Source organism: Simochromis diagramma, unplaced genomic scaffold, assembly GCF_900408965.1.
Source record: "Simochromis diagramma unplaced genomic scaffold, fSimDia1.1 OVJJ01000781.1, whole genome shotgun sequence".
Classification (NCBI taxonomy): domain Eukaryota; kingdom Metazoa; phylum Chordata; class Actinopteri; order Cichliformes; family Cichlidae; genus Simochromis; species Simochromis diagramma.
Genome location: NW_024386832.1, coordinates 102,482 through 246,660, shown reverse-complemented (window position 1 = coordinate 246,660; position 144,179 = coordinate 102,482). Strand labels below are relative to the sequence as shown.

Sequence of the window (144,179 nt, the reverse complement as noted above, 5' to 3'; positions counted from 1 at the left end):
GCGCGCGGACCGGCAGGCCTCTCTCTCTGGTAAGACCAAAGGTGGAGGTGTCTGCTTCTACATTAATAGTGGCTGGTGCACAGATGTGACAGTGATTGCTCAGCACTGCTCTTCCTCTCTGGAATATCTTTTTATTCACTGCAAACCGTTTTATTCTCCGCGGGAGTTTGCTTCATTCATCCTGGCCGCTGTTTACATCCCGCCAGACGCGGATGCGCAGGCAGCTCAGTGCGCACTCGCGGAGCAGATACTGCACATGGAGCGGACATTCCCGGACTCTCTCATCATTGCTCTTGGGGACTTTAACAAAGCCAATCTGAGCCATGAGCTTCCGAAATATAAGCAGTATATTAAATGCCCGACCAGAGAGGAGAGGACATTAGACCACTGCTACAGCACGATCAGCGGGGCCTATCGCGCGGTGCCCCGCGCTTCACTCGGACTTTCTGACCACGTCATGATCCACCTAATCCCCGCGTACAGACAGAGGCTGAAGCTCTCCAAACCTGTCGTGAGGACAAAAAAACTGTGGAGCAACGAGGCTGTGGAGGAGCTTCGCACGTGTTTGGAGTCTACAGACTGGGACACAATGAAGGCTGCTTCTAACAGCTTGGACGAGTTTACGGACACTGTCACCTCCTATATCCACTTCTGTGAGGACAGCATTGTGCCATCACGCACCAGGGTGAGTTATAACAATGACAAACCCTGGTTTACTCCTAAACTCAAAAAGCTGTGGCTGGAAAAGAGAAAGGCGTTCAGAAGCGGAGACAGGGACTGCTACAGAGAGGCCAAGTACAGGTTCACTAAAGAAGTGGACATTGCTAAACATCAGCACTCTGAGAAGATGCAGCAGCAGATCTCAGAGAATGACTCGGCCTCTGTGTGGAAAGGTTTTAGGAATATCACAAACTACAAGCCTAAAACCCCCCACTCCACTGATGACTTGCTCTTGGCCAACACCCTTAACGACTTTTACTGCCGTTTTGACGAGCCATCAGGCAGCCTTCACACCTCCAACGGCCCCAACAATAGAGGCACTTTGGACACTCATTCCCCCACCTCTCCCCCCTCCATAGAGCCATCACCACCTTCAAACTGTTCATCTACAACACCCCCCTCCTCACCCCACACAAAAGAGGATTTCACACCACCTCCTCCCACCACAACTCTTCATATTCATGAAGAAGATGTGAGGAAGCAGTTTAAGAGTCTGAATGCTCGAAAAGCTCCCGGCCCAGACGGTGTGTCTCCTGCCACCCTCAGACACTGTGCAAACGAGCTGGCCCAAGTGTTTTCTGGCATTTTCAACTCCTCACTGCAGGCATGTCATGTGCCTGCCTGCTTCAAGTCCTCTACCATAATCCCTGTCCCCAAGAAACCTAGGATCACTGGACTAAACGACTACAGACCCGTGGCTCTGACATCTGTGGTCATGAAGTCATTTGAGCGCCTGGTTCTCTCCCATCTCAAGACCCTCACGGCCCCCCTCCTGGATCCCCTGCAGTTTGCATACAGAGCCAACAGGTCTGTAGATGACGCCATCAACATGGCCCTACACTTCATCCTGCAGCATCTGGACTCCCCAGGAACCTACGCCAGGATCCTGTTTGTGGACTTCAGCTCTGCCTTCAACACCATCCTTCCAGACCATCTCCGAGGCAAGCTTTCCCAGATGAATGTGCCTGATCCCATCTGCCGGTGGATCACTGACTTCCTGACGGACAGGAAGCAGCATGTGAGGCTGGGAAAGAATGTCTCGGACTCTCGGACCATCAGCACCGGCTCCCCTCAGGGCTGTGTTCTCTCTCCTCTGCTCTTCTCCCTGTACACCAACTGCTGCACCTCCACCCACCAGTCTGTCAAGCTAATCAAGTTTGCAGATGACACCACCGTTATTGGGCTCATCTCGGACGGGGATGAGTCTGCCTACAGGAGGGAGGTTGAACGTCTGGTGTCTTGGTGCAGCCACAACAACCTGGTGCTGAATGCCCAGAAGACAGTGGAGATTATTGTGGACTTCAGGAAGCACACAGCCCCACTCCCCCCCATCATCCTGACTGACACCCCCATCACCTCTGTGGACTCATTCCGCTTCCTGGGTACCACCATCACTCAGGACCTGAAGTGGGAGCCCACCATCACCTCCGTCATCAAGAAAGCCCAGCAGAGGATGTACTTCCTGAGGCAGCTGAAGAAATTCAACCTGCCAACACGGACGATGATGCAATTCTACACTGCAATCATCGAGTCCATCCTCACCTCCTCCATCACCGTGTGGTACGCTGGAGCCACTATCAGGGACAAACAGAGACTGCAGCGTGTTGTGCGCTCTGCTGAGAAGGTGATTGGCTGTAGACTCCCATCTCTGCAGGACCTGTACACCTCCAGGACACTGGGGCGTGCAGCTCGGATCTCAGCTGACCCTTCTCACCCTTCTCACACAGTCTGTTTGACCTGCTCCCCTCAGGCAGGAGGCTCCGGTCCATTCGCACCAGAACCTCTCGCCATAAGAACAGTTTCTTCCCCTCTGCTGTTGGACACATGAACAATAAACGTACGACTGTTCCCACCACTAACACATGACCCTACGCTGTGTCACTGCATCATTCCATGTTTTGGCACTGATCACCACCTGCACTCATGTATATATCTTTCTACGTAGCACTTTTAATTCTTATTCTCATGTATATATCTCATGTATATCTCATGCATATATCTTTCTACGTAGCACTTTTAATTCTTATTCTTACTTTTATTTTTTCATGTCTATTTAAGCACAATTTATAACAGTATGTTTGCACTGAAGCACCGCAGCAATTTCCTAATGTTGTAAACCTGCTCAACATTTGGCAATAAAACCCTTTCTGATTCTGATTCTGATTTATGTGTTTCATGCTGCGTGTCTTATGTTATCAAGTTTATATTGTCTTGTCTGTGTCTCATGTTTCCTGTTATTTTGAAGGTCTGTGTCCTATGTCAGTGTAGTCAGCTTTGCTTCCTTTGTCTCGTTATGTCAGAGTAGTGTCAGCTGTTTCCCCATGTGTTTCCACTTCCCCCTAATCACCCTTGTGTGTATTTATTCTGTGTGTTTCTGTTCATTCTTTGTCAGGTTGTCTGTTGTTCCATATCTCCAGGAGTTTCCATGTTTATGTTTTTTGCAACGTTCAAGGTTTTGTTCTTTGCCTTTTGTGTTTAGCATTCAGTTTTCCCAGTTTAGTTCTAGTTAGGTTCTTTCTTGTGTGCATCTGCCTTTTGTTTTTGTACTCTTTTATCAGCCACATTAAACGGCTCGCTTTTAACCTGACCATGTTTTACCCAGCAGACATTTATTTCAGTGACTCTTTTGAATTTAACGGACTTTGGATTATTTCCTGTGCAGGAGGAGGAGAAGGAGGCTATTCGGTAGTGATGGGCAGATGAAGCTTCATGAAGCACTGAAGCTTTTCATCCAATTGGTTCATCCCAGCGCAAAGCTTCTTGAAGCTTCATTTGCTCTAGTAGGACACCTACTGGACGTAAAAATATTAGTTGGCATGAATTTGAAGAGTGTGGCCTTTTGCACACAGCCTGTAAATGTCAACAACAAAAGGAGTGTGTAAAACATGTATATTAATAGGAATAAGATCAAAATGTTCCCACACAGGTGAGGATATCCTCCTCTTCTTAGCTGGCTCCATTCTCTCCTGACTTTCTCTCATAAACCTCCAAACTGTCTCCAAATTCTCACTAACCGCAACTCTCCATCAAACACCCACATTTTTGAATGAAGTCTGAGGGGTTTATATCGCTGTCATAGCTCGCGGCAAAGTTCGAACCACTTCATGAACCAGTCACGTGGTACAGCCGGGCGGCGAGGCTTCAGACGTCATCATTTTCAGCTCCTCCCATAAATGAAGCAAGCCTCGATACGTGCATCGCAGAAACGCTCCCTCAATTACTCGACACAAGCTTTGAAGCCTCGATAGAGAACGTCACATCACTACTATTCGGGCTCAGATGACCCGGATAGCCACGGCTAACCCAAGGTTTCTGGATTTTCTTGCCTGATGATTTAAAGAACTTTGTTACTGCCTCAACCTCAGTAGTAATATAAAGGCACTTTTTTAACTAGTTTAGGAGCATTTCACTTTTCTTTTGTGCTCTGAAAGACACAGAGGCTAGTAGTTTTTAAAACAGAGTACCACAAACAACATGTATCCCTTTAGAAATAAACTTTTCTTGTGATACTTCTAAAAACCACATATTCTTAACTAGCCACAATAGCACTGTATCGACCCCCCAATGTTCCTTTAATACAACCTATAATTGTCTAGTAGCCACACAAACGCACTGCAACAGTAAGACTTGATGATTAGACAGAGGGGGTTACAGGTAGGGCCCCAACAGTCAGCAAAACAAGTCATAAAACAATAAAAGCTGCATACTTATCAAGAGCATCCCAGCACACACATCCCAACTGTAGTTCCATAGTTTCCACCTTTTTTCTTTACAAACTGCTCCTTTATCTAACAATGACACCTCCTAGCGACTAACTGAACCTCCATAGTTTTTCACCTTTTTTCTTTACAAACTGCTCTTTTCATCTCTCCATGTCAGAGGTCAACTGAAACCAAGTCCACCTATATAAAAACACCCCATCAGACACACAGTATTTTCCTCAGCACTTCACAACTTTCGCAAGGTATATCGTTTTAACTTTTTTTTTCGGACCCCGGACACAGCGGTGTGAGGTAGTTAGCACACAATTTGGCCATGTAGAAAGCATCGTTTGTTTGGAACGCGTCATCACTGTTCATAAGAGTTTAATTTAATCAAACCTCATTTTAGGATCTACGTGGCTTCTCATCACTCGCCGATTCATCATTTTATTTAAATATCTGAATTTTCAGAATGGTGATTCAAGCGGGACACAGAGGCTGCTAGTTTTAACGCACCAGAATGCCGCAAATATAAATAAAAGCCTGACTATCCCGAGAGCCTAGCCGCAGCGACACCTTTCTTTCAAATGGATGCCTGCAGGTGCGTTGGAGCCGACTTTGCTACCCGCACAGAGCGTTTCTGACAGTCGGGCGCTGCTTATGCAATAAAGAAAAACAACAATACAGCATGTTTCTCTGCTCCAAGACATCCGCGGTCCTTTCACACGGTAAGCATGTCTGTTATACCCAGCGCATAAATGTCTGTATGTCAGCGCTGATTAAACCCTGTTTAAAATGTGACACGTTTGTTGTCCAAAAACATTTCCTCTAAATTTGCAAAGTTACTGATTTAAAATCTGCTCTAAGAAATATTTCCTGTGATCTAAAATTTGGCACATTTATATTTGTGTCTGGTAACAACAGCAGCTAATGTGCTGTACAGCTGATTCTTTTGAGGGTGTAGCGCCTTCAAAGGTTGATGTAGGCACCATGTAGAGTTATAAAACGGGGTTTATTCTGGTCTCGACGACCCGGGAGAAATGCTCAAAGAAGAAAACGATTTTTTTTTTTATAAACATCACATCAAAATGCATTCTTCTACTTTTTGTAAATCAATCACAACGTAATTAATCACAGAAAATAAAACATTTAAAGAACACAAACAAAGTAAGCTGACCTCCAGGAGGGGCTAAATAGTCCTTTGTGGCCTTACTATCTTTTTCTAACTTATTTCTTGCACTTATTTAATTTTGAACATTACTTTTTCCATGTGTGGAGCTAACCATGTGTGCTAGCAAAAAAGGGGTTGGGTGGAGACCCAAAACTGCAACCAACTCTACATTCCACTGTTCATCACCAGATGGTGCAAAAGCGCAAGATCCAGACATAAAGCATCAAATCCAAAAGTCCTTTACAGAGGGTTTTTATCATTATTATTATTATTTATTTAACTAACTTTTTAAATGTTTCACACATTAAACATTAATGCATGAATGGGTGTGTATTTTAAAATGAAATACTTACAGAAGACATTGTTAATTATTAACAGCTTAATTATTGTGCTTTGTATATGCTACATGTATATATAGTACATGCAGTATGACAGGAACACAGAGGTTTAGTGCCAGACTTCACATAAAAAGTATCAACTATGTTAGGATCCATGATTATCATGTGTGGTGTTAGTTTACATTAGTGGCTCCTCTCATGAAGGTGTGTGGATCTCTCACCTCTCTCCAAATTGTGGTTGTGTGTTTGATGCTGAAACAGATGAAGAGTGCTGATTGGCTGAAGTAGGGTACAATATATATTTTTGGTTTTTGGTTTGGGCAGTGCTCACCGCTACATTAAATAAACTGCTGCTCGTGTTTGTAGGTTCTCAGTCATCCAGCTCATGGTTGTCTAAGGAGCCTGGAAACACTTCAGCCACCTGGAAATACCCAGCCTGCAGAGTACATCATATGATTTATTGATTTATTTTGTGTTCATGTCACATGGATGGATGTGAAATTAATTTATGATTGTTTTGTTTTTTGTCTGTTTCTAGAGGAGACGTCGTTCGGGTTGCAGGACTTGGTGGTTATAGAGTAAATGCCACCGGCCACACACGTAAGACCATATTTTGTTTGATTATTTCACAGTTAATGCTAGAATCTGATTTCGGTTTCTGTGACTGTTTTATACTTACATTTATGTTTTTGTTTAATACTGTATGAAGAACAAGTTTTTTTCTTTTTGTAAATTTTGGAGTAGATATACTGTGTGCCAAGTTCCTTGTTTAAAAATCATTTGGAAACATAAAAAAGACAAAACATCATTCTACTCAAAATTTTAGCTTTTGAAAGATTATGAATAGCTTTTGTTCTTTTCCTTTTTCTCTAGTCCCTGATGAACCACCTAATCTTCAGTGTGCAGACATGTGTGTTGCTGACTGTGAGCCTACCAGATACTCTCAGTGTACTGCATATGTGCCATATAACAACAGGCTGTGTCTGGAAGAACATCAAGTAGATGCACGTGGGGTTAGTTGACTGCTAATATTACTGTATATCATCTGTGTATGTTTTAGATATTTTGGGGAGCACAAACTACATTTCTCTTCTCTCAGGGTGATTCTGGTGGTGGAGTGATTTACAACAACATGATTTATGGTGTAATCAGTTCTGGTTTTGAACGTGTCTGTACTGGACCAGCTGTTACTGTGAATGTTTGTTCTGACATGAACTGGATAAATCAGAAAATTGCTCAAAATAATGGAAAATAACTGAATGAAAATAACATCCAGAATAAACAATCATCTCTACATGAAACTTGTGTGCTGTGTGTTGTTTCTACTCTAGAATATCTTCATGTTAACTGCAAATTGTGAACCTTTTTCTTTGGTCTAAAATATTGTGTCAGATTTGCAGCGTGTGTGTGTTTGAATGTGGTGTCAGGTGTGTAGCAGCTCATCCTGTTGTTCAGAAACTCTCAGACTCACACTGTGAAGATGCAGAAAGGCTTTCTGATCAGACATGCCACCAATCAGCTGCAGGGCCTGAACATGATAAACTTCATAAATCTGAGTTGATTGTTGGGGGTGGAAATGTTTACATGGAGGCTGTTGGCTCATTGGTGGCAGATGAACTTTTTTTCAATCACTGCACTGAGGGCATTAAAATAAATACAGTAACCATCAAAATACGTTTTGTTGATAAAATACATTTCTTGAAACCGTCCATTGTTTTGTCCGAACTCTAAACACTGAATCCAATTTTCAAACTAAAAGCAGTGCTTTCAAAATTTACACTAAAGCAAAAAACCTACAAGAACAAAAAATAAACAAAATAAAATTATAGTACATAGTGACATATGTGTTTTATTTCTCATAACACATCATTTCCATCTTGTCTTCAGTCCTGCATTTTTATACTTCTAAGACCAAAATGAAAACTAAACTCTTCATATTCACAAACACTATTTGTTTCAGGATTTCATCATGATTCATTTTCCATATGAGGCAGTGCTTTCAAATTACTTTTGAAGTAGTACAGAGAAATTACTCTTCTCCTCTTCTTTTAAATTGCATCAATATTTTCCAACTGAGCAGTAAAAGGACACGGAACTCAAACATGAAGCATCAACGTGATGTTTAGATGTCGATTAATATTACAATAAGAGACTAAAGTAACTCGCTTTGAACACTTCAGTTTTCTCTCTTGATGCTGCTGTTTGTTTCCTCCTCCACTTGTATTTTTCTGCACTTCAGTGAATGTGCATAGCGCCCTCTGTTGTATGTTTGGGAGAACTGCACTGCATTGTCATCAAATGAAACTGTGCAGAGGTGGAAAATGAGCAAAGGAAGCACATCAACTGAAGAAGCTTCTTGGATCAGAAGTTAAACATCATCCAGAACCTTAAAGAAGTAAAGTCGCTTTCTTTCCAGGCTCCTTAGACAACCATGACCTGGATGACTGAGAACCTACAAACACACATGAGCAGCAATTTATTTAATGTGGACCTGAGCAGTGCCCAAACCAACAACCAAACAATTTGTATTGAACCCTACTTCAGCCAATCAGCAGTCTTTATCTCTTTCAGCATCAAACACAAACCACACCTTGAAGAGAGGTGACAAATCCACAAACACCTTCAAATGTAAACACACATCACACATGATGAACATGGATCCTAACATAGTTGATGCATTTTTTTGTAAAGCCTGATACTAAATGTATGCAGGCCACCTGAACTGCTTTGTCTCGAGTGCCGCCCACTGGGTTGGTCACTAGAACTGTGTGTTGCCATCACTGGAGCCGTGGTTGGTCTTTTAGATTATTTAGACTGGGACTGTTTTTTGTTGATTAGGCGGCATGGTGTCCTGACGGCTGCCTCTGTTGTTTTTTTTCCCAGGAGGAGGAGAGTGGAGCACAGGTGGACAGCAGCCACGGAGCAGAGAGCACGGAGTTTTGGGTGAAGACATGACACAGGAGTCGAGGGAGCTCACTGGATTATTGTGTTGTCTTATTTACTCCACTGTAAATAAAGAGCACTGTCCATCGCACGAGTCCTGCTTTTGGGTCCTCCTTCCCCACTTCACAAACACTGAAACTAATTATACAGGTAATAATAAAGGAACCAAAAGTTCACATCTATAGCTTTAAATTTGGACAAATCTGTCAACACAACCATCAAGAATAGAATAAAATACACACAAACACTGAAACTAATGAAAAATTACACATGATATATGAACTGTGGAAACTAACTGAACAATAAAACTCAGAATAAACAAATTCAAACATTATATGAAAGGTATAAACTGATTTGCATCTTATTGATTTGCAGGCTCACTTTGCTCCAGGACTTGACGACTGGCCCAACCCGTACAGTCTTTGTCTCTTAATACTGAATGTTGAAAACTGATACTCATGGACACCTTATTTCAGTCTCTTTACTTTGCATAAGAGACCCAAAGCTTTACATCAACATGATGTTGTCTAGTGGACCAGCACGTCCATTACATGTTTTGCCGTTATTGCTGTTTGTTACGAGTTCAAATATTGAGGGTGACCACAAAACAATAATGGTCCAGAAGAGCTTCGGTCAAACAATGATTTTAATGAACACGCGCGTGGGGAGATGAACACTGCCCACAGACAGCATCGATCTCCGCCCAATGATACACAAGCAGTTGTTTTATACCATCAGGGTTTACTTTTATGACGCCCCCTCATGCGTCAAGCAGATACAACACAGGCATAAGTTTCAAAACCACAAATGTTCTGTTGACGACTTTGGACACATTTAAAAGGACATCTTCTCCGTCTCGAGGCCAGGTGCTTCCTATTAATCTTCTAACTCTCGCTTATCTCCTGGAACAAACTGTCCCTTAGGCAGACACAATTTTGCAGTCACAAGCTTTTGCAAACTATTATTTGAACTCTTACCTAAATATGAGTCTAACTACTGTTTGTGTGTGTGTGTCTCGACCTCCAACGCACTCAGCCTCACCCCGCCCGTTGATGCTTCTAACCTTTTACCAGACAGACGCTCTCTGTGATAGGTGTAATAATCTTAACTAAGAACATGTGTAATCTATTTAATAAATGCTTTGATGAAATGATAATTAATGTAATGGTAATGATGATCGTTATGAATAGTAGCAGTAAAGTATTTCCCTGATCTCCACACTCCCGCTTTTGACCTCTTGACCACAAGAGGTCACCATACGTTGCTTGTGTCACTCCTCGACCCACTCAGCTGCTTCCATGTCCATCAATGGCATCATGGGCCCGGGTCACCGTTCCCTCTCTAGCCGTCCTCTGGCCCAGGGAATGAGACAACACCCTCTGAGACATCAGACAAAAACAAACACCTTTCCCTACTACGCCTCCCACACTTATCTCCTCAATTGGTCTCTGAATTCTTCAAACTTGGTTGAAGCTATCATGTTTGGGACTCTCTAATCAAAAGCGAGCCTGACTTATGGCCTTGGCTCCCTATTTCGTCTACCTTTAACAACGGCGGGAGTGAAGCTCCCGTGGAATGTGCTCTGTCTCCTCTATTATCAGAAAAAGCAAGGTCCTGACTCTCTGAAAACAGTATTTCTTATAACTCAGCAGTATAATGCATCATAAAACAATATCATTCATTCACAATAAATCAGCAGCCTAATGTAATACAAATCAGTTTAACAAATGTAATAGTTATCACCTTCTTCTAATTCAGGAGAATAATGCAAACTAAACCTACATAATAGCTTCACAATCATTAATCAGGGGCATAACGTGGCATAAGATAATATAATAATCTCACAGTCCCCCTTTGATCTCTTTTAAAAGAGATCACTTACACCCTAGAATCCAGGTTTGCGAGGTCCATTTCTTCTTCTTAGTCCTGAGGCCCTGTGTCCCCGTTTAACGAGTGGACCATATTGGATGACCTCTGTGATTGTGCAGTTCAGATGCAAGAAAAACTATGATTACAACAACAATAGTAGTTACAGATGACACTCCCATCGCTCTCCAGTTCTCCCACAGCTTTATCTTGGTGCTCCAGTTTCCCCAACCTCATTTTGGTGCCACCTTGTACCTTTCAAACGTACTCAGACTAGAACCTCTGTCCAAGGAGCTTTTAACCTTTACTTTATTGCTGCAGCTATCAGTGTCTTCCAGTCGGGTGATTCTCTGCTCTTCTTTCTTCGACCTCAGGGGTTAGACCACCCTTCAGTCGTTGCACAGATCAGGGGATTATTCTGCCCCGATTTTTGTCGTTTGTGCTGCTTCTGTTTTCAAAGATATTAATGAAAATGTAAAGGTCAAATGTACTGTTTATAAGATTGGGGAAAACTGCAGTCAGCTGAGACTGAAGAAGTCACTTGGATGAGTGACGAAACGTTTCTCCCACTGAAAATGTCCGGATGAACAGAATCAACCTTTTGGAATTTACTTACCTGGATGATTAAGCACGCATCAAGACATTGTTTTATTAATATTTTTAAAATGATAGCGGCACAAACAACAATTTTAGCAGCACAAACGCAGCACAACTGATTGACACCAATTTTGTTTGATTCCATTAATATGAGGGGGCTGGTTGACCTCTGATGACCTCTAGAAATTTTTATTAATATCTTTAAAATGATAGCAGCACAAACGTAAATTTTTGCAGCACAAACGCAGCACAAACGTTTGATACCACTTTTGTTGGATTTGAAGAAGGTGGGGGGGCCAACTTCACTCACATCTTGGAGACCGTTGATCAAACGTAAATATGTCCAGTCACTTTTGATTCAACCTGCTTAGCTTGATCTCACATTTGCTGTTTCCTCTATCTCTTTCCCCTGTGTGTGTCTGTTTGTGTGCTTGTGTGTTTGTGTGTGTGTGTGTGCGTGTGTGTGTGTGTGTGCGTGCGATGATCTCACATTTGTCATTTCTTCTTTCTCTCTCCCCTTGTCTTGTGTGTGTGAGTGAGAGAGAGATTATCATCTAACATTTGCCGTTTCCTCTATCTCTTTCCCCTGTGTGTGGGTGCATGTGTAAAGGTAAGAAGCTTAGTAATGAAGTAAATGAATTCATTGACGGGTGAACAAACAAGGGCAACACGGTGGCACAGTGGTTAATACCATTGCACCCACAGCAAGAAGGTCCTGAGTTCAACTCCACTATCAGGCTGAGGTCTTTCTGTATGGACTTCTCATGTTCTCAAAGTATTTGTGGGGGTTCACTCCACGTGCTCCGGCCTCTTTCCAAAATCCTAGTTTGTGGAGAAACTCCGAAATGCTCTTAAGTGTCTAGGGTTGTCTGTATCCGTGTTAGCCCTGTAACAGACTGGTGACCTGTCGAGGGTGTACCCTGCTTCTCGCCCTAAGATAGCTGGGATAGGCTCGAGCTGCCCTGTGACACTGGAAAAGAAACACAGCAGAGAATGGATGGGTGGCTGATCAAACGTAAACATTTCCAGTCACTTTCAGTTCAAGCTGCTTAGCATGATCTCACATTTGCCAATTTCTCTATCTCTTCCCCCTCTGTTGTGTGTGTGTGAGATATTCTCACTTTTGCCATTTCTTCTGTCCCTTTCAGCTGATCTGTGAGTGAGTGTGTGTGTGTGTGTGTGTGTGTGTTTGTCCCACATATTGCATACTCTGCTTTTGTCCTCAAATCAGGTAGGAAGTGTCTGTGTGGTTGAGCTGGTCTGGTCTGTCTAGACTTTCACTAGATAGATCAGGCTGCACCCACCTGTGAAACAGGTGGAGGGTCACCAGGACATGCAGAACTCGCTGACAGACTCCTGGCCACCTCTTGCCTCCTCAGTAGAAAGGGGCCACTCCCAGAGGCGGAGGGCTGTGAGGCACCGTCCGCCGGGCCCTCTCCTTTGGGAAAACCCTCAACACTGGGCCGAACCTTGGAGTTCTGTATGTCCATTCAGGCACACTCCATGCTTGATCTGTAGGCAATTCCTCTCAGAAGTGGAGGTCACGGTGGAGGCGTCGGAGGGCGGAAGGCGTTCCCTCAGTGGCTCTCCTCTTCTGAGATTGTGCAAAAACATAAGTCAATGTAGTGTAAGCAGCTTGAAAGAAAGTAACTGAACTTGTTTACATTTCTGGGAGACGGTTGCTCACACGCGGGCGGCACAGTGGTTAGCACCGTTACCGCACAGGAAGAAGGTCTTGAGTTCAGCTCTACCGTCGCTCTGTGTGGAGTTTGCATGTTCTTCCTGTTTTTGCGTGGGTTCTTTCCTTGTACTCCGGCTTCCTGCCACAGTCCAACGACCTGTAGTTAGTGGCAATAGGTAATCGAAGAGTGTAAATTGGCGATAGGTGCGAATGGTTTTCTGTGTCTATGTGTTAGCCCTGTAACAGACTGGTGACCTGTCGAGGGTGCACCCTGCTTCTCGCCCTAAGATAGCTGGGATAGGCTCGAGCTGCCCTGTGACACTGGAAAAGAAACACAGCAGAGAATGGATGGGTGGCTGATCAAACGTAAACATTTCCAGTCACTTTCAGTTCAAGCTGCTTAGCATGATCTCACATTTGCCAATTTCTCTATCTCTTCCCCCTCTATTGTGTGTGTGTGAGATATTCTCACTTTTGCCATTTCTTCTGTCCCTTTCAGCTGATCTGTGAGTGAGTGTGTGGAGGGCGGAAGGCGTTCCCTCAGTGGCTCTCCTCTTCTAAGATTGTGTAAAAACATAAGTCAATGTAGTGTAAGCAGCTTGAAATGAAAGTAACTGAACTTGTTGAGATGGTTGATCAAACTGAAATATTACTGTCATGGTCCAGTTACGCTACATGTATATGTATTTGTTTTTGTTTCTCTCACTTTCTTTCTCGCTTCCCTGCTCACAACGCGATGCCTGGGCGGACCTAATCATGGGCTCCCGGTTGCTGTCCTCACACCTGCAAGCAATTTCTCACCTGAGGTTCATCATCCTGTTTACCAGCCACTTCTGAAGGCAGTTGCTTGGAGCCCTTTGTCGCTGGACTACTGTGTAACATTCGTTAGTGCAATTCCAGCTTTGGAAATATTTTGATTTCTCTTTGTGCTTTGCTTGGCATTTAACATTTTGTCCTTGTATATAGATTTTCCGTGCCCCGCCTTGAGACCCTGTTCGTGAGTGTGGCAGTTGCAGTGAGCCTGTGGAGCCCCCCCACCCTCCATGGACCTCTGGATTTGCTGGACCCCTTCTCCCCACTTGTATATAGTGCACTCTGTGTCATGTAAATAAAAAAAAATGTTTATTGTGATTCGTAGTCTGCACTTGAGTCCTGCTCAGCCTTGACAATTTTTAGTCACTTTCGGTTCAAGCTGCTTAGATTCCCAAGATCTCACATTTGCCATTTGTGTGTGTGTGTGTGTGTTTGTTTGTCCCACATATTGCATACTCTGCTTTTGTCCTAAAAACAGGTAGGAAGTGTCTGTGTGGTTGAGCTGGTCTGGTCTGTCTAGACTTTCACTAGATAGATCAGGCTGCACCCACCTGTGAAACAGGTGGAGGGTCACCAGGACATGCAGAACTCTTGCCTCCTTAGTAGAAAGGGCCACTGCCAGAGGCGGAGGGCAGTGAGGCATCCAACCCCCATCTCATCAATAGGGGGGCATGATCTGAAATAACAATAGATTGATAATTGCAAGTTTCAATAAGTGGAAGAGGACATTTATCAGTGACAAATGAATTTATCCAATAGAACATTTTGTGGACAGGAATATAGTCGGAGCATGCCCTGGATGATTATCCTTATTAGAGCTTCTTTCTAGGTTAGAGAGCACACAGCTTGTACCTCCAGCTAAAATGGGATTGTGTGTTGTCATATCCAGAATTCACGAGAATTAATAGACAATTAAGGTTTCATCATCCCATTTGGGGGCGTAAATGTTGGCTTAAATCAGTTCATAAAGTTGGCCATAAAGTCCATAATGTTGGCCAACCACAGTAATACGGACCCATAATAAGGACCCATAGGATCAGATAAAATGTTTGATACAGGAAATGGGACGTTTTTCACCAATAAGGATGGCCACCCCTCTGTTTTAGAGTTAAAGTTGGAACGGACTATTTGGCCAACCCAACCAGTCTTCAATCTATATCGGTCTGCTATACAAAGGTGAGTCCCCTGTGGAAAAGACATATCAGATTTTTTCAGTTGTGTAAGCACCTTTTTGCGCTTAACAGGGTGATTCATAGACTTAATGTTCCAACTTACAAAGTTGGCTGCATAACCCGTAAGCTTCGCCTGTATATCGACAGCAGCCATAGAGTTATCTAATCAAAGAGCAACAGTATGAATGTGTATGTGTGATAGCCACTAACGTCTAATCACATTTATGTGAATTTACTTATATTTAAGCTATTTTATTTTAAATGTAAGTGATATTTTCCTTTGAAAATCCTCTAAATTAACTAGTTTTAACTATAGACCTGGTAACTAGTCTGGGATATTTGTAGCTGATGCTCCATTTTTGTACCAGTAGGTGGCAGTGTGAGACCATGGTTTGGCCTGTTGTTAGTAGTCAGAAGCATGCTCAGCACTGTTTTCTCATAATGTTACATGTACTCCCTGCCTTATCATTTCTTTCCTGCTTGCAGGCTAGTATTGTACCAGAAATAGAAAATAAAAGCAGTCACACCCGATATATTGCATAGATTTATTTGAAATACTTATTACTTGTTATTCTGTTTTCTTTTTATTCTGTTTCTTCGTTACTCTGTTTCTTTCGCTCCGGGACCACGTGCACGTAATTTTCATTCCACCTCATGTAAACATGTGATGCGAATGACAATAAAGAATCCATGAATTCTTTTGGACCTAATACTGATCTTTGAGGTATGTCACAAGCAACATCCATCAATTTAGATTCCTACTCATTTATTTGTACATATTGTTGCTTATTCACTACATAGCTTTTTATCAGTCCAAAATCACTCCCCTAAACCCATACTTTCCATTTTTTTTATTAGAATTTCATGATTGACAGTATCAAATAGGGCTGCCAAAAACGATTATTTTGATAGTCGACTAGTCACCCGATTATTTTTGCGATTAGTCCACTAATCAGATCATGCAACATAGAGCTTACTGCATCAGCATGCATCTGCTCTAATATAACTATCATTAGCTTACAGCTTTAAGTGTATGTGCAAACTAAAAAATAAAGACAAGATGATAGTTTATTAAATTTTAATTAAATTTGCAGATTGTTTTGGTGAAGTTTAATAAACTCAGCCGTCTGCTCCTTGCTATCTAAAATATAACAGGACACCAGAGTATATTCTGGAGCATCTCACACTTCTGATGATCAGCTGTCTGCTTGACGTTTATTCAGCTGTGTAAAAACCAATGACTGTATAAACTATAACTTTAATCTCAGCCAAACCGATTTACTCAGGAACAAATAAAATACTGAAAAAACCCAAATAATAACATTTTAAAGTTATCTAAGTGACTTAGATATCATGTTTAACCTGAGTAGCGAAAGACGGCGGTGGGTTTGAAAATGGTTTTCCAGGAGTCTGGTGTTCTCACCGGCTCTAGCGAGCCTTGAACCCCAGCTAGCTATCGAGCTAGTGGGTAACAGACATCTCCGAAAATGTCGGGGCGCTTTTGAAAATATGTGGTGTCTTGATAAACTGAGCACATATTTGAAGTTTACACAGCTACATTCTCTCCTGAAATATGTTAAACATTTATTTTGTGACCCAGAAAGAATAATAAGAGTAATATTAAAACTAACTAGCTGCTGCCATTTTTGGAAACTGAGCAGGGCCGCGCTATGAATTCTGGGACACTGCTTCTTCTTCTTTGGGGTTTAACAGCAGCTGGCATCGTTGTACATGCAGTGCTGCCATCTTCTGTTTCAGTCCGTTATTACACTCTTAAATCCTACTACTTATTCCTGCGTCTTTTGGGATCTTACAAAGCTTCAAACGACGCATCGACTATTAAATTAGTCTTCGACGATTTTGATAGTCGACGTAATCGTGACTAGTCGACTAATCGTGGCAGCCCTAGTATCGAACAGTTTTTTTAATTAAAAAAAAAACTCCAAGTGTGTACTTCTTATTATATAGGCCAGGGGTGTCCAAACTTTTTGCAAAGAGGGCCAAATTTTATAAAGTGAAGATGCCTGGGGGCCAATGGTTCCTTTTGACTTTTTTTTTCATAACAAAGTTACATGAAAATATAATGAAGAACAATTTTAATAGTCACAATTACCCGTTATTTTTAAAATAGAAATGTACCTAAATAAAAGACACTCAGGCAAGCATTTACAACTCTAAAGACACAATTCCGCCTTTCATTTATATCTGGAGAGTCAGACAACATTGAACAAACTGTATAGAATACCCTAAATTTCCATGAGTTTGCAATATCTTTGCCTAATGAACATTTAAACAGGCGTTATAAGTAATGAAAAGTGTTCTGTTATCAATAAAGTTTTTTTTAAAGTGAATTTCGCCCTTTGACTTTTACAAGACCTTTCAGGAAGCCAAAGTTTTTCACATACTGGAAGATTGCACAACTGGAAGTTCACTTGCTGCAAGAAATAAACACATTTGTAAATTTACACAATATGTACACAACACACTCAACTATGAATTAAGAGCATAACATCAACAGTTAAAACCAAATCTTAAGAGTTTAACAAAATACGTTTCCTTTTGTGTATTGCATTAGCATGCTTTATGCTTTTTACTGTTGAGAAACACATGAGTAATGCAGGGATGTCACTCCTGGAGGCCTGCTCTTCATTTGATTCAACTGTGCTAAACCAGAAAGAACTAAAACATGCATAGCAGCTCTCCAGTACAGAATTTGGGCATCCCTGGACTAATGAGAGGGGTGATACTGAGATCTAGATTTTAGTAAAGCAATTAGGTCTGCTTTGAGGGCAGTGGTTGAGATGCATAAAATATCACGCAAGTGGGAGTCACTCATCCTTGATCTCAATCGGTTCTTGTTTAAGTTCATGACAGAGAATGTTTGCTCACACAAATATGTGGAACCAAATTGACCCTGTGTACGAGAAAATGCTAAATTCCTGGTTTGAGACCGGATGTGGGGTTGTACATTTCCGGTAGCTTGACTTTGCGGTCAATCGCTACTGCAAAGATATACTCCAAAATCATGTCCAAAACTCGAAAACGGAAAGATTGCGTTAAGTTACAAAGAGCAGAAGGTGGGAACACTCACCGCTGTTGTGTCATAAAAAATCTAATGATCAATTTTTACGTTTAAAGAGTTTAGATCGATCAGTTGTTTACGTCACTCAACACAAGCAGAACTGCATCACTGCATGCAGAAGACACATCGTCCACATTCAGAAGCACATCTCTGTATAGAGACTGGTCTTGTGATTTAAACAGGCAAATGTTCAGCATTCAAACTACAGGTGAAGAATAGTCAAACCAGATGTTTCCCCCATTATGTCGAGATCAGCTAGTCAAGTACACACCTACACAGTAGGGCTGCACGATTAATCATTAGAAAATCACAATCTCGATTCATATTTATGTGCGATCTCATTTCCAAATGACAACGATTTAAAAAAAAAAAAAAAAAAAAAAAGACGACGACGATTGTACCGCATTTTGATCCAGGACGTAATCTGCATGAAAACAAGCGCTCACTCTTTCTGCTCAACAAATGACAAGGGCGGAGCCTTATACCACGTGATACAGAAGCTGTGCCGTGTGATGCTAAAATTAGCAGGGAAAAAACAACGGAGAGCACGTCAGGGATGACGAGAAAGTGACAGGAGAAAATCCGTCCCGGTCAACCACCCAAGCATCAATAACGGGAACCTTATACAGCGCTTCCCTATACACGTCGAACTCCCGCAGGCACAAAGAAATTACGGAGGCTATTCCTTATCACCTGACCAAACATATGGCTCCCATCAACACTGTGCAAAACGAGGGATTTAGGAAAATGATCAACACCCTAGACAAACGCTACACAGTGCTGTCCCGCAACTATTTTTCTATTGTTGCACTACCTGCTCTATACACGCAGTGTCGAGCAACGGTGGAGACGGAATTTCAAGCAGTACAACATTTTGCGGCAACGACAAAACGTGAGACATTTGTTGTTTTTATGTTTATTTATTGTTTTTATGTTCAGTCTCAACTGTTACGAAGTTGATGTGCAGTTAATAAGTGCAATAAATATTTATACTGGAAAAGAGAATCGTGATCTCAATTCTAAGCCAAAAAATCGTGATTCTCATTTTATGCAAAATCGTGCAGCCCTACTGCAGACGATCTCCTCCGTGACGTCTCTCCTATACAGTGCAGAATCGCTGCATCGATTGCTAGCAGGGTGACTCTGAAGTGCAGTACTGGATGTCCACGAAACGTTTTGCAGCGTCAAAAAATAAAATTGGCTACTTGATTTCACCTATCGCTGGTTATTTTTAGAACATAACACCCGCTGTAAACGAGGGACAGCTGAGAAATATAACATTTGAATCCCTTTTCTCTTTTGCCCTGAGGTGCAGGGAAAAAATATTAACAAGTCGATGAACATCATTTACAGATATATTGGGTAAATGCCCAAGACATCTATAGAAATGTAAATCGCTGCTTGATTCATTCATTTGCTTAACTTGTTTTGGACCGTAAACCAGGCGCGAATAGGACACCGGAAACAAAGCTCCCCAAAGGCGTTTCCGCACCGGAAGTAGCATATGCTAACGTGCACACAGTCAATTAACGAATGATGCACTATGATTTTCAAATATAAACAGAGTAGTGACACTTTCCAGGCAGCATAAGTTAACGTAATCAGTAATTTAGACAAAGTACCTCACAAACTGTAGGCAGCTCTCTAAAGGAAAACACTAAACAGGAGATTTTTTAGAAGTTTAAACATCTTGAGTAACATCTGAATAATGAACAGCGCCTGTAGTACTGTCTTTAGGGAGCTTTTTCTGGATGGACAGTTTTGTGACTCTGTGATCCGAGCTGGAGATGTTGAGTTTAAAATTCACAGGATCATCCTCTGTAACTGCAGTGCATACTTCAGGTGAGCAGGCATGTGTTGTTTGGCTGTGGTTGGTTCTGCATTTATCCTACTTCAAAGTTTTCATGTAACACAGTGCAGCAGGTATTGGGAGGTTTCAATGTTACACTGTACTTTTTGATCACTAGAAATGTTCTGGAGCAATTTTTAGGGGGAAAAAAAATCAGTCCTGTATTTTTATTTAGTTATTTATTTTGGGAGGTTTGTTGGGATACATATATAGTGTAGGTTTGTGTTTGACTCCACAATGAGCCTTTAAGAGGTAGTTTGAAAGCTTACAGACGCTATAAACTGGCTTTCTCATTATATTTCATCAGCACGACAACAGCAGCAGCAGCTCTAATAAATTTGTGCACAAACTGGCCTGCACCAAAAGGACCACATCAGTGGTGATATTAGCTGTGCCTTCACCAGTTTAGCTGAAATTGTATGTCTAAATAGGCAGGTAATCAATTTAGGGCCAGACTGAGAGGTGGCCAATGATATGCCATTTCTGTTGCAGTGGGACATATCCGCTCTTTCCAATTCTGTCTAGTCAGTAAATTTGATAATGTGAAATTCAGTTATTATATTTGCAGCTATTTAATGCCTGCTGTCCCCTGTCGCCCTAACCCTGTTACTGTATAGGAATATTTGCTACAATGCCTAGACAACTCTATATCTTTCTGTCTGTCTAAACATAGCAGCAATGCTGAATTTTTTCTGCACATGTCTGAATAGATGACCTTAAATAGGAGATTGCCCATTTGAAATCAAGTCATTTTAGATTTTTGTTACTTTAATTTCATATCTCTTTGATCACAGCTTGCTCAAGTAAGCATGCAGCTGAAAAATTATACAAATGCTATTTAACTATGAGCTGCACGACATTAGGTACTTTTTAAGTTCCATGACAGAGAGACAATGTGAAAATGCTGATCTGAATCTGCACAGGGATCTCTTCTGCTACAAACCACTACCATCAAACAAGGTCTACAACTTCCCCACTGTGTCTCCAAAAGCAATGAGCCTCATTTTGGAATATGCCTATACCCAATCTGTTGTGGTGACGGAGGACAATGTACTGGAGCTGTTGGTGGAAGCAGACCACTTTATCGTGACTGGCATCATTCAAGCCTGCTGCGACTTCCTGGAGAGGAAGCTTTGTGTAAATAACTGCGTCAGTATCTACAATCTGGCACACTTACACAACTGTCCTGACCTCAGGGGAAAGGCCTTTCTCTACATCCTCCATCACTTTGAAGAGGTTGGTGCACTCTCCTTGGAGTTCCTTCAGCTCTCTGTGCAGCAACTATCAGATCTTATTGAGAATGATGAGCTCAATGTGAAGCAGGAGAGCACTGTGTTTGAGGCCATTCTCAGATGGATCAACTATTCCCCTGTGGAACGTGGGTGTGACATGCCCGCACTGCTCAAGCAGGTAACTGAAAATGGGATATCAATTTAATTGCTCCTCTAAGTGCATTTATTTTGTTTATTACTCAGTGAGGAGCTGTTGAATGAATGGTACAGTTTGAAAGTATAGAAAGCAACTTCCGCTGTAGCAATTTGAATTGGGAATAAAAAATAAAACATAAGCTTGATGCCTGATGCAAAAAAAAAAAAGAAGTTTGATTGTACACTATTGTGTTTACAGAGTTGGGTGTCCAGGCCGCCCACCTGCTCACCCATCAGCCTTTTATGGCTGACGTGTAAAAAGCTAAAATTGCAATGGCAGAATTACTCAAACTTAAGGCTTGGTAATAGAGTTAATGTAGGGGAATCATTCTTCTTCATTCTTAATCACATTGGGGGGTGGGGTGGGTGTTTCTAATTCACTTGGGAGTGTGCATCAGAAGGTGCTCATCATTTAGTCCTTAATAAATTGTAAAAGTATTATTTACACTTGCGTCCAGATAAAACTGGCCGTTGTTTTGTAGTTTCAGAAGTGCATTATTGATAATGTGTCTGAACTGCACTTTAGCTTTTCTGACAGAAAAGTTGACTATGCCCATCATGTTCTGCCAGAACTTACTGACTGGACCTTAGGCATTTACAACAGGACACACCCTCATTGTGGGACCTGTTTCTACAGCAGGAGGTTACTCAGTGCTCAGATAATGGCATTGAAACTTGACTGTGGCACTACTGCTTGTTTGGAGGTAATGCCATGACCTGCCATTGCTGTTTGGCAGGTGATGCTGTGGCTCTTTACAGGTAATGTTAGGGTCTTTAAGGGCAATGCCACAGCTGATTGGAGGCGATGCCAGGAGCTACCATAGCTATCTGGGTGATTCCATGACATTTTGATTATAGGGATAGCGCTATACTTCACTAATGGGTGGTGGCATGGTGGCTACATCCAACTCTTATATACAGTCTAATGTTGTATTTCTTGCCTTTTCCCCTTATGATTCTTGTTTTCATCCAGGTCCGCCTACTATTAATACCCACTGAGTACTTGGTTGGCACTGTGAGCAGAAATGATGTGGTGAGTAGTAGTCCGGCATGCATGGATATGGTAACCACTGCCATGAAGATGCTAAATGAGTCCATTGTGGAGAGACCTATGCCCCAAACACGCCTGCCGTCTGAAGTCTTATTGGCCGTTGGTGGGTGGGTGAGACATTTCCCAAGTGACAAGATTGAGTTGTACAATGTCCGAGCTGACCACTGGGTGCCGCTGAGCTGGACACAGTATGCTTCTCTGGGATTCTACGGTTGTGCTTACCTCAATGGATGTGTCTATTGCATCGGAGGTTTTGATTTCATAAGCTATTCAAGTCGTGTGAGAAGGTTCAGCCTCACCAGCCAAACCTGGACAGAGGTGGGGTCGATGCATGAAGAGCGGGGCTTTCTCAGTGCGGCCACACTGAATGGCTGCATATATGCTATGGGCGGGTGCCAAAACCAAAAGAAACTGAAAACTGCAGAACGATATGAGCCTGACACCAACCAGTGGACTATGATTGCATCGATGCACAAGTGCAGGACAGAAGCTGGTGCTGCAACACTACACGGCAAGGTAAGTGGAATTGAGGTAGTGGAAGATCTCTGCCATGTTGGTTTTGTGGAGAAAGTGGTGGACAAAGTTAACTGGTAATGCTAACAACCTTGGTTAACAAGCTGCGTCAATAAAATGTACAGTCAAATAATTCCATTAGAAATGAACCAAAAGATGCCAATGCCTTAATCTGTCAGTACACTTCCCAAAGCAGTCACAAACCCAAATTTTAGCCAGGACGCTATCCATATGGATTAGGTTTTTTTTGGTCTTTTGTGTCTGGCTGTAAAAATGATTTTTAAGGCTATGTAGTTGGATTTACAACATATGGGGATTTATTATCTTTTGGAGCCAGCCAACCAACGCATTTATGCACTGGAACATGAGAGCACAGTAAAATATTACTTTTCTGTGAGTTTCTGTGCAAAAAACATTTTTTTTAATAGTCTTTTAATAGCTGCCCAATGGGAGTAATTTTTAAAAAGTGAATATATATATATATATATATATATATATATATATATATATATATATATATTTTTTTTTTTTTTTTTTAGAATAATGTCATGAGTATTGAGAAAGACATTCTTTCCTTGGTTGGTACTTTTTTTTCTTGCAAACTTATAACAATCCTGCAAAGGATTGTTTTGGGGTTTTTTTGGTTCGGTTAGGATCTTTTTGTTAATTTAATCTCAGTAGATATATGTTTTTTTAAAAGAATATTATGGCTTGGCAATTTCTTTATTCCTGTTTTATTTGTTTTGCTTAACATGGCACTGATTTGCAAATGTACTTTTCAGCTTGAGGGCTTAATCATCACTGGACCTTTCTGTGGAAAATATGAATAGTTTATGAATTGTATCAGTTTTATAATATTTTATTTTTAAGCTAAATATTTCTATTACCATTAATCCAACAGCTCAGGGAGAAGGTTATGGTTACTTCACCCTCACATCGTGAAAAATAGCAATTTTATAATTTCTGCATCCATATTTTCTAAGTCTGCAAAATACAGAAAATAAATGCAGCAAACCTCTGCTAAAACTAAATGTTTTAGGATAACACCATCATTTTTAGATTTTTACTACTATTATGCAAAGTAGCTACACAGAAATCTGATGAAAACATTTTTAGTTTTTCACAAGCGCATGGCACAACATCGAAGAGCCACCTCCACGGGACAAGACTCAGCAGTCCATCTGCATCTAAAGGACAAAGGTCACTCTTTCGAGGATGCCAATGTTCACATTTTGGACAGAGAGGACAGATGGTTTGAAAGAGGAGTGAAAGAAGCCATTTATGACCACTGTGAGCGACCATCTTTGAACAGAGGCGGTGGCTTACGACACCAGCTGTCTGCCATCTATAATCCAGTTTTGAGTTCCCTTCCCAGACGTCTTAACGCCCACTCACATCCTGGGCCATCTGACCTGAGGAAATCACATGATAGGGTGGGGCCAGGTTTCACAATGAGCTCACCTGAAACCCTGGCTGATTGTGACCCACACCCTCTTTCACACCTTGGCTCATGTAATTAGGTAGAGGATCATCAGGGGGTCCTTTGTCCCTCTTGGGGGGAAACTCCCACAGGGCTTAAATCTGGGACTCTCCACCATTTGACTCTTAGAACTGAAGAAGCTTCTCGGATGAGAGGTGAAACGTCTTCAAGCAACTTAAAGAAGTCCAGATGCTTTTCTTTCCAAGCTCCTTAGAATACGATGACCTGGATGACTGAGAACCTTCACAGACATTTTTAGTGTTTTTAAGTTTTTTCTGGAAGCTGAAACATTTAATTCTAGTAATTTTGACTCAAACGTGATTTTAATTTCTAGGTGTACATTTGTGGTGGTCTTACTGAAGATGAACCTATGTCATGTGCTGAGTCCTACAACCCTGACACCAACCAGTGGACACTGATCACACCCATGGAAACCGGGAGGACTGGGGGAGCCGTGGTCGCCTACAATAACGAAATCTATGTAGTAAGAAGAGCTTAAAACATACTCTTACTACGGACAGAAATTCAAACATGGAATGTTTACTGTACCTGTATTTGGGAGTCTGTATTATTTTCCAAGTACCATGTACTGGATTATTGGAATGTGATTTCTATAATTACCCTAGAATCAGATATTTTGGAATCTGGAGACCTATTTACTTTTTTACAACAGAACATTTTTACGTTACAGACTGTAACAAGTCCTTTGTCTGTACAGGTTGGTGGCATTAACGGTATCACTCAGTTGCGTAGTGTCATCGCATATGACCCAAGAACAAGACGCTGGCGCAACGTTGCTCCCATGTTACACCCTCGCGAAAACTTCGGCATTGCAGTGCTGGAGGACCAGCTGTATGTGGTTGGAGGTTTCCACAATGGCGGCTTATTCTGCAATCTGGAGTGCTATGATGAAAAGACCAACAGGTGGTACATTGTCAGCGACAAAGGGATGATCCAAGGTGCTGTCAGTTGTTGCGTTCTGAAGCGACACCCCGATCTGACTGCTTATCTTCGATAATTATTTCACATAAAGAAATAAAGAAATACATTTTTCATCAATAAAAAAACTGGCTGTTTCTCTGCTTAAGATCCTGAGGTCTGACATCCCAGTGAAAAAGTCTCTTTTAGCTGAACAGAGAACTTGAACTTTCTTTTCAACATGATGGGCATTTGCAGCTTCCACATTTTATGGCCACAAGGGAGGTTAACAGCTATGATATTAAGATCCCATTGGTAAAAGTCAAATCGTTTCTTCACTAATAGGTCATCCATTCAAGCCGCCATCTTCATCTCTACCACCAGCGTTTAGCCAGCTCAACCGTCTTCAATGTAGTTTTCTCGCCTACTTTAATGTCCAATTAAAGATGAAATCCAATTAGAGTCACAAATTAGAGTTACTAAGGCTGACTGTAATCGGATCCACAGTTTATGAAGTGAATGCATCATGTCACATCAATAAGACTTGAAACTAGCAATGGGACATAAATTCTTCATAAACTGTTGAATTAGGTTATATATCACTTTACAGAAAGAACTTTTTTTCCATGTAAATTTTACACAGATGCCATTTTGAATCTCTGCTGGCCTTAAGATATGAGGAAAGTTAAAGTTACTGTGGCGTCAATTTTCAGACGTCAGGCGTCAATTACCTTTTATCTTTTTTTAAGACACTGTTTGAGAGAAATATTAATCATGTGTTTATTTCGATAGCAGAAACATATTTTTTTTGTAATTACTGGTTGATTCTAAACAACAGGGCAGCTTCCGTATACTCTGTATAATGTGTTTAAATATGATTGAGCTTCTTTTAGTAGTAGAAAGGGATGTCATTCATGCAGAAGTCAGCTTGCAGGCTCTCAAAGGTGCAGTCAGATGTGTCCATGGCACAGCGACCGCAGTGGCAACTCAAAGCCACAGGGTAGGTGACGATCGGGTCTACACCAGGTGGGCAGTCGGGAAGCTCAAATGTTTTATAGTACAGGTCCTGGTATGTGCACACATGCTGGTACACATTGCTGAATGGTATCTTGATGACAGGGTCCTAAAGGGAGGGGAAATGAAAACAGTGTCCTTACAAAAATGTTGTTGTAACACTACAGAAGCAACTGTTTTTAAACAAGAAATTCACCTAAAATGTTAAATGAAGTTTCAAAGTCCTGGTTTTAGGCATAAAGTCTTACTGTTAAACTGTTGTGCATCACAGTGAGGGAAAGTTGATGCTTTCAATGAACCATGTGCCAACACAGTGCAGGGGAGCTACCTAAACGCTACTCCCACAGAGGTTGATTATCTTGTTAATAGTGTTACATCTTCAGTGCGTTCAAGTCTGCATACTGTGCTCCTCAAATTTAGAACTAATGGACTCCCTGGTATAACTCACAAATGTAAACCATAAAGTCGTCAAATATACTTTTGGTTCTGAGGGATTTTTAAAAGTAGAAAGGGAGGCAGAGCCTTCAGCTTTCGGGGCCCTCTTCTGTGCAACCAGAGTCAGACACACTCTACTTTTAAGGCTTAAACCTTTTGGTTTTTTTTTTCATAAAGCATATATAGGGAGTGCAGAATTATTAGGCAAGTTGTATTTTTGAGGAATAATTTTATTATTGAACAACAACCATGTTCTCAATGAACCCAAAAAACTCATTAATATCAAAGCTGAATGTTTTTGGAAGTAGTTTTTAGTTTGTTTTTAGTTTTAGCTATTTTAGGGGGATATCTGTGTGTGCAGGTGACTATTACTGTGCATAATTATTAGGCAACTTAACAAAAAACAAATATATACCCATTTCAATTATTTATTTTTACCAGTGAAACCAATATAACATCTCCACATTCACAAATATACATTTCTGACATTCAAAAACAAAACAAAAACAAATCAGCGACCAATATAGCCACCTTTCTTTGCAAGGACACTCAAAAGCCTGCCATCCATGGATTCTGTCAGTGTTTTGATCTGTTCACCATCAACATTGCGTGCAGCAGCAACCACAGCCTCCCAGACACTGTTCAGAGAGGTGTACTGTTTTCCCTCCTTGTAAATCTCACATTTGATGATGGACCACAGGTTCTCAATGGGGTTCAGATCAGGTGAACAAGGTGGCCATGTCATTAGTTTTTCTTCTTTTATACCCTTTCTTGCCAGCCACGCTGTGGAGTACTTGGACGCGTGTGATGGAGCATTGTCCTGCATGAAAATCATGTTTTTCTTGAAGGATGCAGACTTCTTCCTGTACCACTGCTTGAAGAAGGTGTCTTCCAGAAACTGGCAGTAGGACTGGGAGTTGAGCTTGACTCCATCCTCAACCCGAAAAGGCCCCACAAGCTCATCTTTGATGATACCAGCCCAAACCAGTACTCCACCTCCACCTTGCTGGCGTCTGAGTCAGACTGGAGTTCTCTGCCCTTTACCAATCCAGCCACGGGCCCATCCATCTGGCCCATCAAGACTCACTCTCATTTCATCAGTCCATAAAACCTTAGAAAAATCAGTCTTGAGATATTTCTTGGCCCAGTCTTGACGTTTCAGCTTGTGTGTCTTGTTCAGTGGTGGTCGTCTTTCAGCCTTTCTTACCTTGGCCATGTCTCTGAGTATTGCACACCTTGTGCTTTTGGGCACTCCAGTGATGTTGCAGCTCTGAAATATGGCCAAACTGGTGGCAAGTGGTATCTTGGCAGCTGCACGCTTGACTTTTCTCAGTTCATGGGCAGTTATTTTGCGCCTTGGTTTTTCCACACGCTTCTTGCGACCCTGTTGACTATTTTGAATGAAACGCTTGATTGTTTGATGATCACGCTTCAGAAGCTTTGCAATTTTGAGACTGCTGCATCCCTCTGCAAGATATCTCACTATTTTTGACTTTTCTGAGCCTGTCAAGTCCTTCTTTTGACCCATTTTGCCAAAGGAAAGGAAGTTGCCTAATAATTATGCACACCTGATATAGGGTGTTGATGTCATTAGACCACACCCCTTCTCATTACAGAGATGCACATCACCTAATATGCTTAATTGGTAGTAGGCTTTCGAGCCTATACAGCTTGGAGTAAGACAACATGCATGAAGAGGATGATCTGGACAAAATACTCATTTGCCTAATAATTCTGCACTCCCTGTATTTAAACAAAACCATAAATAGTCATTTAACAATTCACAATGAGAAAATTCCAATAGTCCATGTTTGTCAGCCTGTGTACTCAGTTCAGAGTTCAGAGTTCTTTTCAGTCTTTTCTGTTCAGGTGTGTGGATAGTGTTAATGTTAGTAGTACTACCCAGGTAGTGTATTGTTTTGAGATCTCATAAGCTTATCTGTCAGGAAGTAATGTGTCTGTCACTTCTTAGTAGGCTGCAAACCTTCCTGCATCGCAGCTGGGATCCTGAATCCTGGTGAATTTACTGGTCTCACTCGCACAATTTCACACTCCAACAAAAAGACCAACCTGCACAAGGCAGTGAACACATTTTGTATTAATATTATAAAACAACTTAATCAACACTAGTGACCATACACCTCTCATTTTCGTATATGACAACTTAATGCAATCGATAATAACAGAATTAAAGAACCTTAAAACAGTTTCCATAGGCACTTATCACACAAAATTAACTCACATCTCCTCTTTTGTGAACAGCAGTAACAATAATCCAGCGCTTACTGAATTGTGAGAATACTCCTCATCGATCCTCATTGTACTGTTTATGACATTCCATATACCTTTTGTGTTATCTTTATTGTATTCTAACATTTTAATAAAATATTCTCTTTTACAGGTTCTTGTTATATTAGTTTGTTTTTTTGTCATTCATGGTCTTCCTGCATAGTTGTGCTTCCTGCTGATTTCAATCACTGAGCAGTTCAAGTAATATGTTACTAATGTGTGTTTAATGTGTTTTTAAAAATAAAATCGTAAGGTTTTTAACGTCTTTATTTTCATATACAAAATTCCAATCTTGCTTTAAAAGTTCATTTTCAAGACAGTTAAATGTCTTCTCTGTTCTAATTCTCTTGTAAATAATCTTATGTTCATCTCTGTTAACTTTATGATGATAAATTATAAGCCGCAAAGACTGGTAAATGGTCACTCATATCATTATCATTGACAGACTATGGCTGTATCCCAATTCAGGGTCTGCATGCTTAAAGGCCACATTTCAAGGCCGATTACGTCACAGCGGCGCGACGAAGGCAGTCCCAATTCGAAGGCTGCTCGAAATGCGGCCCTCAAATGCGTCCTTCATTTCCCTGAATTTTAAGGACGTGGCGGTGTAGACTTTTTAAATTAGAGAAATCTCATTCTAAACTTAGTTCTGTTCGGAGACTTAATATTGACGGTATTATAACTGATGATCCCCGAAAAGTCTCCACCTATTGCTCCAATTTTTATAAAAATTTATACAAGTCAGAGTTTGATGAGAGTGCTGCTCTGAACTTTATGGAACAAATCCCTGATGTGCGAACAGTTAAAGAAGATCAGATGAGTTTCTGTGATAGGCCGATATCTATTAGTGAAGTGCTACCTGCTATTCGACGTCTTAAACTTAATAAATCCCCAGGAACCGATGGCTTAACCTCTGAATTTTACATTACTTTTGCAGATCAACTGGCTCCATTTCTTCTTAATGTATACATTGAAAGACTTACAAATCAGTCTATTCCCCCCACTTTCTCACAAGGTCTGTTAACCCTAATCCCAAAGCCAAAGAAAGATCCCACTTATATTGACAATTGGAGGCCAATTTGCCTCCTTAATAATGATTATAAGATCCTAGCTCAGATCTTTGCCAAAAGACTGAAAGCTGTTTTGAATGATATTATTGATGAAACTCAGTCTGGCTTTATGGCTAACAGACACATATCCAACAACATTAGACTTGTTTTTGACCTAATTGATTATGCAGATTTGTGTAGGGATGATAGCTTTATCTTATTTATAGATTTCTGCAAAGCGTTTGATACCATTGAACATGGTTTTATTTTTCAGGCTTTGGACAAATTTGGCTTTGGTTTATTTTCAGAATGCAATTAAAACAATGTACAAAAATGTAAATTGCTCCATCAAACTACAAGCAGGTACATCACCTAGGTTTAACTTGAACCGCGGTATCAGGCAAGGCTGCCCCATCTCCCCATACTTACTTCTCATTTGTGCTCAACTTCTCTCTGATAATATTAAACACAGTCCTCTGAAAGGTATAACAATTGTAGATGAAGAAATATTCATTAGTCAACTTGCTGATGATACCACTCTCTTTTTAAAAAATGCTTCACAGGTGCAGATGGCTATTAACACAATTAATGCCTTTTCTTTAGCTTCAGGACTCCACCTAAACATTGGCAAATGTGAACTGCTTGCCCTTAGAAATTGTACCAGTCTATCTATTGCTGGCATCCCAGTAAAAGAGTCTGTCACTTACCTTGGTATAGTCATTAATAAAAATCAATCCACCAGGTGCTCCCTTAATTTCACTCCAATTTTGGACAAAACACAAAAAAAGCTAAATGCTTGGCTGCAGCGGGATTTATCCATTAAAGGGAGAGTTTTACTCACGAAAGCAGAGGGTTTATCTCGTCTAACTTATGCTGCTTTGTATCTTGATGTAAATAAAGAAACCCTGGCAGATATTGACAGACTTATTTATAATTTCATATGGAAGAATAGACTTCATTATATTAAAAGATCAGTTTTATCCAACTCATACCAACATGGTCGAGTAAACTTTCTTGACTTCTCCTCATTAAACAATGTGTTTAAAATAAACTGGATTAAACAATTTTTCAGGAATCCAACCTCAATTTGGAACTTTATTCCTAATTATATTTTCTCAAAAATTGGTGGTCTTAACTTTCTTTTGCTTTGTAATTACAATATCGATAAAATCCCTTTAAAACTATCCAACTTTCATGAACAAATGCTTCTTTCCTGGTCATTGATTTATAAACACAACTTTTCTCCACATAGATACTATATTTGGAACAATAGAGACATTTTATACAAACATAAGTCTGTGTTTTTAAGTAACTGGTTTGATAATGGCATTCATCGTGTTGCACAACTTAGAAATCCAGTTGGAGGTTTACTCTCTTACTCAGAATTTTTGAATACATATGGTCTTCCTGTTCCACCAAAGGAATATGCCATAGTGTTTGATGCTATCCCTGCTGGGGTCTTAATGTTGTTTAGAAATCTTGTTGTTAGTGATTTGACCCCTTTACCACTGGATCCTGCTGTTACTTATGTCAGTCAGGTGTGTTTCCCCTCTGTAAAGAGGAAAAACAACCGTGAAATACGAACTCTGTTTCAAAAAGACAGAACTTGTGTCCCAATGGCTGTCGCCTACTGGAATAACTTATACCAGGACCTGGAATGGGAGAAGATTTGGACCTTACCGTCGAAATTTCTATTAAATAACAAAGTAAAGGAAATATCTTTTAAAGTTATTCATCGTTTTTACCCAACCAGATCTTTTCTTGTACGTTATAAAAAGGACATTGATGTTAACTGTACATTTTGTAATTGTGTGAAGGAAGATATTTCTCATTTATTTTGGTCATGCTTATACACGAGTCTTTTCTGGCCAGAATTTTGTGTTTTTGTTGTTTCCTTTATCTTTTCTGAGTTCTCTCTTTGTTACGAGAAAATATTGTTTGATTTTGTTAAGTACCCCATGCACAGGGCAAACGAATTTTATTTGATTAATTTATTGATATTATTGGCTAAATTTCATATATATAAGTCAAATATTTCTAGCACAAAACCATCCTCTCAGTGCTTTTTAAATGAAACCAAACAATATGTTAAAACCATACAACATTCTCAAAATCTAAAAGCTGTCAAAACCATAAACTTATGTTCCCTGTTCAATATCATGTGATTCTTTAATAGACTGTGTCTATTTTGTTTTGTTTTTTTAAACGAACCCCCTGACATTGTGTTTGCTATTTTGTATTTGTATGTCTGTATTTTGTGCTTTGTCAATAAAGCGTATTCAAAAAAAAAAAAAAAAACCTCAAAAAAAAAAAAAAACTCAAACAAAAAACAAACAAACATAATTTTTGAGTCCACTTTCGCAGTAGCAATTGACTGCAAAATAAAGCTACCGGAAATGTACAACCCTACATTCGGTCTTAAAACAGGAAGTTAGCATTTTCGTGCACAGGGTCTATTGATTATCATCTCCTTCCAGGAAAGAAAACTTACTTCCTAGCTTTCAGAAAAAAACTCCCCCATCACCGATTGGTTTAGGGTATTCACCAGTGTAGAAATAAAAGATAATACAGCACTTAAAAAACACACAGAATTTACTTTACACTTAACTAACGATTAGCTTGCTATGCTAACGCAGTTAGTCAACTCACCGGAAATGAACGGGAATCATAAAAGCGGTACATCAGCATTAACAGAAAGTGTCCGCATTTCCGAACAAGCGGAAGAGTAAAATCCAATTTTTTAACAAGGAATAAGGAAAAACTCCTGGTGAGTTGATCCGACCAGCCTTGAGCTCCTTTGCTCAAATTCACAAGCACTACACAATCTCAGAGTGCCACCTACTGACATTCTTTGGGAACCGCAGTTAATTTCATGAGGCAATTTTAGGTGGGTTACATAGTTCATGCATTTATTACTTCTAGGCTGGACTACTGTAATTCATTATTATCAGGATGTCCTAAAAAACTCCCTGAAAAGCCTTCAGTTAATCTCCGATATTGGCTTCCCTTCATTGGCTCCCTGTTAAATCCAGAATTGAATTCAAAATCCTGCTTTTCACATACAAGGTCTGTCTTAAATAATAAGGCCCCATCTTATCTTAATGACCTTATCGTACCGAATCACCCCATTAGAGCGCTTTGCTCTCGCACTGCAGGCTTACTTGTTGTTCCTAGAGCATTTAAAAGTAGAATGGGAGTGAGAGTCTTTCAGTTTTCAGGCCCCTCTTCCATGGAACCAGCTTCCAGTTTGGATTTGGGAGACAGACACTATCTCTATTTTAAGATTAGGCTTAAAACTGTCCTTTTAGCTAAAGCGTATAGTTAGACCTGTATCAAGTGACCCTGAATCCTCCGTTAGTTATGCTGCAATAGGTGTAGGCTGCTGGGGGGTTCCCATGATGCATTGAGTGTTTCTTCTTCAGATTCACGTAAACCAGATTGGATTCCAGGGATCTGACATCAGTTATAACAGCATCTGTCTCCAGATTGAAGAGGGTCTCAAAGAACAGTTTAATGATGCCGAAATTGTGATGTCTGTCATGAGAGTTATAAACCTGGTAATTTCAAAGACGTGCTAATGAAGTAGACAGTAGAGCTTAAAGTGTCATGGTCCGGAGTCTGGTGACTCCATGTTTTGTGTTTATATATATATATATATATATATATATATATATATATATACACACACATATGTTTTATGACATCTGGAGGAAGTTCATTACGGCACTATGGGACACAATGAAATTGAGTGTGTGTCACCAAAAAGGTGTGTAAAAAAATAAAATATATATATATATATTAGGGGTGCAACGATATTCGTATCGATATTGAACCGTTCGATACAGTGCTTTCGGTTCGGTACGCATATGTATCGAACAATACAACATTTGTAATTTATTTTATCAACTTTCCTTCTGACAATGCTGTCTGTGTTGAGCGCTCAGTGAATCTGCGTTCGACTACTCCGCCTAGGCTGCACTGTCGAGCGCAGATCCACTGAGCGCTCAACACAGACAGCATAGTCAGAAGGAAGAGCGCAGGGCAAGCTAGCAAGACAGAAGTTAAGCTCTCCTTGCAAGATGGACCTCCCCCACTCTCATTCAGATCTGGCGTTTGGAATTATTTTGGTTTTCATGTGACGTATGACCCTGAAGGTAAGCAAGTCATGGACTAAAGTAAAACAGTATGTTGGATGTGCCACGCAATGCTTAATTACATGGGTGGGAACTAGTGTGTTAGCGTCTAGCCCCATGCACGGGGCGATCGGCGGTAGCTCGTTAACGGAGATTTGCCGTGTTGTGGCGTTAAGGTCATTTCAACGAGATTAACCTGAAAGCACTAGTGGGAACACAACAAATATGACTGCACATTTACGCTGACATCATCCTAGTGCAAAGACAAAAACAACAAGCATGCTACTAACTTTAGCCGAGTCATTTAGACAGCTGTTAGCACATGATTCTCCTTATGCTGCTGAGAATATAGCCCAGAAGAAGCGGATAGTATAGCTTTTATTTTGGAAAGAGACATTTCTCTGTAATAAACTCTCTTTTCCAAAGATGAGTGATTCCTCAATCAGATACAGGGCTCGCAAAATCGCTAGCCCGACGTCCTGGGGCTAGCGATTTTTTTCAGACGGGCTACTCTGCCCGTTGGGCTATTGTAGGAAGGAAAAATATATGTCAATGCTTTTGCATTCTTTCAGAAATGTAGCTGGGTAATTATGTCATTGGCATCGGTGAGCCACTGTCAATATGTGACATTGAAATCGCGTTTGAATTTGCGCTTGTTTTTTTGCTTTCACTTTGCAATCGTGCGAACTGTGTATAGAGAGCGACAGCACTGATCTGTGAGTGATGATAATTTGTGCACCAATTCCTCTGACATCGTCTTATTAATCGTTAGCTTACTATGCAAACATGACAAGTGAAATCTCCCGCAGCAAGCTTAAACATGTGAGAGGTTGATCGCGCAGAGAATCGCTGAGCTTATGTGAGTCCGTGTGTAAAAGCAGCAGTATATATATTTTAGTTCTGCTGAGCCAAATAAGACAGGTCGGGGTGAAGAAGTGACAGCCAAAGAAAAGCTTACCACAAAACGGAGAAGTTATGACAAATGAGACTATAAGGCAAAAAGAAAGTGCAGCTTTATGGTTTCATGGCCAAAATAATTTCTGTGGCTGCCACATGATGAGCTAAATAACCAGGGCTGCACATAAGTGGTCCGCAGGTGCGCATTCGCTGTCAAAATAAAAAACGCGCACAAGGGTTAGGGTTAAATTTAAAAACTGTACTTTTGAGTTAAAATATATATTTATAATTTTAATAAATGACAAATTAAAAAGGCATGAACATTTTTTTTGTATCGAAAAAATATCGAACCGTGACACCAAAGTATCGAACCGAACCGAACCGTGAATTTTGTGTATCGTTGCACCCCTAATATATATATATATATTTGAAATGCATTTCATTTATGTTTAAATAATGGCAAACACTTAAACACATAATTAATTACTTTGTTGTACATATTTGGCACATTTTAGAAAAAATCAGGGTAAGTGAATTATGTGGACATTAAATGTTGCCGCAAAAAGAGAATCCCTTGCTCTGTTTCCTGGTGTTTAGTATTTAGTTTCGAGTTTCCGTTTGTTTTTTGCAAGTGTTTTTTCATGGTGTTTTGCAAGTGCAATAAAGCAGCCTCCTTCAGTTAACCCTTTGAGTTTGAGTCCTGCATTTGGGTCTACATCCTGCCTGCCGCACAGCCGTATCTTGACAGAACGATGCAACCACACAATGGACCCAACAGTGCTCGCCCCATCTGAAGAGCTCCGTGTGAAAATCATTCTTTCTGTGGACAAACTATGTAATCAGTTGCTGGATCGTCCTGAGGAGAAGTATCGATCGGTTCCCGGTCTCCCCTGGCTACTGAGTTCCCTTCATCTGCTTATACAGGATTTTCTCCTTAACACTTTGCATCTTCACCCACCAACTGCAACCACTCACCTGCCACCTCCGCTGGAGGATTCGCTGCCCGGCCTGCCGGAGGACTTGCTGCATGAACTGCCGGCGTGAATAATTATCGTCTCACCCAGTTTATCCAGCATTTCCACACCACAGCAGGAGCAATCTCGTCAGAGTTGTTCCACATCACCATCACTTTTCCCTGCTGATCCTGCTCCTTCTTCCAGGAGGACGCAACATCCACACCACTGGCAGTCAACAGCAGATGCAGTGAGTCAAAAAGACTTTTGTTTGGCTCCTTCTGACCCAGGAATTACAATTTCAGAGACTGTGTTTTCTGAGGCTGAAATTTCCCACTCGATGGACTTAAAGGACTGTTTATCTTGTGCTCTGCCTGTCTGTGTTCTTTCTGCTCCTTCCGAGCCTGGACCCTGTGTCAGTCATTCCTGAGTCTATAAACTCTATGACAGCTAACTCAGGTTTTGTCATATTTGAAATTGTAAATGCTGAGACCATATTTTCTGGCTCCATGGACTTTAAAGACTTTTTTAATGCTCCTTCCGAGCCCAGGAATGTAATAATTCCTGCTCGAGGGTCAGAGGGGTAACTGAACAATACAAAAGTTTGCTCTTCTTTCTTGTCCTCTTGTTACTGTTGTAAGGACTGCACTCACTTTCAGCTCACTCTTTTCACTCCCATATGGGGCAGCAGCTGAGGTGAGTTTAATTTGGTCTTCTGCGTTTAAGCTTTTATTCTTAAGTTAGTGACTTAAAGACCAACCTTGTGTGACAGGTGAGACCTGGAGACTTGGGACCGCCCCTGGTGGGCGGAGCGGGTCTTTGCTCCTTTCATAAGCGCAGGTGTGGGCAATTGGGTATTCCTCTGCAAACCTGAAGCTGCGAGTGCTTGGTCCGAGTTGGTGTTTCTTAACTCCTGTCTATGAAAGTCTGATACGGGTCCTCCCCTAAATTTCTGTTAGAACGGTAGGTTACACAAAAATGTACCACGTGAGCTCTGGCTGTTGGCAGAGGTTTACAGTTATTTGCACCCTTGTAGGTGGGAAACATTGCTCCCGTGAGAACGATATAGTGGACTTCATCGCCACTGACCCACATTTATTAGGGTGTGACACGAACTTGTGGACAGGTAACAAAACCAATTCAGTTGAGGAATATTCCTGTGTTTTATTGTCCAGCTAGTGATCTCCTGCCTTTTATTCACAGAGTACCGAGCTGCTGCTTTGCCAGGTGGATTTCTGGCTGCGGGCAAAGGACCCGACACATCGGTGTGTTTTAATTTGTTTTAAACTGGTGTAAGTCGACAGACTGACTGCTGCGGCTGTCGATGGTTTTGTTTTTTTGTTTTAATCTTTTCTGTATCAGTAGGCACCACAGATATTGATTCTTTTAGTGTTTTAACCCCCCCCCTTCCCCCCCTCTATAGTGTTTTACCCATTTGGGGTCATGTGTGAGTTGCCGTCCATTTAACCTGTGTGCTATGTCGATTTGTTTTTAAACGGTTCCCCGCAGCGCTTGTCCTGTCTCACGGGCAATCGTACAGTTTTATCGTTTTTAATAAGGTAACGTTTTTAATTGTTTTTAGGTGCCGCTGTTACACGGTTTCTTTTATTTTGTATTAAAAATTTAACTCTTTTAAACTGACTGCGCCTACGGCTCTGTCCTATTTTAAATAGGTACCTACCACGGGTCACACTTTTCTCTTTCAGAGTTTAGCAGTCCATGTGTGTCTTCCTTTAAGTTAAGTTACCACTGATTGAACTGAAATAAACCCAGTTACCACAACTAATTGATGGCTTTCTTTGCATTCTGACCGGATGAGGCCATGGTGATAACCATTTTAATTTCCTATGAACCTCCTAATTAACAATCAGTCTTTGTATTTTCATCTTCTTAATATAATTTTTTTTTACATTTGTCCTTCACTTACTCCAAACAGTACCACCATACTTGTCAATGCTCTTGTAACATCTCATTTAGATTACTGTAATTCTTTAATCTCTCGTCTACTCGCCTTACTTTCAAAGCGCTTCATAACCTTGCTCCCCCATATTTATCTGTCTTCTTCATACGTACTCACCCCCTAGTACACTCCGCTCTTCTTCAGTTTCCCTTCTGTCTGCTCCACCTGCTCGCCTGACTTCCATGGGAGCTTTTAGTTGTTCTGCCCGAGACTTTGTCATGCACTTCCACCAGATCTTCGGACTACAAACTCTCTCCACTTTTAAACTGCGTCTTAAAACCCATCTTTCCAAAATTGCATACCCTTCATCATGATTAAGTCTTAGACTATTACCCTTTTTAGCTTTTATTCCTGCTTTCATACTTTCATCTTTTGTCATGGTCCTGGGTCGTGCGACCCAGTGTTTTGTGTTTAGTCTATTTTGATGTTTGTTTGTTTAGGTTCATTAAGTTATTCCAGCTCATTTGTAATTATATTACCCTTGTGTTAAGTCTCCCTTGCCCTTCATGTGTTTATGTCCGTGTGTCTTGTGTTGTCAAGTTCATGCTGTCGCTTCTGTTATCTTCCCCTGTACTCCGTCTCCCTGGTTCGTGCGTCTACCTGTCATGAGTCATGTCTGCGTGGTTATGTTTAGTTCATGTCATGTCTAATCTCCATGTTTCCTGTTTTACTTTGTAAGTCTGTATTCAATGTCAGTGTATTTAGTTTCACTTCTCCTGTCCTGTCTTTAGGTTCATGTGTGTCAGCTGTGCTCCCATGTGTGGCCACTTCCCCTGATCATCCCTCATGTGTATTTAGTCGTGTTTCATGCAGTCTGTGTCGCGTCGTCTGTGTTCCCACCCTCCGTGTTTCCATGCCCAGTCTTTTGTATTCCAAGCCATAGCCTTACCATAGTTTGTTCCCAGTTTAGGTTTCTGTTTAGTTACTGCTCTTGTGCTGCCCTCATTCTTGTTCGTTTCTTTTGTGTTCATCAGCCACAATAAAAGGCTCCCTTTTGTTTAAGTTCACTCCCGTATCCTTACTTGTGTCTGCACCTGAGTCCTCCACACACTCTCCACGACATCTTTCATACTTGTTTTATTTGTCATTTACCTTTGGTTTTTATTTTGTTGTACTAATGTAAATTGACCTTGAGGGTATATAAATAAAATGTGTTATTGTTATTTTCATTATCATCTTGAACAAAAACCTTCATCCATATGAAGGACATCTTGTGCTATAAAAACAGACAACATGCCTGATAAATCAACCTCTTTATATTTCTGTGCAGATTATTGAGACTTGCAAATTTAAAATGTGTTTTGCAGCTAGGAATCAGTGCATCATAGTCTTTTATGAAGCTTTGAGTCTCTGATATCCAACTTTAACTCATTTCGATACCCTCCCCATCAAGACTTTTACTTTGGAAGGTATAGCCTTGATTTTTTTATTTTATTTTATTTTATTTTTCACTGCAAGCCGGCTGGTGTCCCTGGTGGAGGTTTAGTATTTACATCAATATTATCTGAACCTTATCCGACACTGTTATTCAGTGCACAGCCAGACACGCAGTTGACCTGTCAGTAGCACAGCTTTGAATTAATTTTTGTTATTTTCTATTGTGAGTTCCAATCACATCTTTTGTGCATTTTGGAGCCATTTCCTGTGATGCTGGTGAGTTATATCCAAATGGGTGCATTGTCATCGTGTGCAGCTTTGCCTGGAGACATAAGTGTTCGCCGGTTCTTCCTATACTGGCCACCGTCATGAATGTTAAGTATGAATGCAGAATTTGTGCCTCACACATAAAAGTAGAGAGAAATGACACTACAGTTCATTAATGTTTTGGGTATCAGTTTGTATTAGGGGTGGTGGGGTCAGTAATTGTGTGATGCTTTATTCTGGTTGTCTCCTGTAAGTTTAGTATGTTGCTTTCATACATCAGAAAGCAGACATGTCTGTTTATACAGTTTAAAAACTTTGCTTGGCCTCCTTTTTGCTCTGCTGCGCAAAAAGGAGGAGGCCACAAGCCTGTAATCCTGGGGGCCACTGGAACATGGCGTCTTTGGTACAGGACCGAGGGATGATGTCTTCCACAGCACTGGGACCCTCTGCAGACTCAGGTTCTTCATGAAGAGTTTATGAAAGTCTCCACCAAGCTTCGGGGCACAGGCCTTGAGGACACGGGGACTCACCCCATCTGGTTCAGCAGACTTGCCTAAGTGGAGTCTTCTCATTTGTCTCTGAACGTGCTCATGAGTGAAAGCATTAGGTGGGAAAAGGGTGTCAGGACGTTTAACGGAGGCTATGGTGCAATGTGGAGAGAGTGTCGTGGCTGTGGATTGCAGGTTGACGATAGGAAACTGTTATGGCCCTGGCCATAACCTGTTTTGGTGGCTGTTTCTTTGTCTGTGTCTTTAAGTCTTTGCAGGTTCGTGAGTGGATGAGCTGACGGCTGCTGATTGGTCCCCTGGTCATGTGGTGTCATTCAAAATCCCTCACCAGCAGTTGTCCCGGGGCAGCCACTGACAGCAGCAGCAGACCTGACCCTGGCCTCCAAAACCTGTGACATTTGTGCCTGTGACTTTTGTGACTTTCTGAGTTCTGTATATAGTGTGTACATTAGTTTTCATTGTAAATAGCACATTGTAAATAGCACTGGAACAGAAAGGGTGAGCTGCCTTATTGTTTTCCCTTGCACTGTTTTCTCCTGTTTATCTCAGGGAGTTAGGTGTAGCGCTTGTCTTTCGTTTGGTTTTGATTTCACATAGGATTTTAGATAGCACTTCCTCCTGACTTAGCTGGTTTTGTTTGTTATTTTGGCCTTTGTTCACCCCGGAGCTTCATTTTGCAGTGTAGAAAAATAAACCACCGTTCACTAAGAAATTGGTTTTCCCTCTGTGTATGGTTTTGGGGACCAGGGTGGGGCAATCTTTTCAAACTTATGTTGTGTTCCTGTACCCCTAGACTGGGGCGTAACATAAACACAGTCACAGACAGTGCTTTAATGCACTGGACAAGACTACTCAGTATTTTCATGAAACATTTGAAATATAAAGTTTCTGACTGGTGATTTCCAAAAGGCAGCTTGGATGTAATCCAATAATGGAAACAAGGCAGACATTAAACACTGAGGAAAAGAATTTATTGTACACAAAATGGACATTTTCAAAATAAAACGTATCCAGTTCAAGACCAGGTTGTCTATTCCTATCAGTAAAACACATTAAACAACAACGAAAAAACACTGTTGCTTCACAAACTACTTGTCTGATTAACTTTTAACTTTTACCCTGACCACATCAGCAGAATTGCAGTTTTGGTTAATTACCCACATTTTATAACAGCAAAACAATAGAATGAACTAAGGAAAAAATCTTAATATGCAAACTGAATTCCAAAACAAAGCAAAATTAAAAAGCATTTAAATGTAGCTAGTAATATTCAGATAAAAACTGACCTTTCTATTTGGCTCTAACAGTCTATGAGATCTAGTTTTGTTGATGCTGACATGCCTGTAACAGTAACTGCAGGTTATGCTGTGGGTATTTTTTGTTGTTGTTGTTGTTGTTGTTTTGAACTACAAATCAATTGATAACTTAGGGTACACTTTAGGGCAGCCCTATTTTATCTCCCTTCTGGACAATCCAGTGGGCTAAAATTTACAAAATAAACATGAATTTGATAAGACTTGAAAATATGAATTGTTTACTCGTGGAATGGAACATGAAGTCTGTAGCTCTTTTTCAGATTTCTTCAGTCAGTCTCAACCTGCTGGCCTGCTGCTTAGAAAGAATGCAGGTTGAAGAAACATAGTCATGGGCTTCACATTTCAACCTGAAAGCTGTGTTCTTTTTTAGTCTATTCTATGTGTATCAAAACCCAAAATGAACAAATATTTAAAAGGACATATTGATTGTTAAAAATAAAACAACAACAACAAAAAAACCCTGATATCAATAGCAATCCCTAAATAATTTGCAACAAACATTTGTTTTTTTTACAATGCTGTCTTTGCGCTATTTTGGATGAAACCATGGATTTAAATAATCTGATTGTTGCATTATGTTTTCAATATTACATACTTTTTTTAGACACATGTGTAAAGCATGAATGATCTTTCAGGTAACAGACGAATATAGATTTACCAATGTTGTAGCTACAGCAGTGTCCATAACCTTAAGACCATGCTGTATAACTGACATCACTGACTCTTGGTCTCAGTAACCAGCTGGTTCACCTTTTTTCCTTTTATCAGACCATGCAGAGATACAGCTGCCCGCCTTTTCCACAGCGTTAACTGTGTTGTAGAATTGTGTTATTTTATGTCCCTTAGCTTCAAGACCATCAACTATATCCTGCAGGGCAAAGAGGAGAGAGACTTGGATGGAACAAAAGCTGTAGAATTTGGTAGTTTATTATTTGAATACATTGAATATATTACCTTTTCAAGCTTAGATTCAAGTTTTACTTCACTCTGACAGTTGACAAAAAGAACAGGAGTATCAATTGCCTCCTTAAGGCTCTTTCCAAACCAAAGGTGGTTCATGAGCGCCTTGAAGAGTAAAAAAAATTATAAGATGAGAAAGTGATGATTTCAGGATAAATTAGGGTGAAGAATCTTTTTACTATGATGTAAGCATTAACAGCAAATACAGGCATCAGTCTGCATCAATTTATTTTATTTAATATGTAATGGCACTTGTGTTCGTGTACCATGCATACATACCGAGGCCACTGCCGGTGGAATCATTTCAGCACCAGACCCTCCAATCACCAGCGTCTTCGACTGAGACTTCAGCACAGATGGGGCCATATTGGAGGGAGGCCGCTCCCCTGAGAAATACAACAAAGACCTTGAATGGCAGAACAAAACTAGAAAACAGAAATCAGTCTGTACACACATATTTGTTCATAAATCATTCATACAAATGTTTCATACACAAATCAGTGACTGTATTTTTATGCAGTATTTTGTTTATATCCTACAAACAAATTTAGAAGTGCCTCTGTCCGTGCTTATCAACAAATGATGAAAGTGCAAGTGAGCTCTCTCTACTGAATCTGTATCAAGCCTGTCAGTGTGTTAGCAGCATTCAAACATTAATCTATGCGGAAGTTTGTAAAAAAATAGTTTGTAATGCTGGTTATTACTAAAGTAAACTGGTTAGGACTTTGTATATAGATTATAGCACACTGTTGGATCACTGTGGATACATTTAGTACAAAAATTTGTTAATATTAGTAAATTTGTATCATAGTTCATAAAAATTAATGCATATTATTTTCTCATATTTTTCTACTGTATGTTGATCCTGTGTAAAATTTACATGATGTGCTTCAGTTTGGCAGTTTTGTTTGATTGTTGTTTTAATCAAAGGTCCGATTGATGCGTCACAATAAATTATGAAATGCCATTTTCTAATTTCTGCAATGGTACTATTTTGCTATTATTAGAAATTACTTAAAGAAATATGTCCTGTCAGGAAAATAATTTCAGAAAAAACATTAAACTCTTTTAAATAATCCGCCTTCCTCGTCTGATTACTTGCATTTCATAAAAAATAAATGTAAAAAGTATCCTGCTGATCTCTTACCATGAGAGGTTCTATTAGCTCTATTACAGAAGTCAAACAGTTGGTTGTTGAGAATGATTCCAGTGCTTGGAGAGAGGACCTTGGAGCCAAATCTGTAAACAAAAAATATTAAAGTTATTATAGCACCAACAAACTCTTTGTAGTAGAGAAATAGTCTAAAAATAAGTTCCTCCATAATGTCTTAAATCTTCAGTTTCAAGAAAGAAAAAAAATATACACACACATATATAGATATATATACACACACATATGTGAAACAGAATGATGCAGGTACTGACTCGTCGTTGATAGTGCTGGTGACAGACACAGCAGATCCATCTTCAGCCAGCACAGATACATGTGTGGTGCCGATGCTGTCCAGACACGGGGTGTCGCCGTAATACTGGGGATCATGAGTCTTGTCGCTGCTGATCAAACTCCGTATGTTGTCTGCAAAGCTATCCTCTGTCAAATTCTTTGCCATCTGTGTGAAATACTGAGAATTACTAAATAACTAAGTAATAAGCAGATTACAGAAAATTCAGTGATATCAAGAAAAATTACAGCCAAATGTTAACAGAATTTTGGTGACAGACACAGCAGGAGCATCTTCAACCAGCACAGACCAATGTGTGTACTGATGCTGTCCAGATATGAGGTGAAGGTGTAATTAACACTAGGGGTTATGATTCTGGTTAGTGATGAAGCTCCACATGTGACTGGCCAAGATATGTTCTCTGAAATTCTTTGTCATCTATGTGAACTACAGAGCATCAGAAAACATCACATTACACAAAATTGGCAAATACTAAAATAATAATAATAATACACACACACTAACATACTTAGAAACAAATATTAAACCAATTTAGGTTTATGTGCTTTTAAAATGTTTTATACTTATATGTTTCCAAAGCTACATCACTGCTCAGAATTACAATGAAATGAAAATGCAGAGTTACTGGGAAAAGCTGACATTCAAAGAATTTTTTCACAGTACTCTATGCAGACCTGTAAAATACTAAGTACACCGTTAGTGCTTCTATAAGAACTTTAAGGGTAAGTAGTAGCCAGGTACTGATAATCAAATCCCCTTGATTAACTGATCATTAACAAAGGTGAGCACCTATATAAAAGCACTTTGTTAACACAAAGTCACAATCTCACCCCAGCAAATTAACCCAAAGTCCAACTGTGCAAAGCTCAGAGATATTACAAAAAAACTTCACACCACAACTCATTAGCAATGTGCATAAACTGACTGTGGTGTGGTTTGTGGATGAGCTGCAGGCGAGGGGTGGAGCAGAGGGTTCAGGCAGAGCAGAGACTCATTATTTTCATCATGTCCCCCCTTTTTAGTAACATGCCGGGGCCTGGAGGCAGAGGTGGCAAGTAGAAGTAACTAGTGTTAAAAAGTGAATCTGAGTGAAGTTAACAGCAGACTTGACCTGACACCGTGAGACAAACTGCACAGAAACAATTTGTGTGTTTGTTGAGCTGATAGAAATGTTGCACAGCTGCTGGTGATTATTGGATGAATATGATTGCCTTTCATGTGTTATGTTTCGACTCAAATCGGTTTGATGTATCAGGGCTTGCATCGACAAAATAATAACTTCTCTCAAATGCGTTAAAGCAAAAGTAACGAGCTTATTTTGAAAGGAGTAGAGGAGTAGAAAGGACAGATGTTTGTTTAAAAACGTAGGGAGTAAAAGTAAAAATTTATAAATACTCAAAGTACAGACACCTGAAAATTCTGCTTAAGTATAGTATTAAGTATTTGTACTTCACTACTTTCCACCTCTGCCTGGAGGAGGGGGGATGCAGCTCGATTTTTCATATATACTGATAATTATAAAGTAAATAGGTACATTTATAATTATAAGTAAAATTTGCTATATATAATTTGCTATTATAATCATATTAAAACCAACGCATTCCCTTTTAAATATTTTACATTATATATTTTGTGTTTTGTGATGTGGTATTGCTACTTTTACCCGTTTCGTCACTTAGAATCATACTATATGCAACAAAGCAGGTGCAAATCTGTAGGATTTTCAGATACTTACTTTATCTGAGCTGAAGTTTGGATCTCGGATATATTTCTTTAATCCATTGGCAAATTTTAAAGCTTCAATATAACGGTGATAAAACAAAATCTTTTCATCAGTTGCATTAGGTTCTGAATTCATTTTGTATCCTGAAAATATAAATAATTATTATTTCTTTTATTTAAAACATCAATTCTTAGTGTATCACATTTGTAACGATTGATAAGGATCTTTTTTTTATATGAAACAAACTCTACATGCTAGAAGCAAGAAAACCTTTCATGATGTTGAGGATGAAGCTGAGGATGGCTCCTCCTAAAGGGGGCGGAGGGAAGTACATCCGGTACTCTCCCAAAGAAATATTCCACGCATCAGTCACTTTAGCTTCATACAATTCCAAGTCCTCCAGTGTGAGTTTTCCTCCTGAGCAAAAACAGTGAAACAAATGATTCTGTTGAGCAAAAATGAACACAATACATCTCATTATTAAGAGTTTGAATGGATCCAGACAGATCACAGTGTAGCCTGTGAGGGATCATGTTAGATTTTTCCAAAACCAATAGATTTTTTAATTTGTAATTAGATCATTGTGCCTGTCAGACATAGAAAACGGTCAGAAAGAGAGCAGGATGAAACCCATCTGATAATACCTGCTTTCTGTATGTCACTGGTTAAATTCTTTGCTATTGTTCCGTTGTAAAACACATCTGGTCCCTCGTTTGCGATCGTCTCCAAAGTGTCAGCCAGTTTCTCAAATTTCACAATATCACCGGTCTTAAGCAGGTTCCCATTTTTATCTAAATATAACTTCCTAAAAGACAAAGACAGTGAAATAAAGCTGAAACATTCATTGTTTGCTCTTCGTATTTTTGAAATCACATTGTGGGTGTATTTCATACCGTATTGACGTATTATTAATGCGTGGGATGTAATGACCTTGGTAGTAAGGAATAGGGAATCCTTCTCTGGCTAATTTGATGGTCGGCTGAAACAGGTCGGCCCACGGCAACTTCCCATAAAGCCGGTGTGCCGCTTCATAACCTCGAATTTCCCCAGGAACCCCAATCCATCTGCTATCTGGTTAGATAGATAATGGATAGTCAGTGCTGGAAAGTAACTCATACATTTACTTGTGTTTTAAGTAAACTGTAAGGTCCTGACCTTGAATGATCTGAGATGACATTTGTTATAATTTGGTGCTCTTTAAATAGTATATTCTGCTCCATTTTCAGAGGGAAACTGTCACGGCCTGGGGGATCAGCGAGACGCTGATCGGCTATTTCTACATTTTTCTCTCTCTCGCTCTCTCTCTCCTCCTCTCTGTCGCCGGGGCGGAACTCATTGTGGGTTCACGCCCTCAGCCCATGCCCACGCCCACGGAAGGGAAACACACCTGATGCCCATCAAGGTGATCGGCATTTAAGCCAGGACGAGACTGCTGGTCTTTGCTGGATCGTTGTCTGCCATGTGTCAGTGAGAGTCGAAACTACAGCACAGCTAAGTCAAGAGTCTATAGTGAACTTTGTAATTAATTCTCGTTTCCTCGTCTACAGACCTCCTGGATACCTTCCCTGTGTGAATCTTTGTGTCGAGTGTGAGGAGTGGATCTGTGGTTGTCAGTGTGGCGAGTTGGAGAACGAGTGATTTCCCCCTTTGGATTTCCCTGGAGCCCCATCCCTCACATTGTTGTATATAGCACTGCCCTGCACTTCCTGTATATACACCTGGTGGATTATGTAAATAAATTCTTGTGTATAGTTGATCCTGGAGTCCTGCGGTTGAGTCCCCCACGTTGAACTGTAACAGAAACACTGTACTTTTTAAGTGTGTGTGCATTTGTAACTAATTATGTTGGAGATAACATTTTGCATTTTAGTTTATTTCACTATATTTGCATATTTACACTATTTCTGGCTTATAGAAGCATTTAGCATATCTTATGCTTACTTTTTTTACTGTTTATGCACCCTGTGTGCAGGGGTGTAGCACAGAACTCTGGGCCCCATTAATAAAAGGTGTCTGTAGCCCCTTTCTTTTCTTGACCCATCTTTCTCACACACTCCCATTTCTTATTGCTGTATAAAGACGCTTCTTAACAGAGACTATGCTCATTCTATATATGGATCTACAGCTTTGCTTCAAAGTCAACACACTACAGACGATCAGGAAGTAATGCAGGAAGGTCATTTGTACTCTGCTGACAGCAACAAAAGGGACAGGGACATGTGCATCCACAGTAACCTGTGTCTCTGGCCCCACTTCAGCATTTCACAAGATTTCCAGCTTCGGTAGAAATTAGCCAAAGCAGAAACAATGACTGATTAAGATGGACTTGTGAGGAAAGTTAAGATTCGTCCTGGGGTAGAATTTATGTTTTCTGTTTTCCCCCAAAAGTTGATTCTGTTCATCTGGACGTAGCGTTTTCAGTTTTGTCACTCATCCAAGTGACTTCTTCAGTCTCAGCTGACTGCAGGTTTTCCCAATCTTATACCCTTTGGCCCCCTCCTCGATTCAGATATAGTCTTTCACTGTGGTTAGGGGTTATTTTAAGTTTAAAAATCATTAATATTATATTTCTCTTTGTTGTTAAAACACACACACAATTTGGTGGAAAAGTAATATAGTAGGACACTTTAGCCTAACCTATTGAGGCTGTGTCACAGTCAAATTTCATTGTGCTCTGGGCTGCAATTGCTTATTAATCCTTTTTTGTCTTTTAGCAAATGTATTTAATGATGGTATTTTAATTTTGGAACCAATTTGCCTTAGTAGTGTATCTTCAAACCTATGTAATTCTTTTGTTTAGTCTGAAAACACTCTCTTTATGTTTCCTAGGGGTGAAATTCCCCTAGGTGGCACTGTTGCATTTTAGTCATAACACCTCCTGACCACCTCTCCACAACAGTAAGCATGTACTTAGTTTTTCGTGGTTCAGTGTGCCATCCAGAAATTGAAACTCTATCATGCAAAAAAGAAAACCACACATGAACATGATCCAGAAGTGCTGCTGTCTTCTCTGGGCCAAAGCTCACTTAAAAAGGACTGAGGCAAAGTGGAAAACTGCTCCGACATCAGACAAACACATTTTTTTAGTTTTTAAAAAAATGTGGATCCCGCATCCTCTGGGCTAAACAGGAAAGGGCTTTAACATTGTTAAGTGCAGCTTATTATTGTAGTGGGTTGGATTTGGTGGATGTTGGTTCATACATCGGCGTAACTTTGTGCTGAACATTGGGAGTGTCAAGAGCTCTGTCTAAATAAATAAATAAATCTGGGTAAATTCCCAGATGGTTAAACATGCAACTATTTTGCTGGTAATACCTGAGACGAGGAAAGAAAATCAACAGCGTATTTATGCAAGATAATTTGTAATTTTATTGGGGGGGGGGTCTGATTATTGGGGGGGTCATAACCCCCTCAACCCCCCTGGAAATTACATACATGGTGTCTGTGAACGCAGCATGAACATTCACCCTTCCCTTAGCTGTTTATCAGAGGTTGGTTATAAGGAACAGCTGTGGTCCACTCTTGAGTTCTAGCAACTTACATTCATTCCCGTTCAAGGTGATCACAGGCTGTTAAGTATTGCAGACTGGATTCAGTTCCCCTGGAAATTGCTTACTCTGTATAACTGCTAAAGGGTTGTAAGTAGGATTATCATGGGTTATCTACAGTTTGGCATGTAGTAGGGTGGACCCTGAATGACTGTTTCCCCTGTTTTGTTGCAGGCCTACTCACTGCTGCTGTCTTGTTGTAGCCTTGTTGTTGTTTTACTGTAATTTATAAACTGGCATTCACTTGTTCTTTGTTTTATGGTATTTTACTCTTGATTGTTTGTTATATTTTAAACATGTTTTTAAAAGGAGTTGTATCTTGTTTTTTCTTGTTGTCTCGTATTTGTTCTTGTTTCGTTTATATCTCATTTACTGAGTTATTTGATATTTTATGTTTTGATTTATAGGTTTTGTTGGTTTTTTGGTTTTTGTTTTGCTTTAGTGGAGGCACGGTAGCTTGTTGTGGGGGCTAGGCGTGTGTGGTGGAATCCCACCTGATGCATGTGCGTGTACATACACACTAGGAAATAGGTATGAAGCTAGGAATGCAGTGAGACTACACTGGTGAGTAACTGGTGGCATGCTTGGGCACTCCTCCCTGTAGGTTGCCTCCCCAGTGGCCGGTCTCCACCATTTTGTTTACAGTTTTTTCTGAATGCTTAAACCCTAACTGTGATTCCTGTAGCACAATCTCTAAAACTATTCAGACTTATAGCAAAACCACTCACTGAGTTTGCAAAACTAAAAGCACAAAAACTGCTTTGCACTCAGTTTACAATTTTGTAACACACACTTTGCAAAACTGTAGGCACAATTCACTGCACAACACTCAATTACCAAATTTCCAACACACTCCTAGCAAAAGTATACACATGTATGGCTATCATTAACACTAATTTGCCAACTGTCTGGCACACTTTCACATGTGAAAACTGTTTTAGATAATTAGTTCACTTTGCAATCAGCCTAAGCACTATAATACAGGTAAGCTGTGTGTGCGGAGTACAATGGAGGGAGCAGAAAGAGTGAGAAGTAGAGGAGGCCAAGGAAGAGGACGTGGAGGTGAAGAAGTAGGATGAAGAGGACGACAAGGACAAGGAGGAGCAAGAGGAGGACGAGGAGGGGGGAGAGGAAGATGAGGAGGGGGGAGAGGAAGGGTAGGAAGAGTAAGAAATAGAATTGCTGATGACATCAGAGCTACAATAGTGGACCATATAATCAACCGTGGAATGACCCTGAGGGTAGCTGGCCAACGGGTCCAGCCTAACTCGAGCCGCTACACTGTAGCAAGTACCATAAGGACATCTTGAAATGAGAATCGGTTAGTACAGTCACTTCGCACAAAGATTTGTAGCACTGCCATATGCCAATGAGAAACACACCAATACCATTGATGTAAAAATACTGAAATTGTTACTTTACAGAATTGCTAGATGACCAGATGCTGGGGGCAGAGGAAGCATGTTCACTGCAGACCAAGTAACCCATATAGTCATTATGGCGATTGCAAATAATCCTATACTTGGAAATAACCACTTGTGTTTGTTTTGATGTGTTTGAATAAACACCAGTACTTGAAGTTTGGATCCCTCTATGCTTATGGATCTATGACAGCAGTATGAGCTCAAACTGACATAGCCTACCTTGTGCACAGAGAAAGCAAAAGCCAGATGTGTTTTGTATTCATACCATCAGTGTGCAGTTGGCGCATTGTGTGCTTAGTAGATGATGGCTTGTGTGTACTGTTTGATACGGAAACACCATTTTTACGAAGGTGTGAAGAGTTAATCTAGCTGTGTTCGCTTTTGCAAGAGAACTACAATGTTTTGATTATTGGGTGACAGGTTTTCTTATTTGTGTGAAGAGTTTTGCAAAATTAGCCAATAGTTACAAAAAATGTGCTTAAGCAATCAGAAAAAACTGTAATTATTTTACTGACCTGCTATTTCAACAAGGGTAGCACTGTTGCAGCGAACCTTGTCCATTTAATTAATGTTTGTTAATAAAGTGTTTTGATTAACGGTTTTTGTGTTGTCAGCCCTGCTACTTAAGAGATTCTCCGGTTTTGCAGATTTTAGTAGTTTTGTCTAATAAACCTTTTTTTTTACTTGCCTTACCTCTGCTTGTTAATAACGAGCCTGTGGGCTTCTGTAATACTGTAATCTCTCCTGGGGTGTAACTCCCTCCCCAGGTGGCGTTGTCAACACCATTTTGTTACCTTTACTGGTTATCTGACTTCACACCACCACATTATCAATACTCAATTCAAAACCTTTGAAGTTATGGGATTACATTATTACCTATGGAATTGGCTGCTTGCACATCTGGCAATGCAACATCAGCGCTGAAAGGTGTACACAGGTCTTAGAGCAACTTATGCTTCCATCAAGTTGACATCAGCAAGACCAAGCTAAATGGCATACTGCATCTATTACAATAGCATGGCTTCACAGTAGAAGTACCTGGGTTTTAAAATGGCCTGCCTGCAGTTCAAAGAAAAAACACTGGGTGCATGAAACGGAAGATATGCCAAAAAGGACCCAGGACTGTGGAGCAGCTAGAATCCTTTGGCAAACAAAAATGTTTGTATGTGTGGTTTTGTTTAGTTTGTTTTGTTTTTTTGACCTAGTATTTAAATATATTTTTGTTCCTGAGTAAATTATTTTCGTGTTCTTTTGAGTTTGATGATGTTTCCTTTGTGTCCAGTCTGTCTCTGTCTCATCTGAGAGTCCTGTCTTTAGTATCTTAGTGTTTTGTTCTTTTGTCCAATTGTTTTGTCTTAGTGTAAGTGTGTGTGTGTGTGTGTGTGTGTGTGTGTGTGTGTGTGTGTGTGTGTGTGTGTGTGTGAAGCTCGCTTCCATACAATAATGATACTGAGGTGAGTTGTTTAGGACGTCCAGAGCTTTCATAAATTCTCATACAAAATTACAATATAATTGAACTTTTTATCAGAAGGAAAATGTGATTTTTAGGAAACTCAAGCCTGCTTTAATGTTAGCTTACAACCAGTTGTTGTTGTTGTTTAGCTGGTTCGCTGTTGACTCCCTGGAGTTGGAAGCGCTGATTGTCCAGTCTCCTTACAGTAACTAAATAATAATGGTTATGCACTCCTTAGTGTGTTAGAGTCCTGACTTTTGTTCAGGAGATGAGGTTTGAGGTGAGGAGGAGGATGACATTTTAACAAGATACCTGTCATACTGTCTCTTTCCTTCACTTCTTTGGCGACAAGAACCCTCTCAGATGATAAAAAGTAGGTATGATCCTTCATATCTTGAGTTTGTCTTGCAGACTAAGGTGCAGAATTTTAAAAATACCTCTACAGATAACTGACTACACCTTTAAAACTTTTGTGTTACATCTTGTGCATGATTTGGAGAAAGACCTGTTAAGACCTGTTTGGAGAAAAACCTGACTACTCCAATCTCTCTGGCTATCTCTGAAACTAAGGAGCATGTATTTCATGGTGTTTATGTTAGATTATTCTGATAGTGTCATATAGGACACCGACTCATTGTCTTTAATAACTGCCGACAGCCAAACCCTCCGGTGGTTTCCTTTATCTCTTTATCTCCTTTTCCTTTTTTTTTTTTTTTAGTATATCCCAGTTTTGCTTTCTTAAGGAATGAGGAATGACTCACAGTGTGCATTAGCAGTCACCTGTACCGAATAAATGAGCTGTGGCATAAAGGTGAGTCCAAGAGCAGATTAGACTATTATATTATAAATATTAGCATTATGGCAGAAAAACAGCCCACCTTGCTTCCACTCCACGGTCCACTCTGTGGTGTTAGGACACAACTTAAGGAGGTCAGAGGTCACGTTTTTGGGGACAGTCTCTCTGGAGGTGATGATTTTCACTTTACCTTTGAAAAGGTGACATATTATTACGTTAATCACCAGCAGGGCTGAGCAAAGAGGTTCGAGGGTGTCTTGTTACCAGAGCTGTCCATCACAGTGAATATGACCCCTCCTCCAATGCCCGCACTCTGTGGGTTGATGATGGAGGTGCACAGCAGCGCAGCAATGGCAGCATCTACTGCAGAGCCGCCTTTCTGAAGAATGTCCCTGAAACAGTTTGTCGTTATCACTTTAGTGTTATTGTTATCATTAGTGTTAGGGGTGCACAATTAATTTAATTTTAATCTTTATTAAATTTGTGATGTCCCACAATAAATTGCCATGACTGAATAACATGATGATGTGTTGTCTTTGTTGTTGCTGCATGTGCTAGGGATGCACACTTCATTGAATTTTAATCTCAATCACGTCCCGCGATAAAAGTGACCTGACTGTTTGCAGACAAACAGCAGGATCTTGAAATCTATAAACCACTTTTTTGGGTTTCTGTGGGGAGTCTAGCATCAGGACTGTGGGGTAATTTCCAATAGTCAAAGTTCAAAAAAGAGTCTATGGCTGATGTGTGTTCCTGGTTTCCAAAAGAAATGCTTCCAGTTGAATTATGATTTGAACATTGTTTATTTATTACAAGCTGAAGAAGTAACAATGAACTCCCTCCTAAATAAGCATGAAAAGTTCCAAAGAATGAGCATTTATCCAGAACTACCTTTGCACATGGTCAGAAAACTGTGAGACTCCAAACCTCTCTGTCCATGCTCCTCCTCTTTCCAATTACACATGCTGCTATTGCACTTACATACTTCAAGTGGTAGACACCTTTTAGATTCTAATCCCAAACAGTGACATGTCATTACCTTTCAAATGTTCAAATTTATTAATCCTGACTAGATGACTTATGTAGCAAATCTATGATTTATAAAACAAACATGAACTCCATCGTAAATTAAAATATAAAGCAGATGCTTGGCAGCTACATTACCGGCCCCTAATTGTTCTAACAATGTATTGCCTGAGAACAGTTGCCACATTTTTTTTTAACTTTACAAACATAATATGAATCTCATTGCTCATTTTTGGCTCATTGTTGGGGCTTAGTCTTTACCACTTGCCCTTTCAGATTCCACAAGCAGACAAATCTTGGTGATGGGTCTGTCCAAAACATTAGTTCTGGCGGGGACTCGGCGGACGAGACCCTTCTTGTCTGGAACTGTTTTGGAGATGTTTCCCATAATCCATGAGTTTCGTGTCTAATGATGATGCCAGCTCTGTGTGCACTGCATGAATTGCTAAACAAGTGACTATAATGCCATATCTTTTTAAGATGGTTCTTCCACATCTTACTTCGAATGGGCCGAAGTAGTCTACACCAACCCAGGTAAAAGGGTGGATAATCTGGCAACACTCGCTTTTGTGGAAGATCAACCATCAGTTGTTTTCCAACTTTCCCATGTAAGCGATGACATGTCACACACTTTGCAATGATCTTTTTAATGGCTGTGTTGGTGCTTGGATCCAAAACTTCTGTCGCAATTCAGAGATCATGTGATTGCGCCCTCCATGCCCAGTTTCTTCATGTATCTGTTGGATGACTAAATCAGAAATGTGAAAGTCTCTAGACAAGATAATAGGCTACATAGCAAGTTCTGGCATAGCTGCCCAAGTCAGCCTTCCACCAACTCTTAACAGATCCTCTTGTAGTACGGGGTTGGGTTTGTATAAGTGGCTAGTGCGCTTCATACTTTGTCCCTTGTGTTGAGCTGAAACTTTTGAGAATTTCTCCTTTTGACAAAATCTGATTATGTCAAGCTATGCTTGATCCAGGTCTTCCACTGAAATTTGTGTAGGCTTAAAGCTTGTCTTGAAACTGTCAATCTGACTTTGTATCAGCTGTCAATCATTGTCTAGGCTATTGTCCACACTGGCTATATAAAGCTCTTTATGTTTTTGACAGAGACTGCAAAGTAAGGCTTTAAGTTTCAGAAGCCACACCACTGATCTTTTCAACTTTATCCATGAGGAGAGGTAGTTTATCAGTCTCTTGAATAGAGCAACATTTTCTTACACCTTTATCTTGTTTACTGTGACTCTCTTGATCTCAGGATCGACAGGAGTGATTTCTGAATAATTCAATGGCATGTTAGGCAAAAACTCTACCGGACTGCGAAGAAAATCTGGCCCAGACACCCACGTTGTGTTCTTCATAAATTCATCTACTCTTTGTTCTCTCGAGGCGCAGTCAGCTGGATTCTTGTCTGTGCTGATGTGTTTGCACTGTTCCACATCAGAGCTGCAACTCTGTTTGCCACAAATGTACGAAAACATGTGGTCTCATTCCGGAGATACTGGAGCACCACCGTACTGTCTGTCCAAATACTGATTCTGCAAGGCTCAGTTGTAGCTCTCTTCTCAGGACACTAACCATCCTAATGACTACTGTAGCCACAGTCAATTCCAGACAGGATATGGTAGGAGGTCTGAGAGGCGCCCCTCTGGACTTGACCATCATAAATGCACATTGTGTCTCATTGCTTGTGTTACGCACGAGTAGGTAGCTGGCTATAAATACATTTTATTTATAGGCGCCTTTAAGATCCTCAAGGTCTCCTTACAATAATACAAATATGTCAAATATCACACCAAGATTTTTTGCATAGGGTTTGATGCTGGACAGATGAAGCTGACCACAAAGCTCTCTGACGGAACTAAGCACTTTGAGTGCTCAGTTTCAGTAGAAAAGAAATTTAAACAATTAATTAATTAAACAACAATTTAAAAGTGAAAGGAGTGCTCTGTGGATTTAATCCCTATGTGTTAAAGTTTGTATCCAAAGAAGCAGAACAGACAGTAGCATTGTGTTGGCAAATACAAAAAACGGTGGAAGTAAAATGGTTACATAGTGTTTCAAACAAATAAACTGAGAAAAATATTGAAAGTTGTAGCAAAAAGAGATAAAATAAGTCTGAAGATTACTAGGTTTAAGTTACCTGAATTTAACTTAGAAAAAGCTGAGTAATTAAAAAAAGAAATGAAAGAATCAGAAAAATAGTGGGAGTTTCCCCCACAGAGGGACAAAAGGACCCCCTGATGATCCTCTAATCACCTGAGCCAAGGTGTGAAACTAGGTGTGGGTCCCAATCAGCCAGGGTTTCGGGTGAGCTCATTGTGAAACCTGGCCCCACCTTATCATGCGAATTCCTGAGGTCAGATGGCCCAGGATGTGAGTGGGCGTTAAGGCGTCTGGGGAGGGAACTCAAAACTGGATTATAGATGGCAGAGAGTTGGTGTCGTAAACCACCGCCTCTGTTCAAAGATGGTCGCTCACAGTGGACATAGATGCTTCTTTCACTCCTCTTTCAAACCATCTGTCCTCTCTGTCCAAAATGTGAACATTGGCATCCTCGAAAGAGTGTCCTTTATCCTTAAGATGCAGATGGACTGCTGAGTCTTGTCCTGTGGAGGTGGCTCTTCTATGTTGTGCCATGTGCTTGTGAAGTGGCTGTTTGGTCTCTCCAATGTAGAGGTCTGAGCATTCCTCGCTGCACTGTACAGCATACACCACATTGTTAAGTTTGTGTTTTGGAGTTTTGTCTTTCGGGTGAACCAGTTTTTGTCTGAGTGTGTTGCTGGGTCTGAAATGCACCAAGATGTCATGCTTGGAGAAAACTCTCCTGAGTTTTTCTGATACACCGGCTACATAGGGGATGACAATGTTGTTGCGTCTGTCCTTATCCTCCCTCGCTGGTGTCTGATCTTCTTTTCTGTGCCTCTTTGATGACTTTAAGAACGCCCATTTAGGATAACCGCACGTTTTGAGTGCTTCCTTTACATGCGTGTGTTCCTTCTTTTTTCCTTCAGGCTTAGAGGGAACATGTTCTGCCCGGTGGTGTAGGGTCCTAATTACTCCAAGTTTGTGTTCCAGAGGGTGATGGGAGTCAAACAGGAGGTACTGGTCCGTGTGTGTGGGCTTCCGGTAAACTTCGATGTTGAGGTTGCCATTCTCTTCAATGTGCACAGCGCAGTCCAGGAAAGGCAAACAGTTATACTTTGTGTCTTCCCTGGTGAACTTGATGTTTTTATCCACGGCGTTAATGTGCGCAGTGAAGGATTCCACTACTTGTGTCTTGATTTTGACCCAGGTGTCGTCTACATATCTGTACCAGTGGCTGGGTACTCTTCCTTTGAAAGAGCCAAGAGCCTTCCTTTCCACTTCCTCCATGTAAAGTGTTACACCCTGGCCTAGGCAACCGGCGTGCAACACAGAAAAAATAAAAATAAGGGGAAAAAAACAAAACAAAAAAAACTACTACGGGTCTCCGCAAAAAAAATCCCAAAACGAAAGTATCGACAACTATTTACCTCAAAGCAAAATAAGACATTTATTTACATCCAAACCCCAAACTATTTACAACCAGGGGCGAAGATCGCGACCATGACAAACTGAAACACAGGGCTTAAATACATAGAGGGAGCAATCAGGGAATGGACAACAGGAGGGAAACACAGCTGGGGCAAATCAGAACTGACGAGACAAGGAAGCATAAACTGAACACACTGAGATAGGACAGACTTTCAAAGTAAAGCAGGAAACACAACCGTCACGCCTAAAACAAAACACTGACAACACCGAATCGTAACAGTTCCCCCCACCCAAAAATCAAACATTTAAAACATGTAACCCCAAAGAAAATGTTTGATTCATGCCCAGCGCATACGGCTCCGTATGCGCTCCGTAAAAGCAGGCAACGCTGATGGCTGGACGGGCCCCTTGGATCCTCCAGCGGAAACGGAAGGCTAGAGCAGTCTCTCGGACCCTCCAGCGAAGACGGACGAAGGCTGGAGCGGTCCCTCGGACCCTCCAGCGAAGACAGACGGAGGCTGAAGCGGTCCTCGGACCCTCCAGCGAAGACGGACGAAAACTGAAGCGGTCCTCGGACCCTCCAGCGAAGACAGACGGAGGCTGAAGCGGTCCTTGGACCCTCCAGCGAAGACAGACGGACGGCTGAAGCGGTCCCTCGGACCCTCCAGCGAAGACAGACGGACGGCTGAAGCGGTCCTCGGACCCTCCAGCGAAGACAAACGGACGGCTGAAGCGGTCCCTCGGAACCTCCAGCGAAGACAAACGATGGCTGGAGCGGTCCCTCGGACCCTCCAGCGAAAACAAACGATGGCTGGAGCGGTCCCTCGGACCCTCCAGCGAAGACAGACGGAAGGCTGAAGCGGTCCCTCGGACCCTCCAGCGAAGACAGACGGAAGGCTGAAGTGGTCCCCCGGACCCTCCAGCGACGACGGAAGGCTGAAGCGGTCCTTCAGACCCTCCAGCGAAGACAGACGAAAGCTGAAGCGGTCCCTCGGACCCTCCAGCGAAGACAGACGGAATGCTGAAGCGGTCCCTCAGACCCTCCAGCGAAGACAGACGAAAGCTGAAGCGGTCCCTCGGACCCTCCAGCGAAGACAGACGGAAGGCTGAAGCGGTCCCTCGGACCCTCCAGCGAAGGCAGACGAAGGCTGGAGCGGTCCCTCGGACCCTCCAGCGAAGGCAGACGAAGGCTGGAGCGGTCCCTCGGACCCTCCAGCGAAGGCAGACGAAGGCTGGAGCGGTCCCTCGGACCCTCCAGCGGATCCCGGACGAGCCCCCATTATGTTACACCCCGGCCTAGGCAACCGGCGTGCAACACAGAAAAAATAAAAATAAGGGAAAAAAAACAAAACAAAAAAAACTACTACGGGTCTCCGCAAAAAAAATCCCAAAACGAAAGTATCGACAACTATTTACCTCAAAGCAAAATAAGACATTTATTTACATCAAAACCCCAAACTATTTACAACCGGGGGGGAAGATCGCGACCATGACAAACTGAAACACAGGGCTTAAATACATAGAGGGAGCAATCAGGGAATGGACAACAGGAGGGAAACACAGCTGGGGCAAATCAGAACTGACGAGACAAGGAAGCATAAACTGAACACACTGAGATAAGACAGACTTTCAAAGTAAAGCAGGAAACACAACCGTCACGCCTAAAACAAAACACTGACAACACCGAATCGTAACAAAAGGTTGGCTACAATAGGCGACACGGGGGAGCCAAATGGCACAGATACTGGGATATTATTCCCTATAATCCTCTATGTTGTCAGTACAAACAATGTCATTAAAAACATAGATTTGTCAGTCGGAAACAAAACAGGTCTTAGATCTGGATCTTTAAAGTGAACGATGGGATTCTATTCCACACACACACACACACACACACACACACACACACACACACACACACACACACACACACACACACAGAAGCAGCAGGAAGACAGATGAGTAAGACAACAGTGGGTACAAGGAAAACCGGCTGGAAAGGTGGAAAAATTAAACAGTGAAATCTTGATGCACTTCAGTTACATTGTAATACAAAGACTGACTAAAACTTTCTATGATGCTACTTTTTTAAAGTAGAGAGAGCCAATGTATATTTTGTTGTGTAATTGTCTGTCATTTTACTGTAAATAGCTGAAATTTTATAAATATTATACATCCAGTCAGAGATTGGACTTTTTTTTTTTGGCAAAATGACATGGGTATTTGTTTTTGTACTATTTTTGTTACATGTTGAGAAAAATAGGCCATAAAAATAATAAACATTTAATATAATGTATATTATATACATTAGTAATTTGTTTTACTCAAGATTTTACTTTATTTTTGTTAAAGAATTATTTTCAAAAACAGAAAATTTGATGACCTGCTTGGGAGCCAAAAAAGCCGTCTCTTTTCAGTGAGCTGAGCCATAAGGACCAGCTCTCTCAAAAGAGTTCGAATTCCCATCATTAGTAAGAAACATAATTTTAAATAGTTCTAAATAGCATTACTATTATTATGACCTTCAGACCAATATATTGACCTTGAAGAAGAGGTCAAAGGTCAAATGTGGCATGATATTTTTAATTTTTATATTGTACTTTTTATATGTTGACGACCAGAGATGGTTAGTAATGTGTCAAGTGATGAGTAAAGTAAGGGAGTACTATTGCAAAAAAGTAATTGGATTACTGTTACTTTCCCATAAGCACGCTGTGTTACTGTGTTACTAAACCGTGATTTTGTTTGTGAGAGTGTCTCATGACAATGACGTAAGTGTGTGCGACATTCGTAGAAACAGACGTGTGTATGTTGGGGGTGTCCAAATTCATAGGCTGCATCCTCCTGAGGCCACATTTATAGGCTGATTACGTTACAGTGACGTGACTAAGGCTGTCCAAATTTGTAGACTCCGACAAATGCAGCCGACAAATGCATCCTCCCTTTCTCCAGATTTAAAGGATGGGTCGGGTGTATCCTTCATGGCCAACCATATCCCAGATTTCATAGCACGGCCAAGCCAATTCCAGTGTCCAACAATGGCGGCAGCTACTTTTACAGTTTTAATACTACTCTTATTACTTTTTCTGGGTCATAAAATAAACTTTGAAGACATTTTCAGGCGAGAATGTAGCTGTGTAAACTTCAAATATCTGCTTGGTTTATCAAGACATCACATATTTGCAAAAGTGCTCCAACGTTTTCGGAGATGTCTGTTACCCACCAGCTCGATAGCTAGCCGGGTTAAGAAAAGCGAACTCCTGGCACATGGTTTTCAACCCCCCCCGCGCGAACTGATTAAACAGAAGTGTGAGATGATCGAGAATTTACGCCAGTGTCCTGTTATACTTTACATAGCAAGGAGCAGATGGCTGAGTTTATTAGACTCCATCAAGACAGCTGGTGACGCAAAACAGAATGCTAGACTGTCCAATTTCATAGCCGCTCACTTCTGGTTTATCCGTTCTTTGGATATGGCAGACCATTTCAGCCAAATATTGTGAATTTTCTAACACGGCTGGTTAAGAAATGGCGTAAAAAATGGTGTCTAATAAGAATGCTGTAAAAAACTACTTTGACCCCAAAAACTGCCGTATTTTATGCCAGAGAGTGGCGCCTTGAACGCACCCGCTGAACGCAATTGCTTGCCCTATTCAGAGGGCCTGGCCCATGTAGGCCGTGAAGGCAGGATCCTCAGGAGGATGCAGCCTATGTTTAAAGCGTGAAAGTACTGACCTTACTTTGAGTTTGATTCCATAAAAAGTAACAAAAACATTAGCGTCCGCTGTACACTGCGTGGGAAGAAAATTTATTTTTACAACAATAAAAACAACTAAACTTCTGAGCAAGTACCTAGCACGATGCCACGGGAGAAACCCCCGGGTCCTCCCATTGACATGACCGCTGTTTAAATTCCCTGTTGATTTGACCTCAATATGTCTAGAGGCAAGAATCAAGTGCACCCAAGAGGAATAAGCGCATCAGTGGTCATGTGCGCAGCACGCAGAGGGAGAGATGAAAGGAGCAGCGGCAGAGCATCGCAGTAGTAACACTGTTGTATGATTACATGTGTGTTAATGAACCTGTAAGTGTTATTACCTTTGACAAGTTAAAGGTGATAACACTTGGTTATACTTGTTGGTGCATGTTAAAGTTATTGATGCCACGTTGGTAGGATTATTTAATTATTTAATTATTTTTTACTAAGTTAATAGCAGTGGCCAGAATCTCCCGCTAAGATTACATCCAACGGTTAAAGAATTTTTCTGTTTTTTATTGTTTAGTTTAACTGTTGTTAGCTTGCCATGTTCTTGCCTTACTACTAGCAACATGTAAGACGTGCTATTTAGCCAACTTATGGTCTACAGTGACCCCTTGTGGACATTGTAAAATATTGTTGTGTCTGAGCAGATGATGTGTTGTGATTGTTTCTTAGTTATCTTTGATGCTACAAATTACAGAATTGCCTCTTTCTGTTTCCAGACAACCATGCATATGGTCACATATACTGTGTCCTCTACAACAATAAGTTCATATATGAAGGCATGCCGGCTCGGACGTCGCCCGGATCAACAAGGTCCGCGTCAGGTGTTGAGGAACCAGGGCACCCTGACGAAAAGTGGGCTACTGGAACAAGAAGGCATCGATGGGCAAGAGACGAAAACAGGGCGTTGTTGGAATGCTACTACGCAAGTAACCCCGGCGGAAGGGGCTACACGAATAGGATGAGGGACCTATGGATTCTTCGATACAACAACATCCACAATGACGGCGAAACAACTAGTAGCTCAGTGTTCCAACATTCAAAAGAAGGGACTGCTCTCACAGCTAGAGATTGACGAGGTACAACATAAATGCTACGGCAAGGAGGAGTCAGGACGCCAGATTAGGGGGAAGATATCATCACCCCCACCCGAGATTGGGTACATAGCCCCAAGTGCGATAGGAGAAGGATCGTTGAGTGCGAGAGGAACTGACCTGAAAAATAGGATCATGGCCAAGCTTGAAACCTGGATCCCCCGTAGCCGGTTACCAAGATTACGTGAAGTACCCTCAGAAGGTCTGCTAGATGATGTTAATGCAGCCCTACGGACAATACCTACAACCACGATTACCGACACTAACAAGCTGATCTACAATATGGCAGCAGTGATCAGTGAGATGCTTGGCTACAAGTTGAACAGCCACAAGGGGCAATACCCTCCATGGAGAAGGAGGCTAGAGGGAAAGATCAAAGTAGCACGGAGGGAGGTTAGCCAACTAACGGAGTTGCAGAAAGGTGTGACAAAGAAGGTGCATAAGAAATACAGCAAGCTGTCCATACCTGAGGCCTTGGAAACTGCCAAGCAAAGACTCACAGCCTTGGCCAGCCGCTTGAGGAGGTACACCAGAGAGATAGAAGGCAGGACAATAAACCAGCTGTTCTCCACAGAACCAGCAAAGGTGTACTCTCAGTGGCAAGGGAACAATAATAAGAGAACAGCACCACCAAGGCTGGAGACGGAGCAATACTGGAAGAGCATATGGGAGAAGGACGCAACCCATAACGGCAATGCTCAGTGGCTAGTGGATCTGAGGGCAGACCATAGCGACCTCCCTGAACAGGGTCCAGTAACCATCACAGTGGCAGATATCCAAGAAAGGGTCTCCAGTATGAAGAGTTGGACAGCACCAGGGCCCGACATGGTTCATGCCTACTGGCTAAAGAAGCTGACTGCACTCCACGAGCATCTGGCAGCACAAATGAACCAGCTGCTAGTTAACGAGAGACACCCGGAATGGCTAACCGAAGGCCGGACGGTCCTGATCCCCAAGGACCCCAAGAAGGGACCGGTCCCCTCCAACTACCGACCAATAACCTGCCTCAGTACTACATGGGAGCTCCTGTCAGGCATCATATCGGCTAAGATGAACAGGCACATGGGTCAATACATGAGCGGGACACAGAAAGGAATTGGCAAGAATACCAGAGGCGCAAAACACCAGCTACTGGTAGACAGAACAGTCAGCCGAGACTGCAAGACCAGACTGACCAACCTGTGCACTGCCTGGATTGATTACAAGAAGGTCTATGACTCAATGCCCCACAGCTGGATACTGGAATGCCTAGAATTGTACAAGATCAATGGGACCCTAAGAGCCTTCATCAGGAACTCAATGGGGATGTGGCGTACAACACTAGAGGCCAACTCCAAGCCCATAGCACAAGTCACCATCAAGTGCGGGATCTACCAAGGAGATGCTCTGTCCCCACTGCTGTTCTGCATAGGCCTGAACCCCCTCAGTGAGATCATTAACAAGACTGGCTACGGATACCGACTACGGAACGGAGCAGTTGTCAGCCACCTCCTGTACATGGATGACATCAAGCTGTATGCCAAGAGTGAACGAGACATCGATTCACTGATCCACACTACCAGGCTATACAGCAATGACAATGGAATGTCGTTTGGACTGGAGAAGTGTAGTCGGATGGTAACAAAGAGAGGGAAGGTAGTCAGAACTGAGGGGATTGAACTACCAGAAGGCAACATTGCAGACATAGAGGACAGTTACAAGTACCTGGGGATCCCGCAGGCGAATGGGAACCATGAAGAGGCCGCTAGGAAAGCTGCAACCACCAAGTACCTGCAGAGGGTCAGGCAAGTCCTGAGGAGTCAGCTGAACGGTAAGAACAAGATCCGGGCCATCAACACATATGCCCTGCCCGTGATCAGGTACCCTGCTGGGGTAATAGGGTGGCCAAAGGAGGAGATAGAAGCCACTGACATAAAGACAAGAAAGCTCCTTACCATGCATGGAGGGTTTCACCCCAAGTCCAGCACCCTGAGGCTGTACGCTAAGCGGAAGGAAGGGGGCCGGGGACTGGTGAGTGTCAGCACCACAGTCCAGGATGAGACAACGAACATCCAAGAATACACTGGGAAGATGGCCCCAACTGACCGAGTGCTCAGTGAATACCTCAGGCAGCAGAAACCCAAGAAAGAGGAGGGAGACGAGGAACCATCATGGAAGGACAGGCCCCTGCACGGTATGTACCACCGGCAGATAGAGGAGGTGGCTGATATCCAGAAATCCTACCAGTGGCTGGACAAAGCCGGACTGAAAGACAGCACAGAGGCACTAATCATGGCAGCACAAGAACAAGCTCTGAGTACAAGATCCATAGAGGCTGGGGTCTATCACACCAGGCAAGACCCCAGGTGCCGGCTGTGTAAAGATGCCCCAGAGACAATCCAGCACATAACAGCAGGGTGCAAGATGCTAGCAGGCAAGGCATACATGGAACGCCATAACCAAGTGGCCGGCATAGTGTACAGGAACATCTGTGCCGAGTATAACCTGGAAGTCCCGAGGTCAAAATGGGAGATGCCCCCAAGGGTGGTGGAGAATGACCAAGCTAAGATCCTGTGGGACTTCCAGATACAGACAGACAAAATGGTGGTGGCTAACCAACCGGACATAGTGGTGGTAGACAAACAGAAGAAGACGGCCGTAGTGATCGATGTAGCGGTTCCGAATGACAGCAATATCAGGAAGAAGGAACACGAGAAGCTGGAGAAATACCAAGGGCTCAGAGAAGAGCTCGAGAGGATGTGGAGGGTGAAGGTAACGGTGGTCCCCGTGGTAATCGGAGCACTAGGTGCGGTGACTCCCAAGCTAGGCGAGTGGCTCCAGCAGATCCCAGGAATAACATCGGAGATCTCTGTCCAGAAGAGCGCAGTCCTGGGAACAGCTAAGATACTGCGCAGGACCCTCAAGCTCCCAGGCCTCTAGAGAGGACCCGAGCTTGAAGGATAAACCGCCTGCAGGGGCGTGCTGGGTGTTTATATATATACAGGGAATGCAGAATTATTAGGCAAATTAGTATTTTGTCCACATCATCCTCTTCATGCATGTTGTCTTACTCCAAGCTGTATAGGCTCTAAAGCCTACTACCAATTAAGCATATTAGGTGATGTGCATCTCTGTAATGAGAAGGGGTGTGGTCTAATGACATCAACACCCTATATCAGATGTGCATAATTATTAGGCAACTTCCTTTCCTTTAGCAAAATGGGTCAAAAGAAGGACTCGACAGGCTCAGAAAAGTCAAAAATAGTGAGATATCTTGCAGAGGGATGCAGCAGTCTCAAAATTGCAAAGCTTCTGAAGCGTGATCATCGAACAATCAAGCGTTTCATTCAAAATAGTCAACAGGGTCGCAAGAAGCGTGTGGAAAAACCAAGGCGCAAAATAACTGCCCATGAACTGAGAAAAGTCAAGCGTGCAGCTGCCAAGATGCCACTTGCCACCAGTTTGGCCATATTTCAGAGCTGCAACATCACTGGAGTGCCCAAAAGCACAAGGCGTGCAATACTCCGAGACATGGCCAAGGTAAGAAAGGCTGAAAGACGACCACCACTGAACAAGACACACAAGCTGAAACGTCAAGACTGGGCCAAGAAATATCTCAAGACTGGTTTTTCTAAGGTTTTATGGACTGATGAAATGAGAGTGAGTCTTGATGGGCCAGATGGATGGGCCCGTGGCTGGATTGGTAAAGGGCAGAGAGCTCCAGTCTGACTCAGACGCCAGCAAGGTGGAGGTGGAGTACTGGTTTGGGCTGGTATCATCAAAGATGAGCTTGTGGGGCCTTTTCGGGTTGAGGATGGAGTCAAGCTCAACTCCCAGTCCTACTGCCAGTTTCTGGAAGACACCTTCTTCAAGCAGTGGTACAGGAAGAAGTCTGCATCCTTCAAGAAAAACATGATTTTCATGCAGGACAATGCTCCATCACACGTGTCCAAGTACTCCACAGCGTGGCTGGCAAGAAAGGGTATAAAAGAAGAAGAACTAATGACATGGCCTCCTTGTTCACCTGATCTGAACCCCATTGAGAACCTGTGGTCCATCATCAAATGTGAGATTTACAAGGAGGGAAAACAGTACACCTCTCTGAACAGTGTTTGGGAGGCTGTGGTTGCTGCTGCACGCAATGTTGATGGTGAACAGATCAAAACACTGACAGAATCCATGGATGGCAGGCTTTTGAGTGTCCTTGCAAAGAAAGGTGGCTATATTGGTCGCTGATTTGTTTTTGTTTTGTTTTTGAATGTCAGAAATGTATATTTGTGAATGTGGAGATGTTATATTGGTTTCACTGGTAAAAATAAATAATTGAAATGGGTATATATTTGTTTTTTGTTAAGTTGCCTAATAATTATGCACAGTAATAGTCACCTGCACACACAGATCTCCCCCTAAAATAGCTAAAACTAAAAACAAACTAAAAACTACTTCCAAAAACATTCAGCTTTGATATTAATGAGTTTTTTGGGTTCAATAATAAAATTATTCCTCAAAAATACAACTTGCCTAATAATTCTGCACTCCCTGTATATATATATATATATACTGCAAGTGTATACCCAGCACTTCCAGTATATATATATATATATATATATATATATATATATATATATATATATATATATATATATATATATTCTACAAGTGGTCCATCTAGCCAGATGTATACATGCTGCGCTATGGCTACACCCAGAGAGTTCAACGATGACCAGCCTGCACTGAGTCCCCGTCCCAGCAGGGTGCAATGCATTTCTGGACATCTGGAGGACTTCGAACTCACCTACCCAGCTCACCGTCTTTATAGCCCCACAGTAAGACCAGCATCACCACCGAGACTAACTTATTCTGCACCACTCAGCCCTGGGTGTTCCCCTTGCTACCCTGCAGCTATTCGCTATGGTACGGCAAGTCCAGAGGATAGATGGCTAGATAGATGAATAGGATAGGATAGATGAACAATAAGCCAGCAGATGAAAGAAGTTGAAGTGGAAATGGACAGGGTCAGATTGCCTTCGTATCCACAGAGTGCACATCTGCCTCACCCTTCATACCACTATGCCGCATTTCAGCCACATTACAGTAGCGTCCCCCATTTAGAACTGGGTTACCCTGTTCGGCCTCCCAGTCCAAGAGCTGCACCTACCATTCAGCAGCAGGCTCTACACACTCCACAGAAGTCCCTGCTCCTCAAGTGCAGGTTGACACTGCTGCATCAAACACACAACCTGCTTCAGAAGCCATGCCTATACCGGCCTCCGCATCCACAGCTCCTCCAGCCTGCTTGCCTCTGTTGCCAAAGCAGCCTGTACCTCCTGCTTCAATGCAGCCAGAACCACATGTGCCTCAGCCAGTGCCCCCTACCACACCTTTACAGCCTGATCATGCCCCGCCAGAGCAGCAGTATGTGTTAGGATGCCTGGGTCTTTGACCCACGGTTTTGAGTTTATTATATTATTTATCATTTCTAGTCTTTGGTTTCTTTGTTAGAGTTCTGTCTTATGGTTTATGTCTCTCTATAATCCTTAGTTGCTGTCTCCCCTGTCTGCTATATCCCCATGTCCAGTCAGTGTCTGTGTCTGCCCTGGTCCCACGTCTCTGTTCCCTCTGTTGTAGTGCCTGCCTGTGAGTCTGTGTCTGTAAGTTCAGTCTGCGTTATGTTTCCTGTTTTACTTTGAAAGTCTGTGTCTCATGTAAATGTGTCTGGTTGTGCTTCCTTTGTCTCGTTAGGCCTGATTTGCCCCAGCTGTGTTTCCCTCCTGTTGCCCATTCCCTGATTGCTCCCTCTATGTATTTAAGCCCTGTGTTTCAGTTTGTTGGTGTTGTGATCTACCCTCGTCTTGCTGTGTGTTCTGTCTGCGTAAGCTTATTTTGTATTCCTAGTTTTGTTACCCTTTTGAGTTCAGCATTAAAGCTGTTTTGAGTTCATGTTTTGTTTCCGTGAGTCTGCATTTTCCTGCCTGCACACAGCCTTCACATGACAGTATGATGCACTTCCCAGGGACTGGCAGTCTGCTCCACCACCATATCCACCTGTGCATTATCCTAGAGCACCTCATGTTCAGCACTATTATCCAACACCTCACCCAGTAGACAGCTCTCATCAGCCCATTATGATGGAAATGGCAATTGCTTCCTCATTTGGCATTCCTAAACCTAAACTGACTGTATACAGTTCAGGGAAAGAAAGTGATTTTCTTATGCTCTAAAGGGTCTGGACAGCTTACTAGTGAAGACTGTAAGTATCAGATCCTGCTTGGCCATCTCACATTCCTCTCTGCACTTGAAGTGGCGAAGAGGTATGTCAACAGTCAGACCCCATACACAAGTGCCACGCAAGACCTCACATAGAGGTATGGCCAGCCAAGGCAGTTAGTGCAGGGAGAACTGAAGACCTTTTTGAATGCCCCAGCAGTCAGGGCCGGAGATTGTCAAGGGTTTGAGGACTTTGCTACCGCAGTTGGAACTCTGGTGGGAATGCCTAGTACAATGGAGGGCCCCTCATCGTCAGAGTTGAGGTGTGGGTCTCATGTGGACACCCTACTCATCAAACTCCCCACTAACTATCGAGATACATTTCACTAGCTGGGCTTATATCTTCGATATAAAAGGCAATTTGGATATTGGCCTATAACTGTTAGGAAGACATGGATCCAGCTGAGGTTTCTTTAATATTGGCTCAAAAACAGCTTGTTGAAAGAAGCTGGGAACTGAGCCAGTATGAAGAGAAATATTGATCATTTCCACAATACAGGGGCCAATGGAATCAAACACGCTAGTGAAAAGTGAAGATGGAAGGACATCAAGGGGGCTTGAAGTCTGTTTTATATGACAAAGCAGGACTCTGATGTCTTGTAATGTAACAGGAGTAAAAGAGGACCAAGTATCAGAGCTGAGCAAATTGTAAGTTTGATATTGAGAAGATGATGGAGAGATATTTGACCTGATGGCAGTGACCTTATTTGTGAAATAGTTCATAAACTAATTGTATTCAGATGTTGAGTGAACTGGTGCACATGGAGCATCAGGAGAAACAATACTCTTAATTGTTTTAAACAAGAATTTAGGTTCTTTCTTTTTAGAAGCTATGAGGTGTGAAAAATACTCTGTTCTGGCATTTTTCCACATGTCATTTAGTAAGAGGAAAGATTATTTAAGGTGTAACCCATAAACCTCAAGCTTGGAAGTCTTCCACAAACGTTCTAACTTGCGACAATATCTCCTGAAATTACAAATGTTTTCATTTATCCAAGGACGAGATTTCAAACATAGCACAGTACTTTTTTTCAGAGGTGCCACCATGTCTAAAATAGAATTACACTGATTATTAAAAGATGAGACAAGGGAGTCCAAATCATTATAAGTCATTTCAGCGTTAAACATGCCAGAGAACATTTTGGTAGCGTTCTGGTTTATAATTCACCTTTCAATCATTATTTTGGGAGCCGGAGGCTCCAAATGAAACAAGTTAAAATAAATGCAGCTATGGTCACTCACATGGACATCTTCCACACAAATGTCATTTAAACCCAAGGAGAAAACAAAATCCAATGTGTGACCCTTTATATCTGTGGGACCAAAAACATGCTGCTTAAAGTTAAAAGACTCTGTGATAGTCATGAAGTCAGCAGCCATGTTACAGGATGCACCATCAATATGAAGGTTAAAATCTCCCAACATTACAACCTTTTCCAATTTAATAATGGATGACAGGAGGTCGTTAAATTCAGTTAGAAAGACTCCGGCAGGTCCAGGGGGTCAGTAGATTAAAATACAATAAAAGGTTTGCAAAGAGCCGACCTTAATCATTTGCAGCTCAAATGAAGTGAAGGAATCTGAATTCATCAGTCTGCATGTGAATCTGTCCTGGTGCACAACAGCGAGTCCTCTGCCACGTCCTGAAAGACGTGGAGTTCCGATTATTTTCAAATTTCCTTCAGATGTATATAATCCATGTTTTGTTGCCACGTCTCAGTTAAACACATGAAGTTGAGAGATTCCTTTATAAAAAGATCATGTAAAATAAACGATTTGTTTGTGATTGAGCAAGTGTTGAGCAGGGCAAACCTGATCAATGATGTTTGGTTGGTGCACTCAACAGCTGACTGCAGTGGCACTCGAATTAAACACCTGTGCGCAGGTTAATTACTTCTAATAAGGTAGCGATAACTACTATGCTGATTTCAACACAGACAGAGAACTCATCATGGGCAGACACGGCATAGGCACCTGCAACGAGAATGGAGAGCTGTTCACAGACTTCTGTTCCTTCAATGACCTAGTCATAGGTGGCATCATCTACCCACACAGGAAGATCCATAAGACCACTTGGACTTTGCCAGATGGGAAGACTGACAACCAGACCGAACACTTCACCATCGACCGCAAGTCGAGGCGAAGTATGCTGGACGTCAGAGTAAAGCGCGGCACGGACGCATTCTCAGACCATCAGTTGCTGGTGGCAACACTGAAGACCAAGTTGAGATCCCTCTGCAACTCTTCAGGAAGACCACTCCACAAGTTCAACATCCAGTTTCTGAAAGATGGCAAGCAAGAAAAAGAGTTCAACTGTGAAGTCAGGAACAGATTCGGGGCGCTGGGGGATCTGGTTGAAGAGACAATAGAGAACCACTGGACAGAAATAAAGAAGACCTGGAAGGCCATTTGCACCAAAGTCCTGGGGAACAAGGAGAGGGAGCAGAAAGAGTGGATGACAAAAGAGACATGGGAGACGATAGAGAAGAGGAAGGGGGTGAAGCAGAAAATTAACAGATGTCAAGATCAACATGAGAAAACAGACCTCAGAGCATAATATTGGGAGGTGAACAGAGAAGTTAAGAAGAGTGCCAGTTGGGACAAAAGACAATTTGTGGAAAGTATGACAGAAGAGGCAGAAACAGCAGCCAAGCAGAAGAACATAAAGCGAGAGTATGAGATCACCCAGACCTTGCCAGGAAAGAGTTTCAACCCAAGTAAGCCAGTCAAGGACAAGAATGGGAAAACCATCACAAGTGACGAAGAACAAAGAAGAAGATGGGTGGAACATTTTGATGAGATCCTGAATTGATCACCACCGCAAACAGTTCCTGACATACCAGCAGAAGAGCCCCTCTGTATCAACACAAATCCACCATCAAAGCCTTCAAGTCCTTGAAATAAGGAAAGGCACCAGGGCCTGACGGCAACCCTCCAGAAGCTCACAAGGCAGACGCGGCATCAGCAGCTGAGATGCTACATCCTCTCCTAGTGAAGATATGGGAACAGGAGCAATTGCCTCCTGACTGGAAGTGTGGGTACCTGGTGAAGCTCCCCAGGAAAGGCGACCGATCCCAGTGCGGCAACTGGAGAGGAATTATGCTGCTCTCCATCCCCTGCAAGGTGTTGACCAGAATCATCTTAGAGAGACTGAAGGAAGCACTGGACAAGAGACTGAGATCAGAGCAGGCAGGATTTAGACAAGATCGATCATGTACAGACTACTGACTACTGCTGAGACTCTCTAACCTAACCAGAGACGCCATGGAGGGGTTTGCAGAACAGTTGGGTCCGACTTTGCTGATGGGAGTGCAAAATCGAATGGCCCTTGACATGTTGTTGGTGGAAAAGGGGGGCGTGTGCGCCATGTTTGGAGACCTCTGTTGTACCTTTATCCCCAACAACACTGCCCCAGATGGCTCAGTAACTCGAGCTCTGGAAGGGCTGAAAACTCTGTCTAAAACCATGCATGAACACTCAGGAATTGACAACCCGCTGGAGAGCTGGATGACATCCGTGTTTGGACAATGGAAGGTGTTAAGATATTCATTGTGTGTAAATTTGGGTCAGACGCAGCACTACTGGTTACTGTGTACGTCTATGTAACAACAGTTCTTTAGTTTCATGGAAGACCAAGAAACAGCCCACTGTGGCGCTCTCTACCTGTGAAGCAGAGTATATGGCTCTGGCTTCCACAATGCAAGAGTGTATATATTTAGAACAGCTTTTGAAAGGTATAGATGACTACAGATACACTCAAACAATAGTGTATGAGGACAACCAGGGAACAATTGCCCTGGCTAAAAACCCCCGTGAGCCGACAGAGGTGCAAACATGTGGACATTAAATATCATTTTGTAATGTCCATTGTAAATGAAGAGAAAATGTGTCTGTTATATTGCACCACTGAAGAAATGGTTGCAGATGTTATGACCAAACCTGTTTCTAAGCTAAAACTTGCTAAGTTTGCTGACGTTATGTTTGGTGCTTAAAAAGAAGAAAAAAAGAGAGAAAAAGAAAAAGGAAGTGTGGTAGAGATTGTACAACTGTTTATCGTTTATTGTACAACTTTTCTTTAGATTCCAGCAACCTGAGTACAAGAGGGGGTGTTAAGATATTCATTGTGTGTACTCATGTTGTACAGAGTTTAACTGCATTATGGTTACTGTGGTTTAACAGAGACAGTATTTTAGTTGTCACCACAAGGAGGCACTGTTTCATTGTAAGAGCACGGATGCTGCGTCATCACGCCCCTAAGAAGAAAAGTATACCACAACGAAAATGGCACCCATGAGGAAAGTTTTGCCGCGTGTTGATGAGGAATAAAGTTCCCAGAATATTAAGGACATTTTTGCCTCCGTCGTAATTTTCCTTCGAGTTGATTGCTGTCGATGCTGCAACACTCAACAGAAGGGGTTTGTTATGTCTGCAGTGCTTTCTATTGCCACTTTTTTGGGGATCTTTGTCACCTGTGGGTGTTGTCTCATTCCTTGTGCCAGAGGATTGTTGGAGAAGGTCATAGCGAGGGCAGTGGACCCCGGAGCGGTGGTTCCGGTGACCATGATGCCATTAATTGACTTAGAAGCAGCCGAATGGGCTGAGGAGTGACACAACACGGCGTGTGGTGACATTTCTTTCAAAATGTCAAGAGAGGGAATGTGGGAATGCAGAAATTATTTTACAGCTACAATACAACTTTCATCATTAACCTTGCATTAATAATATAACCCACAGCATTGATATTGCATTAAGATGTTTATTAAAGTTGCTGGCCTCAGATTAACCTTTCTCTTACAGGTACAACTATAATCATTGTATACACACATTGCATTTGGGCTTATTAAGAAGTGTATTCTGCTCAGTCAATAAAAGGTCTCAAGCTTTGTGGAGCGCGATGTTTTCACAATCTATTGTAGGTGACTTGGAGCAATAGAAGGTTAAACAGCATTCACGCTTACAGACATATATGCTTTACAGTTTTTTACAGACGCTAGGACACATTTCTCAACACTTAGGTCACTTTTAAAAAACTCCTCACACAGTGAGCACAACAGAAGTCTATGTGGGCTAAACTGAGGATCAGTTATCATTGTTTTGGCACAAAATGCATTCAATGACTACATCTCTCAAATTTCATGAATTATTTTCTCACTCAGACACAACAACTGCCAAAAATCTTTGTACGTACAGGACATTTTGCATGTACTTACATACTGTTTTCAAAACTGTTAAACTTATGGCCAAAACAATAACACAATGCAAAACTTAAAAAGACAGCAAAATTCAACAGCAATATTTTATTGAAACATATTTTAAATCTAAAAATGCAGTTTAACCAGCCACAGCTTATTCTCATTGTAGATGAACATCTACACAGGTGTTACTCCTTCAATTTTTCAACTCCTTCAATTCTGGCATGCCAGAAGATTCTTTCCTAGGTGTATTGCCCTAGATGACATAAGATGTGATGTGGATGAGAACCTGTGGCCAAAACGGAGAAGACCGAGTAGATTAGCATTACTATTGTATGTGTATCAGTGGATGCTGTGTATACAAATTCTTGTATTTTGGGATTACTTAGTGCAAAAAAATAAAAATACATAAACAAATATTAACGAATTCTGCATGATGTCTGATTCATTCCAGTAACATATATTGAAATTATAAACAGAGATGTGTCCTTGTTTTACACAAGAAAACACTGTGTAATGCTACATGTTGTTAGTGTTTTTTAGGTCATTGTTTTGTGGGTGACAAAGTGTGTTTGTCGGCTGTCAACCTTTGCTAGTGTTCTGGAAGAATGAGTTTATTTGAGACCTGAATAAAGTGTTTTGGTAGTTGTAGTGCATTTTGAATGTGAAATGAACTGCTTTGCCAAGCTGAAGGTCAGTTAGAAGAATTGTGTGAAGAGTTTTGCAAAAGTGACCTAAGTATTGAGAAATGTGTCCTAGCGGCTGTAAAAAACTGTAAACATAGGCCAGGATGAAGGCCTGAAATTTCTTTAGCTTCTAACTGCATTTGAGTTTGCTTAGTAACAGATGACAGAAGACGAGTCAAGAAGAGAACAAGCCCCCAGGGACCATCTGGGCATGAAACTAATTGCCATGTATGGAGAATGTGATAGAAAAAGGAACTTCTTTGTCTGTTTTTAGCTCTTTTAAATTGATTATTTACTGTAACTGATGTATGTGATGTTCATTTGATGCATGAAGGGGCGTAAACCTTGATGTATTAAATACATTCTGAAATGTATTTTGGGGCGAAGATTGATGCTGATGTGTTGCAGCAGACATCTTCCCGCGCATGTGTTTAAATAAAATCATTGTTTGACTGCACTCTTCTGGGCCTCTGTTGGTTTGTTCTGCTGCTCAACATTTCGAATTTGGGACAATCGCCACTCTGTGCATCATCATCGAGCAGTCTATCGAATGGCAGTCTCTCTTGTACACAACCTTCGTTGACTTTGAAAAAGCCTTCGACAGTATTGACAGGGAGACCATGTGGAAACTGATGCAGCACTACGCAATCCCGTAGAAGCTCATCAACATCATCCAACAGCTTTATGAAGACTCGTCCTGTTAGATCATCCACAATGGAAAATTGACCAACCCCTTCATATTCTAAAAAGGAACCGCTACTTCCTCTGTTCCTCCAGATGCTTCCTGTTATTCTACTTGTCTAGACTTACAGTTTTTTCTGATTGCTTAAGCACATTTTTTGTAACTATTGGCTAATTTTGCAAAACTCTTCACACAAATAAGAAAACCTGTCACCCAATAATCAAAACATTGTAGTTCTCTTGCAAAAGCAAACACAGCTAGATTAACTCTTCACACCTTCGTAAAAATGGTGTTTCCGTATCAAACAGTACACACAAGCCATCATCTACTAAGCACACAATGCGCCAACTGCACACTGATGGTATGAATACAAAACACATCTGGCTTTTGCTTTCTCTGTGCACAAGGTAGGCTATGTCAGTTTGAGCTCATACTTCTGTCATAGATCCATAAGCATAGAGGGATCCAAACTTCAAGTACTGGTGTTTATTCAAACACATCAAAACAAACACAAGTGGTTATTTCCAAGTATAGGATTATTTAATAATGGATTGGATTTATATAGCGCTTTTCAAGGCACCCAAAGCACTTTACAATGCCACTATTCATTCACTCTCACATTCATACACTGGTGGAGGCAAGCTACGGTTGTAGCCACAGCTGCCCTGGGGCAGACTGACAGAAGCGAGGCTGCCATATCGCGCCATCGGCCCCTCTGGCCAACACCAGTAGGCAAGTAGGGTAAAGTGTCTTGCCCAAGGACACAACGACCAGGACAGAGAGCCCAGGGATCGAACCGGCGACCTTCCGGTTACAGATGCATCGCCATAATGACTATATGGGTTACTTGGTCTGCAGTGAACATGCTTCCTCTGCCCCCAGCATCTGGTCATCTAGCAATTCTGTAAAGTAACAATTTCAGTATTTTTACATCAATGGTATTGGTGTGTTTCTCATTGGCATATGGCAGTGCTACAAATCTTTGTGCGAAGTGACTGTACTAACCGATTCTCATTTCAAGATGTCCTTATGGTACTTGCTACAGTGTAGCGGCTCGAGTTAGGCTGGACCCGTTGGCCAGCTACCCTCAGGGTCATTCCACGGTTGATTACATGGTCCACTATTGTAGCTCTGATGTCATCAGCAATTCTATTTCTTACTCTTCCTACCCTTCCTCTCCCCCCTCCTCATCTTCCTCTCCCCCCTCCTCGTCTTCCTCTTGCTCCTCCTTGTCCTTGTCGTCCTCTTCATCCTACTTCTTCACCTCCACGTCCTCTTCCTCGGCCTCCTCTACTTCTCACTCTTTCTGCTCCCTCCATTGTACTCCGCACACACAGCTTACCTGTATTATAGTGCTTAGGCTGATTGCAAAGTGAACTAATTATCTAAAAAAGTTTTCACATGTGAAAGTGTGCCAGACAGTTGGCAAATTAGTGTTAATGATAGCCATACATGTGTATACTTTTGCTAGGAGTGTGTTGGAAATTTGGTAATTGAGTGTTGTGCAGTGAATTGTGCCTACAGTTTTGCAAAGTGTGTGTTACAAAATTGCAAACTGAGTGCAAAGCAGCTTTTGTGCTTTTAGTTTTGCAAACTCAGTGAGTGGTTTTGCTATAAGTCTGAATAGTTTTAGAGATTGTGCTACAGGAATCACAGTTAGGGTTTAAGCATTCAGAAAAAACTGTAAACAACACTTGCAATCAGTTTACCCAGACAGGCTATGTGTCTGTGTCGTTAACCTCAGTACATGACCTCCCTCTACGTCATCTGTTACCAGGCAAACTCCAGTGCAGCCTGCTGAATGCACACAGGCAACATGTAGTAAATTATACTGTAAACATGTAGGCAACCTTTCAATAGCTGAACTTTGCTCCATTGATCGGCCAGACATCGCGCTGCCCGTAGCTTCAAACCATTAATTAACTTAACCAAGCTTCAACCCTTTAATTATGCAATATGTGTATAACATGATTACAGTTGCACCTGCAATGAAAGATTATGTGCTTAGACTAACACCTGAAATACAGACTTTAATATAACCTCCCCAGTTTCAATAAATGTGTCAATGAAATGATAACAATGATAAATCATAAATGATGCAACAGTAATAATAAGGATTATGAATAGTAACATAGATTATGGATGTAAAATAATATTTCATCTCGACAAGCTACAGGGAGAAGACTTGGTGGAAACCGACTGCTTTGTCTACCTAGGAAGCATAGTCAACAGCGATGGCTGTTGTATTGCTTATAATGTTTGCACTCCGTGCTTACTGTCCCTTGTGGTCCACCGTAGTGGCAACGGGGAGTGTTTGTTTTCACGAAAGTGGGTGTGTTTTATGTTGAACTGGACGAGCGGCAATAAAGATAATGGTGGCTCACGAAGCAGATTATGAACACGTTATTCATAAGTTTGAGACGGAATATTACATGGTGTCAGAGTAAATCGAACTAAACGCCCACTGACAGAGCGAAATGGATTCGTCGGGAGTTCCTGCACCACGGATGGACTGGGATTCAGCCAATCTTCCCGATGCCTGGCGGAGGTTCGTACAACATGTGAAGCTAATGTTTAGCGGCCCGCTAAGCGGCAAGCCCGAGGAGACCCAGTGCAGCTATCTTCTTCTGTGGGTAGGAGAAAGAGGCAGGGACATTTATAACACATGGCAGCTATCTGATGAAGAAGCTATAAAGCTGACCACATATCTCGACAGGTTTGAACAGTACCTCATGCCGAAAACAAACACCATTTTCGCCAGATACAAGTTTAATGAAAGACTTCAAGGTGAAGGGGAGTCATTTGAGCACTTTGTGACCGAGTTAAAGTTACTCGTCAAGCAGTGTGGCTACGTTAACAGTGATGAAATGGTCCGAGACAGGATTGTCTTCGCAACCAGTTTCCCACAAGTCAGAGAAAAGCTGCTGAGCCAAGGGTCAGATTTGACTCTAGAAAAAGCCATAGACATTGCACGCTCCTATGAGATCGCACGAGAGCAATTGAAAGCCATGGTTGACCCACACACGAGCCTGCAGGGAGCAGCGCCCGCGCATGCAGTATCCGCTAAGCGCCAGAGTACGCAGCAAAAAGATAGGAGGGCACCTCATTATAATAAGATGGGAAAAGTATGTGGAAGATGTGCACGAGCACACAGCCAGAAGGAGGAGTGTCCTGCAAAAGGGAAGAGGTGCAAAAAGTGCAATAAAATGAACCACTTTGCCAAAGCATGCCATTCACAAGCACCACACCAACCCAACCCAGTGTACTCTATTAACCCTGACACTCCAAGCGATGAAGCAGAGCTATTCATAGATTCCATAACAAAGTGCAACGAAGGGGAGGCCGATGAACAGGCTTACGCTGACGTAGAAGTAGGCTCACTGCATCACACCGTGAGTTTTAAGCTTGACACAGGAGCCACTGCTAACGTCATTCCTGCCCGATTGTTTAAGAAGTGTTTTAAGCAGGTTAGCTTGGCACCGCCCACACGCACACTATCTGGCTATGGAGGAGAAAAACTCAACATCAAAGGCACATGCCAGTTGAAGTGCAGGTGGAAAGACATTCACAAGATGCTGACTTTTGACATAGTTGACACTGCAGCACCCCCGATCCTAGGGTTGAGAGCATGCCTGGATCTAAACCTAGTCAAGCTGGTCATGTCAGTACAGATCACAAACGTCATGGAGGAGTTTGCCGATGTGTTCAAGGGCATAGGGAAATTCCCAGGAGAATGCGACTTACACATTGACCCAGACGCCATGCCCGTTGTGTGCCCCCCCCGGAGGATCCCTTTCACACTGCGGGAACGACTGAAACGGGAGTTGGATGACATGGAGAAAAACGGCATAATCGTCAAAGTAAAAGAACCCACAGAATGGGTAAACGGACTGGTGGTCGCAGAGAAGCGTACTGGGAAGCTCAGAGTATGCCTCGATCCTCGCGAATTAAACAAAGCCATCAAAAGACCTCATTACCCGCTTCCAACATTGGATGACATCACACCAAAGCTGGCAGGAGCACAGTACTTCAGTGTCATGGATGCTCGCTCAGGCTATTGGGCCATCCAACTAACCACCAAGTCATCGCTCCTCACCACCTTCAACACGACCTTTGGCAGGTACCATTTTCTGCGCCTTCCTTTTGGGATAATATCAGCACAGGACATTTTCCAAAGGAAAATCGATGAGACGTATGAAGGGCTTAATGGAGTGGCAGCCATCGTGGATGACATCCTCGTGTTTGGCAGGACAAAGGAGGAACACGACGAGAACCTCCGTGCCATGCTTGAGCGCACACGGGAGCGAGGAGTACGTCTCAATCCAGAGAAATGTGTCATAGGCGCCACAGAAGTGAGTTACTTTGGACACAAACTCACCCGGGAGGGCATCCAGCCAGACCCAAAGAAACTGCAGGCCATAAAGGACATGCCACCTCCTGAGAATAAGAATGAGCTTGAGACAATCCTTGGAATGGCGAACTACCTGTCCAGATTCGCACCACGACTATCAGAGGTGAACGCACCGCTGCGTCAGCTGCTCAAACAAGACTCGGAGTTCATCTGGGATCAGACCCACGACAGAGTCTTCCAGCAAATGAAAGATCTCATAACCAGAGAACCAGGCCCCATACTGGCATACTACGACACGACCAAGGAGCTACGGCTACAGGTAGATGCATCGAAGTATGGTTTGGGAGCTGTGTTGATGCAGGCGGACACCCAATAGCATATGCTTCAAAGACACTGACCCCAACAGAAGTCAACTATGCACAGATCGAAAAAGAGCTCTTTGCAGTGCTGTTTGGATGCAAGCGTTTCCACACCTACATATACGGCAGGAGAGTCATCGTCGAGTCGGACCACAAGCCGTTGGAGCACATACTGAAGAAGCCAATCTCTGTAGCCCCTGCTCGTCTGCAGCGCATGCTGTTACAGCTGCAGAGATACGACATAGAGATTGTGCACCGGCCCGGAAAAGACATACCTGTGGCCGACACACTGTCAAGGAAACCATTGCCCGACCAAGACAGCACGCTGAGTGAAGGCATGGAGGACCAGATCCACTCAGTGATAAACAGCCTCCCAGTAAGTGACAAAAAACTCTCAGAGATACAGGCTGCAACAGGATGCGACCCGCAGCTCACCCTGCTGAAGCAAACTGTGCAGGATGGCTGGCCTGAGGACAGAAAAAGATGCCCCAAAACCCTTTTGGACTTCTGGAATTTCAGAGATGAAATTTCACACTTGCATGGCATCATCTTCAAAGGTGACAAAATTATAGTGCCAACAGCCCTAAGAAACAACATGCTGGAGAGAATCCACACTGGGCACATGGGGATTGAGAGGAGTAAGCAGAGAGCAAGGGACGCCCTCTTCTGGCCAGGCATGGGCAAGGACATAGCTGCCACGGTGGAAAACTGTTCCATATGTCAGGAGAGGCGCGCGGCGAATCCCAAAGAACCTCTCATCCCACACCAGATCCCTGAGAGACCATGGCAGGCAGTGGCCTCGGATCTCTTCACATGGCGTGGACGGGACTACTTGGTAGTTGTGGACTATTACAGCCGCTACTTTGAGGTCGAAAGGCTATTCTCTACCACTGCAGGGTCCGTCATCAAAAAGCTCAAGGCCATATTCGCCAGACATGGTATACCAGAGAAGCTTATCTCAGATAACGGCCCACAGTACAGCTCTCGAGAGTTCAAGGATTTTGCAGTCACATGGGACTTTGTCCACACAACCTCAAGTCCTTTGTACCCGCAAAGCAACGGCCTCGCCGAAAGAACAGTCAAAACGGCCAAATCAGTTCTGGATAAAGCTCATGCTCAGGGAGTAGATCCCTACCTGTCCCTATTGGAGCAAAGGAACACGCCAGTCGATGGCTTCAGGTCACCCGCGCAGCTCCTCATGAGTCGACGTCTACGCTCAGTGCTTCCCATTACCGGATGCCACCTGGTACCTCGCATCATAAGCCCGACGGTTGTGCAAAAAACACGGATGGAAAGACAAGAGCATCAGAGGCGTTACTACAATCGCAGCGCCACACCACTACCGAGGCTGCAGCAGGAGGACCACATTCGCTTTCAGCACGAGTCCGGAGCCTGGAAACCGGCTGTCATCATCCGACCTGCAGAGACTGCCCGCTCTTTCGTGATCCGCACTGGCGAGGGACAGACTATACGGCGTAACCGACGGCACCTGAGAGGCGCCAAGGCGTCACCGGCACCTTCAGCACCAACATCCGATCTGGTAACCCAGCCAGATAGTGCAGCTCAGCAACAAGCAGAGCCCCTGTCGCCATCTAGAGACACTAAAACACCAACCATGGACACTAGCCCTGCACTGACCACCAGATCAGGACGAGTGGTCAAACCGAGGGTTATTCTTGACCTGTGATTGTAAAGGGTGTAGGCGGATCGCTGCCCTAAAAAAAAAAAAAAAAAAATGGAAACATGTCAAATGTCCATGTACTAATGAGTGCATATCCCGCATTGCATTGTTGGTGTTAGTTTTATGCCCCAGTAATTTTACACATGGCAGTGTTGAAAAATTGTTCCTTATCCTCATGTTCAGGATGTTCTATTTTGAAATGTATACCAGCTGTGTCACTGGCGGACATTTAAAAAAAAAAAAAAGGGAGATGTTGTATTGCTTATAATGTTTGCACTCCGTGCTTACTGTCCCTTGTGGTCCACCGTAGTGGCAACGGGGAGTGTTTGTTTTCGCGAAAGTGGGTGTGTTTTATGTTGAACTGAACGAGCGGCAATAAAGAGAATGGTGGCTCACGAAGCAGATTATGAACACGTTATTCATAAGTTTGAGACAGAACATTACAATGGCGGCGCAGATGAAGACGTTAGGAGCCGGATCAACAAAGCAAGGCTTGCATTCAACACCCTGCGACCCATCTGGAACTCCAAAGCCTTATCTCAGTGCATTAAGATCTGCATCTTCAACACCAATGTGAAAGCAGTCCACCTGTATGGGTCCGAGACGTGGCGGGTGACCAACACCACTACCAGCAAGACACAGATTTTCATCAACAAGTGCTTGCGACACATCCTCAACATCAGATGGCCTGAGAAGATCTCAAACACAGACTTGTGGAAGAGAACCAGCCAGAACCCGGTCAGTCAAGACATCAAGAAGAGAAAATGGGGCTGGATAGGCCACACACTTCGAGAACCATTTGACAACGTCAAAAGGCAAGCACTGGACTGAAACACACAAGGAAAAAGGAAAGTGGGGAAACCCAAACAGACGTGGAGAAGATCTGTCAAGAGTGAAGTGAAGGCCTCTGGAATGGCATGGACCCAGCTGAAGAGAACGGCACAGAACAAAGTCCGTTGGCGTGGTGTTGTTGCGGACCTATGATCCACCAGGAGTCTACAGGAAAATTGATTGATTGATTCTTGTGGAAGACTGGACAAAATGGAGAAACTGGCATCCTGGTGAGAGGATTTTTTTTTTTTTTTTTTTTTTTGAGTTATTGATGGCAGAAATTGTCAATCCAGTACCGGAAGGGTGAGCTCCTTAGGGAATGGAACCTGGCATCTTGGTGCAAAGAGCTTTTTGCATTTGCGAATGAGGAATAGAGACAGAGAACCTGGCGTTTTGGTGCCGAAACATCTGCTGCTTAGCATATGAGGGCTAGCTGCGGAGAAGCTGACATCCTGACGGTAGAAAGATTCACTGCTGCTTTTGCTGTGATAAATTCAGAGAAACTGGCAACTCTATATTAGAAAGCTTGCTGCTGCGTTTGAGAATGAGGGGTAAAGAAGGGCCAGGCATCTCGGTGCCACCTTGCTATTGCATTTGCATAGAAGGGATAGAGGAAAAGAAGCTGGCATCCCGGTGCCAAAGCTTGCTACTGTATATGCATAGGAGGGATAGAGGAAGAGAACCTGGTATCCCAGTGGCAAAAGCATGCTGCTACATTTTGCCAATGGGGGATAGCACAAGTTGCGAAGGAGGGATCGAGGGAAAGGAAACTGGCAACGAATTGGTAGAAGCCTTGCTGCTGCTTTTTTAAATGAGGGATAAAGGAAAACTTGACAACCCAGTGCCTTTTTTTTAAACTATGCTGAGAAACTGGCAACCCGATGGTCAAAGCTTGCCGCTGCTTTTGTGAATGAGGGATAGAGGAACCTGGCAACCCGGTGACGACGTTTGCTGCAGAGTTTAGCCGAGGAGGGATGAGAGGCAGGGAACCTGGCAACTTGATGCCGAAGCATGCTACATTTTGCTACCGAGGGTTGGAGAACTGGCGACTCTGTGCCTTTTTTTTTTTTTTTTTTTGTCTTTGCTGAGAAACTGGCAGTTCACTGGTAGGAAGCTTCCTGCTGCGTTTGTGAATGACGGATAGGGAAGAACCGGGCATCCCAGTGCTAACTTGCTTGAGCATTTAGCGAAAGGAGTGATGGAAAACATCATGGCGATGGAGAAACAGTAGAGCATGGAGCTAACGACAGATTTCCAGCTTGCATTAAATGATGTTATGGACTGATTCTTATATAGCGCTTTTCTACTCTCCCGGAGTACTCAAAGTGCTCTATACAGCATGCCACATTCACCCAATCACACCTATTCTCACAAGCACTGACTCTAAACTGAGTGCTGTCTAACCACATTCACACACATTCACACTCCGATGGATGCATCGGAGGGCAACTTGGGGTTAGTATCGTGTCCGAGGATACTTGGCATGCAGACTTGAGGAGCCAGGATCGAACCCCCAACCTTCCGATTAGTAGGTGACCAGCTCTACCTCCTGAGCTACAGCCACCTCCTCTGTTAGGAGGAAGGAGCAATGAGCTGAGCTCGTCCCTGCTACCTGGTGCTGGAAGGTGGCTGGACCTCACATCAGCTTTCAACACAGTTGACCATCACATCCTCATTGAAAGGCTGAAAAAAATGGGTTGGTGTATCTGGAACTGCTTTAGAGTGGTTCTCCTCTTATCTCCATCACCGATCCTTTTCTGTGGCAGTCTCCGATTTTAGGTAATCCTCTACCTCCCTTACTTATGGTGTCCCTCAGGGGTCAGTTTTGGGGCCTTTATTGTTTTTAATTTATCTTCTCCCCCTCCAGCATATAATGAGCTCTTTTGAGGACATTTCTTATCATTGTTATGCTGATGATATTCAGTTGTACGTTTCTTTTATGCCCCAGGATTTATCTAAGCTTCAGTGTCTGAATGATTGCTTAGATTTGATCAAACGTTGGATGGCTGCAAATTTCCTCCAACTCAACGAGAGGAAAACCGAAGTCCTCGTATGCGCCCCTGATAGGTTTCTATCGCAGATAGTGAAAGCCCTTGGTCCTCTCTCACTTTATGTTAAATCCTCTATCAGGAATTTAGGTGTCACCTTTGACTCGAGTCTCACATTGGATGGGCATGTGAAATCTCTGGTTCGGTCTTGTTTTTATCATTTGAGAAATGTGGCTAAGCTAAGCCCGGTTTTATCTCGCGCTGAACTGGAGATTGCTATACATGCATTTATTTCGTCACGCTTGCATTATTGTAATTCGCTGTTTATGTGTCTAAGCAAAGGTTCTCTGGATCGTCTGCAGGTTGTGCAAAATGCTGCAGCTAGACTTTTGACAAAATCCTCCATGTACTCACATGTGACACCGTTATTATCTCAGTTACACTGGCTTCCTGTTAAATTTAGAGTTGATTTTAAGATCCTGGTCTTGACCTACAGAGCTGTGCACGGACTGGCACCTGCCTACATCTTTGACCTGCTACAGCCCTATGTCCCAAGCAGGTCTTTGAGGTCATCTGATCAGGGCTTACTTGCTATAAAAAATACTAAGAGGAGGACTAAGGGTGACAGAGCTTTTGCCACTGTGGCCCCTAGACTGTGGAACTCTCTCCTCCAAGCATTAAGAACTGTGGACTCAGTAGCTGTTTTTAAAAAACAACTCAAAACTTACCTTTTTAAAACTGCTTTTGATTAATTTTTTGCCTGTTTTATTTTCTCTTTTTAAATCTTTTTATGACTTATAATCTTATGTGCAGCACTTTGTGATTCTGTCTTGAAAGGTGCTATATAAATAAAAATTTATTTATTTATTTATTATTATAACAAAGCATGCTGTAGCTTTTGCTGTTGGAGCGGCGATTTGTTGGGCGCGTGGGTATGGCGTGCCTTCTGGGTTTGGCGCTGATGTCCGTCGGCTTTCCGGCTAACTTGCGCCGGCCTGTGGGACCATTTCGGAGCAATGTGAGAGAAGTTATGGGTTTGCTGGTGGGCAACCCTGCTGGCTTTGGCTGAAGTGGTGGGCGGCCAGAGTTACTTCATAACTGGATTTAGCGGAGATAAGACAACTGGATGGATCAACGTAGCAGACTGTATGTCAGGTGGCAAGAAAACTGCTATAAGGTTGTCAGCATTCGGTCTCTCGGAAACGTTGCCGTAAAGTTCGGTGTGTTCCTTGGATTGCCAGAGGAAAAGCGATGAACGGAGAGCTTGAGTAGTTGTTCGTCTGATGGGCTGACAGACGAGAGGGCGATTGTAGCGAATGGAAGGGTGAGTGAAATTATGTTACTCCTGTGAGATAAGCTGTGCTTAAAAGTATTCGCTGAGAATGGACCCTGTTTGCACATAAACGAGAATGAACAGCTTGATGAACTGGGGGAACCTAAATAGATAACAACCGGAAGGAGCGTGTTTGGAGGCGTGGTCCTGCTCCTGAAATTCCAATACATAATCTCCAATTGCTGAACATTGCTTTAACCGAGGAATTATTCAAAGTGGCAGTGATCTTATATACACTCTACCTAATCTAGCTGAGTGGCTGGAAAGGAAGGTCCAGACTTTGCATGTGCCAAATCGCAGGCCCCTTCCCAGCTGCACCAGCACATACTGAGTATAAGCATCGGAAAGCAGTGAAACAACAGAGAGCCAAACCTCCTACTGTTCTGCTTGGCAGTCAGCAGGCATTGAAGCACTCTTATCCTTCTCCTAGCCCTGCCACTGTACCACACTTGAAGAAGAGGGATCGTTTCAAGCCCTTCACTACCTCAGTGCCTATGCTGACTTTGCCACACTCACCTGTACTGCCAGAGCCACCTGGATAAAGGGAAAAAAATGATGTTGGAAATGTGGGAGCGGACATTCCCCAGAAAATTGCACTCTGAAGAAGCCCTGTGGGACATGTGGAGAACAATATCTGCTCATACTACATGATGTCACTACTGCAGAGAGCATTCTGATCGTAAATACATCCTCCAACATGTCTTTTTTTGGACCAAGTCAGCCATTCAGGGAGAGTAGTGCTAAAGGTTGTCCCAGTGTAATCAGTAATTATTTACTAATTACTTTTTTTAAGTAACTTGACCAACACTGTTGACAATACACCAAACTTGTAAGAATAATGGTTTCTTAGTTATAAGGCTATTTCTCCATTTTTGAACAATAATGGAAGGATGGAAATTTTTAATAAATTTTAATAATACCACACTGTGCAGCCTTACAACTCAGAATTCATTCAAAACTATTGCTATTGTGTTTGCAGACAGAAAGATCGCAGGCGCGCACTCACACATGTCCGGTAGAATGTCTCGTAAATAGGGAAATGGCGTGAAGATTTTGCATTGACCTGTAATATGCACATCACACTGAATTTTGCCTTTTATGAAATGGCATATTGGTTTTGTAAAGAAGGTGAAATTAAAATGTAGTTATGAGTAGTTATCTTGTAAATAGATATAGAAAAAACATAGATCCATGATGATGACGCAGGTTACGCCATTCTCAAAGATGTTTTAGCGCTAAAGTTTGCATTTAGAACAGTGCATAATATTATGCGTAATGTGAAAGCAAAAATGTGTCAGAAGTTTGAAATGTTACTCACCGTCCAATCTCTGAACATTTCCCGGAGTCTGTGGCCACTGCAGCTTTTGAGAACGTGCAATCAGGGTCCTTGCGCGACGGGGTAAAAAAACATACTCCGTAAATTATAAATTACAGCAATAATTAAGGCTACACTGAAGAAGATAACCCAATTTTTCATATTTTTGCATCCTTGTCCCTCTTCTCCTGACTCAGGCATCGCTGTTTTCTTCTCTGCGTAATTCACTTCCTCTGAAAGTTTAAAGCTTGTTCATTTTCCAAGATAGCACAGTGACGTACTGCGCACATATATCCGCTGTGGGTACTGGTAGGCGTAGCGGAGACGTGTGTTTGTTCATTGGTAAGCAGAGCGACCTTCTACGATGTTTAGCGCTGCTTCCTCTGCCTCTCTCTGTGGAACTGACCAGTGGAACCATGAAGTGCCGATGTTGCGGTGATACGGGGTTAACCTGTAATATTGGTGACTCTAGTCTGTGATGGGCTTACAATGACATCCATCCATCCATCCATTCGCTTCCGCTTATCCTTTTCAGGGTCGCGGGGGGCGCTGGAGCCTACCCCAGCTGTCATAGGGCGAGAGGCGGGGTACACCCTGGACAGGTCGCCAGTCTGTTGCAGGGCCTGACAACCATTCAGTCACATGAATTTCTTTATTTACTTTATATACATATGAATACTTTTTCTCACTTTTCCCCACAAAACCCTGTGTTTGTCAATCACACTTCACTCAATACAATTTGTTTTTTTAAATAAAACATTTTATAGTCAGACATTTTTGGATTAGTAGCCCCTTAGTGCCCGCCTCATTCCTTAATCCTCTCTCTCTCTCTCTCTCTCTCTCTCTCTCTCTCTCACACACACACACACACACACACACACACACACACACACACACGTGTCTGCAAAACCTCAATACAACCAGACAGTTTTGTAGATGATTTTCCTCCTGTTGTCCTGCTGCTTAGAAAGAATGCAAGTTTAAGGCGCATTGTCACTTTTCTAACTGGAAATTATGTAGTTGTATCTGCACTGCATTATATAAATTTTCAGTCTTTTGGTGCCTCATCCCAATATTGAAACATGCTTGAATCAAAATCAAAACAGGAATGCATAACTGCAAAATAGCAACATTTATGATAACAATAACAATATAGCCGATGGTCAGTATGTATTGTACAGCCAATATATGAGTGTTTACCTAAAAATTTCAAGAAATAAAATAACATTTCTGAGCTTTTACAATGTTGTATATGCACTTTTTAAATTACATTTAAATAATTAATTATATAATAATTAATTATTTAAATGACTTGATCATTGATTTATACTTTCAGTATATCCAGGCTTTTTTAGACATGTGATTGAATTATAAGTATATGATCTGTATTGTCCTGACTTTTACAATGGAAGACCAAGTAAGAAATTGTACAAGATAGATGAGAATGTGCACAAATAATCTGAGCAGAAGAGGGAAAGCATGTCAGTCACACATGTGGGTTGTTGTTTCTTCTTGATCATCTTTAGTGATATTCGGTGACTTGTTCAAATATTTTCCAGGAGTACAGAATCTGCTACAGATTTTGTGGCTTTGTTAATGCAGGAAGGTCTGACACTTAAAGAAAGCTATGCTGTCTAACATAACTGACACTCTTAGAGAGACAGAGAGAGAGAGCGAGAGACAGAGAGTGAGTGAGTTTGTGAGTGAGTGTGTGTGTGTGTGTCACACACACATACACACACACACTTCTTTGCTTCACTTCTTTTACTACTTTGTACAGCACTTTGGTCAACTCTCTGTTGTTATTAAATGTGCTTTATAAATAAATGAAATGAAATGAAATAAATGAACATAAACAACTGGAGTAGCAATTGTCTCCTTAATGCTCTTTCCAAACCAAAGGTGGTTCATGAGTGCCTTGGAGAGAAATAAAAGAATATCAATCTTAGTGAGGGGAAAGTGAGGACTACAGGATGGATTAAAATGAAGCAAGTTGCGACCATGACACTTACTACAACAACAAAGATGGGCATTAGTCTGTGCCAGTTTATCTTAATGGCACTTTGTGTGATTACTATGGACATATACTGAGGCCAGTGCAGTTGTGATCATAGTCTCACCGGTCCCCCCCAATGACCAAGATCTTTGACTTGACTTGGACTTCAGTGATTAAATAATTTCATATGGGAAGTTGTTCAAACTCTAGGAGCAACTTCAGAAGTCCCTCTTACCGTGCATACAGACAATGAGCAACGAATAAATGATGAAGGCCCGGCTGTTACAAGTCTTTAAACTGAATATTAATCACAATATCACAGCAATTGAAACTGGCTGACTGACTCCTAAATTACTATCCCCAAACTGAGTAACACCTTTATTACCCTAATGTGTGGAATATGTGTCAGAAAGTTATGAAAGGCTTATATGGATAGGTGAGCTGACACATTACTTAAAGAAATGTAATAAGGAATTTCAGGAAAATAATTTCAGGAAAAAAAATTAAACTCTTTGTGGTATTAGTATTGAAATAATCTGCCCTCCTCATCTGATTACTTGTATATAAATATTAAATGTAGAAAGCATCTCTTCACCAGGAGAAATGCTATTAGTTCTATTGCAGAAGTCAGACTGGTTGTTGAGAATGATTCCAGTGCTTGAAGAGAGGCCCTTGCAGCCAAATCTGTAAACAAAATAAATATTAAATTTTTATCAAAGAAAGAAAAATATCTGATAGCTGGTTTCTAACAGTGAAACAGAATGATGCAGGTACTGACTCGTTATTGATGGTGCTGGTTACAGACACAACAGATCCATCTTCAGCTAGCACAGATGCATGTGTGGTACCAGTGGTGTCTCGATTTGAGGTGATTTTCTAATAATCGTTTTGATGAGTCTCGTTAGTTATTTTTTGCCGTATGACATCAGCAAAGCTCTCTTTTGTGAAATTCTTTGCCATCTGTAGGAAATACAGAGAATCAAAAACAAACACATTACAGAAAATACAGAAATGTCAAAACAATAAGCAATACTGAAAAGAAAAGAAAATCCATCCATCTTCTTCCACTTATCTGGGGATGAGTTGTGGGAGCGGGTTGTGGGGGCAGCAGCTTAAGCAGAGATGTGGCGGTGTAGACTTCGTGGCCCAACACATCCCAGACTTCATAGCACGGCGGTGGGTGTGGATAATTTTGCTGAAAAAACCCCCCAAACCCCCCCCCAAACAAACGGTGGAAGCGGAGCAGCCAAAGAGTAAACTTTTAAAAGTAAGTAGTGAATATTATGTCACTTATTTATGTGCAAATGTTTAATAATGAAGAACATTAAAACATTACTGTTGGTCACGTGTCGGGAAAGTTATGTGACATTAGTGATGTTTGTACTAACTTGGTTTTAAAGCCTTTACTTTAAAATATACGCCGTTCAATAGCTGAGCTTAATCTTACAGAGAATGTGATGATTTTATGGATAATTAAAGTCAGTCATATATCCACAAACACAAGCTGAAAGTCAGTGATGCTGCTCGGTTTGCAGTCCTGAATATCACGGCACAAGCAGGATCCACTGCACTGTTAATGTTAGCTATGTTATATTGCTGCCTCTGTTCGGTGGTGTCGAGCCAAACGGACTTTAACGTGTGTTTGAACGAGCTGACGGTTCACTCGTCAAGCTGAGAGAAAGATGCTTTAATCACAGGAGTCACACATGTGTCCACTGTACCATCTGGGAACTCTTCTTGTTTAGCACTCGTAATAACACAAACACTAAATCCTCCTTCTCTTGTGCTGTTTTGTAGCAGTGTATACACCTGAGACTGTCACCTGTCTGTCTGTCCTGCACTCTCTCTGTTTCTTTCTCTCTGATTGTGGAATAAAAGTATGAACATGTGTTTATAAGTTACACTTGTGTTTGAATCCTGCAGCTTATCACACATTTGATTTCCATGTGTGACAACTGCAAGTGTCCAGAGTGAGGACAGACTGAGGGACCCACTGCTGCACATCATCTGTGAGGCTTTGCACCCCTGATGATCCACCAGGACAAACTCAGCAGTGTGTGAGGAAGAGGAGGAGGAAGAGCCAGCAGCAGCTGACAGATGGAGAGAATAGACAGACTGTTCCCTGTTTGTGAAGGACTGCTAGAAAAGTTTAACATAACTAATTGTCTGTCCTGAATCAGTCTTATTAGGTAATGTTCAAATAATTTTATCATCCCAGTGTTTCCAGTGTGGGAGAAAGTACTCAGGGCCTTCAAGTTACACACTATGAAAGGCAGCAACAGGTTTAATATTCAGAAACCTAAAGTCTGTATCAGCAGCAGAATGGAGCTAAAAATAAATGTTGGTTTCAGTTCTATGAAGCTTTGAGTATTTTGGATTAGTAGCACTGCTGTGTTTGTTGCATCATATTGCTGTAATTGTTTATATGCTTTATATATTCTGAGGTAAGTTGATCTATAGTATTACATCATATTCTATAAGGATGTTATGTGTTTGTATACGTTCTGCCCAGTTTGACCCATTTAGCAGAAGTCAGCCTGTTTAAGGCTCTGATATCTATTCTGTATGACTTAAAGCAGTTATGACATGGTCTGATTTTCTCACCCAATAAAGGAATATTTAATATATCAGTCTATTCTTCATTCTATCAGAAACAGTTATCACAGCTCGAACATTTTCTTTTTCCACATATGTAAGCATTGAGCCAAATTTAGTAATGCCAACATATTAAAAGAACAATATGTCTCTTATATATAATACATCTATATATATACACTGTCAAAGATACTTGTCTTTGAGTGATGATTTAAGGTAATAGGACATATAAATAAACGCAGCTTGAATCTTTACTGAAGCTCAGTGTTTGACACAGAGTTCAAACTCCCTGCTGTAATGACTAATAATGATTAATATAATAACTATAATATTGGCCATATTATATTTACATTACCAAAGTGAGATGACTTTAGTCTCATGAACAACATTAGCTAATTGTTATTTACTAACTAAACTTAAAATGACTGTTCAGTACAGAAATGAAGCCCAACAATCACATTTTAGAGTCCCGTGGTCTCAGCCTCAGATACTAAACAAATCACACAGAGCTCATATAGAAACTAATGAACAAAATATGTTCTCCTTCATTTCTGTCAAACAAAGCTGTATGACACGTTTCCAGCGGTTAGTGTCATGGTTGCTAGGCAACCTGGGCAGCGCGACGGAGGCTAGACCGTCCCTTTTCACAAGCCTACAAGACTCGCACTTCCGGCCTTAGCGGTCTTTGAGTACGCGGCCCTTGAGGACCGTTAAGGCTGTGTACTTTAAGGCTGCAGACCCTGAATTGGGACACAGCCATAATCTCTCCAGCATGTTCTGGGTCTGCCCTGGGTCCTCCTCTTGGTGGAACCCCAGGGCAGAGCTTCTAGTGGTTGAGCTTTGGGCTTTTAGAAAGTTTGCTACTCATTTCTGTCAATTGTTACACCACTTGAAAATTGGTGAAAAGACAGAGGCAAAATGGTTAAAGTAAAGAGTTTTATTAAAGTAGCTCAACTAAAAGAGACGGACAAGCCGCTATCACCATTTAAGGAAACAAACAAAACTCAAGCGTTGGTCAATAAAGTAAAACGTAAATCAAAAAGAGAGAGCAGCTCACTAGCTGCAAACACCCCAAACGCACAGCTTGTTAGCTGCAACAGAACACCCACAGCTCACTAGCAGCAACCATCAAACACACAGCTCACTAGCTGTAACCATTCACATGGCACTCTGGCCAAGAGCTTTCTTTCTTTCTTTCTTTCTTACAGTTATATTGGCTGTTGGCAAACAAGTGAAAGGTGCATTACCGCCACCAACTGGTATGGAGTATGGTCTGGAACGACGCACAAAAAAAACAAAAAAAACTGGCCAAGACCTCACCTGTCCCTGAGCTTAAATCCCTTTAATTACTGATGTGAGTCAGCTGTGTAAAAGAGAAAGGTGGCACCTCAGGCAGAAGAGATTGAAGGACTCGCCCACACAGGCACCTTCAGCAGGAGGCCCTGCTAGGGCCATAACACAGTCAATGTGACTTTATAAGAGGCCAAGTCCTCCAGTGTGAGTGTTCCTCCTGAGCAAAAACATTGAAACAAATGATTCTGTTGAGCAAAACTGAACACAGTGCATTGGGCCTTCTCTCATCTGGAGAGCACCGGGTGCACTGTGAGAGTCACGTTTTTTGATTTCACCAGTTTATTCATAGACCCACATAGCAGACAGGTGTGGCCCAGATCTGGTATCAAGCCAGCACCGCTGGCTGACTTCTGGCATGGTAAGTGGTATGTCATCCAGATGTGGGCCAGGCCTGGCATAGATGGCACCATTTATGTGATGGCATGCCACATCTGGCCCGATTGTGGTTTGGTTTATGTGGCCCAGGTTCCTGGATCTGGCTGGCACTTCTGACTGACTGGTGTCATGGCTGGGTGTATGTCAACCAGATGTGGGCCAGGTTTGGCAATGATGGAAGTTAGAAGACCCAAAAGTTGCAATACTATACTGCTATCTTAGCCAATGTTTCAATGCAGGTTTGTGAGTGTACACTTTATCCAAAATCTAGTGAGGGTTTACTCAGGTTTATCGCTGGGTGGCTGTAGCTCAGGAGGTAGAGCAGGTCACCTACTGATCGGAAGCGTAATGGTTCGATCCCTGGCTCGAGGTAAGGTAAGGTACATATTAGGCTGACATCTGGGGGCCAGAGCTGAAACGGTTCTGAGCCAGCACAGGGCCAGCAGTGTGTCTGCAACTGGTCTTGTGCTGGCCCATGTGTGGATTACCTCTGGCAAACCAGATCTGGGCCACCAAAGGGCCTTCATTCTTTGCGGTATGTGGGCCATGTGTAAGCACATTGTGTGGGCCAGATCGGGCCATACCAAGTGAACCTAGTGTAGATTAAAAGAAAGCCATGGAGTAAATTCAAAACCAATGACAACAAAAACAAAACATGACAATAAAATGTTCACTTGCAAGAGATGTGGAGAGAAACCGACCAAAACAATGTCCCGCATATGGAGAAAAAAAAAAATGTGCAAAATGTGTCTCTCCAAGAAGAAGGGACAAAAAGTACACACTGTGCAGGAAGACACAGATGACAGTGATGATCTAAGTGAAACATTTTTCATTAAGATGGTGTCACACGAAGATGTCAGTGCACAGTCTTCAAGAATTAACACTGGCCAAAGTGTTGGTTCAGTCACAGATGATAGATAGACTGCTCCACTGTTAGTCAATAGGACACTGGTAACATTTAAAATTGACACAGGGGCCAAAGCTAATTTGATCAATGAGAAGGATTTCAAGGCATTAACTAGGAAGCCTAGAAGATTTATAGAAAAAGTCACACCGCTGAAGGCCTACAATAACCAGCCAATACAAACAAAAGGTGGATACAGACTTAAAGTGACGGCAAAAGGCAAACAGCATAACATTTTGTTCATCATTGTGCTTGATAGACGAGTCACTTTTAGGAGATAAAACATCTGAGGACTTAGGACTAGTAAGGAGGATATATCAGATTATTACTGATGACATAAAAGTAGCCAAACAAGTCAAAAGACTGGAACACCAAGAGAATGAAGGAAGTTCAGACATTATCAGTAAATTTCCTTCAGTCTTCAAAGGACATGGAATTTTACCTTACACCTACAAAATCCAGCTCAAGAATGATGCCGTACCTGTGGTACATGCCCCAAGGAAAGTGCCTGCTCCACTACGGGCAGGTTTTGGGAAAAAAAAAAAAGAGCTTGAAAGGGAGAACTCTAGTAAGAGTCTGCCTTGATCCCAAAGATCCAAATGAAAAAAATATTAAATAATATTAAAAAATATATATATTAAAACAGAGCATTATCAGTTCCCCAAGAGAGGAAATAATGAGTTAAATGGCAGGAGCTACATTTTTTTTTTTTTTTTAGCAAACTGGATGCATCACACAGATTTTGGCAGCTGAGGCTAGACCCAGAAAGCAGCAGGTACACTAGCTTCAATATACCATTTGGGCATTGTTTCTTGAGGTTCCCATTTGGAATTAAATCAGCACCAGAAATCTTCCACAGGGCAATGGAATCCCTGATCAAAGGGCTGAAAGGCACCAGAGTCTACATAGATTACCTCGTAGTTTGGAGAAATACAAGACAACAACATGATAAAAGGCTGGAGAAACTTTTGTGGAGAGTTAAAAAGAATGGACTTAAACTGAATAGAGACAAGTGTATTCTAAAGACACTTTTTCAGCTGAGAGTCAGAGAGTGGAGACACACACGCTGCAGTTTTTACTTGCAAGGGCAGTCACAGAGCGCTCGCACCCGAGAGTGGGAGCTCAGGGACTTGCGCTCTGCTCCTGCTCTGGTCTTTATTTATACAACAGTAGGTGTGTTCGTTCATGACATTGGAATGTGGATGTGTGTGTGTGTGTGTGTGTGTGCCAGGAGAGGCTTCTCTTCCTGGTACGGAGTGAAACTGCTTGTTCAGCTCTTATCTATCACTAGCAGGAACTGCTCCTTCCCTGCATGATAACGGGTCACAGAGAAAACAACAGTCTGAGTCATAAATGACATGCCATTTATGACATGTTAAATCTTAGACAAGAATGTTCAGATTTTACAGAGTGACAGAGTAACGAACGGAGGGCTTTTTCCACTCGATAAAAGTTCATGTGAGGGTTTCTTGTAGCTCGTTAACGGAGATTTGCCGTGTTGTGGCGTTAACGTCATTTCAACGAGATTTACGCTGACAGCACTAGTGGGAACACAACGAATATGACTGTACATTTACTCCGACATCATCCTAGTGCAAAGACAAAAACAACAAGCACGCTACTAACTTTACCCAAGTCATTTAGACAGCCGTTAGCACATGATTCTCCTTATGGGGACCTGATATGTTTAATATGCTGCTGAGAATATAGCCCAGAAGAAGCGTATAGTATAGCTTTTATTTTGGAAAGGGACATTTCTCTGTAATAAACTCTCTTTTCCAAAGATGAGTGATTCCTCAATCAGATACAGGGCTCGCAAAATTTTTCCAGTCGGGCTACCAAAATCTATCTCTGCCCTGCCCGTCCGGCTATTGTAGGAAGGAAAAATATATGTCAATGCTTTTGCATTCTTTCGGAAATGTAGCTGGGTAATTATGTCATTGGCATCGGTGAGCCACTGTAAATATGTGACATATTGAAATCGCGTTTGAATTTGCGCTTGTTTTTTTGCTTTCACTTTGCAATCGCGTGAATTGTGTATAGAGAGCGACAGTACTGATTGGTGAGTGATGATAATTTGTGCACCAATTCCTCTGACATTGTCTTATTAATCGTTAGCTTACTACGCAAACATGACAAGTGAAATCTCCCGCAGCAAGCTTAAACATGTGAGAGGTTGATCGCGCAGAGAATCGCTGAGCTTATGTGAGTGCGTGTGTAAAAGCAGCAGGATATATATTTTAGTTCTGTTGAGCCAAATAAGACAGGTCAGGGTGAAGAAGTGACAGCCAAAGAAAAGCTTACCACAAAACGGAAAAGTTATGACAAATCAGACTATAAGGCAAAAAGAAAGTGCAGCTTTATGGTTTCATGGACAAAATAATTTCTGTGGCTGCAATATGACGAGCTAAATAACCAGGGCTGCACATAAGTGGTCCGCAGGTGCGCATTCGCTGTCAAAATAAAAAACACGCACAAGGGTTAGGGTTAAATTTAAAAACTGTACTTTTGAGTTAAAATATATATTTATAATTTTAATAAATGACAAATTAAAAAGGCATGAACATTTTATTTTGTATCGAAAAAATATCGAACCGTGACACCAAAGTATCGAACCGAACCGTGAATTTTGTGTATCGTTGCACCCCTAATATATATATATATATATATGTATATATATATATATATATACTTACCTATTAGAATATAGGTGTTTTAAGAAGTTGCATTTCACAGGAGAACCTGTGCTAAAAGACTGAAAAAAAAACTATTCAAATTCTCTTTAAATTTAAGCATACATTCTTTGTTTATTCTCCATTTACTTCATTATATTGCATAAATGTTTATTACAAGATTAAATATAAAGCTGAAAAAGTGTAATTGCAGCCAGGCTATTGATCAAGTAATTGCGATTAATCGCAATTAATAGCTAAACGTTTGAAATGAAAATAAGAAAGAAAAGTATGTCTCTGTGCCCCCCTTTCCCTGTTAATGCCCTACCTGCCTCCCTGGCAAAACTTTGCTAGACCCGCCCCTGCACAGTTACCAGCTGTCAGCTACATAGAAAAGGATCCTGGTGTAGAAAGTAATACATTCTAACAACAGCTTATCAAGCTTAAACGTGCTGCTGGACCGTGCTGTTTTCTCTTTCTAGCGCAAAGTGGGCGATAAACAAACAAGGGAGACGGGACTTGCGACAGAAAAGCCGATCAGCTGATCATCGATCAGTTTCATGATTGAAGTAGTAACAGGAGAGGGAGGGAGAGATAAGAAGAGGCAGTCGCTCCATATATCGGTTGTTAAGCTTAACGTGGGAATGCTTCGCAAACATTTAGAGATGAACTTACACACTTGCTTTACTTCTCTGGGAGACCTTTCTCAGAGATGAAATGCCGGTTTGGCAGCGAGGCTCCAAATGCTCATCCAGACTGCTGACAGGTCTCGCATGCCGCAGCCGCTCTATCACGTGACACATACTGCTCCGATGTGCTAAGCCTTAGCAGTTAAGGTCATGAGCTGGGTTACGCCATGTCGCAAGTTTTGTGAGGAGCTTTTGTGATATTTAATGGATCGAATTACTTTTTTTTTTTTTTTTTTATTTCTCTCCGATATCCGACCCAGTAATTTAGTCCAGTATTGGATCGATACCGATATGTAGTGATGGGACGTTCTGTATCGAGGCTTCAGAGCGTGTGTCGAGTAATGGAGGGGGCGTTTCCGCGAAGCGCGTATCGAGGCTTGCTTCATTTATGGGAGGAGCTGAAAATGATGACGTCCGAAGCCTCGCTGCCCGGCTGTACCACGTGACTGGTTCATGAAGTGGTTCGAACTTTGCCGTGAGATATGACAGCGATATAAACCCCTCAGACTTCATTCAAAAATGTGGGTGTTTGATGGAGAGTTGCGGTTAGTGAGAGTTTGGAGACCGTTTGGAGGTTTATGAGAGTGAGGAAAGTCAGGAGAGAATGGAGCCAGCTAAGAAGAGGAGGATGTCCTCCCCTGTGTGGGAACATTTTGATCTTATTCCTCCCAACAAGCTATGTAAATTTCTACAGAAGATGTATTTTCATGATACTGATGGTGCAATACAATTTATGTTAAGCTGTCTTTAGTTTTGTACAAGGTGAAGTGTTTGCTATGTGCCAGGGAGCTGGGATATAACAACAACAACACCTCATCCATGCTTAGGCACTACAGAGCTTTGCATGAGAATAAGGGGGACACCGATTGTGGAGCAAGACCAGGTGAGCCATCAAATGCAATGATAATATAGGATGCAGTAATGTTACTAAATGATATAACAATATTATACAACTGTTATAAGTTACGTGTGTGATATTTATATTTGTGCTTTATCTTTATTGTCTTTCCTCAGGAGAACAATCTCGAATAGATGAAGACCTGGTCAGCATGGTGATTGAGGACTCCCAGCCATTTAGCATTGTGGAGGACAAAGGATTCAAAAGATTTGTTAAATCATTAAATCCTAGCTATGTTCTCCCCACTAAAAAGGTCATAAAAGCAGTGAAAATTTAGTTTTTACAGAATAAAATGTGAACAGGCAGGACTGAGGCTCAAAGCCTCAGTGTGTAGCTGTCCATACCTCAACGTTACAAAAGCACAACTACTGTCTGTAGCAAGTACATAAGCTAAAATAATTTAAGTTGGTTATGAGTAGTTGGGCTAATTCAGAAGATATCAGATTCGGCTCTAGGAGGTGAGCGAAGTACAATAAACATACAACCACAGATATTGTGATTACAGTTATTATTTATAGTGAAAATAAAGTGCAATTACCAAATACCAATATTTACAAATTCTGCGGACAGGAAAAGATAAAAACATAATTCAAGCTTGTAAAATATCCGCTGCACAGTGGTGCAGCAACCTCCTCCAACCCCCGGCAGACAATGTCCATAAAGTTGCTATTTCATGATTGATATAAGTCCAACGCGTATGACAGTCTGTAACAGGTTGAAATTGGAAGTGTGATGATCAGAACTGAGATTCCAAGACTGAGATCTCGAAAGTGAGATTTGGGGGACTGAAAACCAGGGGGGGAGAGTGTAGGCCGCAGCAGCCTCCTACCAGACCGCAGGAAGTTGTAGCTGGGGTTCTGGCTCGTTGGGCCTAGCTCGCCATCCAAAGTAGTGGTGTTGCTGTGGTCTCTCCAGGGCACCACTAGCCTGCACTATAATCACAAGACCACTATTAGCAACATTCATCTAAATTTCCCAAGCTAGCTTTAGTTCCAGTGTACACAATAAAGTTCATGAGAAAATACAACAAATACATATCCAACCATTGTAATGAATTAAAATAAATGACAATCTCAAATAACAAAACTACAGCCATGTAAAGTGAGAGTAGTAGTAATGCAGTAGGCCTCACCCTTAGCTATCCCATCAGCTAATAGCACTGGCATACTGATACAGGTTACAAATACAAACAGACATTCAGACTCAACTCACCATTCACTACGTGCGATGTCACATACGAGCCCCCACGCATCTACCCGCGGCGGTATCAAAGTACTGTTGCTTCCATCCGCTAACGCCTCTCCCCCGCATCTTTTCGAGGCGACAACCCGGAAGGCATATAATAGTGCCTCGCGAATAGGATTGGTCACAACAGGCACGTGCAGCCTCGCGGCGTGGCGTGCGTCATGACGCATCGCGATGCCTTCACGGACACACTCCGGTTGGAATTTAAGATTCCGATTTAGTTATAGATGCAGTTCTTTTTATTTTTATGTGGGTTACATGTCCACACCCCAACCACACCTCACCTCACAGTAAATGATCATTTCCATTTCAAGCATTTCCAAATAATCATTTCCCATACTGCCACTATAAATATACACAGTATACTGCCATCACTACAATATACATGTTTTACACACTCCTTTTGTTGTTGACATTTACAGGCTGTGTGCAAAATGCCACACTCTTCAAATTCATGCCAGCTATTATTTTTACGTCCAGTAGGTGTCCTGCTAGAGCAAATGAAGCTTCATGAAGCTTCGCGTTGGGGTGAACCAATTGGATGAAAAGCTTCAGTGCTTCATGGGGCTTCATCTGCCCATCACTACCGATATGCAATATCAGATTGGTCCATCCCTAGTTTAAACGCAGAAGACCAAATCAAACTCACCTCAGCTGCTGCCCCATGTGGGAGTGAAAAGATTGGGCTGAAAGTGAGTGCAGTCCTTATATAATGTGTCCCAGGTGAGTTAAATTAAGAGACAAATTCCAGAGCGAATCAGTGTTGAGAAAGTTAAAAAGGAAACAAGCACAGTGAGGAAAAGGGTAATTAAAGTAAGAAGCTTTACAACACTGAGTTATATTACACTGCTCAAATAAATAAAGGGAACACAAAAATAAGACATTCCAGATCAGAATGAATCAAATATTCTTATTAAATACTTTTTTCTTTACATAGTTGAATCTGCTGACAACAAAATCACAAAAATATTTTCAAAACTGATGGGTGATTGAGCGTGCATCAAGACGTCTCAAGTGCAAGCTGGAGGTTATTACTTAATGACTCATAGTTCTTCCTGAATCAGAGGTTTAATGAGTGGGCAATAGTGATGGGATTTCCGGCTCTTTTTAGAAAACCGGCTCTTTTGGCTCGGCTCACTAAAAAGAACCGGCTCTTTTGGCTCCCAACCGGCTCTTCAGGTTGTTTTATTGCTGTAATTAATGTATTATTAACAACAATATAAAATTATGCACAAAAGGAATTACTAATGTAAAAAAACATGGTTTTGTTTATATATGTTTATATTTAAATATATAGGGTGGCCCCTAGAGACAAAGCACGTACAAACTCCAAAACACATTTCTAGCGTTAACTGAACTTTCAAAACAGAGCTACCTAGATCACTTAAATTACACAATTGAAAGCATGTGTGTATTGTTTGTGTATTTATACACAAACACTCATATATATTCAAATAATTCAAAAAAGTGTTCATTTACTTTTTACTACCAGTGTGTGAATACATGTGTGGATGGGTGGATGACTGGATGTGTAAAGCGCTTTGGGGTCCTTAGGGACTAGTAAAGCGCTATACAAATACAGGCCATTTACCATTTACCTGTTACTACCACACACCAAATCCGGTCGTTGGTACTTCCTGGCTTGTGAAGCCACTAGGTAACAAAAGCTCAACACTGCGCCCTGGCATCCTGGAGCACTTCTGTTGTCTTTTGTATGTGCTTTGGAGTTTTTACGTGCTTCGGGGTTTGTACGTCCTTCGGAGTTTGTACGTGCTTTGTCTCTAGCGGTTACCGTAAATATACTTTTATTTATTCACTCCACATAAAATGTAATAAATAAATCATATAATACAAAAACCAACTATTCACATTTCAATTTTTAACTATTTAAATTTTCAACTTTTTCCTTTTAAACAAATTTAAAGTGAAACAACACAAAACACTGCAAACCACAACACAATTAAATATAAATGAAAATATGAAAACAAAAAGAAGATGCACATTCGCTGTCATATGGACCTGCATGAATAAACTTTCTGAATCCTTTATCATCCGCAACTGCAAATAGTTGTGGATGATTACTATACCTTTCTAATGGGACGTTGTTGTCCCTGGCTCTCTTTCTCTCCCACTCTGTTCTTGTGGTACTGCCAGTGTAACTACCGCCCCTCCCCCCTCTGCCCAGCGCAAAGCACAAGACTCGCGTGCTGAGTGAAGCGGAAAAAAACTGCGAGAGAGAGGGTGAGAAAAACAAAAAACACGGGAGCCAGCTCACGTCGTTCACTTCAAAGAGCCGTTTCGTTCGCGACCGACACATCACTAGTGGGCAATCTTCTTCTTATCATAGGACTTTGTATGCCTTCACCTTGGAGCTTCTACACTGACGCCTTTTATGGCTAAATACTGTCTAGACATCTAAATTGGTACGCTGTTCACTATTATACCTAATATTATTAACTGGCCCTTATGCTTTGCTTGACGTTTTACTTCCCTTTGGCATATCATGTGATTCAGATCTGCTGGGAGTTCTTTTTTCTAGCTACCGCCACTTCCTCTGATTGCTCTTCACTTTGTTTTTCACTTCCCCCTCTGCATTTGCAGGTTTTTTTTTTTTTTTTTGAAAACTGTGCAAGAGCCTAAATAAACAGTTCCTGCCAACGTCCACTGTGTGCATCTTGGGTCCTCTTCCTCGCACTGCACACTGGCTCTGAGTGCTTTCTACAATTTCTTATAGGTTTCTACTGTAAAAGTGAGCTCAGTAAAGATTGTTTATCCACACACAGTGGATACATAAACTCTTGTTTCGACAATATGTCTGAAAAGGTTGGGTACACTGAAAAGAGAATTCAGTGATCACATAATTTATACCCCAATTTTCAGTTGAAATAGTGCAACGACAATATATACATAGCAAAACAGAGAAATGTTATTGTTTTTGAAAAACACAAATCAATATATCTTCCTATATATTCCTAAACTTCAACAACAAAATAGGTGCCATTGACTTTTAGTCAAATTGGACAGTCATAAATGCTGATGGTGACCAAGAATTTCACTTCAATCTTTATTTAGATTTTTATCAGAACAACAAAGTTTACCAAAAATTGGGACAAAGCATTAAGACAGCGGTCCCCAACCCCCGGGCCTCAGACCGGTACCGGTCCGTGAGTCGTTTGGTACCGGGCCGCGAGAGTTGAGGCTCAGGTGTGAAATGTATGGTTTTCAGGGTTTTTATCGGTTTTCAGCGTTATTTTGTTATCGTTTTTATCGTTAACTCGGTTTTCCTGGGTCTTTTCACGTGTGTTATGAATAAATCTTCTTTTTTTCGGTACCGGTACTAGTTTTATTTTGTTGTATTTATCCGCGACACCTTAAAGGCCGGTCCGTGAAAATATTGTCGGGCATAAACCGGTCCGTGGCGCAAAAAAGGTTGGGGACCGCTGTATTAAGACATCTAAAATGTATTTAATGCTAAAATTAAATCTAAATACCATTGATGACTGTGGCCAGTGTAGAAAGGACTGTTGCATATGTGTGTGTTTAGAGCCGTGTACTAAAGACTGATATTACTTGGAAAAATCAAAGCAAACAGCTCCTTGTCACAACTCGAACCGACAACCGTCATATGAGAGAAAAGTTCATTTAAAGCTCAGCAAGTGACATATGGACTCTCTGTCTGGCTATATGTGCTGAACAGCAGTGCTGAATAGGCTTAAGATGACTCTACTGGAGAAAGAGAAAGAGGAAGTGAAAGAGGAAGAGAAAGAAATGTGGAATTTTTGGTCGTACCTTTAAGAGTACACTGCAAAAACTCAAAATCTTACCAAGTATATTTGTCTTGTTTCTAGTCAAAATATCTCATTACACTTAAAATAAGACAAAATCAGCTACAAAGCAACATTCCAGTAAGATATATGAACTTATTTCAAGACAGTGAATCTTGAAACAAAAGAAAAACTAGATAATTTTCACTTGTTTCATTGGTAGATTTTTTCACTTATTTCAAGGTAAAACATCTTGTATTAAGTGAAAAAAATCTGCAATGAAACAAATGAAAATTACCTAGTTTTTCTCTAGTTTCAAGATTAAAGGTACATATTTCACTATCGAACAATGGTGCGTGACAGCCGCTTTTCTCTGCAGATGGATCAAGCCACTAACAGTCACAAAGACTGCTTACTGATAACCAAGGGCGTAGATTTGGTTTTGGCATTGGTGGGGACAGATGATTCAACCATTGAACCCTGCCCTGTTTCTTATTTTTTTTCCTTTTTGTCTTTGCTTCTTGATTAAAAAAAAAAAGGAGAAATATACTTGCCTACATATGCTATTCTACATGCTTTTAAACCATTTAAAATTACAATTCATAGTTTTATAATTGAATTATATAATGTTAAATTACTATTAAACAAATGACTGACTAAGTATTTTAGGCTTTAGTTTACTTAAGTCATATTCCATATAAATCAGGTATCATACAAAAATAAAAATAGCTTCAAATACAGTCATGACAATAAAAGAATATGACTTTAAGGACTTAACAACATTAGTTCAGTTATAGTACACCAACATCTCTTATGTCATGGTCCTGAGTCTGAGGACTCGGTGTTTTGTGTTTCTTTATATTCTTCTATATTCTTGTTTATTCTGCCTTGTCTTTTGTTTAGGGTTGCTATGTGTTAGTGTGTTTGTTTTATGCCTGCCTGTGTTCCCTCTGTCTGTCCTTGGTGTCACTGTGTCTGCTCGTGAGTCTGCCTGCCAAGTTCAGTGTCCGTTCTGGTTCTCTGTGTCTGTTAGTTTCCTGTTTTATTCTGAAAGTTCATGTCTCATGTCAATGTGTTCAGTTTTACCTTTCTCCTGTCTCGTTAGCCTAATTTCTCCCAGCTGTGTCTCCCTCCTGTTTCCCATTTCCTAATTACTCCCCTGTGTATTTAAGCCCTGTGTTTTCCTGTGCTCCCTGTCGCGTTGTACCCTCAACTTGCTGTGTGTTTGTAATGTCCTGTCCTCCAGCACCTCGGTTTAGAGTTTTGTTTTGCTTTTGTAAGTTTTATTTTGTGAATCATTCCTCCAGCAATAAAGCCGCGTTTTCAGTTTTTTCCCGTCTCCAAGAGTCCTGCAATTTTGGGGCCTCCACTTCTGCTTGCCTGCCACACAGCCAACCATGACATCTTATAGCACTAAGGGAACACTGAATGACCTGGTGGTTTTGGTCCATAAAACTACTCATCTAAGATTACCATAAAATATAAGATCTCTCAGCAAAATTATGCAACAGTTTAGGCACTACTGCCCCAATCAAATCAGTGAGCTTTGATTTTCTATTCTAAACATGAACAACTGTTACAGCAACAGACATGGACTACTGGTGCCCCACACAACAACTCAATGTCCACTATGTGAAGGGGCCACACACATGCCTTCTCCTCTCGTTAACTGAGATAAATTGCTGGCATATTTGTTTTACATCTATACTGTCCAGTCTCTCCTGGTGGACATACAGCAGCATTGTTTAATCTCATTTGAGTCATTGTTAACCTTAGCTATCTTTTTAGTCTTCTGAGAGCACTGAAGCTTCTTTCAGCCTCAGTACATGCGTTTTTATCCTCAGATTAAAATTATTACTGTGCTTGATGTGCCTCACCTTTGGCTTTGGCTCTTCCCCTCTGACTGCACTAGGACATTTTGCCACCTGATAAAATAACACATTGATTCGTGCCATATAAAAAGTGAGACATGTCAATTCAGATTCTTTGTCAAATATACACTAATGAAACAATTTACATCAGCAGCCTAACAACTGTCATGATAATAAATACTAGTTAATCTATAGCACCAAAACATCGGTCAGTCACCTGTGACCTCGCCTCTTCACCTCTGTCTGAGCTACAACATGGCAGAGCTGCCTCTGTCACCTGATAAATAACAGTGAGACATTCCAAATACATGCAGTCACACATGTACTTCAAATACAGTAATGAACCACTAAGTCATCATCCAGTTTCACCTGTGATCTTGTATCACCATTGCTCTCTATCACCTGACAAATAGGACATACAGTACATGACAAAAAGAATAAAATCGGTAGCTGCTTCAGTGTGTCTGTCAATTTGTGCAGATCTTGACTCATCAGTAATGTTTGTAGGGTGAGTGCATTTTTAAAACAATTTGTGCAAACTGCACTACAAGGTGGAATATTTGTAAAATCATGACTACCTCATGATATTTTGTCTCAAAAATTAACCCTATGAATATGTCAGTGCCATTAGGATGAAATTATTGTGTCACCAACATTTTAACGTTAGACATAATTTTAACAACCTCTGTAAATGAATATCCGGGCTTTCTCGAGGCTGCTGTTTTCTCTGACAGTTTCAATCAAAATTAGAAATGCTACTCTGGGAGACTGAGATAACTAATAGTGCTGCATGTTGTGCAGTTAGTTTCCAAAACACGTTATTCATGGTTACATACAATTTTAGACTGATGTGGGCCAAAGCCTAGCATAGCCTGTAACGTTATTAAGACGGACACATTTTATGAGTGAGCTTGACTTTAAGTGACTGACAGGTTTCTTTGAAAAATACTTTCTTATATCCAGGTTCTTCCTTTTTGCTGCCGTCCTCCTCTCCTCCTCGCAGCGCAGGTTTGCCGCTGCTAAAACTAAAAAGAGCTCCCTGAAAGGCACAGCCAATCACATTGGCCATATTTGTCACATGACGTAGGACTCCAGTAGAGAACGTAATTTAACTCTTGCTACACCACTGGGTGAATGAGACGTTGACAGATCGTTTTTTTTTCTTTCTATCGGGTTTGTTTTTCTTTACTCGAAGAGATCAAATTATTGGTGGGGACAATTCAATAATTGCTGGATATTGGCGGGGACATGTCCCTTCCGTCCATGCCAAATCTACGCCCTTGCTGATAACGTATTTCAGATTCATTGATGGAGATGAGGGAGGAATTACTTTTCTACAAACAAGTTCCTGACAGAGCTACTGCAGAAGAGCTTTTTACAATCATATAATCTTACTTGAAAGAGGCAGAGCTGAAAATGGGAAGACTGTGTAGGGATCTGCACAGACAGGGCGCATGCTATAGGTGGGAAATGAGGAGGGCTGCAACCGCTCATCAAGCGCATCTCCCCAAATGTGCAGTGGACGCACTGTATGATACACTGCGAAGCACTGGCATCTAGACAGCTGAGTCCTGACCTGAGCGATGTAATTACTGATGTCATTGCCTCAATCAACTACATCAAAACACGACCTGTAAAAAACCCGTATTTTTTTCGGCACTGTGCGATGAAATGGGCTCTGACCACACAGCTGTTTTGTATCACAGCCAGTCCCAATGGCTGTCACGGGGGAAGGTGCTGTCTAGGGTCTTTGAACTGTGAGAGGTCCCTGGTGGAGGTTTAATATTTACATCAATATTATCTGAACCAGCCAGAACTGTGTCTTCAGCCACTAGTCTTCATTGGAGGAAAAATAAATCTTTTGTACCCCATTTTCAATGGGAGTATGGTGGTTTCCTATTGGTCACTATTGGAACTTATTACTTTCTTGTATGAAGACCAAGACCTCACCCACCTCCAAAAATAGAAATGACAACTGGCCCGTTCTATAGAGTGCATTCCAGTTTATTTTTTGTGTGTATTCCAAGGTATTTATAGTCTTCCACAATGTCCTCAGCAACCTCCTGGAGTGAAACAGGTGTCACAGGTTTTCTGGTCCTCCTACAATCAATTCTTTGGTCTTTGTCAAACTGCAAAAGATTCTGCTTGTACCACATACCAAAGGAGTCAATCACAGCCCAGTAATCCGTATCATCACCCTCACTGATGCATCCAATCACCAGTGTTGGGGAGTAATGGAATACATGCACCGCCATTACGTATTTTAAATACAAAATATGAGTAACTGTATTCCGTTAGTTACCGTTTAAAAGGGTAGTATTCAGAATACAGTTACTTTGTTGAAATAAACGGATTACACGGCGGTGTTTTCCCGTTTCATATATTAGGCTATGCTCTCTCTATTTTTGGTAATTCCACACTGAAGGAAACCTAAACAAAACGCGGATTAAGAGGCTCTAATACCTGTGTGTCAATCTGGCGGCTCATGTCATCTCTATTTGCGGCCCCCATAATGACATGAAGAAATTTTTTTTAATGATTTAATATGAAGGCAATAGGCAGAGTGTTAAAGGCATTGCCCTAAAGAATGTATCCTCATGAGCAGTGTAGTCCATGCTGCAGGGAGAATGGACTGCCATACCCGTTATGTGCCCGTGAGCGCGAGGGAGGGAGAAAAAGGAGAGCCGATCAGTACAAGTTGTCACCGACCAGAAGCAGGAGATGGAAGCATGTAAATATAATAATAACAACCACTGCAGCCAAAAAGAGTGCCTGACAAGCCCCGCTGTAAGTAAGCTGTTAAGACTCGACTGTACACTGTGTTTGTGTTTTCCTCTGAAACAATAAGTTCCGTTGCAGCAGCCTTTCATCGCCTCTCTCTGTCTCTCACTAGCAAAGTTGACCCAGACAACAAAGTAAAGCTAGTTTTCGGCTACGAGCCCGACACTTAGCCCAACGTATTAGCCAGAGGTCCCTTTACTACGGTTCGGAGCCGTGGACCTGTTTTTATATACGCGTGGAATAGTTTTCTATACGAAATCTATGCAAAAAGTGCAGCCTTACCTGATGTCAACCTACTGTTGCTCATTTTATTTAGATTTAAAAATCTAGTTGGTATTGGTATGGCGAATAACCTTCAGTAATAGTAATAAATAGTAATAAATCACACAGCAATAGTACATTCATGTCGTTGTAAAAAGCATGATAATATATTAAGTAATCCAAAGTATTCAGAATACGTTACTCTCATTGAGTAACGTAATGGAATACGTTACAAAATACAATTTTGGGGCATGTATTCTGTAATCGGTAGTGGAATACATTTTAAAAGTAACCTTCCCAACACTGCCAATCACTGCAGAGTGCACTGTGCAGTGGCTGAAGTCTGTGGTGTAGAGGGTAGAGAGCTGATCCAGCAGGTAGACGATGGCGTCCTCATCTCCAAGGCGGGGCTGGTGGGGGAACTGAAGGGGCTCCTTTGTAGCATGAGAATCTGGTTTTTAAGTGTGACGCCATTAGCCATGTCTGGGCCCAAACTCTGCTGCAAGTCCATAAGTCAAACGATCACTGCAGCATTACTGAGAGTTGAAAGAATTTAGACAGTTTTTAATCTGTAATAAAATGGTCAGTGTGGTTACTTTACCAGGTGTAACAATTAAGTTTAACATCCAGACATCCACGAAAACAGAATTTATTACATCTAACAGAGTTAGAAGTTAGCTGGGAGTTAGCTCGCTAGCTTCCATCTAAATATAATATACAATGTTCTGACTGAGGGATTTCTGAAACAAATTAAAATGCACAGCTCTGTTATCAATTCAATTCAATTCAATTTTATTTATATAGCGTCAAATCACAACAAAAGTCGCCTCAAGGTGCTTCATAGGTACAGAGAAAAACCCAACAATCATATGACCCCCTATGAGCAAGCACTTTGGCGACAGTGGGAAGGAAAAACTCCCTTTTAACAGGAAGAAACCTCCGGCAGAACCAGGCTCAGGGAGGGGCGGCCATCTGCTGCGACCGGTTGGGGTGACAGACATAAATGAGAGACACTTCTGACATAAATGAGGACAGGAAAGTAAACAGCAGTGACGTTTGTAGGGTTACTGAAGTTGGGCTAGCTGGTATATAATGAAGTGCTACGTGATCACTAGCGACACAGCTATGTTAGCATAACATAAACGGTGAAGCTGGAGGATGAACGCTAATGAACGGAGGACTTTTTTTCCACTTGATAAAAGTTAATGTGAGGGTTCCCAATGGCTAGGGGCAAATGCAATACAATACAATACATGTATTACAATTTTACAATATATATATTGTATTGTTTTGTATTGCAAATTCACTCGGATGACAGGATGCTGTAAATGGACCATTAAAAACAGAACAACCTAAGCAGGCAGGATGGGTCCAGGGTCTGACGAGAGGACACAACAACCTTATTAAATGCAGAGTACTTTGGCCCCAGAAGCAGGATTCATCACGTCATCATTTAAAGATCGGATAGGCTGGAGCTGGTCATGGATGAACCTTTCCACTCTCTTAATTACGTGGGAAGTCAGTGCCACAGGCCTGTAATCTATGGCGTTATTTTTGTGCCACTATCCTGAACGCACGTAAAAAAAAAAAAAAATGCAAGTACAAGTGTGGCATTTTGTGGAGAAATTTATTTTGAGCGAAGAAAAGATAAATTTGAGTGAACAAAATTGATTGCTGCTTGCAAAAAATATATTTTAGTGTTTGCTATTATCCATATATAGGGAGTGCAGAATTATTATGCAAGTTGTATTTTTGAGGAATAATTTTATTATTGAACAACAACCATGTTCTCAATGAACCCAAAAAACTCATTAATATCAAAGCTGAATGTTTTTGAAAGTAGTTTTTAGTTTGTTTTTAGGTTTAGCTATTTTAGGGGGATATCTGTGTGTGCAGGTGACTATTACTGTGCATAATTATTAGGCAACTTAACAAAAAACAAATATATACCCATTTCAATGATTTATTTTTACCAGTGAAACCAATATAACATCTCCACATTCACAAATATACATTTCTGACATTCAAAAACAAAACAAAAACAAATCAGCGACCAATATAGCCACCTTTCTTTGCAAGGACACTCAAAAGCCTGCCATCCATGGATTCTGTCAGTGTTTTGATCTGTTCACCATCAACATTGCGTGCAGCAGCAACCACAGCCTCCCAGACACTGTTCAGAGAGGTGTACTGTTTTCCCTCCTTGTAAATCTCACATTTGATGATGGACCACAGGTTCTCAATGGGGTTCAGATCAGGTGAACAAGGTGGCCATGTCATTAGTTTTTCTTCTTTTATACCCTTTCTTGCCAGCCACGCTGTGGAGTACTTGGACGCGTGTGATGGAGCATTGTCCTGCATGAAAATCATGTTTTTCTTGAAGGATGCAGACTTCTTCCTGTACCACTGCTTGAAGAAGGTGTCTTCCAGAAACTGGCAGTAGGACTGGGAGTTGAGCTTGACTCCATCCTCAACCCGAAAAGGCCCCACAAGCTCATCTTTGATGATACCAGCCCAAACCAGTACTCCACCTCCACCTTGCTGGCGTCTGAGTCAGACTGGAGCTCTCTGCCCTTTACCAATCCAGCCACGGGCCCATCCATCTGGCCCATCAAGACTCACTCTCATGTCATCAGTCCATAAAACCTTAGAAAAATCAGTCTTGAGATATTTCTTGGCCCAGTCTTGACGTTTCAGCTTGTGTGTCTTGTTCAGTGGTGGTCGTCTTTCAGCCTTTCTTACCTTGGCCATGTCTCTGAGTATTGCACACCTTGTGCTTTTGGGCACTCCAGTGATGTTGCAGCTCTGAAATATGGCCAAACTGGTGGCAAGTGGCATCTTGGCAGCTGCACGCTTGACTTTTCTCAGTTCATGGGCAGTTATTTTGCGCCTTGGTTTTTCCACATGTTTCTTGCGACGCTGTTGACTATTTTGAATGAAACGCTTGATTGTTTGATGATCACGCTTCAGAAGCTTTGCAATTTTGAGACTGCTGCATCCCTCTGCAAGATATCTCACTATTTTTGACTTTTCTGAGCCTGTCAAGTCCTTCTTTTGACCCATTTTGCCAAAGGAAAGGAAGTTGCCTAATAATTATGCACACCTGATATAGGGTGTTGATGTCATTAGACCACACCCCTTCTCATTACAGAGATGCACATCACCTAATATGCTTAATTGGTAGTAGGCTTTCGAGCCTATACAGCTTGGAGTAAGACAACATGCATGAAGAGGATGATGTGGACAAAATACTCATTTGCCTAATAATTCTGCACTCCCTGTACAAGGCCTTAAATAATCAGGAACCATCATATCTTAATGACCTTGTAGTACCATATCACCCTATTAGAGCACTTCGCTCTCGCTCTGCAGGCCTACTTGTTGTTCCTAGAGTATTTAAAAGTAGAATGGGAGGCAGAGCCTTCAGTTTTCAGGCCCCTCTTCTGTGGAACCAGCTTCCAGTTTGGATTCGGGAGACAGACACTATCTCTACTTTTAAGATTAGGCTTCAAACTTTCCTTTTTGCTAAAGCATATAGCAGAGGTGTGGACTCGAGTCACATGACTTGGACTCGAGTCAGACTCGAGTCATTAATTTTATGACTTTAGACTTGACTTGAAAAAATGTTCTAAGACTTGTGACTTGACTTGGACTTTTACACCAATGGCTTGGACTTGAATTGGACTTGAACCGGTTTACTTGAAAAGACTTGATATTTTACCCCAAATATAAAATTTAACATGCATATTATATAGAGATTGAATATGTGACGTCATTCACGGGTAGAACCGCAAAGGATTCTGGGAACTCGTGGCAAGCGGTACTAGCGCACGCAGGCTTTCAATTAAAATCAGTTATACAGCGATAAAAAGAAATACAAAAATGGCAAGAAGCTGTTGTATTATTAACTGCAATAGCCGGTCGCATGACAGCCACGGGAAGCCGACGGGTAAAGAGATCGGTTGTTATCGGATTACGTCGTTGAAGAGAAATTGTTCGAGCCATGTTTCTGAAGTAACAAAGACGCGACGGATGGCCTGGATTGCAGCCATTCGAAGATCAAATATAACGTCCCAGAACACTCCAGCTCACAGGTTAGTCTGCTCCAAGCATTCCCACAAAGGTCAGTCTGCTGTTGTAGTTAATACGTCATTTTCATAACATAATTGGTGATATAGGTTACAAGCAAGTCTGGCGCTGAACAGAAATTGTCGCGCTATGCTCCTTTATTTATTGTGCATAAATAGTGAATTGTCCTGACACAATATTGCGTTTCGCTTCTGTTATTATGGTACATTGACAAAAACATATACTTTTATTCACAGGATAAAACAGGTTTTTTGTATCACTAATTGCCCAGTACGATTACAGCATACAGTATTATTGTCACTGCTACATTTCTGTGATGCGTACCAGAAATTATTTCCACTACTAATTAATTACCATTGAGCTCAAAGGTCCTATTAATAAACGGTTAACGATTGTGTATTTATGAAGACGATTTGTGAGACTGGTAAACTTATGATACGTACGATGGTCTTTACTTTCTACACGGTGCATTTCAAGGTCCTGCACCCATCCGTCGGTAAACTGTACCTGGGCTTGTTGCAGTGACCGGAAGTTACTAAACTTCATGAGTGTATGCACTCACTCCAAGAAGCGTATAATTATAAATATGCAAATAAATATGCTACGATGAGATAGCTGACTTCATCTAACTAGCAAATGTTGTCCAGGCTACGTTGGTGATGCAGTTTTTTTTTTTTTAATGATATTTTTAAAAAAATATCATTTAAAAAAAAAAATCATTTATTTATGTATGATATTTTTGTCATGCGATTTTAAAGCCAGTCCTACAACCACATCCAAGAATAACATGCAGCTTATCTCAGAACTGTTGGTGAAAATTATTCTTGGAGCTAGGTTTAATTGAGCTGCATTTTAAAGAGGTGCAATTTCACAATTTGTGTATATTTTCTAAGTTCACTATTTTGTCATGTGTTGAGAAAAACACAGATTTAAAAATTACATGGTCTAATATTTACATTTAGCATATAACTGCAACATGCTTTTTTTCGTTTTTTTTTAAAGACTCGAAAGGACTTGAAATTCAAAATTTCAGACTTGTGACTTTACTTGGACTTTTACACCAGTGACTTGAGACTCGACTCTGACTTGCCTGACATTACTTGAGACTTGACTTGAGACTTGAGGATAAAGACTTGAGACTTACTTGAGACTTGCAAAACAATGACTTGGTCCCACCTCTGGCATATAGTTAGGGCTGGACCAGGTGACCCTGAATCCTCCCTTAGTTATGCTGCAATAGACGTAGGCTGCCGGGGATTCCCATGATGCATTGAGTTTTTCCTTTCCAGTCACCTTTCTCACTCACTATGTGGTAATAGACCTCTCTGCATTGAATCATATCTGTTATTAACCTCTGTCTCTCTTCCACAGCATGTCTTTATCCTGTCTTCCTTCTCTCACCCCAACCGGTCGCAGCAGATGGCCGCCCCTCCCTGAGCCTGGTTCTGCCGGAGGTATCTTCCTGTTAAAAGGGAGTTTTTCCTTCCCACTGTCGCCAAAGTGCTTGCTCATAAGGGGTCATATGATTGTTGGGTTTTTCTCTGTATCTATGAAGCGCGTTGAGGCGACTTTCGTTGTGATTTGGCGCTATATAAATAAAATTGAATTGAATTGAATTGAATTGTTAATGCCCTACCTGGCCCCCTGGCAACACTTTGCTAGATCCGCCCCTGCACAGTTACCAGCTGTCAGCTACATAAAAAAGGATCCTGGCGTTATTTGTCTCTCAGAAACAGTTCATAACTTCCCTTCAACTCATTCATGTCACCTAAAAGGTAAACCTGTTTCTCCATCACCTGTTCAGCTCTGATGATTCAGTAAGGACATCTCCTGGTTTCATCTGGTTTCCCACTCACCAGATATACAAACCAATATCATGACCAGCAGCTTTACAGCTGTGGCTCCAACAAACATCAGCTGATACTAGAAATTAATATTAAATAAATTCTAACAACAGCTGATCAAACGTGCTGCTGTTGTTTAACGCGACATCCGCTGGTTTCCTCTTTCTGGCGCAAAGCAGACGATAAATAAACAAGAGGGAAAAGCCGATCAGCTGATCACTGATCAGTTTCATGATTAAAGTAGCAACAGGAGAGGGAGGGGAGAGAATGAGAAAAGAAGAGGCAGCTGTGCAGCAAAGACACAGAATAACTCCAGCTTTGTGTCTTTTTCATTGTAGCTGAAGTCCGGGACAAACTGTTCCTTTTGACCTCAATAATTGACCTCAACGCGTAATAATTTCTCTGAATACGAGACCATTCCGTTCTTTAGGGAACGGTTGGCAACTCTAATAATTAACCGTATGAACAAAATAAAGTTCAACATCATTAACATCATAGCACCCACCCAGCTGTATAGAAACCCCGTAATGCTAGCTAGCACGCAGTACGGAAAAGTCAGCACAACGAAAATAAACTCCAACTCAACTTGGTTGATATCTGACCCAGATAGGTCATAACTTCTTACCTGAAGTTCAGTTCACCTGACACTCGGACGGGCGGCCGCTTCGGGTCTCTCCTCCTCCTGCGTCCCCTTTCTCTCATCCACCTGCTGGCCTCCACCACTTGCTAATGTTACTGAATCTGTGGAAGCTCCGCGATAGCCACCACACGAAGTGACGAATAACGAGCCTATCTAAATCCCAGTAACAAGTAACGCGTTCCTGATTTTGGCATAATAACTAGTTACTGTGCTCGTTACCACAATAATAACGTAGTTACTGTAACGCGTTACTTAATGACGCGTTAGTCCCAACACTGTCTGCCACTCAGTCGCCCTTAGCTCCATCATCCACACTACCACCTGCTTCTCTTCCACCAAAACCATCACTACACTCAGCCATTCAGGCTGCTGCTCAGTCAGTCATTCAACCTGTGGTCCTACCATTAATGCATTCTTTAGCTGAACCATTAGCTCAGTCACCGTTAACTCAGTCGTCCACTCCACCACCTACTCCACTCTCACCACAACCGTTACTACAGCCATCAGTGCAGTCCCCTGTGCCAGTGCAGACTTCAGTTCAGTCCCTTGTAGCACTTCAGTTCCCTGGTCAGCTACACACTCACCCACCTAGTCAGCCTAATGTTCAGTCAGGGGTCCCCACACTCTCTGGCCCTACATTAGCTCCTGCTGGAAGCTCAGGTGAGCCCATCCAGCACTCCGCGGCGCCCACGCCGCCACCTGCCTCATCCGCTGGGGGTTCTGGAGAGCTCGGCCAGCACTTCCTCATCTCCGCTGGGGGTTCTGGAGAGCTCGGCCAGCACTTCCTCGTCTCCGCTGGAGGGTCCGAGGGCCCTGTTCAGCCGTCACCTGCAGCGTCACCATCCTCAGCTGCTTCTGCCTCGCCTGGTCCAGCCTCTGCTTCTGCCTCGCCTGGTCCTGCGGTTGTTACACCGCCGTCCAAGGTACGTCCAGCACCTCAGCATCACCGGCCACTTTCTGGGCCTCTAGCCAGATGCCTTCGCCGTCGTGGGCAGCCTCCGGACCAGCTCTGTTGTCTCCTTCACCGGCGTCGCTGCCGCTGCCTTTCGCACGGCCGGCCCCCTGAACTGTTTCCACGTCGCCGCCGTTGCCGTCCGCACGGTTGGCCCCCTGAACTGAATTGTGTTTAGGCTATTTTCTTGGGCTCCAGTGTTTCCTCTGAACTGCTTTTGCTTTCTGTTCTCTGTGCCCCCTCTGTTCTGTGTAAAGTCCATGTTTCTTGGTCTGTGTCTTCGCATGTTTTGAATTTCTTGTGTTTTCTGTCACTCTGTATTGTGAATTATGTTCTTATGGTTGGTCTTTTGTTACTCCCTCGAGTCTAGTTTCTTGTGTTCCATGCTTAGTATTTCCCTCTGTGTATTTTGGTTCTTAGAGTCCTCTGCCTTATGGTTTATGTTTCTGTGTTTCTTAGTTGCTGTCTCCACCGTGTCAAGTTCGGGTCTCTGTGTTATACTTCCTGTTTTACTTTGAAGGTCCGTGTCTAATGTGAATGTGTCCTACTTTGCTTCCTTGTCTTGTCAGTTCTGATTTCTCCCAGCTGTGCCCTCCTTCTGTGTCTCATTCTCCTCGTTACTTCCCAGTGTATTTAAACCCTGTGTTTCTCTGAGTCAGTGTCGTGTTGTCCCTCATGCTGTGTGGATCGCCCTGTGAGTTTAGGTTGTTAGTTCCCAGTTTAGTTTAGTTTAGTTTAGTTTAGTTTAGTTTAGTTTAGTTTAGTTTAGTTTAGTTTAGTTTAGTTTAGTTTAGTTTAGTTTAGTTTAGTTTATATGCTCGTTTTCCCGTGCCAGCAAATAAAGCTGTGGTTTTGAGTTCATCCCTTGTGTCTGAGTCAGGGGCGGAGCGTGGGGGTGGCTTACTGGGCTTAAGCCCGGGTTGTTTTGTCAGAAGCCCGGGGTCTTTTGGAGTGTAATTTTTTCATAGTTAGATGCCTGGCTGACAAGTGTATAAAACAAAAAGTACACACAATATTCGAAGCACATAGTGCACACTGTGGGAATTTAGGACTGTGCGTGAATCCCCCCTGATATTGGTATGATCCGAGCTCAGGCACTAAGCAACTGAGCGAGGGGGCGGGGCAGCTGCTGCCTGTGAGTGCGCTGTTGGAGAAACGGAGCCAGCCATACTAAGGAGAGCTAAAGTTTGACCAGGTACCAAAGCAAATCATTCGTACCGTACAAATAATGTAAATATGACGGTGTATCACGAAAGATTGATATCAAACTGATCACTTGACCAATATTACGTTACTTGCTCTTCAAGTGAATCAACAAATGGCGAAATAAAAAGCCGAACAAATGCTATTTTTTTTAGAGAGTTTTAGCTTACGTGTGTTTATTTCATATTTTCAGTTCTTACCCTCCCCGACTAAATCGGTTTCAGTTATGTACTGAAATATAAGAATGGACATTAGAGGCTTCTTTCAAAGAAAAAACTCAGGTAAATGTTATTTTATATATTATGCTTTGTATGTTGTTCAGTATATTTCTATGCAAAACAAGAGGGATTTCAGTACACAGCAGGATATTCACATTTGTAACCAGATATTTACATACACTTTAGGGAGAAAACATAAAACATTTTTACTGTACAACATCAATTTAGAGTAAACTTTTGTTTTAGATAAATATTGAAATATCTTTTGAATTAGTTAAATGTCAGAATAAAGAGAGACAGAGCTGTCTGTTTTTTATCACTTTCATCAAATTTAGGAGTACATGTACACTAAGTTTATTGTTAATTAATAAGAAAACTCCAGACGATTCCATTCTGAGCTGAAGAAGCTTCTGATAGGTTAGTAGAGTCCATGTGAGTAAATTGGTAGCACAGCTGTGGATGCATATAAGGCAAAACACAGAGCCTGTTTCTTTGACATGGGAAAATCAGGAGATGTCAACCAAAACACCAGGAAAAGAACTATGGAGCTCCATAAGTGTGGCTCAATTTTGAATACAATTTGGTGCCATTTGCAATTAAGAAATACAGATAGTTTCTGTCTTTACTCTTAGAGTTAACAAATATGTTTTTTATATTTATCAATCTAAAAAAATAAACATTTAGTCTGATTTGATGTTACAATTAAAAAAGTGTTTGTGTTTTGATCTGAAGAGTGTGTAAATATCTGGTTTCAACTGTATATTTGATGATTGTCAGCACAAAGAGGGAGAGAGAGGAACAGAGAGGGAGAGGAGAATGAGGACAGAACAGAGGGTCTGGTTGAATTGGGGTTTAGTCCTCGTGTCTTGATACAGCCCTGACTTTGTTCTGCCTTGTTGCTTAATTAAAAAACTAGTTTAAGGTGTCCTGCACATGTGATATATATTTTTCCCTATATGAAGTCATTCTTTTTTGAACAAAACTCAAAACAGAGCCAATTAATCTTTCAGTCATTTCTACCCCCCCCCCCCCCAAAAAAAAAAAAAAAAAAATCCCACATGCATACTACCCTTTAGGGCTAAGCCCCGGGTGTTTCAAATGTCTGGCTCCGCCTCTGATCTGAGTCCTGCCTTTTGAGTCCTCATCTCCTGCCTGCCACATAGCGCTGCCTGACAGTAACAATAACAGGTTATGCTGTTTGTTTTTTTTGTTTGTGTATTTGTTATATTGGTTTTGTTTAAACTACAAATCAATTAATGAATAACTTAGGTCTGCCATAAAGTGTACCCTACTTTATCTCCCTTCTGGACAATCCAGTCGGATGAATTGTTTACTGTTGGAATTGAACATGAAGTCTCTAGATCTTTTTCCAGCAGAATTTTATATAACCAAACATCTTTGCAGTCAGTCTCTTCCTGCTGGCCTGCTGCTTAGAAAGAAAGCAAGTTAAAGAAACATAGGCATGGACTTCACATTTCAACCTGAGTTTTTTAAATTTGTTTATAGCCCATTATATATTGTTGTGTTCAGAATCAATATGTGTGAAGAACCAAAATAAACAAATATTTAAAAGCTCATATTGATTGTTTTTATTTAAAAAAAAAAGACTGATTTCAATCTTTTCAGACAAACTATCATTTCTAGTTTTTACAATTCTGTCTTTGCACTATTTTGCATTAAACTCTGGATTTTATTTAATATGATCATTGCATTATGTTTTCAATATTACAAACGTTTTTAAACATGAGTGAAGCATGAATGTATTATCAGGGAACAGATGAATATAAAGGTCCAATGTTGTGGCTACAGCAGTGTCCATAACCTTAAAGCCATGCTGTATAACTGACATCACTGACTCTTGGTCTCAGTAACCAGCTGCTTTGCCTTTTTTCCTTTCATCAGACCATGCAGAGATACAGCTGCCCGCCTTTTCCACAGCGTTAACTGTGTTGTAGAATTTTGATATTTTATGTCCCAGAGCTTCAAGACCATCAACTACATCCTGCAAAGAGGAGAGAGACTCAGATGGAACAAAAGGTGTAAAATGTCTTAATTTATCATTTAAATACACTGAATAAATTACCTTTTCAAGCTTGGGTTCAGGTTTTACTTCACTTTTAGAGTCTACAAGAACAACAGGCGTAATAATTGCCTCCTTAAGGCTCTTTCCAAACCAAAGGTGGTTCATGAGCGCCTTGGAGAGAAAAAAACATCTGAGATGAGAAAGTGATGATTACAGGATAAATTAGGGTGAAGAATCTTGTTACTATGATGCACGCTTCCTTTTAAATAAATTTATTTTCAGTTACAGCTGAAATACAAAAATAAAACGTATAAGGGACACACAGTGTACAAGTAACTACAATAGTGATACAGAGGTTTGGTACCAGGTCATGATAAGGTGGTCATTTTAAATGTTTCCATGTACATTAGAAATGGCTGCCATGCCTTAAGAAATGTGGTGGTTGAACTTGCCAGTGTATATCTCAACTTTTCCAAATGCAAAAACCTCATGTAAACCTCATATATTAATAATTGTATACAAAGAAGTTTCCTCGGGTAATTCTAAAAAAGAAGGAAAGCGACATTTTACAAAGTGGTGAACTTATAAATAGCAGAAAAAACGCTGCAGAGGAGCACTGAACTGCTTCAGGAGCTGCGTGAATGAGGCAAAAATTCCATCTTCAAAAAGATCTTTGATATTTCTAAGTCCATTACTTTCCCATATTTTAAAAGCAGAATCCATCATGAAGGGTGGAAAGATGATTTGAGCAGATAGGTGCTTTATTTGACATTGAGTGTAACCCAAACCTTTTCCTACATTGCACCCAGATTTTGAGCGAGTCATACAACAAAGGGTTATATTTATAGGTGTACAGTTCTAATGGGAGAGCTGAACTCCACAAAGCTGATAGGCATGTTTTGCCACAATTGGATGACTTAATTTGGAGCCAAGCTGGAATCTCTGTAGTAAAACTACTCATCTAATACAGTACATTTTGTATATTTGCTACCCAATAATAAGACTGAAAGTTTGGTAACGCTAATCCACCTGGCCTAGTTCTCTGCATGAAATCTTTACAAATTCGTGGACTTTTGCTATTCCAAATAAATGCAGAGATATGCTTATTCGGTGTTATAAAATATAGGTGCAGCTATAGTCATTTTATACACACATTGCAGGTTGTGCTCATATAGAGTTGATGCTCAGTCTATTTAAAGGTCTTAAGCTTCGTTTGGCGCGATCTATTGTGTAAGTGACTTGGAGCAACAGGTGGTTAAACTGCGCATACGCTTACACACACACATGATTTAAAGATAGGCCAGGCCAAAGGCCTGAAAGTCATCTAGCTTCTAACTGCATTTGAGTTTGCTTAGTAACAGGTGACAGAAGATGAGTCAAGAAGAGGACAAGCCCATAGGGACCATCTGGGCTTGAAACTAATTGCCATGTATGGAGAATGTGATAGAAAGATGAACTTCTTTGTCTGTTTTTAGCTCTTTTAAATTGACTATTTACTGTAACTGATGTATGTGATGTTTATTTGACACAAGAAGGGGCGTAAACCCTGATGTATTAAAAACATTCTGAAGTGTATTTTTGGACGGAGATCTACGCTGATTTGTTGCAGTGTGTGTCTTCCCACGCGTGTTCAATAAATCCATTGTTTTGACTGCACTCTTCTGGGCCTCTGGTGGTTTCTTATATTCCTCAACATTTCGAATCAGGACAGTAGGTAGCATGGAATACACATAAAAATAAATAAAAGGAACTTGGGTAGTATGTTAATTTTGTGAAAGCGTTAACGGCAAAGATGGGTGTCAGTCCATATCAATTTATTTATTTTAACCTCCTAGGATCTGGATCCTCCTAGGATCCTAGGATCATATCTCCTAGGATATGTGATGTCCACATATGTGGACATCACATTTTGTGTTGTCTAGACCAAAAAACTAAATTTTGTCCTACAAGGGTCTGATATCCACTTACGAGGACATTATACTGCCACTGTTCTATCGAAATTTAAAACGAACGTCCTCATATGTGGATCTCATTTTTCTCAGAAACAAAAATCAGGTAAAAAACAAAATCATGTAATTCTTTGTTTTTACATTCATCAGGTCCCAATCAGCCCAATAGCAAAGAGAAATTAAAAATGCATGCCATGAAAGAGTTCGGGTCTTAGGAGGTTAGTATGTAATGGCACTTTTGTGTGTGTACCATGCATACATACCGAGGACACTGCCGGTGGAATCGTTTCAGCACCAGACCCTCCAATCATCAGCGTCTTCGACTGAGACTTCAGCACAGATGGGGACATATTTGAGGGAGGCCGCTCCCCTGAGAAATACAACAAAGACCCTGAACGGCAAAACTAGAAAACAGAATCTGTACCCACATATTCGTGCATAAATCATTCATACAAATGTTTCACACACAAATCAGTGACCGTATTTTCATGCAGTATTTTTATACCTGGATGTGTTTATACCCTACAAACAAATTTAGAAGTGCCTCTGCAACAACAAATGATGAAAATGCATACACAAGTGAGAACTCTCTACAGAATCTGTATCAAACAAAAGTGAAATGTCTGTCAAAGCAGCTATTAATGAGACTGTATATGTGTTAATGTTTGAATGTGCTAGAAAAAAAAAACCCTGAACAATATGTGAATTTCCCCACATGCCACAGTAACGGTATCTTCATTAAAGCAGGGGCCGTTCATGATCTAACAGTTAATAATGTTTGGTGTTCTTCTGTACGTACAGGTAAGCTGTTACCCAGATCAGGTTTATATTGTGGAATAGTTTGTAATGCTGGTTATTACTAAAGTAAACCGGTTAGGACTTTGTATATAAATTATAGCACACTGTTAGCTCACTGTGGATTACATATTACTTTTATTACAAAAAATTGTTCCACTTAGTAAATTTGTCCCAGTTCCCTTAAAAATTAATGCATATTACTTTCTCATATTTTCCTGCTGTATGGTGATCCAGTGTAATTCCTTTAAAACTCGCTATTTAGAATTTTTATGACCAAAGTGAAATTTTCTCCATCCACAATTTATTCCAGCTGACCATAAGTTAAAGTGGAAATACAACAGCTAATGCAAACTGAATTATACAGAACCTTGAACACACTCTGATCAGTTATTATAGATTCATCCATCAATTATGTTTGGCTTATGCGTCTCAGGGTTGCGGGGGGTGGGGGGTGAAGCCTATCCCATAGGGCGAGAGGCAGGGTAAACCCTGGTCAGGTCGGTAGCCTGATGCAGAGTTAACACAGAGTGACACTTGCATTCACACCTATGGGCAATTTAGATTCACCGATGAGCCTAACACAACTAACTGCATGTCTTTGGACTGTGGGAGAACATGCAAGCTCCACACAGGTGGTGGGACTCAGGGCCCTCTTGCTATAAGGGAACACCGCGCCAGGGTGCTGCCCTATCTATATACAGTATAAATTGATATAAATAGCCATATGCTGTCAAATCACAATACCACATTTATATTATAAGGTTAACCCATTTCAATAGAGCGCTATACAAATACAGGCCAGGCCATTTTTTACAAAACACAACACTAAGATGAGCCCCTTATGAGCAAGTACTTGGTGACAGTGGGAAGGAAAAACTCCCTTTTAACAGCAAGAAACCGCCAACAGCACCAGGCTCAGAGAGGGCCAGTCATCCACAGGGTTCAGTGCTAGGACCAATTCTGTTTACATTATACATGCTTCACTTAGGCAGCATCATTAGAAGACATAGCATACATTTTCACTGCTATGCTGATGACCCAGCTCTATCTGTCCATGAAGCCAGATAACACACACCAATGAGTTAAACTGCAGGAATGTCTTAAAGACATAAAGACCTGGATGGCCGCTAACTTTCTGCTTCTTAATTCAGATAAAACTGAGGTTATTGTACTCGGCCCTGAAAATCTTAGAAATATGGTATCTAACCAGATTCTTACTCTGGATGGCATTACCTTGGCCTCCAGTAACGCTGTGAGGAACCTTGGAGTAATTTTTGACCAAGACATGTCCTTCAACGCACATATTAAACAAATATGTAAAACTGCTTTCTTCCATTTGCGCAACATCTCTAAAATTAGAAATATCCTGTCTCAGAGTGACGCTGAAAAACTAGTTCATGCATTTATTACTTCCAGGCTGGACTACTGTAATTCATTATTATCAGGATGTCCAAAAAAACTCACTGAAAAGCCTTCAGCTAATCCAAAATGCTGCAGCAAGAGTCCTGACAGGGACTAGAAAGAGAGAGCAGATTTCTCCTGTTTTGGCTTCCCTTCATTGGCTTCCTGTTAAATCCAGAATTGAATTCAAAATCCTGCTCCTCACATACAAGGTCTTAAATAATCAGGCCCCATCATATCTTAATGACCTTGTAGTACCATATCACCCTATTAGAGCGCTTCGCTCTCGCTCTGCAGGCTTACTTGTTGTTCCTAGAGTATTTAAAAGTAGAATGGGAGGCAGAGCCTTCAGTTTTCAGGCCCCTCTTCTGTGGAACCAGCTTCCAGTTTGGATTCGGGAGACAGACACTATCTCTACTTTCAAGATTAGGCTTCAAACTTTCCTTTTTGCTAAAGCATATAGTTAGGGCTGGACCAGGTGACCCTGAATCCTCCCTTAGTTATGCTGCAATAGACGTAGGCTGCCGTGGATTCCCATGATGCATTGAGTTTTTCCTTTCCAGTCACCTTTCTCACTCACTATGTGTTAATAGACCTCTCTGCATTGAATCATATCTGTTATTAAACTCTGTCTCTCTTCCACAGCATGTCTTTATCCTGTTTTCCTTCTCTCACCCCAAATGGTCGCAGCAGATGGCCGCCCCTCCCTGAGCCTGGTTCTGCCAGAGGTATCTTCCTGTTAAAAGGGAGTTTTTCCTTCCCACTGTCTCCAAAGTGCTTGCTCATAGGGGGTCATATGATTGTTGGGTTTTTCTCTCTATCTACTGTACAATATAAAGCGCCTTGAGGTGACTTTTGTTGTGATTTGGCACTATATAAATAAAATTGAATTGAATTGAATCTGCTGTGACCAGCTGAAGAGTGAGGTGAGGAAGAAAGGACAGATTTAGAAGGCTTATGTAATTTGTGTTTATAGAAGTTCACTCAAAGCTCAACTGTGCCTGTTCTTGAACTTCAAAACATTTTAGCAGGCTATGACATTAAATAGAAAATGCAATTTTAATCCAAATTTATATGATGTGCTTCAGTTTGGCAGATTTGTTGACCATTTTCATATTTAACCAAACATGATGCGCCACAATGAATTATGAAATGCCATTTTCTCTTCTTATTTCCTCAATGGTACTATTTTGGTACTATTAGATCAATAATTCATGGTGTGCAGTTTCCCCAGATATTGTTGTTTTTTCTTTCAAATTTCTTACATTTGCCCCCCCCCCCCCAACGTGCTAATATGTACAAACGTGCATATTTATCAAGTATATGTTATATTAACCATGCTTAATGCATTAGTTTAGTAGATGAAGTAAAACTGCAAATTAGCACTATACAAATCCGAATTGAGGTCCAGAATATTTGTTATTAAATATTAAATTTAGAAGGAATCCTGCTGATCCCTTACCATGAAAAATGTTATCAGCTCTACCACAGAAGTCAGAGAGCTGGTTGTTGAGGATGATTCCAGTGCTTGAAGAGAGGACATTGGACCCAAATCTGTAAAGAGTAAACATTAAATGAACTAGGTCTAAACCCTGTCAAACTGTTGTGGAAAAGTCAGCTGGTTTCTAACAGTGAAACAGAATGATGCAGGTACTGACTCATCGTTGATGCTGCTGGTGACAGACACAGCAGATCCATCTTCAGCCAGCACAGATACATGTGTGGTGCCGATGCTGTCCAGATACAAGTTTTTGCCGTAATACTGGGGATCATTGAGTCTTGTCGCTGCTGATCAAGCTCCGTATGTGGTTGGCAAAGCTATCCACTGTCAAATTCTTTGCCATCTGTGTGAAATACAGAGAATTAAGACCCATAATTAAATAAGCACATTACAGAAAATACATTGATATCAAGAAAATTAACCAATTACAGCCAAATATTAACAGAATTTTGATCACTGATGCATCACTGATGCTGCTGGTGAAAGAAACAGCAGGAGCATCTTCAACCAGCACAGACCAATGTGTGATACTGATGCTGTCCAGATATGAGGTGAAGGTGTAATTAATTATTCTGCATCAGATTTGATGCACCTTGGCTGCATTTTTAGGTAAATAGCTGCACAAAACTTTGTTGTTTGCAAAACTCAGTTACTTTTTTAAGAAGTAACTATATAATTAATTGCCCAACATTGGTCAGACAGAGTTACAGGACTCTCTCCCAGACCACAGACTCATACTCATAATACAAGTAAGAGCTTTATATTAAAAAAACAAAACAAAAGAATAAAGTTGTGTTTTCAAAATTGGAGTTCAAGTTATTTTTTTACTTCCTATATTGTTAACATACTACACAGATGATGAACAAGACTGTTTTTTTAATTTTCATTGTAAGTGGGCTAAAGCAATTAATTAAAAGTAGTCTAACATAAATGTAAATGGTGTAATTTGATCATTTTAATAAACCATGTAACTTGGATGGATTCATGCTGCACATGTCTAATGTTACTCACAGTGGTCCAAGGGATCGCTCAGGGAGTTTGTGTGTTCGCTCAGACACGTGAAAAATTAGAGGGAATATTGCATCAAACTACAACTCAGTATCAATGTGCATAAACTGACTGTGGTGGGATGTGGTTTGTGGATGAGCTGCAGGCGGGGGTGGAGCACAGGGTTCAGGCAGAGCAGAGACTCATGTGGTATTGCTATTTTTACTCGTTTAGTCAAAAAGCAGGTGCAAATCTGTAAGATTTTGAGATACTTACTTCATCTGGGATGAACCTTGGATCTCTGATATGTTTCTTTAATCCATTGGCAAATTTTAAAGTTTCAATAAAACGGTGATAAAACAAAATCTTGTCATCAGTCGTCTTAGGTTCTGAATTCATTTTGTATCCTGAAAACATAAGTAATTTTTTTTAAATTTAAAACATCCATTCTTAGTGTATCACATTTGTAAAGATTGACAAGGATCATTTTCTTATATGAAACAAACCAAGGGCGTAGATTTGATTTTGGCATTGGTGGGGACGGATGATTCAACCCTGACCCGTTTCTTTTTTTTTTCCTTTTTGTCTTTGCTTCTTGATAAAAAAAAAAGGAGAAATATACTTGCCTACATATGCTATTCTACATTTTAAACCATGTAAAATCACAATTCATAGTTTTATATGTGAATTATGTAATGCCAAATTACTATTAAACAAATGACTAAGTATTTTAGACTTTAGTTTACTTCAGCCATATTTCATATAAATCAGGTATCATACAAAAATAAAAATAGCTTCAAATACAATCATGACAATAGAAGAATATGACTTTAAGTATTTAACAACATCCATGCTAAATCTACGCCCTTGAAACAAACTCTACATGCTATAAGCAACAATCAGGAACCTTTCATGATGTTGAGGATGAAGCTGAGGATGGCTCCTCCTGAAGGGGGCGGAGGGAAGTACAGCTTATACTCTCCCAAAGAAATATTCCACGCATCAGTCACATTAGCTTGATACAATGCCAAGTCCTCCAGTGTGAGTTTTCCTCCTGAGCAAAAACAGTGAAACAAATGATTCTGCTGAGCAAAAATGAACACAATGCATTTCATAATCAAGAGTTTGAATGGATCCAGACAGATCACAGTGTGGCCTGTGAGAGATGACAGATTTTTATAGAGCCAATTAATTTTCTAATTTGTAATTAGATCATTGTGCCTGGCAGACATAGAAAAAGCTCAGAAAAGAGAGCAGGATCAATCCCATCTGATAATACCTGCATCCTGAATGTCACTGATTAAATTCTTTGCTATTGTTCCATTGTAAAACACATCTGGTCCCTCGTTTGCGATCGTCTCCAAAGTGTCAGCCAGTTTCTCAAATTTCACAGTATCACCGGTCTTAAGCAGGTTCCCATTTTTATCTAAATATAACTTCCTAAAAGACAAAGACAGTGAAATAAAGCTGAAACATTCATTGTTTGCTCTTTGTATTTTTGAAATCACATTGTGGGTGTATTTCATACCGTAGTGACGTGTTACCAATGCGTGGGATGTGTTGACCTTGGTAGTAAGGAATAGGGAATCCTTCTCTGGCTAATTTGATGGTCGGCTGAAAGAGGTCGGCCCACGGCAACTTCCCATAAAGCCGGTGTGCCGCTTCATAACCTCGAATTTCCCCAGGAACCCCAATCCATCTGCTACCTGGTTAGATAGATAATGGATAGTCAGTGCTGGAAAGTCACACATACATTTGCTCATGTTTCAAATCAAATCAAATCAAATCAAATCACTTTTATTGTCACATCACATGTGCAGGTACATTGGTACAGCACATGTGAGTGAAATTCTTGTGTGCGAGCTTCACAAGCAACAGAGTTGTGCAAAATACAAGAATGGCTACATCTGAAACTAATAAATATATGTACAATATATAATAGTATATGCATTTCTGGATGTGTATACTAAATATTTTTCTACATGTGTGTGTGTGTGTGTGTGTGTGTGTGTGTGTACACATATTTTACAAATTAAATAGAGTAAACAATAAATAAAATATATAAAAATATACAGAGTTGAGACATGTGCAAAACAGTGGCATTACTGTACAGTATGGAGTGCAATGTTTTGGGTAAACTGTATGATCTGAGATGACATTTGTTATAATTTGGTGTTTGTAAATACTCTATTCCAGAGGTTCCCAAAGTGTGGGGCCCGCCATTGTGGGGGGCGCAGAGCCATTGCGTGTGTGCGTGTGTGTGTGTGTGGGCGGGGGGTGCGGTATGAAAAGAGAAAAATAAAAAAAGAACGCTTGGACACTGCTAGCATTAGGGATGGGTACCGGTGTCCGGTGCCATGATGGCACCGGTTCTGACATAAACGGTAGTAACCAGACCGAAAAGCAGCGCACATTTCGGTGCTTTATTTCGGTGCTTTTTTTCCTGAGCTGTGATACACTTCTAGCCAATAATTTTACGTTTCCGAGGATAGTAGGCGGGTCCAGGTACGTGCGTTCTTTTAGAGCAGAGCTACAGATTAAAAATGCCCAAGGCGAAGCGGTCAAAAGTCTGGCTGTACTTCACAGCAAAATATGCAAACTCAGCAGCCTGCAACAAGTGCTTTAAGCTGATACTGTGATACTGTCAAAGGAGGTAACACCTCAAATCCGATGAAACACCTGGCAACGCATAGCGTTTTTTTATAAAAAAGCCCAGAAATGCGCCGTATGATAGCTTGCTGCGAGACCTCACACCGAGCGCATCTACTGTGCGTGGGTTGCCAGTTATCAGACCCGGAGTTAGCAATATCCCCCAAAAACCCCGAAGAGGAGAGTCCTGGCCCCTAGCCCTGCCAGTGTAGCAGAAATGATGAGGATGATGATGCAGCAGCAGCCGTTCTTCTCTGCGTGAGTAGCTTAATGTTGTTCGTGTGTAATTCACGTTGAGTAGGCTAACCACGTTATTACATTAATGCATGTAAGGTGAAGTAGCAAACATCATCATAGCTACATGCGGCTGTCTTCTTGTTTGATGGCAGATACTCCCTTCACCCTGGCCAAAAAGGTTAAAATGACCAAAGAAAAAGTGGAAAACAGTTAAACATGAGAGGTTTTGGACAAAGTTTGTGTTTTTTCCATTGATTAAGCACTGCTTCCAGCCAAGAGTGATGCCATATATGCCCCATAGCTGCAGAAAAGGCTAACATTGTTATCTTTTTACAAAAAACCAGCTGAACATGAGAGGTTTTTGGACCAATTTTGTGTTCTCCATTCTTTAAGCACCGGTTTGAGCACCGTTTGAGCACCGGCACCGTTTCAAAAGTACCGATTTGGCACCGGTATCAGATAAAACCTAAACGATACCCATCCCTAGCTAGCATCATTGACAGGTTTTTGAAGGGGCTCCCACACAAACGCAAATCAGGAGATGAAGCATCGCTGAATATCCAAACCAGCTTCCTTCCAGGCCAAATGCTAGAAAATATGGTGAAGCATATCTTCCCTTTGGTTTCACCTGCACAAGTGCCGAGGTAGGTCTCCCCTGCATAATTGGTTTTCCCCGCGTCTGGAGCAGCGCTGGGCTCTTCAAATCACGTACAAACAGTATCCCACATTCTTGATTTTTAGTTCACAAACACTTGTTGTAATGACTAACTACTAACTAACTAATGACTGAACCACCACTCACAACCACTAGCACTTTATATAGCCTCTGTAGAAACTATCTACACCCTCACTTATCTTAACTGCACTACTGTATAGCTCTGTGTAAATAATCATTCTGTACATTCGATAATCTTTAATCCTACAACTGTTTACAACTTGCATAGTTCCCATTTCTGTATAACTGTATATCTCAGATTTCTGTAAAGTTATTTATTTCATATTCTGTATAGTTTTTCATATTTATATCCTGTTCATAGCCTGTACATACTTATAGTTATAGAATATTCACAACATACTTCATACCGTGTACATTATAACATACCATAATAGACCCATTTCTGTAATATACTCACATATCTATATTATTGCTAATATATATTGTAATATATCTATATCACTAAAGCACTTCTGGATGACAGACGCCAGGTGGTCAGACTGGGCAGCATCACCTCATCCCCCGTCACACTGAACACTGGTGCTCCACAGGGGTGTGTACTGAGCCCTCTCCTGTACTCACTCTACACCTACGACTGCACAGCCACTAACAGCTCCAACATCATTGTGAAGTTTGCGGACGACACTACAGTGGTGGGTCTTATCACCAACGGTGATGAGACGGCCTACAGGGAGGAGGTCAGCGCCCTGACCCACTGGTGTCAAGACAACCATCTCACCCTCAACGTTGCAAAGACAAAGGAGTTGATGGTGGACTTCCGGAGGTGCAGAGAAGTACACACCCCCATCACCATCAACGGCGCTGCTGTGGAGAGAGTGAGCAGCTTCCGGTTCCTTGGAGTACATCTGGCTGAGGATCTTACGTGGTCAGTACACACAAACAAAACAGTGAAGAAGGCGCAGCAGCGCCTCTTCTTTCTCAGGAGGCTGAAAAGATTCGGCATGAGCCCTCGCATCCTCAGGACCTTCTATCACTGTGCCATTGAGAGCATCCTCACTGGATGCATCACCACCTGGTATGGCAACAGCACCGCCTACAACTGCAAAGCTCTCCAGCGAGTAGTGCGGTGCTCTGAACGGATAATTGGAGGTGAGCTTCACTCCCTCCAAGACATCTACAGAAAGCGGTGCCTGAGGAAAGCGGGGAGGATCATCAAGGACTCCAGTCACCCCAGCCATAAACTGTTCAGACTGCTTCCATCAGGAAGGAGGTTCTGCAGCATCCGGTCCCGTACCAGCAGACTGAGAGACAGCTTCTTCCACCAGGCCATCAGACTGCTGAACACGTCATAGACACCTCAGCTTCACTACTGGAACTTTAACATTATGCACTCCACACTGTATATAAATGCCACTTGTTTTGCACATATTCAACTCTGTATATTTTATATATTTATTATTATTATTATTATTATTATTATTGTGTTTTTTTGTTTTTTTACTATTTAATTTGTAAAAATGTGTATACACACACACACACACACACACACACACGTAGGAAAATATTTAGTATACACATCCAGAAATGTATACACTATTATATATTGTACATATATTTATTAGTTTCAGGTCGGCCATTCTTGTATTTTGCTCGTTTGTGTTGTTGTGTTTGGCACATCTCTGTTGCCTGTGGGGCTCGCACACAAGAATTTCACTCGCATGTGCTGTGCCAGTGTGCCTGCACATGTGATGTGACAATAAAAGTGATTTGATTTGATTTGATTTGATTTGATTTGATTTGGATGGATGCAAACTGCATTTCGTTGCCCTGTACCTGTGCATGTGCAATGACAATAAAGTTGAATTCTATTCTATTCTAATTCTATTCTACTCCTGACATTTCGGAGATGTTAGCTCTTTATACAGTAAAGTTACAGTGGGATCCAAATAATATCAGGCTGATCCTGCCACGATTTGTTTCCTCGGTTCAAATCCCGGACAAACAGTATCCTACAGCTGTTTATGTTTTTAAACCCATTTTGCACAGAGAGGAACTTTTTGAGAAATGTATTGATAGCAATGTTGAATATTATTACACAGGAAAAAAACAACTACACGTAAAATAATCACACCGTGAGCCTCTGCCTTTGTAAATGGAGGGACAGTAACTGCATGTGTATATGTAAGCATGTAAAACCTGCAGATAGTCAGATTAACAGCAACAGTATTTTGTCTCTATCTGCCATTCTGCAATTCATCTCATGTAAACAATAACGTGGTGCACATTTTTCTTGTAAAACAAAGGGGGGCCCAGCAAAAAAAGGCTGGGAACCGCTGCTCTATTCTATTCTGCTCCATTTCAGAGGGAAACTGTACTTTTTAAATGTGTCTCAGTTTGTAACTGATTACGTTAGAGATAAAAAGGTTAAAAATATTGGCATTGGCAATACTGTTCTTAATTTACTTACTATTTATCAGAGCAATACCAAAATTTGTAGTTTTGCACAAACAATTCTATTTCAAGTATGTAAAAAACCGTGTGGTTAAGGCTTACTTTGAGTTTAGAAATCATTAATGTCATATTTCTCTTTGTTGTTAAAACACACATAATTTGGTGCAAATGTAATATAATAGGACACATTAGGACACTACTGAGGCCATGCCACAGTCAACTTTCATTGTGCTCTGGGCTGCAATAGCTTATTATTCCTAAGCAAGCAACACTCTCTCTTTATATTTCCTAGGGTTGAAAGTCCCCTAGGTGTTGCTCTTGCATTTTAATCATAACATCCCCTGACCACCACGCCACAACAGTAAGCATGTACTTAGTTTTTCATGGTTCAGTGTGCCATCCACAAATTGAAATTCTCTATCACGCAAAAAAGAAAGTCATACATGAACATGATCCAGAAATGCAGCTGTCTTCTCTGGGCCAAAGTCCATTTCAAAACTATGGAATTGGCTTCTTGCACATCTGGCAATGCACCATCAGTGCTGAAAGGTGTATACAGGTCTTACAGCAACTTATGCTCCCATCGAGTTGACATCAGCAAGATTTTTTTTAATAAGATACCAGTCATGCTGTCTCTTTCCTTCGCTTCTTTGGTGACCAGAACCTCAATCTCAGATGATAAAACGTAGGTATGATCCTTCATATCTTGAGTTTCTTGCAGACTATTACAATAGCATGGCTTCACAGTAGAAGTACCTGGGTGTTAAAATGGCCTGCCTGCAGTTCAAACCGACCAAGAAAAAACACATCGGGTTCATCATGAAATGAAAGATATGACAAAAAGAACCCAGGACTGTGGAGCAGCTAGAATCCTTTGGCAAATAAAAATGTGGGTTTTTTGACTCAGTATTTGAATTTCTCTTGACTTGTTAATTATTTCTTTAAAGAGGTATAAGATCATTTATGTTTTTGTTCCTGAATAAATTTTCTTGTGCTTTTGTGTTTGATTGTGTTTCCTTTCTGTCCAGTCCAAGCCTGCTTTAATGTTAGCTTGTAACAAGCTGTTGTTGTTTAGCTGGTTCATTATTGACTGCCTGGAGTTGGAAGCGCTGTTGTCCAGTCTGCTTACAGTAATTAAATAATAATGGTTATGCACTCCTTAGTGTGTTAGAGTCCTGACTTCAGTTCATGGGGTTGAGGTTAGAGGTGAGGAGGAGGATGACATTTTAATAAGATACCTGTCATACTGTCTCTTTCCTTCGCTTCTTTGATGACAAGAACCCTCTCAGATGATAAAACAAAGGTATGGTCCTTCATATCTTGAGTTTGTCTTGTCAGACTATGGTGCTGAATTTAAAAAATATCTCTACAGATAACTGAATACCCCTTTAAAACTTTTGTTTTACATCTTGAGCATGATTTGGAGAAAGACCTGTTAAGACCTGTTTGGAGAAAAACCTGACTACTTCAATCTCTCTGGCTGTTTCTGAAACCAAGGAGCATGTGTTTCATGTTGTTAATGTATGGTAGATTATTCTGATAGTGTCATATAGGACACTCACTGACTCATTGTCTTTAATAACTGCTGACAGCCAAACCCTCTGTAGTGGTTTGCTTTATCTCTTTTTTTTTTTCTATTATCCCAGTTTTGCTTTCTTGAGGATACAACAATGAGGAATGACTCACAGTGTGCATTAGCAGTCACCTGTACAGAATAAATTAACTGTGGCATAAAGGTGAGTCCAAGAGCAGATTAGACTAAAACATTATAAATATTAGCATTATGGCAGAAAAACAGCCCACCTTGCGGCCACTCCATGGTCCACTCTGTGGTTTCAGGACACGACTTAAGCAGGTCAGAGTTCACGTTTCTGGGGACAGTCTCTCTGGAGGTGATGATTTTCACTTTACCTTTGAAAAGATGACATATTATTATGTTATTCCCCAGCGGGGCTGAGCTAAGGGGAGGGAGGGTGTCTTGTTACCGGAGCTGTCCATCACTGTGAATATGACCCCGCCTCCAATCCCCATGCACTGTGGGTTGATGATGGAGGTGCACAGCAGCGCAGCAATGGCAGCATCTACTGCAGAGCCGCCTTTCTGAAGAATGTCCCTGAAACAGTTCACCGTTATCACTTTAGTGTTATTGTTATCATGTGTGCACAATTAAATTAATATTAATCTTCATCAAAACTGTAATATCCCACAATTAAATTGCCATAACTGAATAACACAACGATGTGTTGTCTTTTTTGATAATGCATGTGCTAGAGATGCACAGTTCACTCAATTTTAATCTCTATCACATCCCACAATTAAATTAACCTGATTGTTTGCAGACAAAGCAGGAAGATCTTTAAATGTACAAAAACACGTTCTCATCTGTCTGTGAGGAGCCTAGCATCAGGACTGTGGACAAGCTGGAGACAGGGCAGAGAGGACTGACTGAGACCAGTGTAAGGTCATTTGCAGTCATCCAAGTGGGAGGAAATGAGAGCATGAATTACAATTTCACCATCTTTCACAGAAAAAAAAGTTCTCATTTAAATTTGGAGCAGAGATGGGGCTGTTTTTAACCACTAAGTTAAATATGTCAAATAGCACACCAAGATTTTTTGCATAAGGTTTGATGCTGAAAGGATTGTGAGGCTGTACCGAAAGCTCTCTGATGAAACTAAGACTTTGAGTGCTAAGCTTCAGTAGAAAAGCAATTTAGGCTTCCTCCACACTAAGCCATAAAATAATAAACATTTGATACAATGTATATTTTATTCATTAGCAATTTACTTTACACATGAAAAACTTACGTTCATCACCCTAGGGACCCAAAAGTGTCCCGCCCCAAAAAGTGCTATAAAAATGTTATATATTAATATTTTTTTCCACTTTAAATGAGTCAGTCTTTTAAAACTACTTCTGCCTAAAATATTCATATAAAGTTTTAATTATATTTCGGGGTTTTTAACCCTTTAAATCCCAGTTTCTTTACATGAGCGCACTGTTTTTTTAGCCGAAAAAAACTAAAAACTTAAATATTTTCCATAAAATACATTTTAAGTAATATTTGATTATTGTTATAATTAGGCCTTTAGATGGGTCAAAGATTGGCACCAACATTCATTTTGATCCAGCATTATTTTTAATGCAGGGGCAAATTTAAACAAAAACTTACGTTCATCACCCTATTGACCCAAAACGGTCCGCCCCAAAAAGTGCTATAAAAATGTTATATATTAATTTTTTTTCCACTTTAAATGAGTCAGTCTTTTAAAACTACTCCTGCCTAAAATATTCATATCAAGTTTTAATTATATTTAGGGTTTTTTAACCCTTTAAATCCCAGTTTCTTTACATGAGCGCACTGTTTTTTTAGCCGAAAAAAACTAAAAACTTAAATATTTTCCATAAAATACATTTTAAGTAATATTTGACTGTTATTATAATTAGGCCTTTAGATGGTCCCAAGATTGGCACCAACATTCATTTTGATCCAGCATTATTTTTTGCAGCACCATAGTAAATTATAATAAAACGGTGTATTATGTTTTTAGTTTTCACATACTAAGTGCTTATTACCTCGTTGTTTTCTAAAATAAAATTACAAAAATATGTTAATAACAATACAAGATCACTTTGAACCAGAAAAACATTTATTTGAGAAGGATGAATATGAACAGTTATGTTATTGGGAATCGAGGAAGAATATGATTTCCGCTGCCTCCAGCCGGCTGGAGGCAGCCGCCTTGAGCGGTCTACGTACACGACATGTCCGATCCAACGCAATAAATCTATCGTTTTCTTTTGTAACCCTCAAACTGACTGGCAATGTAACGGTACTAATTTTTCAAATAACGAAAACATTAGTATTTCCCTGCATAATCCCGATGCGGGGGGGGATTTTGTCACCCGCAAACAGCGCTTCGCCATCGGCGATGGCGGAGAGCATCGCCAAAGGCAATGGCGGATCAGTGTCCGCGGGTGACCAAAATACTTTTCAATTTTTAAAAAATCACCCTGTTACTGTTTCATTCATCTCCCTTTCGCTCCCAATTTTAAAATGAGTGGCAAAGGTGCTTTTTTTTACCGTTAAATTTGCATGCCAGTGTGCCAGCATCCGCGGTGCGCGCCGAGCCCTTCCGCCGTCAAAACTGACTACCTCCGGGGTACTTGCTTGTTTTTCCAACCGCTACTGAACTGAAAAATGAGCTTGAAGCCATAATAAAGTCTAATTTGGTTTTGGTTCCAGCTTTTATATTTATTGTGTTTGTATTGCATTGTGGCCGAAGAGAAAAAAACGGGAAAAAAAGGTGTGTGCGTGTGTGTGGCGCATGTGTGTGTGCGTGTGTGTCATTTTTTTATTTTTTTAGGCATAAAGACTTTTATTTTATTTTTTTAAACATACACACCGTTGTCTAAGACTGTTAGTGACACAGAAGTATCATTTATTGAGCAGAAAGTCTGTGGAATAAATACGGAAATTTACTCCATTTCATTCAATTGCCCAAAAGCGAAAAAATGGCGCCACCTGGTGGACAAATAAAAAAATTACAACTTCAAGGCCATGGGTTCGCTTCAACATCCAAACATAAAGAAATGCATTAATTTATGTTATAATTATTTTGGAATGAAAAATAGCGTTTATAATGGTTGTCAATGGGCCCAAAATGGTCCCTAGGATGATGAGTGTGAGGATTTTTGCTGCTCAGCCATTTTAGGCTGATTTAAGAAATTCAGAATGAAATTTTAAAATTAAAAAAAATCCTTTGGCAAGTTTGGCTATATTCCACTCAACACAGTGGAAATGGATTGAATTTGAAACAAGCAAGTGGCTGAAAATGGTCCCAGGATGAGGTAAGGGTTAACTTTGTTTTTGCTAATAAGTTATTTTCAGAAACAAAACATTTGACCCTCTTAGAGCCATAAGAACCAGCTCTCTCAAAAGAGTTAGAATTCCCATCACTAGTAAGAAACATAGTTTTAAATAGTTATAAATAGCATTACTATCATTATGACCTATGACTATCAACGCCATCTGAGAACCTAAAGAATGGCATTTCTTAACAAATCAACTCAAAGAAAGCGACTAACAAGTCTTTTAATGTTTTTTCGTTTTTTATTCTTTGTTTTTTTTATTCTTTTCTTCTTCTTTTTTTTAAATGGAAGCTTTATTCACGATAAAGTAGTGATATGTCAGACTGTCTCGTAAATAGGGAAATAGTGTGAAGATTTTGTATTGACCTGTTTTACATACTGAATTTTGCCTTTTCATGAAATGGCATATTGGTTTCGTAAAAGAACGAGAAATTAGAATTTAGTTATGAGTAGTTATTTTGTAAGCAGATGTAGAGAAAATAAAAACAACCGCACACCTTAATGATGAGACGCGGGTTATGCAGTTCTCAAAGATGTTTTAGCGCTAAAGTCTGCATTTGGAACAGTGCATAATATTATGTGTAATGTGAAAAAAAATGTGTCTGAGTGTTAAAATGGTACTCACCGTCCAATCTCTGAACATTTCCCGGAGTCTGCGGCCACTGCAGCTTTTGTGAAAGGGCAATTAGGACTGGGGTCTTTGTCCGACAGGCCACACTCACTTTTACCTTTCCAATATCCGTTATCAAAAGCTACTCGACCAGCTACTAGAACACCTACAATTATACCTACACAAATTGCGCGTTTTACTCGTTCAGGAACTTTGGGGGAGGAAGCAGTTTTCATACTTGTTTGCCACCCCTCCAAGTTCCTGTATAACACAGACATCACTGTTTTCTTCTCTGCTTAACCGTCGGTTCACTTCATCTGAAACTTTACCGCTTGCTGATTCCCTGGATAACGGAGACAGCGAGACAAGAGACAAAAAACAAGAGTTTATGTATCCACTGTGTGTGGATAAACAATCTTTACTGAGCTCACTTTTACAGTAGAAACCTATAAGAAATTGTAGAAAGCACTCAGAGCCAGTGTGCAGTGCGAGGAAGAGGACCCAAAATGCACACAGTGGACGTTGGCAGGAAATGTTTATTTAGGCTCTTGCACAGTCTTCAAAAAAAAAAAAACAACAAACTGCAAATGCAGAGGGGGAAGTGAAAAACAAAGTGAAGAGCAATCAGAGGAAGTGGCAGTAGCTAGAAAAAAGAACTCCCAGCAGATCTGAATCACATGATATGCCAAAGGGAAGTAAAACGTCAAGCAAAGCATAAGGGCCAGTTAATAATATTAGGTATAATAGTGAACAGCGTACCAATTTAGATGTCTAGACAGTATTTAGCCATAAAAGGCGTCAGTGTAGAAGCTCCAAGGTGAAGGCACACAAAGTCCTATGATAAGAAGAAGATTGCCCACTAGTGATGTGTCGGTCGCGAACGAAACGGCTCTTTGAAGTGAACGACGTGAGCTGGCTCCCGTGGTTTTTGTTTTTCTCACCCTCTCTCTCGCAGTTTTTTTCCGTTTCACTCCGCACGCGAGTCTTGTGCTTTGCGCGGGGCAGAGGGGGGAGGGGCGGTAGTTACACTGGCAGTACCACAAGAACAGAGTGGGAAAGAAAGAGAGCCAGGGACAACAACGTCCCATTAGAAAGGTATAGAAATCATCCACAACTATTTTCAGTTGCGGATGATAAAGGATTCAGAAAGTTTATTCATGCAGGCCCATATGACAGAGAATGTGCATCTTCTTTTTGTTTTCATATTTTCATTTATATTTAATTGTGTTGTGGTTTGCAGTGTTTTGTGTTGTTTTACTTTAAATTTGTTTAAAAGGAAAAAGTTGAAAATTTAAATAGTTAAAAGTTGAAATGTGAATAGTTGGTTTTTGTATTATATGATTTATTTATTACATTTTATGTGGAGTGAATAAATAAAAGTATATTTAAGACAGAGACAAAGCACGTACAAACTCCGAAGCACATACAAAAGACAACAGAAGTGCTCCAGGATGCCAGGGCGCAGTGTTGAGCTTTTGTTACCTAGTGGCTTCACAAGCCAGGAAGTACCAACGACCGGATTTGGTGTGTGGTAGTAAAATGGTAAATGGCCTGTATTTGTATAGCGCTTTACTAGTCCCTAAGGACCCCAAAGCGCTTTACACATCCAGTCATCCACCCATCCACACACGCATTCACACACTGGTAGTAAAAAGTAAATGAACACTTTTTTGAATTATTTGAATATATATGAGTGCTTGTGTATAAATACACAAACAATACACATGCTTTCAATTGTGTAATTTAAGTGATCTAGGTAGCTCTGTTTTGAAAGTTCAGTTAACGCTAGAAATGTGTTTTGGAGTTTGTACGTGCTTTGTCTCTAGGGGCCACCCTATATATTTAAATATAAACATATATAAACAAAACCATGTTTTTTTACATTAGTAATTCCTTTTGTGCATAATTTTATATTGTTGTTAATAATACATTAATTACAGCAACAAAACAACCTGAAGAGCCGGTTGGGAGCCAAAAGAGCCGGCTCTTTTTAGTGAGCCGAGCCAAAAGAGCCGGTTCTCTAAAAAGAGCCGGAAATCCCATCACTATTGCCCACTCATTAAACCTCTGATTCAGGAAGAACTATGAGTCATTAAGTAATAACCTCCAGCTTGCACTTGAGACGTCTTGATGCACGCTCAATCACCCATCAGTTTTGAAAATATTTTTGTGATTTTGTTGTCAGCAGATTCAACTATGTAAAGAAAAAAGTATTTAATAAGAATATTTGATTCATTCTGATCTGGAATGTCTTATTTTTGTGTTCCCTTTATTTATTTGAGCAGTGTAATATAACTCAGTGTTGTAAAGCTTCTTACTTTAATTACCCTTTTCCTCACTGTGCTTGTTTCCTTTTTAACTTTCTCAACACTGATTCGCTCTGGAATTTGTCCCTTAATTTAACTCACCTGGGACACATTATATAAGGACTGCACTCACTTTCAGCCCAATCTTTTCACTCCCACATGGGGCAGCAGCTGAGGTGAGTTTGATTTGGTCTTCTGCGTTTAAACTAGGGATGGACCGATCTGATATTGCATATCGGTATCGATCCAATACTGGACTAAATTACTCGGGTCGGATATCGGAGAGAAATAAAAAAAAAAAGAATTTTTTTTTTTTATATTTTTAAAATTTTAATTTTATATTGTTGTTAATAATAAATTAATTACAGCAACAAAACAACCTGAAGAGCCGGTGTGACTGCTTTTATTTTCTATTCCTGGCACAATACTAGCCTGCAAGCAGGAAAGAAATGATAGGGCAGGGAATACGCCACCAAAAGAAAATATCACTTACATTTAAAGTAAAATAGCTTAAATATAAGTTAATTCACATAAATGTGATTAGACGTTAGTGGCTATCACACATACACATTCATACTGTTGCTCTTTGATTAGATAACTCTATGGCTGCTGTCAATAAACAGGCGAAGCTTACGGGTTATGCAGCCAACTTTGTAAGTTGGAACATTAAGTCTATGAATCACCCTGTTAAGTGCAAAAAGGTGCTTACACAACTGAAAAAATCTGATATGTCTTTTCTGCACGGGACTCACCTTTGTATAGCAGACCAATATACAGGGTGGGTCATTTATATGGATACACCGTAATAAAATGGGAATGGTTGGTTGGTGATATTAAAGTCCTGTTTGCGGCACATTAGTATATGTGAGGGGGCAAACTCCTCAAGATGGGTGGTGACCATGGTCGCCATTTAGAAGTCTTGGATACAACTTTTGTTTTTTCAATAGGAAGAGGGCCATGTGACACATCAAACTTATTGGTAATGTCACAAGAAAAACAATGGTGTGCTTGGTTTCAATGTAACTTTAGTCTTTCATGAGTTATTTGCAAGTTTCTCTTTGTTCACAGCCATTGACATGTTGAAGAGGTTAACACGTGAGGAGCGGATCGAAATTGTGTTGATATCTGGTGAACGCAGTAACCGGGTCATTGCAGCAGATTTCAATGCAAGACACCCTACGAGACCACCCATCTCCCATGCTACAGTTAGCAAACTGCTTGCTAAGTTTCATGAAACTGGTTCAGTGTTGGATTTGCCAAAATGTGGACGCAAGAAAACTGTCACTAATGAAGAAACATCAGTGGCTGTCCTAGCTTCATTCAGCAAGAGCCCACAGCGTAGCACTCGCCACATGTCACTGGAGAGTGGCATTAGTCGAACATCCCTTCGGCGGATATTAGCTACTCACAAATGGCACCCTTACAAACTCCAGCTACTGCAGCATCTCAACGAGGATGACCCAGATCGGCGCACAGAATTTGCAGAATGGGCAAAACAAAAATTGGAACAGGACCCTCAGTTTCACGCAGAAGATTTTGTTCAGTGATGAGGCAAACTTTTATGTGAATGGTGAAGTTAACAAACAAAACCACTGCTATTGGTCTGACACTAACCCACATTGGATGGATCCCTCCAAGACTGTTGGAACAACAAAAGTGATGTTTTGGTGTGGTATATGGGGTACAACGATAGTGGGTCCATTCTACATGATGATATGTTTCCTTCTTTATCCACTGAAGCTGGCACGTTCCCTGAGTTTTTCCAGCAAGATGGTGCACCACCACATTATGGGTGCCAGGTCTGAGCATTCCTAGATGCACAGTTTCCTGGAAAGTGGATTGGTCGTCGTGGGCCAGTTGAATGGCCCCCAAGGTCTCCCGATCTGACCCCCTTAGACTTTTATCTTTGGGGTCATCTAAAGGCAATTGTCTATGGTGTGAAGATACAAGATGTGCAGCACCTGAAACGACGGATACTGGATGCCTATGCTGGCATTTCTCCTGCGGTGTTGCTATCAGTGTGTGAAGAGTGGGAGAAGAGGGTTGCACTGACAATCCAACACAATGGGCAGCACATTGAACACATTTTATAAGTGGTGAGAAACTTGTAAAGCGCTTTGGGTGCCTAGAAAAGCGCTATGTAAATGCAATCCATTATTATTATTATTATTAACCACTGTGCTGCCCTTGTGTGAGCAACCGTCTCCCAGAAATTTGAGCAAGTTCAATTACTTTCTTTTCAAGCTGCTTACACTACATTGACTTATGTTTTTACACAATCTCAGAAGAGGAGAACCACTGAGGGAACGCCTTCCGCCCTTCGACGCCTCCACCATGACCTCCACTTCTGAGAGGAATTGCCTACGGATCAAGCATGGAGTGTGCCTGAATGGACATACAGAACTCCAAGGTTCGGCCCTGTGTTGAGGGTTTTCCCAAAGGAGAGGGCCCGGCGGGCGGTGCCTCACAGCCCTCTGCCTCTGGGAGTGGCCCCTTTCTACTAAGGAGACAAGAGGTGGCCAGGAGTCTGTCAGCGAGTTCTGCATGTCCTGGTGACCCTCCACCTGTTTCACAGGTGGGTGCAGCCTGATCTATCTAGTGAAAGTCTAGACAGACCAGACCAGCTCAACCACACAGACACTTCCTACCTGACTTGAGGACAAAAGTAGAGTATGCAATATGTGGGACAAACACAAACACACTTGCAGATCAGGGGAGAGAAGAAGAGACAGAAGAAATGGCAAAAGTGAGAATATCTCATTCTCACCCACACCCACACACACACACACACACGTAACAGAGCGAGAAGAGATAGAGAAATTGGCAAATGTGAGATCATGCTAAGCAGCTTGAACTGAAAGTGACTGGAAATGTTTACGTTTGATCAGCCACCCATCCATTCTCTGCTGTGTTTCTTTTCCAGTGTCACAGGGCAGCTCGAGCCTATCCCAGCTATCTTAGGGCGAGAGGCAGGGTACACCCTCGACAGGTCACCAGTCTGTTACAGGGCTAACACATAGACGCAGAAAACCATTCGCACCTATGGGCAATTTAGACTCTTCAATTAACCTACTGCCACTAACTGCAGGTCGTTGGACTGTGGCAGGAAGCCGGAGTACAAGGAAAGAACCCACGCAAACACAGGAAGAACATGCAAACTCCACACAACGATGGTAGATTTGGACTCAAGACCTTCTTCCTGTGCGGTAACGGTGCTAACCACTGTGCTGCCCGCGTGTGAGCAACCGGCTCCCAGAAATTTAAACAAGTTCAATTACTTTCTTTTCAAGCTGCTTACACTACATTGACTTGTGTTTTTACACAATCTCAAAGGAGGAGAACCACTGAGGGAACGCCTTCTGCCCCCTGACGTCTCAGTCACTATTGTAAACACCCACTCTTCCACGTTGTCCGGGGAACACTGGCTGGCTGTTTATATTTTGAGAGAGACAGTTATTTTTTTGATAGTTTTGGCAACTCCCGAGACAGCTTTACCCCAGTGATAAAAACGTTTTTTTTCTAAAAAAAAAACTGTTCCAGTATTTTAATTTCGCAAAAACAAGTGCAGAACAACATCTCCATCACATGGGGACAACATTTTGTATTTTTTTTTTTATTTCATATACAACATGCTGTATCTTTTTCACATTAGCTTAACATGTATGGTACTAATTTTATTTGTAATGATGCTATGGTGTGTCGTTTTGTCAACAACATACAACATGTTGCTCTATCCGTGATTATTAGGGGTGCAACAATACTCATATTGATATTGAACCGTTCGATACAGTGCTTTCGGTTCGGTACGCATATGTATCGAACAATGCAAAATTTTTAATTTATGTTATCAACTTTTCTTCTGACGATGCTGTCTGTGTTGAGAGCTCAGTGGATCTGCGTTCGACTACTCCACCTAGGCTGCACTGTTGAGCGCAGATCCACTGAGCGCAGGGCAAGCTAGCAATACAGAAGCTAAGCTCGTTGCAACGTGGCAAATTGAACCTCCCCCACCCTCATTCAGATCTGGCCTTTGGAACTATTTTGGTCTTCATGTGAAGTATGACCCTTAAGGTAAGCGCGTCATGGACAAAAGTAAAAGAGTATGTCGGATGTGCCACGCAATGCTCAATTACATGGGTGGGAACTACTGCATTAGCGCAGTTTGGTTGTTAACGTGTTGACGTCGTCCAGCCCCACGCACACGGTAGCTCGTTAACGGAGATTTGCCGTGTTGTGGTGTTAACGTCATTTCAGATTAACGCTGACAGCACTAGTGGGAACACGACGAATATGACTGCACATTTACGCTGAAATCATCCTAGTGCAAAGACAAGTGGAAGCAGACACGCATGCTACAAACTTTACCCGAGTCATTTAGACAGCCGTTAGCACATGATTCTCCTTATGGGGACCTGATA

General features: G+C 41.4%; 3 protein-coding genes, 3 long non-coding RNA genes and 1 pseudogene across 13 annotated transcripts in view; 4 read left to right on the top strand and 3 right to left on the bottom strand.

Moving 5' to 3' along the window:
• Positions 1-1,741, top strand: part of LOC120731422 (glutathione hydrolase 5 proenzyme-like) — a 7,192-nt gene extending 5,451 nt beyond the window's left edge. The window contains exon 4 of the mRNA XM_040028418.1: positions 1,729-1,741. The gene's annotated coding sequence lies outside the window, so the exon portion shown is untranslated. The remainder of the gene's footprint in view (positions 1-1,728) is intronic.
• A 2,084-nt stretch (positions 1,742-3,825) lies between these two features.
• On the top strand, positions 3,826-7,231 carry LOC120731425. Of its 5 annotated transcripts, XR_005695353.1 has the most exons (5): positions 3,829-5,149; positions 6,297-6,373; positions 6,469-6,530; positions 6,804-6,943; positions 7,030-7,231. It is a non-coding gene; the product is annotated as an uncharacterized LOC120731425 (long non-coding RNA). The 5 variants fall into 5 exon arrangements; XR_005695351.1 differs by having other exon boundaries at positions 3,826-5,149; positions 6,297-6,530; XR_005695354.1 differs by lacking the exon at positions 6,297-6,373 and having other exon boundaries at positions 3,835-5,149.
• A 4,349-nt stretch (positions 7,232-11,580) lies between these two features.
• On the bottom strand, positions 11,581-15,207 carry LOC120731424. Of its 4 annotated transcripts, none has more exons than XR_005695349.1 (3): positions 13,024-13,481; positions 12,641-12,930; positions 11,581-12,306 (listed from the first exon to the last, which is right to left on the bottom strand). It is a non-coding gene; the product is annotated as an uncharacterized LOC120731424 (long non-coding RNA). The 4 variants fall into 4 exon arrangements; XR_005695346.1 differs by lacking the exon at positions 11,581-12,306 and adding an exon at positions 14,382-15,207 and having other exon boundaries at positions 12,818-12,930; positions 13,024-13,800; XR_005695347.1 differs by lacking the exon at positions 11,581-12,306 and adding an exon at positions 14,382-14,920 and having other exon boundaries at positions 12,818-12,930; positions 13,024-13,338.
• A 4,352-nt stretch (positions 15,208-19,559) lies between these two features.
• LOC120731419 (kelch-like protein 10) lies at positions 19,560-25,927 on the top strand. Its single transcript, XM_040028413.1, has 5 exons — positions 19,560-19,926; positions 20,857-21,343; positions 22,334-22,927; positions 24,739-24,888; positions 25,123-25,927. The coding sequence occupies exons 1-5, from the start codon at positions 19,793-19,795 to the stop codon at positions 25,420-25,422; spliced, it is 1,665 nt and encodes a 554-aa protein (XP_039884347.1). The 5' UTR covers positions 19,560-19,792; the 3' UTR covers positions 25,423-25,927.
• A 10,891-nt stretch (positions 25,928-36,818) lies between these two features.
• On the top strand, positions 36,819-37,961 carry LOC120731428. The gene is made up of 3 exons (XR_005695357.1): positions 36,819-37,055; positions 37,129-37,218; positions 37,296-37,961. It is a non-coding gene; the product is annotated as an uncharacterized LOC120731428 (long non-coding RNA).
• Positions 37,962-41,159: 3,198 nt separating this feature from the next.
• Positions 41,160-87,064, bottom strand: LOC120731421 (glutathione hydrolase 5 proenzyme-like; the record flags this gene model as incomplete). Its single annotated transcript, XM_040028416.1, has 12 exons — positions 41,160-42,389; positions 42,476-42,586; positions 42,761-42,867; positions 43,629-43,720; positions 43,907-44,091; positions 45,680-45,810; positions 45,938-46,084; positions 46,312-46,472; positions 46,561-46,738; positions 52,971-53,078; positions 53,153-53,280; positions 86,955-87,064. Coding segments are annotated over 12 exons (1,596 nt in total), but the record flags the coding sequence as incomplete, so codon positions are not given.
• Positions 87,065-118,502: 31,438 nt separating this feature from the next.
• On the bottom strand, positions 118,503-137,963 carry LOC120731415 (annotated as a pseudogene).
• Positions 137,964-144,179: the final 6,216 nt, after the last annotated feature.

What these genes read in the sequence shown, in the direction of transcription:
- LOC120731419 (XM_040028413.1), top strand. Translation starts at nt 19,793, where the DNA reads ATGAACAGCGCCTGTAGTACTGTCTTTAGGGAGCTTTTTCTGGATGGA. An exon ending in AACTGCAGTGCATACTTCAG is followed by an intron (nt 19,927 to 20,856) that starts GTGAGCAGGCAT and finishes GAATCTGCACAG; the next exon opens with GGATCTCTTCTGCTACAAAC. An exon ending in CTGCAACACTACACGGCAAG is followed by an intron (nt 22,928 to 24,738) that starts GTAAGTGGAATT and finishes TTTAATTTCTAG; the next exon opens with GTGTACATTTGTGGTGGTCT.